The 144,179-nt window shown below is 41.1% G+C and overlaps 1 protein-coding gene across 3 annotated transcripts; it reads left to right on the top strand.

The window, feature by feature from the left end:
* Positions 1-37,743: 37,743 nt before the first annotated feature.
* On the top strand, positions 37,744-133,711 carry LOC136875621 (facilitated trehalose transporter Tret1). 3 transcript variants are annotated; one of them, XM_067149159.2, is made up of 10 exons: positions 37,764-37,850; positions 38,137-38,297; positions 65,781-65,827; positions 92,181-92,250; positions 96,602-96,737; positions 104,991-105,257; positions 109,796-109,914; positions 123,248-123,583; positions 129,327-129,619; positions 132,793-133,711. In XM_067149159.2, exons 3-10 carry the CDS (start codon positions 65,823-65,825, stop codon positions 133,082-133,084), a joined length of 1,518 nt encoding a protein of 505 aa, XP_067005260.2. In that variant the 5' UTR covers positions 37,764-37,850; positions 38,137-38,297; positions 65,781-65,822; the 3' UTR covers positions 133,085-133,711. The 3 variants fall into 3 exon arrangements, with proteins under 3 accessions (XP_067005261.2, XP_067005259.2, XP_067005260.2); XM_067149160.2 differs by lacking the exon at positions 38,137-38,297 and having other exon boundaries at positions 37,744-37,850; positions 65,786-65,827; XM_067149158.2 differs by lacking the exon at positions 38,137-38,297 and having other exon boundaries at positions 37,744-37,850.
* The last annotated feature ends 10,468 nt before the right edge of the window (positions 133,712-144,179 follow it).

Genomic DNA, 144,179 nt, shown 5'->3' with positions numbered 1-144,179 from the left:
TTGTATAATATTGTATTCTAGGAAAATTTTCTTCGTCTCCTGTTAATTTAAAATTTAGTGCTTGACAATAATGTATTTTAGTGTACCATTTGCCACCGAGGTAGACACCTCATTTGCAAATAAAGAGATTTTGATTTTTGATTTTAAAAAACCTGTCCCGCCTCCGCTTTGTCCAGCACAAATCTCACATGGAGTGACCGGGATTTGAACCACGGAACCCAGCGGTGAGAGGCCAGTGCGCTGCCGCTTGAGCCGCGGAGGCTCCATCACCTTCTGAAATAAGGTGTAAAGGCACGGATACGAGAGTAATCTGGGGATATCCATTATTTCCTTTATTAGGTCCTTGCCTAGATAAAGCCAACCGCTTTTCTCTTAATTCCCTTCTAGACGGTATTTTATGGAGTCGTATCTTTTCCGGGTGCGAACCTCCTTGCAAAGATTGGCAAAATGGTACTCAACAGTTGAATATTTCGGGGAAAGAATCTGAAGTTTCAGTTCTGAAAAAAATATACGTTACATAAACGGAAAGAAACAAGTACCTACACATTCGAACACTCTTGAAATATCTATAAACATAACATGATTAATTAATTTCACAGTTCTCTACAAAGTATCTCATGTACGAACGGAAGTGACCAGACACGTTTAATCATTGTACGAAATAACTCAGGTTTTCACACACATTCATGCACCAGTAACACAGTGCTACAGCCACACTGACAGGGAAGATTGTGCGTCTACTGCTGCACTCTTACGGCGACTTGGAGAAATATTGGTAGTCGCGCCTTCCTGTGTTAAACTAGTAGCATAGAGCAGGCAGTATAAGATGATCGAGACGGCTGTGTATCTTGCATAATATCAGTTCAAGGTACGTTACGTAGATGGCCTTATAGCAGGCGCGCAGTTCAACTGGCCGAAGAATGTGTACCTCTGGTACAATGAAAACCTACAGCCTGTCTCCAGTCATTTGACCGGGTCAGGAATGGAATGAACGAAGCCTCCATCTAGCGGCGAAGATAGGAATTGTGCCGGCAGCCGAAGCCTGTCGCACTCCTCTGGGACAATGATTCATAACTGACAGATGAAATGAAAATATATTGAAGAGTGTTGCTGGAATGAACGATGACAGGGAAGACCGGAGTATCCGGAGAAAAACCTGTCCCGCCTCCGCTTTGTCCAGCACAAATCTCACATAGAGTGACCGGGATTTGAACCACGGAACCTAGCGGTGAGAGGCCGGCGCGCTGTCGCCTGAGCCACGGAGGATCCACCCCCCGGTACAATTATTATTATTATTATTATTATTATTATTATTATTATTATTATTATTATTATTATTATTATTATGCTGGGATGAATTTTTCAGACGGTTGAGGCGCTGGCTTTCTGATCCCAGCTTGGCAGGTTCGATCCTGCCTCAGTCTGGGGGTAGGTATTTGAAGGTACTCAATATATCAGCCTCTTGTCGGTAGATTTACTGGCACGTAAAAGAACTCCTGCGGGACTATATTTTGACACCTTGGTGTCTCCGAGAACCTAAAACTAGTTAGTGGGACGTAAAGTCAATATCATCATCATGATAATTATTATAATTATTATTATTATTATTATTATTATTATTATTATTATTATTATTATTATTATTGTTGTTGTTGTTATTAAACAGAGTTTGGAAGCAACCAGGAAGAATAGCATACATACTGTACATATAATCCGAGGAATGTGAGAAAAGAAATATAATGAACGCGGAAAAACAGAAAAGATGCATAGGGCATATAGCTTGTGGTAAGGATATGCGTGATGAGGTATCCTCAACTGTATAACTTACATTAAATTTAGGAAATAGCTCAAAAGTCTAAGTTTATTTAACTGCTAAATATACATTCACCAGCCAGTTTTGTCTGGTCATTCAATAGTTTCTCCTATTTCTGCTGCTGCTATGTTTCTTTGTGTCCACTAGGTCATCAGCCTGAAATCTGGTTGAATACTCAAATAGCATAACGAAATTGACGACGGTGCTAAAAGGAGGTGTATTTGGCAAGATGGTGGTAGTTTGTGATTGCTTTCTTCACTGGACCAGAAAGTGCTATTTCAGCGCAACCTGCTCTATGAGAAGCACCTTCCGTAACACTCAGACTCACTACTCGCGCTCATAATGTTGCTACTGAACACCACCAATACCTCAGCAGCTTCCAAACTGACACATACATAAACAGGACTGGGACTTTTGTGGAAGCCACATTTTACTCTGGCCTGTGCTAAGAAACAAATAACAAAATACTACTTCCATCAAGAAATAGCCATAGGCCAAAATACCTAGCAGTGGAACTACAATCTAACCAGTGCCTTTCTTGCTGAGTAATCTAGCAGACAGCTAATTTTCTGATGAACCTGTGGACTTGAGTTCGACCTTGCAGACAACACGTGAAGAGGTAAAGGAAGATGAGAATTAACAGAAAGTTCCCAGGTACATTAAAAGCAGAGTGGGAGCAGCGATGAGATAGAAGTAAGGACATGATTATTAAAGTTATGGCTTACACCAGTCTGTCAGTCACTGTCATACTGTATCAAGACAACGGTTTCGATCCCAGCCGGTGGTGGTGGCATATGAGGGTGCTTAAAGTCAGCAGTTCCAAGTCATTGACTTCCAGCTTGATATAGAGCTCCTGTGGAACAAAATTCAGGTGCAACGGTGTCTCGTAAAATGTATAGTAATTGGAAGGACATAAATACTGGCTCCCTGGCTGAAGGCCTTCGGTTCGAAGGGCTCCACGTTTGATTCACGCCCGGGCCGAGGATTTTGACTATGTACTGTATGGTTAATTCCTCTGGCTCGAGGACTGGGTATTTGTTTTTCTAGTGGTTTAACATCGCACTAACACATCGAAGGTTTTAAGCAACGCAAGGACGGGAAAGTGATACGATTGGGAAGGTAGCGGCCGTGGCCTTAATGAAGGTACAGTATCAGTATTTGCCTTGTGTGAACATGAGCAACCACGGAAAACCATCTTCAGGGCTACCGACGGTGGGATTGAACTACCACTTCCCGAACGCAAGCTCACAGCTACGCAGTCTAGCCGCGCAGCCAGATTACACGGTGCTGCGTGTTTGTATTCGCCGTACGTTACACAAAACACTCCGCACTACCACAAAAAAACGCTACATCCCTCAACCTAGGGTTGGAGTCACGAAGGGCATTCATCTGTCAAACTAGGCCAAATATACAAGCAACGACCACAATAAATTGGGGGAAAAGGCCAAGAATAGAAAGGACATTATAGGAAAAGGTACACCGGAAGGCGGGTGTTAGGGAAACTGCAGTACCTCAATTCTCTACGAGGTAGTTACGAGAAAAATTAAACTTCTCAATTTATAGCATGTATTTATCAACTTTCGCTCTTTCTTCTTTTCTCCAATCAATTAACAAAATATGAAGGCATGACAAATAATTAAACATCTGCGAATTAAGGAGTTAAAATTAGCTGAACAGTGAACAGTACCAGAGGATATATTACGTATTAACAAATTTAACAATGCAGAAATCCAGTAGAAACCTAAACTAATAAAAAGACTTTAAGTGAGTCCTGAAAATTACGTCCAAGAAAGGGAGCTTACACGAAAAGGCCCCATTTTATAAAGTTAGAAGGAAGCCACACTTCCCAGTGTCGACTCAGTTATACGTAACTTAAGAGCTTTTCAGTCTGTGGAGCACACAGGTTAAATATAAATATAAATATAAATATAAATATAAATATAAATATAAATATAAATATAAATATAAATATAAATATAAATATAAATATAAATATAAATATAAATATTATAACATACCTGCAAAACACACTATTAAAAAGGAATGCAGACTATTATTCCTTGCTTAATAGTGTGTTTTCTTCACAGGTATGTTAAAGTGTAATATTTATAATGAGTGTGTTCCACAGACTGAGGTTTTCTTAAGTTACCCCATTTTATACATCAGGATATCCTTGTCTGGTACATTCACGTGCCGAAAAGGAATTTCGAGTATTAAACACTCAGTTATTCCAAACAGGGAACGGCGAAAAAGTTCCAGCAATAAAATCCTAATTGGAATTTCCTCCCTCAAATTCAGGAGCTTAACTCACACTACATAACAGGCCACAGGGAAATTTAACTCCAAACTAGAATAAGAATAATTTTAGAAAAGGACGAACATAGCAGAAGGTTGGGGACTCAACATTACATGAAATCCACAAAGGAACTGCATCAGAGAAATAACCTGATGGGGCACGAGTGCCAAATTTAATCAGGGGATAAGCCCAAACTACGCTGCGACTAGACTAGGGGAAGAGAACACTGAAATCCCAAACGGTCAATGAGGGTTTAAATTTCAAAGCTTCCTAGTGGTAGTACGAGAAGAAAAAGAAGGAGGAAGGATACTGAGGGTAAATCGCTCGAACATCTTAGTGAAGATTACATTCAAGTCCCGGCACTAACGTTAGGCCCGAGCTACGAAAAGGCGCTTGTCCTATTATTTGCTAAATAGCGCAAACATTTCCTACATAATTTAGTTAAAAAACCAGAATAGCTTACCCTACCAGTTACACAATTCCTACATTATATTTTAAGATCTATAAAATATATTCTTCAAGCAGGAGATGAGTCACGGCGATGTGAGGTAGTGTTTGAAGATTGTGGTACCTTATCGCCAACCAACTCAGGCGATGACAAGTTCACATTCACACGCAGGGAACACAAACTCTGAGAAATTAAATCGCCCTTTTTCGGCAGCTGATCGGACACAGGTAGTGTCATATGAACAATTCAGAAAAGAATGGGGGTACCTGCTCCGAAAATAAATTTTATCACTGCTAAATAAGGTTTCAAGAGGTAGCGCTAGGTGGCGTGCAAGATATGTGCAAGAAGGGTGGACTAACCACAGGGGAGACCGTGTTTTCATGTAATAATCGTAATTAATCCTCGGAAGTTGAAGATCTCTAAACTGTCTAAAAATGACTTATAAAAATACCTATAAAGGACCTAAAACTGATAAAAAGGGCATAAAAATTCGATTCAAATTCATTCATAATTTTAGATTCAATTACATTTTTAACGAAGAAATCTAATGTTTAAAAATTCAAAATCCTCGTGGAGTGCAACGTACAGTGCAGAAATATATGAGTGAAATACTTCTTCTTTCAGACATTATATATATTTTAGATTAACATTGCTTTGTTAAAAATAGTACTTGCAGAATTTAAAATGAAAACTTTTTTCCGCCTAGAATGAATTCACTGAACCCGCAATTGACATCCTGGAGAAAAAATGAAATTAGTGTTACTGGAATCATATTTAGCTTAACCACGCTGAGGTTACAGTAATTGGAATTCGGAAACCTTACTTCAGTTGGCCTTGGAGTGGGCTATATCATAAATGTCATCTTCAGGTTCTTAGGTATAAAGAACCGTCTGTTTCCAGAGAGCACGTTCGCTCAACTTCAGAAACACTCACATCAAAATTTTCACCTTTCAATAGTTCACTTATCTTGCACATAATTTGCTAACCCTGTTTTTTCAAGCAGTAGTGTCATTTTTCACTTCATTTCAGTTTTCTCTTTTTTCAGTTATGGTTCAGATTTACTAGAAAAATATATTTAAGACGTGACGGATGAACTAATGATGGCGAGAATTGAGAATGGGCAGTAAAAATGCTGTCTAATGAAGGTGAAGTGACAATAAAGGCCGTTCAGTCCTAAAAAAGCTAAAAATGCGGAAAAGGCAGTAAACGATAAATAAAATCCATCATTTTCTGTCCTGCAATGACCCAGAATGAACATATATTATGTTGGGCCTCATCTCCGGACACTCCAGAAAAAAAAAATTCTCAACTTCCGTCTCCTAATAATAATCTGAAGGGACGCTAGTATGTTTGAGAAAATGTTAAACGCCATTTTCTTGTGAATTTTCGACAGTGTGTGATATATTCGGGGTAAATACTGTCGAATCCTGTCGTGCTTCCATTCTTCATTACCTTGAGTGCTTCCGGAAACTCATTATTCGGAATGAAGTTGGAAATGTTGACGTGTCATGACTGTAAGTGATGAGACCCTTATGGAATCTCGCCATTGGAAGCCCTGAAGATGGTTTAGGTTGTTTCCAATTTTCACAACATGCTGGAGCTGTTCCTTTTTTTTTTTTTTTTTTTTTTTTTTGCTACTTGCTTTACGTCGCACCGACACAGATAGGTCTTATAGCGACGATGGGACAGGAAAGGTCTAGGAGTGGGAAGGAAGCGGCCGTGGCCTTAATTAAGGTACAGCCCCAGCATTTGCCTGGTGTGAAAATGGGAAACTACGGAAAACCATTTTTAGGGCTGCCGACAGTGGGATTCGAACCTACTATCTCCCGAATACTGGATACTGGCCGCACTTAAGCGATTGCAGCTATCGAGCTCGGCGTTCCTTAATCTCGACTGTTTTCTTCCCATTCCTAGCTATCTCCAGTTCCATTATATATTTGATATAAATATAAAATTTTATATAAATTTGGCACTCGTGCGCCATCAGGTTATTTCTCTGATGCGATATTGAATCCCTAACCTTCTGCTATTTTCGTCCTTTTCGAAAATTACTCTTTCTTCTAGTTTGGAGTTAAATGTCCCTGTGGCCTGTTATGTAGTGTGAGTTAAGCGCCTGAATTTGAGGGAGGAAATCCCAACTAGGATTTTAACATTTGCAGTCGGTGGAATTAAATTATTGTTTCCTTCTACGAACCGCATTTTTTGAATAATATAATTGTTTATTAATTAATTACTATTAGTATTAGTTTTGTGTGGGGTCGTGAAAGGTGCGCGTAAATTCAAAACCTAATTTGGAACTGGAACTGGACCTGAGGATTAATAAGAACGTAACATGGCAGCATTACCAGAAGTAAGACTGGATTATCACCCAGAAAATAACACTATGACCGCTACAGTTCACACTAGAATCTCTGGACGGCGTCACTACCCAGCCAAGACGATGAAAATACACGATCTTTCATGGTCAGGACTCTACACTGTAATAATAACACTCTAAGAGTTACGCTATCATTACGAAAGAAATTTTTCCGTGGTGACTGTAAGTTAACCGCTGATTTGTTCCCTCGTGTGGAATGTCTGGAAATTCTGAGTCGGTTTTCTGTGAGGTTTTCCTGTAAAGACGTTTTTATATTGTTTATTATACTTCTTCATGCCGGAACAAAGCATATAGGCCAGACACCAAGAAGGAAGTCACTCTCCCCAACCATGCTCACCTGCATCATTCCCGATGTTGAACCTACCGTCTCAGAAGACGACGTTTGCCGTGCACTCCGTTCAGCCAACTTCGGAGTCCACGATGTTTACCGGCTGTTGGACGGCTCACAGATTCTCCTATACCTACCAACGCGGGACGACTGGAAGCGCCTCCTCGCCACCGAAGTCAGCATACATCGCCTCTTCTACCTCGTGGAGCCTACTCCTCCACCCATCTTGGCCCAACTCTCTGAAGATCCAACTACTCTGCCCGTCGTAACCTCTACTCAACTTCATACACCGCCATCATTATCGAGTGAAGCCTTCTCGTTCCCCACCCCGACCTGTTCGCTATCCTTCCACCACTGCCTATTGTCGCCCCCGGCCAGCTCCTCCTACCTTTCAACCTCGTCAACCCGTCTGTCAACCGCTTCCCCCAACTAACTTTTCCCCCAAGCCTTTCCGACGCCAGATCTCTTGCGCTCTTGCGACTCCTCACTACTTCCCTTTGTAATCTCACCACCACCCTCCACCTCCTAACCTTGCATCTCTGCCCTGGAACCCTCAACTAACCTTCCCGCTTCGCACACATTTCCTACCATTTCTCACTTCGTTTAGCCACCTTCCTTCTCCATCACATCTTCTTGACCCACCTGCATCTCTTGGCCAGGGAGAGGGCGTAAATCCACAACCCTTCCTACAACTCCTCAGTATATTCCACCATTCTCTGTACTGGATCCCCCCCCCCCGCCATATATACTCCTATCTCAAGTCCCTCCATCTCATACCTCAGCCGCAAGCCGGTTTCCGTCCTCACCACTCCGCACATGACCATCTATTTCATACGTCTGCATTCCTCACAAAATATTCCTCCGGAAAAACGCGCAGCCCTTAATCCTCAAGTTTTATCTAACAACGAATAGATGAGGTGAAACCTGCGGGATGCCTTTTTATAAATTTAGTCCAAACGCACATTCCATTTTAAATTATTTTATAAGGGCCTTTGACAAAGTATGCATCAACTGACTGATATATTTAAATTTCGTCACCTCCCACTTCCTATGACGATCTGCCGACTCCTAGTCAATTTTATTAACTCTCACACGACCCAAATCAATATCTATAATACATTATCCTACACCTATCTTATTAAAGCAGGAGTACTACAGAGTAGTCCATTGTCATCGCTTTTGTATATCCTTGTTTTTATCGATATTCCCCAACCTATACTCCCTCTCAGATTATATCACTTTGCTGATAACACAGCAATACTGGATCTAGGAACCAATAACCGATCCCTGCAATCCCGTCTACAAACATATTTAAAGGAGCTGGAACCATGGCCCAATCTTTGGCAAATCAAAATTAACGTAAGCAAAACACAATTTATAATTTGTCGTGATCGTAAACGTAGATGCCGTCCTACTAACCAACTCTATCTAACTCTAAATAATCAACCCCTTACTGAAACCACAACTCTTATCTCCCTAGGCATCAAGTTCCAAAATAATTTAGAATGGAATGTACGTTTGGACTAAATTTATAGAAAGGCATCCGGCAGGTTTCATCTCATCCACTGGTTGTCAGGTAAAACTTGAGGATTAAAAGCCACACAAATCATTAACACGTACAAAACCTTTGTTCGACCTGTTATCACGTAAGTCTCATCACGCTATATTTATGCCTCCCTTATCCAATACCTAGACATATTAAAACTTTTCGCCACGCCATCCGACTAGCTTATCGACTCAGACAAGAAACTACACTCGAAGTAATCAGTAACATTTATACATTTTCAACCATCCTTTGGAATCTAGTCTCTATTCGCCTTCGCCATTTACAAAATACTGCCTCCCGCAATTTACCTGAACCTTTAGAAGCACTTAGCATTTCCCTTCTCGTCGCCGCCATTCCTGAAAACCAGCCAACATCTCTCATAAAACAACTCTTTCCACCACTCGACCTCAGCCCACAAAAAATCTATGCGCAAAATAGATTTATGGACCACTGCAGATCGCACAGTCCTGGGCGAGGTTCTTCTTCTTGTTATTTTTCCACTGCCACCTTACACATTTAGTGGCACTAATGGCGATAACACCACCATCTCTGACCAAACCTGTTTCAAGTGTATGTGTGACCTTTCCCTCAGAAATCTTGACGTATTCACATGGACAAAATTGGATAATAATTTAATGTCATAGATAGTATATTTAAATGTAAACAATGTTTATTATCTTATTTAATATTCTTTCACTTCAAGAAAAACAATTTTTACTGTTCTTTTGTTATGTTTGTAGTGATTCAATGCTTCAAGAAAAAGACCTTCATTTCTGATGGAATGCTTTACAAAAGAAGAAGAAAACTTTGTTTTCTTTAAACTGTAAAATTTATTTTCATAAAGTGAAATTAACACACAACCATATCAAAAACATTTAAAAAACAAATATTTGTACATGTAATCGGGTAAAAGGTCCCTTTGTTGGACTAATGTCCTGCTTCCCTAATGGGGAGAATGAAATAACTACAGAGTTCAAAACAATAAGGGAAACATGTTTTGTAACGTCCAGTATGTGAACGTTAAATTGGTAGATGGGTTTCCAATGGTCGTACAGCATACCTTGAGACCTTAGCTACTCAGGGTATGTCAAATCGAAGTTATACTCCATCTGTAGGTCTAGCCATGTATTAATCTGTCAGGTGACCCCTCAAAACAAAGCGAATAGCGGTGCGTCCGTGTGTCGTGAGGTACACAGACTACTGCGGTCATTTGAGCACGTTGTACGTAAACCAGCACGTCCCTTGAGACATCTTAACGCGGTTCCAACTCGTAAGGGCCGTCACTTTGATCCAGTAAGGATGTACTTTTCGTCGTGTTGTTATGGATCTCAATGTCTCTCCGTCAGTTATTCAGCGCTTGTGGAATCACTACAATGAGACAGGTCAGTTCACAAGGAGGGTTGGAAAAGGTCGTGGACGCATGACAACCTCACAGGATGACCGATATCTGACCATCTGTGCGTTGCGGTGTCGTTCAGCAACCGCCAGAGAACTGCAACAAGTCCTCAGGAGGGTCAATGGAGTCACGGTGTCTGACAAGACAATAAGAAACAGATGAAGCGAAGTGTTCTTACGACCCAGACGTCTTGTTTGAGTGCCCCGTTTAACGCAGCAACATCGCGCAGCTTGCCTTCTGTTTGCCCGTACGCACGCCAACTTGCAATTTCGCCAATGGAGACCTGTGCTGTTCACAGACGAGTCCAGATTCCTCCTGATACAGCGTGATGGACGTCAACGTGTATGGAGACGCCGTGGTGAGCAATGCATGCCAAATGTTGTCCAGAAAGGCGACCGATTCGGCCAAGGTTCTGTGATGGTGTGGGGTGGCATCAGTATTGATGGCCGTACGGATCTTGTCGTCGTCCGTGGTAATCTTACCGCTGCGAGGCACATTGAGCAGATACTGCTACAGCATGTGTTGGTTGCTGTATACGGTGTTGGCTCTGAATTCGTACTCATGCACGACAATGCCAGGGCTCATGCAGTGCGCATCACCAGAGCTGCCTTGCGAGAACTGGACATTCAAGAGATGGAATGGCCAGCAGTGAGTCCTCACCTTAATCCCATCGGTCATGTGTGGGATAGGCTTGACAGAAAAGTTCGTGGGCGTCCTGTTTCGCCAATGACTCTCCAAGACTTCGAACAGGCTCTCACTGAAGAATGGGACCTGATACCGCAACTTTACCTCCGTCGACTTATACGGAGGATGCCACGTAGGTGCCAGGCTGTGATAAATGCTCGTGGAGGACATACACCATACTGAATCTCTCCAACTGTGATAAAAATCCACCCTGGAGGACTGTTATCGCTTTGTTTTCGCCCCTATTTGGACATTTCCATTTGTGTTCTGAATATTAACGCGAATCCATCGATGTTCTTTTGTATTTTCAACGGTAAGGAATAAAGCTTTAGTCGGTAGTATACCTGGGTGTGAGGTATTGTTTTGTGCAGCATGCCATACGTTCAAAAACATGTTCCTCTACACTTTTTGAACTGTGTATTTGAATAAAATAATTTCTACTCTCTACCAGAGGGAGGGCGAACCCTCTAGGTGGCCAGCCCCACCTATTCAGGGTGGGGAATGAAAACGTATTTTGCTTGCTTCCTTCTTTCCTACTCATCCTACCTTGAGGGCGTTGAGTGGAGGAGACTAGGGAAAGTTTCAATGCCACATCTTTCAAAGCCCTTCTCTTTTCTTTGCCGATATAAATTCTGACTGAGGTATAAGTGACTCTAGTAATACCATTCTTTCTACAGCCTTCCCCTGTGACGATTGGTGTGAAAGTTTGGCTCATATGATCAGTTAGTGTTCTCATTTCAATAGATTTGGAAGACTGATACGTAGAAGTATATTCTGGCGTGGTGAGGAAAGTGACGGGAAACTCGTTCCTCATTTCCGTAGGATGCCTCTGCAGTGATGTCCAGGTGATCTATGAGAGCTGACATACATACATACATACATACATACATACATACATACATACATACATACATACATACATACATACATACATACATACATACATACATACATACATACATACATACATACATACATACATACATACATACATACATACATACATACATACATACATACATACATACATACATACATACATACATACATACATACATACATACATACATACATACATACATACATACATACATACATACATACATACATACATACATACATACATACATACATACATACATACATACATACATACATACATACATACATACATACATACATACATACATACATACATACATACATACATACATACATACATACATACATACATACATACATACATACATACATACATACATACATACATACATACATACATACATACATACATACATACATACATACATACATACATACATACATACATACATACATACATACATACATACATACATACATACATACATACATACATACATACATACATACATACATACATACATACATACATACATACATACATACATACATACATACATACATACATACATACATACATAGATATAACTTGGGCTCCTCTGGTTTCTCCCTATCTCGTACATGTTATATGTGATATTTCATTTCAGTTTACTGAATTATGCTTACATATTCTGCTATTTGCAGAATTCCCCTCTTGAATTAATGTTCTCTGTAGGGTAATTTTTCTGAGTGACAAGTCAATTTCTTTAACCCCAACGTCACTATTACAAATTAAAAATCAAAAAGAGATGTCCACGAAGGAAATGAAATTAACTCCATAACTTTAACATAAACACTTAGACAATGGCAACCCAAGTCCACGGTAGGTCTATGATAACAAATTAACTTCAAATCCGTTGTCTTTATGACCATCTTAAGCAGTCTATACGTGAACCAAGAAACCACTTCCTTGTCCAAATGTCGTCGAGCTCATCAGTGGCGCTATTGTCGTGCTAATGACGAGGGCGTCCTTCTCGAGAGGTGATAGAAGCGGACACTGTGCTATGAATGGTAATTACGAGTTACTTAACATGACGACGACACTCTGGGCTTACTGTGTATTTAGAATTCCACACGTGTGGCCTTGAGACCGTAAATCTCTGCCGCTAGTCCGCCGAACCGTACAATTCTAGTATGTGAGAGGTCATAGACTTGAATTAATAATACTATTGTGAATTTTCAACAACAACAAAATCCCCTGGCGTCAGACATGAACAAAGTAGGAAGCAAGATTGTAATTTTATGTGATCACAGATGTGATCATAGCCAGGGTATGTCCAGTTTTGCATGAGGACCCAGACCACATGTCTCGATATATAACCGTTCAGCTCATGGGGCCGTGAGTGCAATTTCTAAACATTTTATAACTACGCTGCATAGACTGATGTGGAAGTGATAAACTTTTGGAACGGAATCGAGTTGGCCAGAAAGTGATCTGGACCCCGGAGGGTGGATGTTTAGGTGAGTATGGATCTAGGCATTTTGCACCAGAGACCTTTTACATTGCAGTTTCTCAATGAGGAGATGAACTCATTGGGACTGGAATTTACACTAGAATAGAATTTCCGGGTTGTCTTCTTGATTCTAGTGTAAATGTGTAAGACATCGTGGATTTCTCGATCCTGTTTGAACCATTGCGCGCCAGTGGCTCTGTTCTGGACGCGTTGTATTCTGTCAAGATGAGTTTTGGCTGCGACCCCCAGGTGAGACTGGCATATTCAAGGATTGGCCGTATGGAGGATTTGTACAGCCTGAGACTGTCTTCTATATTTGGCCCATAGAACAAGAGAAGTGCTGAGGTATAAACTGACGGAATAGGCTCAGACTTGCTCATTTCAGGTCTCTACTTTCCTCTTCTATTAGTATGGGATCGTCCTGAAGAAGCCCGCTGTTTCACAGGAGTGGGTATGGTACGAGGAGACAGAAAACGAGTACAGGAAACAGGACGAAACGGGACAGATGTAGCGACCGGCTTGTGTGGGCTTGAGTGCAAGGCACAATAAAATGTATGAAAAGGAGTGACGGAAGTTTACGTATTCATGGAACATTGTACAGTAGTTTTGACAGCGTATGGGACACACATGGCCACTGTGAAAGTATCGGTTTTCAAAAAATCATCAAATAAAACAAAGTCTATAAACCCGAGCGAGTGGCTGCACGTTTTGAGTCACGTACCTGTCAGTTGGCATTCCGGACATAGTGGGTTCGAACTCCACTGTTGGCAGCTCTGAAGATGATTTGCTTTAGTTTCCCATTTTCACACCATACAAATTACCTTAATTAAGAACACGGTCGCTTCTTCCCCACTTCCTTCTTTTCCTATCCCATCGTCACCATAAGACCTATCTGCGTTTGTGGGAACATCTTTTAAAACACATAGTAGCAAATCGTAAACCATATTTCCCTGGTATCCCATAAACATAGCCCACCCCATAATAACGGAAGACTCATCTGATTGGTCAATCTTAAACCAATGTATGCCATCTCCCCTGATATTGCCATCGAAATAATCAATCCTGCTCCTCACATTCAATCAATCAATCAATCAATCAATCAATCAATCAATCAATCAATCAATCAATCAATCAATCAATCAATCAATCAATCAATCAATCAATCAATCAATCAATCAATCAATCAATCAATCAATCAATCAATCAATCAATCAATCAATCAATCAATCAATCAATCAATCAATCAATCAATCAATCAATCAATCAATCAATCAATCAATCAATCAATCAATCAATCAATCAATCAATCTCGATCTGCATTTAGGGCAGTAGCCCAGGTGGCAGATTGCCTATCTGTTGTTTTCCTAGCATTTTCTTGAATGATTGCAAAGAAATTGGACATTTATTGAACATCCCCCTTGGCAAGTTATTCCAATACCTAACTCTCCTTCCTATGAACAAATATTTGTCCCAATTTGTCCTCTTGAATTCCAACTTTATCTTCATATTTTGATCTTTCCTGCTTTTAAAGACACCACTCAGACTTATTCGTCTGCTAATGTCATTCCACGCCATGTCTCCACTGACAGCTCGGAACATACCACTTAGTCGAACTTAGTCCAAAGTCTTCCCAGCCCAAACTTTGCATCACTTTTGTAACGCTATTTTTCTTTGTCGGAAATCACCCAGAAGAAATCGAGCTGTTTTTCTTTGGATTTTTTCAGTTCTTGCATCAAGTTCTTGCATCCTCTGTGAACCATGTGACCTTGCCGCGGTGGGGAGGCTTGCGTGTCCCAATGATGCAGATAGCCGAGCCGCAGGTGCAACCATATCGGATGGGTATCTGTTGAGAGACCAGACTAACGAATGGTTCATCGAAAGGGAGGTAGCAGCCTTTCGGTAGTTGCAAGGGCGGCAGTCTAGATGATTTACTGATATGGCCTTGTAATAATACTCAACATGGCTTAGCTGTGTTGATACTGCTACACGGCTGAAAGCAACGGGAAACTACAGCCGTAACTACCTCCCGAGGACATGCAGCTCTCTCTGTATGAATGATGGACTGATGATGACTTCCTCCCGGGTAAAATATTCCGGAGGTAAACTAGTCCCCCATTCGGATCTCCGGGCGGGGACTACACGAGAGGGGGCGATCATCAGGAAGATGGATACTGACATTCTGCGAGTCGGAGCGTGGAATGTTAGAAGTTTGAATCGTTGTGGTAGGTTAGAGAATCTGAAAAGGGAGATGGATAGGCTAAAGTTAGATGTAGTTGGTATAAGTAAAGTGCGTTGGCAGGAAGAACAAGATTTTTGGTCAGGCGACTACCGAATAATCAACACAAAATCAAACAGGGGAAATGCAGGAGTTGGTTTAATAATGAATAAGAAAATAGGGCAGCGGGTAAGCTACTACGACCAGCATAGTGAAAGAATTATTGTCGTCAAGGTAGACACCAAACCAATGCCCACCACAATAGTGCAGGTCTATATGCCTACTAGTTCGGCGGATGATGAAGAAATCGTAAGAGTATATGAGGAGATAGAAGATTTAATACAATATGTAAAAGGTGACGAGAATCTAATTGTGATGGAAGACTGGAATGCAGTGGTAGGCCAAGGAAGAGAAGGTAGTACAGTAGGAGAATTTGGATTGGGGCAAAGGAACGCAAGAGGAAGTCGGCTGATTGAATTCTGCACTGATCATAATTTAGTCCTTGCCAATACTTGGTTCAAAAACCACAAACGGCGGCTGTATACGTGGACGAGACCTGGAGACACTGGAAGGTATCAAATAGACTTCATTATGATTAGGCAGAGATTCAGAAACCAGGTGTTGGATTGCAAAACTTTCCCAGGAGCAGACGTGAACTCTGACCACAACATGTTGGTCATGAAATGCCATCTGAAGTTAAAGAAATTGAAGAAAGGAAAGAATGCAAAAAGATGGGATCTAGACAAGCTGAAAGAAAAGAGTGTGAGGGATTGTTTCAAGGAACATGTTGCACAAGGACTAAATGAAAAGGCTGAAGGAAACACTATAGAGGAGGAGTGGAGAGTCATGAAAAAATGAAGCCAGTAGGGCTGCTGAAGAAATGTAAAGAAGGAAGAAAAGGTCAACTAAGAATCAGTGGATAACTCAGGAGATACTAGACCTGATTGATGAACGACGAAAATACAAGAATGCTAGAAATGAAGAGGGCAGAAAAGAATACAGGCGATTAAAGAATGAAGTGGATAGAAAGTGCAAGGTAGCTAAGGAAGAATGGCTGAAGGAGAACTGCAAGGATGTTGAAGGCTGTATGGTCCTGGGAAAGGTAGATGCTGCATACAGGAAAATCAAGGAAACCTTTGGAGAAAGGAAATCTAGGTGTATGAATATTAAGAGCTCAGATGGAAAGCCACTTCTAGGAAAAGAAGACAAAGCAGAAGGATGACAGGAGCATATCCAACAGTTGTATCAATGTAAAGATGTAGATAATATGGTTCTGGAACATGAAGAGGTTGTAGATGCTGATGAAATGGGAGACCCAATTTTGAGGTCAGAGTTTGACAGAGCTGTGAGTGACCTAAATAGGAACAAGGCACCTGGAATTGATGACATTCCCTCTGAATTACTGGCTGCCTTAGGAGAAACCAGCATGGCAAGGCATTTTCATTTAGTGTGCAAGATGTATGAGACAGGACAAGTCCCATCCAATTTTCGGCAGAATGTTGTTATACCTATTCCCAAGAAAACCGGTGGTGACAGGTGTGAAAACTACCGCACCATTAGTTTAGTATCTCATGCCTGCAAAATTTTAATACGTATTATTTACAGAAGAATGAAAAAACAAGTTGAAGCTGAGTTGGGAGAAGATCAATTTGGCTTCAGAAGAAACGTAGGAACACGTGAAGCAATCCTGACTTTACGTCTGATCTTAGAGGATCGAATCAAGAAGGATAAGCCCACGTACATGGCATTCCTAGATCTAGAAAAGGCACTCGATAATGTTGATTGGACCAAGCTATTTATGATTCTGAAGACGATAGGGATCAGATACCGAGAACGAAGAATTATCTACAATCTGTATAAAAATCACTCTGCAGTGATAAGAATCGAGGGCTTTGAAAAAGAAGCAGCAATCCAGAAAGGCGTGAGGCAAGGCTGCAGTTTGTCTCCTCTCCTTTTCAATGTTTACATAGAACAGGCAGTAAAGGAAATCAAAGAGAAATTTGGAAAGGGAATCACAGTCCAAGGAGAGGAAATGAAAACCTTGAGATTTGCCGATGATATTATTTTATCTGAGACTGCAGAAGATCTCGAGAAGTTGCTGAATGGTATGGATGAAGCCTTGGGTAAGGAGTACAAGATGAAAATAAATAAGTCCAAAACAAAAGTAATGGAGTGCAGTCGAACGAAGGCAGATGATGTGGGAAATAGTAGATTAGGAAATGAAGTCTTAAAGGAAGTAGATGAATATTGTTACTTGGGTAGTAAAATAACTATCGATGGCAGAAGTAAGGAGGACATAAAATGCAGACTAGCACAAGCAAGGAAGAGCTTTCTTAAGAAAAGAAATTTGCTCACTTCAAACATTGATATCGGAATTAGAAAGATGTTTTTGAAGACTTTCGTGTGGAGCGTGGCATTGTGTGGAAGTGAAACATGGACGATAACTGGCTCAGAAAGAAAGAGAATAGAAGCTTTTGAAATGTGGTGTTACAGAAGAATGCTGAAGGTGAGATGGATAGATCGAATCACGAATGAAGAGATACTGAATCGAATTGATGAGAGGAGATCGATTTGGCTAAATTGGACGAGAAGAAGAGATAGGATATATCTTAAGACACCCAGGACTTATTCAGTTGGTTTTTGAAGGAAGTGTAGGTGGTAGGAACGGTAGGGGTAGACCAAGGTATGAATATGACAAGCAGATTAGAGCAGATGTAGGATGCAATAGTTACGTAGAAATGAAAAGGTTAGCACAGGATAGGGTGGCATGGAGAGCTGCATCAAACCAGTCTATGGACGGATGACTCAGGCACATGCATCAATTAATCCTGGTGAGTGTCCCATATACTGTAACAATCTTCTAGTTGAATCTTACCATATACCTGCACCCTTTATATAGAATCATATTTATGTGATTACCCCAATGAGGATCTTTCCTTATACTAACACCTAGGTACTTACAATGATACCCAAAAGGAAATTTCACCACATCAACGCAGTAATTAAAACTGAGAGGACTTTTTCTATTTGTGAATCTTACAACCTGACTTTTAACCCCGTATATCATCATACCATTGCCTACTGTCCATCTCACAACATTATCGAGGTCATTTTGCAGTTCCTCACAATCTTGTAACTTATTTGTTACTCTGTACAGAATAACATCATCTGCAAAAAGCCTTATATCTGATTCCACTTCTTTACACATATGATTGATATATATAAAAAACATAAAGGTTCAATAATACTGCCTTGAGGAATTCCCCTCTAATTTATTACAGGGACTGATAAAGCTTCGGCTACTCTAATTCTCTGAGTTATGTTTTATAGAAAATTTGCCACCCATTCAGTCGTTCTTTTGCCAAGTCCAATTTCACTCATTTTTGCTATAGTCTCCCATGATCTACCTTATCAGATGCCTTAGATAGGTCAATCGTGATACAGACCATTTGACCTCCTGAATCCAGGATATCTGTTATATATTGCTGGAATCCTACAAGTTGAACTTCAGTGGAATAATCTTTCCTAAACCCAAACTGCCTTCTATCAAAAACATTAATTTCGCAAACATATATTACAAGTCATTAATCTCATTTTTGGTCCGTATTGACAATAGTGATTACATACAATTTACAAAATATACATTTAATGTTAACCTAGTCAATACTTACAATACCACATTTTGTGGTTAAATATTTATAAATGATAGTAAGGTTGTGAACATGTTTCGCCCTTCTTAATGGGCATCATCAGCACAATGAATGACCTTAAAACAAATAATTACAATTAAGAACGTTTACAATTATTGGTCATATAAAATTGGAATGAGATGTTGTGATGTTAAAAGTTATTTTCGATATCATGATTAGAAAGTTTGACGCGAATGTTACAAACACAAGTTACAACTATTGTAGTGCATTTTTACAATATTGTATTATATATATATATATATCGCCATTCGTCTGGAAATTAAATGGATCCTCTTCTTTTAATTTTTGGTGAAAGTCAATGTTATTGTCGTGTTCACCACCAAGCAGATTTGAAGAAAAATATGTAAAAAACATATGTTCTTATTGTAGAAATTAGGTCAGGAATGAACGATTGGTGTTATTTCTTGAGTTAAATTGGTTAAAACACTTTCAAGTGAGAATACGTTGAAATGGAATATACGTTGAAAATTTATCCGATGTACAAGTTGGAATGGTTAACGCTATAACAGTAGTCTTCCAGATTGTTGTGTAAATCTCAATTATTAGAACTGCAAAGAAATATATAAACGTATTTAATGTGTATGTATAAATAATGTATGTGATTGTACAGTGTTATGGGTTACGTAAAAATGGATACTTACTTGAATGCCGTGGAGTGTCTATCTTGTTCTGTTATTAGTGTTAGTCTAACTGGCTTTTTTTTTTCGGGGCGGCCCCCGAAGCCCGCTCCCCTCGCGTGACCATCGACTCAATCTACATGGCCTCCGACATGCTATTATTTCTACGAAGAAGAAAGAGATAGCAGGGAGGAGTGGGAAGTGATACAAGGAGTATCTGCCTGTTTCCATGTCAGACACGCTACCAGGCGAAATTATGTTAGGTATGTGGTGTTGAAGTATGGTATTCAAGGGTCAGGGAAAAACCACACAGGCAGAAAGAAGAAAGAGCCTACATGTAAAACCTGACATCTTTTGATAGCACATGCAAGGATGTGGGCTGGAAAAAGACCAGAGGTTGTGTTGTTAGGAACAGGTTACATGCACAAAACATAAACCAATTCCTTTCCATTCCATCGTCTGTGGATCAGTCCGTCTGGGCACTGCTGTGACTAGCACGGTCCTTGCCGGCTGCGGAGCCATGCGTCGAGTACCACTACGGCCTGTCGCACGGCTCCACCTCCTTGGGGTACCTCGTACCCAGTCTCCGATCCCGGAGAGTGAGGCCAAGCCCACCGAGGCGGGGGCCTCCTGGAAGGGGGTGGGTCATGGCGCCGGGCCTCCTTCCTCTCTGCCCGCGCCATGGCCCGATAGACAGGGCAACTGCGATGGGAGGCCGGTGGCCCCCCGAGCAGTTGGCGCACACCGGCGCGTCTCTAAGTGCTGCGCAGGCCGTGTAGTGGTGATCACCACCACAGCGGTTGCACCTCACCTCAAGTCCACAGCTAACCTGACGGTGGCCCCACCTCAGACAGCGGAAACACTGCAAGAGCTGCTGAGGGGGACGTTTTACTCTCACCTGACTGCCGCTGCCTGCTGAGGTCCTCTCCTGATTGGCTCCTCGGTTGACTGCGGTCCTGGGAGCAGTCCTGGGTTGCGGCTTGGCGGTCCTCTCCTGGTGAGCCAGCGACGCCTTCTGCTTCCTGGTGCGGCGTCGTCTTCTTCTTCTTCCCGGGGGTTGCTTCTCGGCGGGGTAAGAGGCCTCGTCCTGGTGGCCCTCCTCCCGGCCTGGTGACTCCGGGGTAGCTGGTGGGTCCGCTGCGTCACCATCTTCTTCTTTCTCCTGGTTGGCGGCGGCGGCGGTCGTTCCCGAAGGTTGCTTCTCGGCGGGGGAAGAGGCCTCGTCCTGGTGGCCCTCCTCCCGGCTTGGTGACCCCGGGGTAGCTGGTGGCTCCGCTGCGTCGCCATCTTCTTCTTTCTCCTGGCTGGCGGTGGCGGCGGCGTCGGTCGGTTCCCTGTCCTGTGGGGCGCACATCGAGGTCTGCAACTCGACAGACGTGCACGCAGGCTGGACCTGGGCAGCAGGCTCGGTACGCCAGGGGGCGTCCTTCTCCACCGCTGTGCTGCTCTCCACCATCACGGGCGCGTTCCTGGTTTGCGCCCGGGTAACAGGCCCTTCCTAGCAGGCCTGCGTCTGCGACCACTTCGCCCTGGTTGGTGCCTTGTTGGTCTGCGTGTACTTCGTAAAGTACAGCTTTCCAATTGGGGTCGCGCCGTCGCGGCGCTCGGGAGCGCCGCCGTCGTCCTCGGTCGTTGGCTCCGTCTGCTAGGCTGCCTCCTGGTAGCCCGAGACGTCCAGGTGTTCCCTGAGTCCTGGTAGCCGGGCGACCTGGAACTGCTGGGACGCGCGCTCCTCGTAGATCCTGAAGCTGGCTGCGTCGTTAGGGCGAATAATGATCGCCCAGGTAGGAACCATAATGCCGATGATCGGCAGGAGTGGCTCTCCGATGTACTCCGCAGTCGCGTTCAGGTTGTCGAATACTTGGAGCGCCCCCTTGTGGTCGTCTTCTCCCGGCCGGTTGAACACCACCAGTCCAGGGCGTTCGTAGATGGGGGTATCCGTCGTGTCGAGCGCGTCTAGTATCCTCTCGACGGCTGCCTCGTAGTCGTAGTCGACCAGTCTCACTGGTAGGGTCGGCTTCTCCATCCTGGTCCTCCTGTAAGAGATCCTGAAACAGAAGAAAGAGCGAGCACTGAAAAGTGCTACAGCCCAGACAATGCTCCTTCGAAGATGTACTAATAAGTACAAGTGCCTGGCTGATACTTGAGAAGTACAGAGCGCCTGGCAAGGAGAGAGAGAGCGGAGCGACAGGCACGTACGACCTCTCGCTACGACAGTCAGCTGCTCCTTTAGTCTAACTGGCGTTCCTGCTACGCGTATTGTATGGGTGCGGCGGAGGGAGGGGAGCGGGTTGAGGGAGGGAAGAATTGGTCGGAGTAATATGTATTGGTATTGGTACGGGGGGGGGATTATTTGGAGGGGGAATTGTAGGTTTAGTATTCGGAGGGATAAGTGGAGTTGTTGAATTGACAACTTTTAATGTATGCAGAATTTTCTTTTGATTTGGAATAACTGTTTTCAATAACTTAGGTATTAATCTGTATAAAGAACTCTTAATCTCCGTGTCGTCATTAAGGTTGCGATATTTATTAAATGTTTTGTCCAGATAAATATAAATATTTTCTAATTCATTTAGTAGTTTTCCCGTGTTAGCATTCCTTATTATTGTCAGATCTTTTTCTATTGAGGTGAAATGGTGGCCCGTTTCCTTCATGTGTGTACTCATAGCGGAATATTTATTATGTTTGTCGGCATTGAAATGTTCCATATATCTTATAATAAAACTTTGTCCAGTCTGGCCAACGTATGAATAACCACACTGCGAACATGTCAACCTGTATACCCTTGAACCTGAATATTTGCTGTTATTATTATTATTTATTATATTATAATTGAAAAATATGTTCTGTGTAGTATTGGTTGTTCTGTAAGCTACGTTTATATTATACTTGTTGAAGGTATTAGTAAGGTATTAGTAATTTGGTAATTTGCTTTTTTCCAATCTGAAAGTACCTTACCAACACTCCACGCTAATTTTACTACACTATGAAGCCACTTCATCCCTGCCTTCCCACTATACTTCACCATTTCAGGTCTAATTTCATTTATTCCTGCTGCTTTATGACAATGGAGTTTACTAACCATCCTTTCGACTTCCTCAAGCGTAATTTCACCAACATCATTTTCCTCCTCCCCATGAGCTTGGCTGTTCGCATCACCACCAGGATGGTTTCCTTTTACATTGAGAAGATGTTCAAAACATACCCTCCACCTCTCCAGTGATTCCCTGCGATCTATTATGAGTTCACCTGAATTACTCAAAACACTGTTCATTTCCTTTTTCCACCCCTTCCTAAGATTCTTTATTGCAATCCAGAAAAGTTTCCCTGTTGCTTGACCTAGACTTTCCGGGTTATTACCAAAATCTTCTCACGACTTCTTTTTGGATTCAACAACTATTTGTTTCGCTCTGTTTCTTTCATCAAAGTACAAATCCCTGTCTGCCTCGGCCCTTGTTTGGAGCCATTTCTGATAAGCCTTCTTTTTACGTTTACAAGCTGCTCTCACTTCATCATTCCACCAAGATGTTCGCATTTTCCCATCTTTACACACAGTTGTTCCTAGGCATTCCCTTGCTGTTTATACTACAGCATCCCTCTATGCCACCCATTCACTTTCTATATCCTGAACCTGTTTACTCTCCACTGTTCGAAATTTCTCACTAGTCATATCCATGTACTTCTGTCTAATTTCCTCGTCCTGGAGATTTTCTACCGTTATTCGTTTGCAGACAGATTTCACTTTCTGTACCCTAGGCCTAGAGATACTTAGTTCACTACAGATCACATAGTGGTCTGTATCATCGAAAAATCCGCGGAAAACTCGTATATTCCTAACAGATTTCCTGAATTCGAAGTCGGTTAAGATATAGTCTATTATGGATCTGGTACCTCTAGCCTTCCATGTGTATCGGTGAATAGCTTTATCCTTGAAGAATGTATTCGTAACGGCTAAACCCATACTAGCACAGAAGTCCAGCAAACGCTTTCCATTCCCATTAGCTTCCATATCTTCCCCACATTTACCAATCACCCTTTCGTATCCTTCAGTTCTATTCCCAACTCTCGCATTGAAATCGCCCATTAGCTCTATCTATCCTTGCTGTTGACCCTGACAACGATGTCATTCAATGCTTCATAAAACTTGTCAACTTCATCCTCATCTGCACCCTCACATGGTGAATACACGGAGACAATTCTAGTCCTAATTCCTCCAGCTGACAAATCTACCCACATCATTCGCTCATTTACGTGCCTAACAGAAACTATGTTGCGTGTAATGGTATTCCTGATAAAGAGCCCTACCCCAGACTCTGCCCTTCCCTTTCTAACACCCGTCAAGTACACTTTATAATCTCCTATCTCTTCCTCGTAATCTCCCCTTACCCGAATATCAGTTACTCCTAGCACATCCTGATGCATCCTCTTTGCTGACTCAGCCAGTTCTACTTACTTTCTTTCTTCCATAAGCCCCATTAATATTGATGGCTCCCCATCGAATTCCATTTCGTTCGCCAAGTTGTTTCCAAGGAGTCCCTCGCCTGTCAAATGGGAGTGGGACTCCGTTACTCCCATAGGTTCGAGGCTTGCTTAAAATGTTCTGAGATCGGTAAATTAATGAAGCAGGATGCTACCCTACTTGCACATAGTCCAAGTTAGTATCACTTCTCTAAAGGGTTATGGACCGCCGGTGAATTGATATAGTCCTAGCCGCCTGAGCACAAGGAGGGCCATGACTCAGAATATGTCCAAGATGCCCTCTCCCATTCCATAGCAACTGGTATCCCGACTCTCAGGACCACTTACTAGGCCACTCAGTCGTTGCCCATGGTTCACGAACTAGGACGTGACTACAGTAACCCACACCATGAACCATATACATTTCAAATATATTTGGAAAAATATGAATGCAGTTTGTTTAAGAATCTAAATTCTGTCATACCCAAAAGTATATATTAGGTAAACGGACATTATATGTACACAGATTCTTGCAGACAACATTGTTGCGTAGTCAACTCGAGTGATGCAAGTGGATGGGCGAACCAAAATACTTTAATTTTGGATTGAGAGCGAGGACAGCTGAGGATCTGCCTGATATGAGAGACAGCAATCCCGGCCGCGAAATCCAAGCAATACGGTTGTGGATGTCGTTACCTTGACCACATGGAATTCCAGTGTTTAAAGCGCATCTGGCCAAGCTTCAGTTCTCTGGGGATACTAAGTTCCGTAATGGGCTATACATGGTACAATTTTTATCAGTTACTCTGTATATACTTCTTCCTCTTAAAACAATAATCACCACCACCACAATCTGTATATACTTGCCAATGGCCGTAGGCGTGTTGAAGCACCGGATCCAGTGAGATCTCCGAAGTCAAGCAACGTTGGACGTGGTCAAGATTTGGATGGGTTGCCACGCGTTGTTGGTGGAGAGTAAGGGAATGGAGGTGCGGGAAGGAACTGGCTACCCTACCGTACGTTAACTCCGGCTCAGGCACACCACTGCGAAGGTTCAGACCTGCCTTAGGGCAGAATACATCCTTACCTTACCTGTATCTACTAGTTTTACAGCTGGATGCCCTTACTCACGCCAGACCTGTATGAAGGAATGTATTCATTATTGCGTATTTGTTTGGCGGTTTCTAGCGTGTTGTGTCGTATGCAAATAATAATAATAATAATAACAACAACAATAATAATAATAATAATAATAATAATAATAATAATAATAATAATAATAATAATAATAATAATAATAATAATGGCGTATGGCCTCTGGAGTTGCCAGATTCATGTCTCTCTAGTTGACGCCCATGAGTGACCTGAGCGTCTGTGAGGATGTGGCTCCTACCTAGAACGATATCTAATGCTGAGGATGGCACATCCACCCAGTCTCCAAGCCAGAGAAATTAAATAAATCTCCTACCCGGCCGGAAATCGAACCCGGGAACCCTCAGGCCAAAGACCAGCATGCTAACCACTTAGCCATGACATCAGACTTTCCACCTTGCACAATGTGAACCAGTAATTTCCACGACGAGTAGTTTTTGTTATATTGTTAGACCAGCCCCATGTTATTCTTCTCGCATGCCCGCGGCAGATCTGGGCACGATGAGCACCGAGGAATAAATAGCCGGAAAAACACCATACATACACAGGCAGAAAGATAACAAAAATGAAAACAATCAAAATTCAGTAGAAGCTCAAATCAACCAGAGGTAATGGGGCGATACATAAATACTTACCTACGATGATCACCTGGACCGGGTTGAAAATAACTAGAGACGGAGTCATGAACTAAACTCGAGCCTATTAAATTAAAACGGTAAAATTTAAAATGCTGCCCTCCACAATAACAACGCCGATTAAAAAACTCAAAAGGGTTTTTTAAATAGTAATTAAATCAAAATAATAGTCGGCCACACGAATATCAGTAATATATAAAATTAAAAAAAACGAATGGAAAATAGGCACAGCAGCGTGCCTCCTCATAACCTGAATCAGCCAACAGCTTCAATCACACATATAACACAATTAATTAGAAAACAATCAAAGAAATTGTTACCTGGGAACAAAATACAATGCGTGTGTGTGTGGCGCATAGCCCAGCCCAAAGTAATAAATATTACTTATATCCATGTCAACAGGACGAGTCTTTAACGGTTGCGATGAACGGCCATTCACTGGTATGCCACACGACAATGGTTAACAACGAACACAAAAAGAAGGAAGATCAAATATGGCCGAACCAAACATCAAGGGGAAAAGAAGGCGCGCGCAGGCGTAGCGCCCTGGATCAGAGATAAACAAAGCGTAACGAAGGGAATATACACACACCAAAAAATGCCAGGGGACCCAAAAAGCAAAATAAGCATAAACGACACAACTAGGCAATATGATATGCGCCCTACATACCTCACATTCGAACACTCGTACAGTAGGGAAAGGGGTCCAAGAAACAGGGAACACATGAAAGATAACAATGGTCTGTAGGGCCCAAATGTAGAAATACGATTCATAAATAACGTCTCATGCTGATATTCATGGCCAAACCCACACAAGATCAGAGGCCCAAATTACATCATCAATACGTCTTTCATATAGAATTCAAATGCCAAAACAGCACAAACCGTCCATGTGCAGGCCCTTCCGATACACAACAACATAGTGGGGACATCGAAGACCAATTTGATACATGAATAATAATGATACAGAGGCATCCACACATGGACCGTAGAATAAAATGAACGTACAACATATCCAAGCTACAACAGAGCTCATTCACGCAATACCGACACTCAATTATAGTAAGATGCAAATCAATGTACCGAGTTGTGACACAAAGAAAAACATAGCTGATATGGATAACGTTATGTGGGCAACAACAGAAAGAGCAAAACGGGTTACCAAATAAATTAATACCTACGGAGAGCAAGAAATAGTGGCCAACCACAATGCCACGAGGCGATATAAACAGACATGATTCATGAGGCCAACTGCCAAAAATAGAATGAAAAATTTAAATGAAATGTAGTTACATTACCTTAATCAGGCCATACACGTATGTGCAAAAGGCAATTTCGAAACCTCTGAGATGAAATGCATATTATTAAAGCGTTTAAAACAACGCTCGTAAAAACAAGTGTTTGCGAGCATTGTGACGCTCGCCATAACCCTTCACCAAGAATGAAGACTTTGAAGAAGAGCTAGATAGACAAGATCGGGAACAAACGTCGTAAAGTCACAGTACGACAAAGGCGACATCTGTGATTCCCTTGGGCTAAGCTTGCGAGTACAATAAATTTCGAAGAGTCGGCCATGATTCCGAAATCAATGAGTACACAAGTAGTTCGTCCGTGAACTTAACTAGATAAAGACAGAAGTGGCCAGGATATGCCACAGACTATTAGTAATTGTAGATAAAAATGATGTGTATTAAAACGATTTCAAGCAGCCGGTCCCCGAACAAGAGGCAGTTAATTATTCATATCTTTATTCGATTAATTTCTAGGATTGGTTTCCTCCCTGGACTCAATGAGGGATCCTACTTCTACCAACTCAAGGACAGTGTTCTGGAGCGTGAGATTTTGGGTCGGGATATAATTGGGAGGAGGACCAGTGCCTCGCCCTGGCGGCCTCACCTGCTGTGCTGAACAGGGATATTGTGGGAGGATGGGAAGATTTGAAGGGGTAGACAAAGAATAGGAGAGGAAGCAGCCGTGGCCGTAAGTTACGTACCATCCCGGAATTTGCCTGGACGAGAAGAGGGAAACAACGGGAAAACATTTTGAGGATGGCTGAGGTGGGAATCGATCCCCGTCTTTACTCAGCTGACCTCTAGAGGCTGAATAGACCTCGTTCCAGTACTCGTACCACTTTTCAAATTTCGTGGCAGAGCCGGGAATCGAATCCGGGCGTTCCAGGGTGGCAGCTAATCACACTAACCACAGAAACGGACGGAAGTTAATTATACGCAGGTAAAATCCTAGTCCCTGCCAGGAATCGAATCTGGAGCCATATAAACGGGAGTCCAGTACGCTGATCATTCGGCCGAAAAGCCGGACTCCAACTGAAAAATTATCAGGCACCATCGAAGAAAAAAATCGCCAGGGGAGGGATTTGAACTCGCACTTCCAAGCTGACAGGATCGCACCATAACAAGTACGCTAGCACCTCTGAAATTCCCATTGTGTTTGTGTTTGATGCTGATTTCTCGGAATCGGTAGCTGATAGGCAGTCGGTCATTAAGCAGCCATGTGGCATGCGTACAGTGGACTTGGACTTACATTGTAACGCAAGGTTTCTTCGACTGATGCTTTCAAGTCGACCTTAATGCAGATTTAGAAACGACGCCTCAAAAAGCACATTTGAATTCGTCCACGAAGTGATCTGGCTGGCTAACTTCAGCAGCTTATAAAATGACAGTGGCGCGAGATATCGAATAATTTGTTTCCAAATTATTTATCATTACAACTGAACCTCTATTGCCCAAATACCCGGTTCACGTCGTTTTCGACTACCCTATTAAGACATCCAACTTTACGGGACATGTCAACGCTGGTGATTCATTGAACTTCCCGTGTTGTTGTTATTACCTGCAATTAGAATTGAATTCCCAAGTACTCAACACACATATTTATTTATTCAGGATTAGCAACAGCATAACACAGAATTACAAAGATCCGAGCTATGTACAATAGATATTAATCTAACATGAAAGATATATAAATATTTACAAAGGACACAAATATACGCAATAAAAACTGTACTATCCTATATAATACACATTTACGTATACAACGACATTAACAAAGGAAAATACATTTACAGTAAATACAGGAGAATAAACAGGAAAGAACAAGAAGAGAAATTAAGTTATATGAAGAATATCATGACAGAAGGCAGGAAACGACACGAAGATGTCTAGGTTCTTGTTGATAGATAGGGTATTAAACATTGCTGGAATATGTACAGAAAAGGACCTTTTGGTGAGAGAAAGCCAGGAGTAAGGAATATGGAAGAGGGTCTTCATTCTGATACTACAGGATGGGACGTGGAGGGGGAATAAGGAAACTAAATCTAGAGACCTAAATAGACCATTAGCTGCTTTGTGTAGCAGCTTTAGGTCGGCTACTTTCCTCCGAGCAGAAAGAGTTTTGAGTTTCAGTTCCCAAGCACTTGGATAGTGCTTAAGTTGAGACAGGCAGGGAGGGACCCTCCACGACCACGCGCGGACTGTTCGCCAGGTAGAGTTGGGTCGTTCATGAACTAACTAGTTCATTTGAACAACTCAATTATTCGATCAGGTACGACTTTGTTCCAATATTTTGAGTTCACACGAGCACACAACATGTTAAGAGAACGAAGACCGAAGCAAGCACCATCTGTTGTAAAATGCGCATACTACCTCACGCAGCTAGTGTTGTTACTATAAGATAGCTCATAAGTCATAATAAACTATCTCGTTCATTGGAACGACTTCGTGCAGCGAGAGCTGTTTCCTTAAAGCACAAATGAATTACCTTGTTCATTTGAACGGCTTTGTTCACTGAACGAATTGTCACGAAAGCTCTTTCAATGAAGGCAGCACAAATGAACTACCTCGTTCATTTGAACGACACACTAACCTCGCACGCGAATGGCCAATGGCGTGCCGTGTTAATGGTCACATGACAGCACTTCTCCACTCACACTTCTCAACTAGAGGGTGGGGGTTATAAAAAATTAGAAAGTTTATCTATCCCTCCGTCCCTCGTAGATACCATTTCTCCACTTAGACTGGCGGCGGCATTCGGTAGCTGTTTTCTGCTCGTGTTTACAATAAACTAACTCGTTCATTTGAACGAAGTGCCGCGAGAGCTGTTTCTATGACATCACCTCATGAACTATCTCGTTCATTTGAACGACTCAAGGCGACAAACGGTACCGAATGAACTATTTCAAGCAAATAAATTAACTGGACCCACCCCTATCGCCAGACCACATTTTTTACTTCAGTGGGGGGGGGGGGGGGCGCCGAAGCCCGCTCCTCCCGCATGGCAGTCGCACAATCCACATTGCCTCCGACATGCTATTAATTTCTAAGAAGAAATAGATAGCAGGGAAGAGAGGGAAAGGTATTACAGGAGTACCTGCCTGTTTGCACGTTAGACGCGTTACCAGGCAAGGTTCGTGTTGGTAAGGTGGTGTTAAGGCGTGGTATTAAGGGTCAGGGAAAACCACATAGGCAGAAAAGAGAAAGTGCCTACATGTAAAACCTGACAAATTTTGATAGCACATGCAAAAGGATTTGGTTTCTGGATAGGTCCAGGTGTTTGTGTTAGTTGAAGGAAAGGTATCATGCACCAGCCATGAACCATAATCTCGCCATTCCAGTAATCGGGGGATCAGTCCGTCTGGGCACTGCCGTGACTAACGCGGGCCTTGCCAGTTGCGGAGCCATCCGTCAAGTACCACTAGGGCCCGCCGCATAGCGCCATCTCCTTGGGGTACCTCGTACCCAGTCTCCGATCCCGGAGAATGAGGCCAAGCCCGCTGGGGTGGAGGCCTCCTGGATGGGGGTGGGTCATGGCGCCGGGCCTCCTTCCTCTCTGCCCGCGCCATGGCCCAGTAAACAGGGCAACTGCGACGATAGGCCAGGTGGGCCCCGCGCAGTTGGCGCACACCGGCGCCTCTTTAAGTGCTACGCAGGCCGTGTAGTGGTGATCACCCCACAACGGTTGCACCTCACTAAGAGCCCACACCTTTCCTGCCGGTAGCCCCACCTCAAACAGCGAAAACACTGCAAGAGCTGCCAAGGGGGACGTTTCGGTCTCACCTGATCGCTGCTTCCCGCTGAGGTCCTGCATATATATATATATATATATATATATATATATACAGATAAGCCAGGGACGCGTGTAAATAAAAGAGCACTGGCGAGAGCTGCGGTGGCCGAAGAGAAAACAGCGAGCAGTCTCCCCCGAGGGAGGAACCAGTCGCCGGACACAGAGGGGAACAACGATCCCACTCTGGACGACCAACCTCCCCCCCCCCCCCCCAGTCGGCAAAGCCTCTCAGTACTTTATTTCAAAGAAATACAAAAATGCAAATACAACCACTACTCCCAAACATAATACAGAAACACAAAGAAATATATATGTACAAGGGCAGGGTCTAACATATATAATATAAATTAAACTCTAAATAAAAATGAAATGGATATGTCTGTCTCTCTGTCTAACTTCCAAAACGTCATTACATTTAAAGTACTGGGCGAAATTTCGTGACAATTTGCACAAACATTCTTGGAGGGATCTATCCCACGACTAGGTGTGTTTCATTTCAGAGTATATAATCTGCGAAACTATTTGTGAGAACTCGCGTGGTAGTTTACCCCCAGACCAGCATGAGCATAGCAATGAAATAAGTGTATTGATATAAGGGCGACAGTTGACATAGTGATAGTTTGTTATTTGCATAACGTGGTGGAAGTATATCGGTCTGTGTAGAGGTTTTCTACACAAAGGAAAATGCCTTAGTAAATTACCTTTCCTTATTGACTTCGGTTTTATGAGGTCTGGATTAGAGAACCTGCTCACAGAAGTGGTTGGCCTTGTCTTGTGGGACTTTCCAACTCACAAATAAACACAGAATACATCTTCATTATGGACTGTTATGCCTTTCAGCGTTCAGTCAGCAAGCATCTGTGAATTTACTAAACGCCTCCACAATTCTCTATTTGTAACTAGCTCTATGGTTTCGCTTAGTTCCACACCTATTATCTCTAAACCAGTAGAAACTGAGTCTAACCATCGTCACCTTGATCACCCTCTACTTCTCTTACCCTCCATGAGCAAGTCCCATTACTCTCTTAGGTAACCTTCCCTCCTCCACTCGTCTCACATGACCCCACCACCGAACTGTGGGCACGTTGTAACTCTGCCGCTGAGTAGCTGTGGCCTTTCTAAGAATTCCGATGAGTCGAGCGACTATCGTCGGTGTTATTCCAATTTCCTGTGAAATTGGGATTCGGGAGTACATTAAGCTGATCTTGCAAGTAGTGCTATAAATTTGAGAAACTTCTGTAGGCTAGCAGAATGTCTTTCTCTCTCAGCTCTCTTCCCAGAACTAGTGACGTTGCACAGCGGCAGAGTTATAACCTGGGTTCAGTACGCACCGCTTCATTCATAGAGTTCATTCCTAATTTAGTCTTTATCTGCTCATGTCTACTATACCCCTGACATTAATTCCACTTGTTTTTAACAGCGATAATTCTCGCTACTCTGATGACTGTTACCTCTAAATGATGTGTAAGATAATGTGAGCCCGCCCAGCTTTCACTCCCGTACAGCAAAGTTTGTCTGAAAACAGGCCCGTGTAAAGATAGTTTCGTCGGGATCTGACTTTTTTCTTACAGAATACTGTTGGTCGCAACTGCGAGCTCACTGCATTAGCCTTACTTCACCTCGACTGAATCTCACATACTATATTGCCATCCTGGGAGAATACACATCCTAAATATAAAATGTTCCAGTATTTTATTCCCAACCTGACATTCAGTACTCTTAGGGTTCTTTCCTAATGACATCACTAAAGTTTTGGAAATGATAATTTTCACACTATATCCATTGCACCTGTTTTCAAGGTCCAGGATTGTAGGCTTTCAACACAGTCTGCCGTTAAGACCAAGTCATCAGCATAGGTAAAACTGCTTACTACATTTTCACCAAACTGAATCTCTCCCTGTCACTTTATACCTTTCAGTAGATGATCCATGTAAACTGTGACCAACAAAGACGAAGGATTACAGTCTTGTTTATACCCGGTAAGTACCTTGAAAGAACTCATTCTACCATCAATTCTCACTGCAACTAATTGACAACATGCATGCATTTGATTGATTTTACTAATATACAATTAATCTCACAATCTCTCAGTATGGCTAACAACTTTTCCGTCGGTACTACGTCATGCCTTCCCCAGATCAACGAAACATAAACACAACTGACATAACTGTCTATTCTTCTCGCAGCATTTTTCAGTTACCCGGCGCATACTGAAAATCTGATCCTGACAGCCCCTCTGTGGTCTGAAACAACACTGGTTTTCATCCAATTTACTCACAAGCATTGATCGTACCCTCCCTTCCAAAAATACGGTGAATATCTTTCCTGACGTACTGAAAGAAATACTTTGATAGTTGTTGTAATCCTTCCTCTTCCCTGAATGGATAGCTGCAGTTACCGCTAGCTTTCTTCCAATCGGAAGTACATTACTAACATCTCATCCGTGAGCTTGCAATAGGGAGATGGTATCAAATCCCACCACCAGCAGCCGTGAAAATGTTTTCCGTAGTTTCCCCAATTTCACACCAGGCAAATGCTGCGTCTCTAATTTAATTAAGACCACGGCCGTTACCATCTCAGTCCTATCAATTTCCCATTCTTGCGTCACAGAAAGCCCTCTATGGCGTTACATGGCGTTAAACCGCTAGCAAAAAGAGAATGAAAATCCATGCTTATCTTATTACTCTGTGACTCCATTTCATCCCTGCCTTCCCACTATATTTCATGATTTCAGATCTAATTTAATCTATTTCTACTGATTTATGACAAGGGGAAGAGGAGCTAGATGCTATGTCCATTTATACAACAAACGTAATCATTTATGACAAGGGAGTTTATTTACATTCCTTTCCACTTCCTCAAGCGTAATTTCACTAACGTCATTGTCCTCCTTCCCATGAGTTTCGGTTGTTTGCGACGCCAACAGAAATATTTCCTTTTACGTTGAAAAGATTTTCAAAATACTCCTTCCACCTGTCCAGTGATTCCCTGGGATCTACTATGAGTTCACCTGATTTACCTAAAACACTAATAATTTCCTTTTATCCTCCCTGTCTAATATTTTTATTACTGTCAAGAAAGGTTTCCCTGCCACTTGACCAAGCATTTCCAGGTTATTACCGAAATCTTCCCATTACTTAGTTTTTCATTCTGCAATTATTTGTTTCGCTCTGTTTTTGCATCTACGAGCATCGACTGCATCAGTCCTTCTCTGGAGCCGTTTCTGAAATGTATTCCTTCTTCAGTTTAGAAGCTTCCTTCACTTCATCATTCTACAAAGATATTCCACTTTTCCCCATCCTTGTATACAGTCTCTGTTTCTAGTGGTGTTTATTTTGTATAAAGTTCTTTTTCAGTCATTCAGCACGAATCAGATGTTCATCTTTCATTACAGCTCATCGTTTACCCGCACGTTAAAATTATTCAATACATCACGAAAATAATGCCTTACATATTCAGCTCTATAAACAATCATGTGCTTTACTTCTTCCAATTATCGAAAGCCATGTTACAAGCTGAACCTTTTCTTAGTTCTGAGCCATACTTGATTTTACTTGATTCAAGAACTGGAAAAAATCCAAAGAAAGGCAGCTCGATTTGTTCCGGGTGATTTCCGACAAAAGAGTAGCGTTACAGAAATGTTGCAAAGTTCGGGCTGGGAAGAACTGGCATAAAGAAGACGAGCTGCTGGACTAAGTGGTATGTTCCGAGCTGACAGTGGAAAGATGGCGTGGAATGACATTAGTAGACGAATAAATTTGAGTGGCGTCTTTAAAAGTAGGAAAGATCACAATGTGAAGGTAAAGTTGGAATTCAAGAGGACAAATTGGGACAAGTATTCGTTTATAGGAAGGGGAGTTAGGGATTGGAATAATTTACCAAGGGAGATGTTCAATAAATTTCCATTTTCATTGAAATCATTTAAGAAAAGGCTAGGAAAACAACAGATAGGGAATATGCCACCTGGACGAGTGGCCTAAATGCAGATCAGTATTGACTGATTGATATCTGCAGTAATTTCCAAGTATTTTATGCTAGAAGAAAGAAATAGCCAACGAACGGATAGTGGAAGACTTTACCTCCCACACCCTTCCAAGTCCCTTTATGGATTATACGGAGATGACTTTGCTTTTCTTTGCTAGCGTGTCTGGTAGTAATTACGAAAAGGTGGAGTGGCACATTCGAAATTTGAACATTAATTGAGGTGTCGGCATGGAAAATGTAGTAAGTCAACTGGTAGAACAAATTTGCTTCTACGATTCACGCAAGATGGAATCTGTGTTAAGTTCACGAGGTTTGGCATGGAGAAGGTAGTAAGTCAGCACGTGTCTCTGGTGGAATTAGGTATAACATTTGCCATTTGTTGCCATTAAACTTCGTATAAACCATGTTTATAGCTATTATAGTTCGTCATAGTTATATTTCAGTAGTCAGAATGCCTCCGACACCTTCTCCATTCAAAATGGCAAGTCTTTTGCCAGCATCTTGACATACTAGTTCTTTGTTTTTATAAATATGTATTACGTGCGTCCAACAATGGTCCCAAGTTACGGAAATGATCGGAGAGACTAAACATTTTCAAGCGTTTGGTGTAATCATGTGATGCCTGGAGATTTTTGTACTTCGCCATGGAAAGCAAGAGATATTTAAGATTAGCACTGTGAGTTCAAGAGCTGAACTTCAATCATTCAAAGAGAACCGAGGAAGGTTCACAACATCCTCAAAAGAGGGCGGTCCTATCACGCGGTCAACAACCACGTGGAAGCAGACCAACCATGAGCTAACCGAAAGAAAAGGACTTATTGGCCATGCTGGTTTTCTTCGTTGAAACATATCTTGCCTTCTACCGTGAAATTTGTGCTTGACTCATACACGTCAACTGACAAACTGTCCGGCACCATGGCTAAGTGGTTAGCGTGCTGGCCTTTGGTCACAGAGGTCCCGGGTTCGATTTTCGGCAGGGTCGAGAATTTTAACCATAATTGGTTAATTTCGCTGGCTCGGGGGCTGGGTGTATGTGTCGTCTTCATCATCATTTCATCCTCATCACGACGCGCAGGTTGCCTACGGGAGTCAGATCAAAAGACCTGCATCTGGCGAGCCAAACTTGTCCTTGGACACTCCCGGCACTAAAAGCCATACGCCATTTCATTTCATATCACTGACAAACTGATTAGACAGTTTTTTCAAAATGTGTTTTATCCCATAATATGTACTTGAAACATAATTAGCATAACTTTGTGTGTTAAACTGATAAATGGATAACTCCTTGATTTTACATGATATTTGTTCAGTATCATCTGCTTCACAATGCTGGCATGGCTATTATTTCCTTCTCCTCTAAAATTCACTTCTACTACCCTTCCCTGTCAATACGTCAATTAATGTATTACGCTGTGTACTGCGGGTTGACCATCCCCTGGCTGTCTGAAAAGAATCTTCCAAAACAGACTAGACAGTGCTGTATTTTAGAGGCATACTAAGAAAAATGGCCAACGGCCGTAGCCATGTTGAAACACTGGATCTCGTCAGATCTTCGAAGTTAAGCAACATTGGGCGTGGTCGAGAAGTGGATGGGTTGCCACGCGCTGTTGGTGGGGGCAAGGGAATGGAGGAGCGGAAAGGAACTGGCCACCCTACCGTACGTAAACTCTGGCTCAGGTACACCTCTGCGGAGGTTCGGACCTGCCTTCGGGAAGAACACACCCTTACCTTACCTAAGAAAAATGAAGGGAAAAGTCATTGCTTATTTCTTATATCAAGTGATATTGTATTGGCACAGGCTTGATGAGAAACAAATTTTTCAATATCCACTGCACAATACCACAAATTTTCTTAGTTAGTTCCACATTATCATAACCATGAATGTTACTGCTTTTGTTACTGAGCAGTTATTGCTAAAAGTAACGCATCCACCAAGAGATAAACATTATAAAAATGTTATTAGTTTTACATTCCAATATCCGTTAATTACGTCTTACGGAGACGCCTAGATGCCGGAATTTAGTCCAGCAGAAGTACTTTCACGTGCGTTTCATAGAGGATGGTTACCTAGTTTTACTTCCTCTAATCACCACCACCACCACTAACATCATTCAAACCGAGCTCGATAGCTGCAGTCGCTTAATTACGGCCAGTATCCAGTATTCGGGAGATAGTGGGTTCGAATCCCACTGTCGGCAGCCCTGAAGATGGTTTTCCGTGGTTTCCCATTTTTACACCAGGCAAATGCTGGGGCTGTACCTTAATTAAGGCCACGGCCGCTTCCTTTTCACTCCTAGCCCTTTCCTGTCCATCGTCGCCGTAAGACCTATCTGTGTCAGTGCGACGTAAAGCAACTTGCAAAAGAAAAAAATCATCATTCAATTCTCATAATAACGCTAGCCGTAATTCTTAAAATACAACCCAATGAAAATGAATGTCAGCACGCGATAGATGTTACGCACACCTACTAATGTCGCCTTGTCTGTCATGATTAAAGACCACACTAATACTCAAGACCGCAGGTTCCCATACTTACGACGTCACGCGAGCGGGTTTACAACGTGGAACCTCGTTGCTCTGTTCAAGGTAGTCAGTATTTCCTCCACGCCTTAGGTCAGTCTGACGGCCTCAGTCAGTCAGAACACCTGCCAGAGCACGGCGCGATGGTTCGAGTTCCCAACGTAGACGTGGTCATTCGCAAGTGATGAAGTGTGGTAGATAGTGCTTATAACGGGTATGTTCTACTCTTACGACTGATATACTAGTGTCATGGTGCAAATAATAATAATAATAATAATAATAATAATAATAATAATAATAATAATAATAATAATAATAATAATAATAATAATAATAACCCGGGTCCTTGGCTTTTTTTTCGGCATACCGGACTTTGGTTCAGAGGGCTGCGGGTTCGATGTTAGCAGAGTCAGAGCTTTTAGGTGCGTCTGGTTAATTCTTCTGGCTCGGGGACTAGGTATTTGTGATTGTCTTATACACAGCTTTTCATTTACTTACAGTACATCATACCACAGTCCACCTATGTGGTGTAGTGTTTAGTGTGTTTAGCTGCCACCCCCGGAGGCCCGGGTTCGATTCCCGGCTCTGACACGAAAATTTGAAAAGTGGTACGAGGACTGGAACGGGGTCCACTCAGCCTCGCAAGGACAACTGAGTAGAGGTGAGTTCGATTCCCACTTCAGCCATCCTGGAAGTTGCTTTCCGTGGTTTCCCACTTCTCCTCCAGGCAAATGCTGCGATGGTATCCAACTTAACGCCACGGCCACTTCCTTCCATCTTCCTTGCTTCCATCTTTTCATTCCCCCACAATTCCCCTGTTCAGCATAGCAGGTGAGGCCGCCTGGACGAGGTACTGGTCATTCTCCCAAGTTGTATCCCCCGATTCAAAGTGTCAAGCTCCAGGACGCTGCCCTTGAGGCGGTAGAGGTGGGATCAATCCCTGAGTCCGAAGGGAAAACCAACCCTGAAATGCTAAACATGAAGTAAGAAGAAGGCATCATTCCACCAACCACCATAGAGAAACGCAATGGTGAATACATCTCTGCACGCAGGTTTGGCGTCAGGAAGGGCATCCGACCGTAAAATGATGCCAATTCTGTGCATAGTGCTATTTCAAAAATTGACGAAAATTATCAACGTCCTCTTTCCATCTTTCTGTGGGGTCAGCAGAACATCCAGTCTCAGTTTAGAATTTGATTTGACTTTCTCAAAGCCAGATGCCCTTCCTGTCACCACGCGTTATTATTATTATTATTATTATTATTATTATTATTATTATTATTATTATTATTCGCAATCCTAGACCCTTCTAATCCCGTCACCGCCGAAAACCTGAAAGTTTTAGTCGACCCCTCTTTATCTGTTACAAGTACAATTATATTCACGTGTTTGTAAATTTATTATGGTACTTCAGCAAAAAAAAAAAATCGGATAATAATTATTTGCATCATACCTAATGCTGATCATCTGAAGGTGTTTTACGTTTGTTGTCTGTTTGTATTCGTAAAACCGAAAAATGGCTGAACATATTGCAACCAAACTCCGTATTTGAAATCTATCCGTTCAGTTTCAAGTTATCAGGTGCTTATGATGTCAAAGTCATCATATATAGGAGGGTTCTATAGGAACATTCTCAGATAGCTCTCGCCGGGCTGAGTGGCTCAGACGGTTGAGGCGCTAGCTTTCTGACCCCAGCTTGGCAGGTTTGATTCTAGCTCAGTCCGTTGGTATATAAATGTGCGCAAATATGTCAACCTCGTATCGGTAGATTTACTGGCACGTAAACGAACTCCTGTGGGACAAACTTCCGGCAACTCGGCGTCGCTGAAAACCATCAAAAAGTAGTTAGTGTGACGTAAAAACCATAACATTATTATTATTATTATTATTATTATTATTATTATTAGCAAAAGTACCCGTGCTTTGCTACGGTATTCTAAATTGTATACGGATATCGAAGTAAATTACTGTACATGTAGTGAATAAGATTCTTTTAAATGGCATGTCTCTTAGCGTTATCCAGAAACACCAGGGGATGGAGGGGTTCCCATACGTTGTTTCCAGTGTAAAGTGCGAGTTGCGGAGTTGTGATGATAAAGGCAGGCTCACTTGCCTACCGCCATTCACAATCGAGTGGGTAAATTTTCATTGTTATGGGCGGCCCCATTACCTACTGCGTGGTCACAATCGATTCGGGGAGTTTTCGTTACAATGGCAGACAGATTACAGTTGGAGTTTTTTATTATAATAGCAGGCACCTTCCCTACTGCCAGTCAAAATTGAGTTGTGCTGTTATCATTATAATGACAGGCCCCTTTTCTTAATGACAGTCACACCGAGGTGGTGAGTTTCCATTATAACACCAAGGCCACTATGCATAATGCCAATCGTATTTTAGATGGGTAAATTTGTTCATAATTGCAGGCGCACTTGCCTACTCCCAAACACAATCGGTTAGGGTAGCTTTGAACAAAATTGAATGCTCCCTTGACTTCTGCCAGTCAAATCGAGAAGGGAGTTATTAATTAAAATTGTAGTCCCTCCTTACTAATGCTAGTTACAAAGGTGTTCGAGAAGGATTCCATTATTTATGCCACTCAAAGTCGATGTGGAGAGTAATGATTACATTAGCAGGCGCCCTCCTGCTGAGAGTCACTATCGATGTAAAATATTAATTATAAAGGCAAACACAACCTCTGTCCACCGCTACAAATCGACTTCAATGAATATATATATATAGATCGACATACAAAGTATATACATGTTTACAATGTTGTAAACCTTCATTTACAGATAACTATGCATCATATCGACAAACGGATTGTACCATAAGACGCCTCATTTAGCGAGCTAAATGGCTGGTCTTAAGAGATTTTCTCCTGTATCATCTATTTATGGGTGAAATTGAGTTAGAAACGTTTAATAGGGTGAAGTTTGGGTGAGGTTTTCTCACAGCGCATTACTTTTGGGTATTAATATGACAGCTACAAACATAGAATTTGGCTCACGTATGGATACTGGATGGGCCAATATTCGTGTAGAATTAGATGATTATACCTTTAGTACGACTGATTCGAACTACGAATTATACGTGTACAAAGAGCAAAATGTAGGTATAATCGAGAAATAGTGACAAATCTAACATATAAGGAATAGAGATATGACGATACGTCATAGGACCAAATTGAATTGAGATTGTGCCATCCGTTTTGTGATACGACTTACCGTTTAACCGCGAAATACCTCGAAACGAAGGTCTGCACCGACATAAAATTGCCTCAATATACCGATATTTTTCGGGGGTAAAAAGTGAAATATTTAAAGATCTTGGAAGTTTTCCTTCGATTACAGGCTAAAACATATAATTTTGCCAAATGTCAATTTTCTTGCTCGTGTGGGAGATTGTGCCTCAATCTTGCTTTGTGGGAGGTTGGGTTAAAAAGAGGACTTTCAGGAAACTAAAGTTAACAAATATGCAGATGGTCATTACAACACTTGAAACGGATAACTGTACAAAAAGTCCGCCAAAATAGTCATTGTACATACACACGGTTGTTTCGATTTTATTATCTAGATACGGAATCTGCTCTACGTACAACACCTTTTGCGCTAAGTCCGCTGGACTTAGCATGCAAAACCGACCGTTCATGATATCTCCCTTATTAATCCTCCTATCGAAAAATGCACATGAGAAAAAAGTTTTAGAAATGGATTTCCATCATAGTTGGTTGATTTCCAGTCAGGTTGGTCTTGTATAGTCCGGCTCTGTGGTTAAATGGTTAGCGTGCTGACCTTTGGTCACAGGGGTCCTGGATTCGATTCCCGGCAGGGCCGGGAATTTTAACCATCATTGGTTACTATCTCTGGCACGGGGGCTGGGTGTATGTGCCGTCTTCATCATCATTTCATCCTCATCACGAGGCGCAGGTCGCCTACGGGCATCAAATCGAAAGAACTTCACTTGGCGAGCCGAACATGTCCTCGGACACTCCCGGCAGTAAAAGCCATATGCCATTTCATTTCATGGTCTTGTGTATATTGTGGGAGAGTAAAATCACTATTTCGGTTCCCTATAAACCTCCAGTACATTCCAGGAATTTGAATTGGTATGGACTTATAAACCTACCTTTGGACAGATGGATGCTAAATATGAAGTTTGGTTGGCATGTCTCCAGTACTTTTCAAGTTATAAGAAATACGCTTTACACGCACCCGCTTTTGAGTTAAAGCCGGTGGAACTTGCACTGAAACACCGTCCGTTAATAATATCTCCCTTATTAATCCTCCTATCGAAAAAATGCACATGAGAAAAGAGTTTCAGAAATGGATTTCCATTAAGGTTGGTCGATTTCCAGTCAGGCTGGTCTTATATATATTGTGGGGAAGTAAAATCACTATTCCGGTTACCTATAAACCCCCAGACCATTCCGGGAATTTGACATGGTATGGACCTAAAAACTTACCTTTGGACAGGTGGATGCTAAATATGAAGTTTGGTCGAAATATCTCCAGTAGTTTTCAAGTTATAAGAAATACGTTTAACACGCACCCGCTCTTAAGTTAAGTCCGGTAGGAGTTGTGCTGAAAAACGGTCCATTAATGATACATCCTTTATTAATTCTCGTATCGAAATGATGCACATGAGAAAAAAGGTTTAGAAATGGATTTCCATTAAGGCAGGCAGATTTCCATTAAGTTTGGTCATGTATATTTTAGTGGGGTGCAAAATCACAGTTTCGGTTTCGTATAAACCCCCAGTCAGTTCAGGGATTTAGAAACAACATTGGCCTTACAACCTGTCCAATGACAGGTAGATTATAAATATGAATTTTGGTAGAGATATATCCAGTAGTTTTCAAGTTATAGACAAACAAACAAACAAACAAACAAACAAACAAACAAACAAACAAACAAACAAACAAACAAACAAACAGGCAAACAGACAAACAAACAGACACCAAAGCTAAAAAATATGCAGATGGTCATTATAACACCTGAAACGGATAACTGTATGGAAATTTAGCCAAAATATTCAATGTATAGACACACGGTCTTTACGATTTTATTTATATAGATTGTTATTTTTATTATTGTTATCATTATTATTATTAAAATATCTCCGTCTACATTGGGTCTACCTCAAACTTGTATTTAGCAAAAATTGTAGATAATGCTATTTCCGAACTTTTATTTAATACATAAAACTGTATTTATCGTCCGACTGATAATAACGGATATATTTATGAAAATTGGGTTTTTAGCCAAGTTCCATGATACATTTGGCGGGTATTATTTCACGGTTTCAAGGTGAGTTTTTCGCAGAACAAAATCATAATTTTACTTTTTCCGACCGAGCAGATAAGAAGGGATATAATCAACAACGAGTTTCGTGAGCCTTCAATCGTAGCAGTCAGAGAAAATACAGTATGGAAATGAGAAACAGGGAGAATTTCGCACAACTCTGGACTAGGAACTGTACCGTACTGCACATTCGGAAATCGCCCTCATTCATTCTCCTCTTGGTTCAGCTTTATCGTTGTTCACATTTCTGCCGCATAGTTGCGTAGATAAAACATCATTTTAACAGGTACCAAAAGTGTGAAAGGAGCCACGTAACCTCGAATAAATTCGTAATGAAAGCATATATTCCATTGCAAATTGCCGTTCGAAGAAATGTTAGTGTAGAAGAAAACGCCTGTTATATTATCATGGTTACAAAACGAAACAAATTAAATATCAAACTATAGTATGTTCCCACAGAGGACCCTCTGCACCACGGTATTCCACTACTGGGTGGTGGCGTTTTTTCTCGTTTTAATAAGCACAACTCCTTTTAACTTACTTCAGAATAGAAAAAATTAAGCGGTTCAGTTCTTCGAAAAATGAAAATAAATTCAAAGGACGGGAGAGAGCATGAAGGGTATGAAAATGAGAGACATTCCAGGCCTCGCAAATCAAATACCATTGGGTTCAGAAAATAATGCGAGTTGCGCAAGGAAGGTCAGGTTAGGCAGGATAATAATGAGAAGCGTGGCACAAGTAAGAGAAAGTAACTTATTGCTAGACTAAGTTCAGGACCCTGTGGACATAAGCACATCCTTATGCATTCCAGAGATAGTGAGTTCGAACCCCACCGTCGGCAGCTCTGAAGGTAGTCTTCTGTGTTTCTCTCGAAGTGAGTGATCTGTGAACTCCTGGAGAAAACCCTTTTAGCCTCCTCTTACGACTGGCATGGTGTAGGGGTTATTCAGAGACCCTAGTTTTGATTCCCGGGAAGTCGAACTAATTAATTCTGGTGTGAGGGCTAGAGCAGGGTTCGCTCAGGCTCGTGACACCAACTGAGAGAGGCAATGGACCCGGTCACGATACCCAAGTAATATATCTGAGGGTATCGTCAAGTATCACTTTCAAACCTGCAGGCCAGCTGTCTGGGCATCAGTTGCGTTGGTAAGCTAAGGCCCGAACTGGACTGTACTAGAATATGTTCCACGAATAGTTTAGGACTTGTAAGAGATACATTAGATAATATACTATATTCCATCCTTTATCCACAGAAGTGCTCTTACTGCTGAGTGACTTCATTTAGATAAGCACATGCGGAAAAGGCTTTTCCCGAAGTCTTTGATTCATCCTATTAATTTCACTCCTGTATCAGACCACAGTAATTCATTTGTTTTCACCCTCTAAGAGTGTGTCTCACCGGCTGGCACATTCATATACCTTAGCGCTAGTTGAGCTTCTTTATCTCGTCCGGTACTTGGCTGAAATCAGCGTTTCGGAGCGAATTGGCTGCGCAGATCGGGCCCTGGAATTATTAGTTTGCATTCAGGAGATGGTGCATTCGAATCCCAATATCAGTAGTCGTGAAGATGAATTTCCGTGGTTTCCTATTTTACACCAGGAAAATGTTGGGGCTGTACCATACTATAAGGCACGGCGCATCTTTTTCAGTTGTATACCTTTCCTATCCCATGTCGCTAAATAAAACATGTATGTTAATCCAGTAGCAAAATATATATGCATATATATCAGGTTTTGTTTGTTTATGGTGACATGACATTTTGTGTTTTCAGTATTCGGGTAATGTTTGTTTTCACAATGAATGCAGTCCTTGGCCTTGTTTCTGTCATCTAGCCCATTACTGCTGCCGAACTAACTCAACTAAGTACCTACGCTATCCGTGTTTCAATTACCATCCTAAAAAGCTAAAATTGTAAGTAAACTACGCTGGAAATAATCCCCTCATGCTAACTGGAATGCCGCAATATTCTCAGAAGGTCTCAACTAACCTTGGGCTGGTGTCACGTGAGAAGTCTGACCGGTAAAGGCGGACTTAACCCACTCGAAATGATGTCAAGACATTAGAAACGAGACCACCATTTCCGGAGTAGCAATTGGCCCTGGGGTTTACAACAGAAATGAGTATTACTCGGGCACCATCTCGTTAACGAGCGATCCAGGTCCGCGTCACCTAGCGAGTTGCCAGTGCTCCTCTACGCTCGTTGTTAACATGCGTGCCACGAGGGAGCTGCACTTGCACACCCCTGCCTCGTAAGAAATGTGGGTTGAAGTGGCAAAATACGAAGAAAAATCGATTCTTTATTATAATGATAATTGTTCAAGAGAACATAAATTCAGTGCATAAAATTTAATAAAATGCAAGAAAACTCTAAAAGAACTACTCCATTTTAAAGCAACTTAATGTTAGAATAAAAACTTGAGCCTTCTCGGTTGCTCTCAAAATTTGTTTGCATCATTGACAATGAATTCAGCGTTCTCTTGAATTTTCTCCCTATGAGCACTGAGCATGCATAGTACAAGTAGCCTCCTGTCCGTCATTATTATTATTATTATTATTATTATTATTATTATTATGATTATTATTATTTTGCTAGGGGCTTTACGTCGCGCCGACACAGATAGGTCTTATGGTGACGATGGGATAGGAAAGGTCTAGGAGTTGGAAGGAAGCGGCCGTGGCCTTAATTAAGGTACAGCCCCAGCATTTGCCTGGTGTGAAAATGGGAAACCACGGAAAACCATTTTCAGGGCTGCCGATAGTGGGATTCGAACCTACTATCTCCCGGATGCAAGCTCACAACCGCGCGCCTCTACGCGCACGGTCAACTCGCCCGGTGTCCGTCATTATAGTCCGATTCCAAGTCTCGATGCGCCGTAATGTACTGAATGTGCATCCAATAGTACAGTACATGTCACAGAGAGTCAGGTCTATTTAGATGGCTTCAGCTACAGGTGGGTAGAATGGTGTGGCTTGACAAACTAAATCGATATAATCAAGAGATCCATTTGGGTTCCTTAGTATTTCCAGATCTCAGACCATGTTGTATATTTAACCACAACCTAAGATAATAGCCCTTTTATTGCGTAAAACCATTCTATAGGCCCGTTCTTACTCTAGAAGAAGTAAATAAATAAGTAAACATTATAGAAATTACTTGCAGTAATTGAAGTAAGATGGACATATATTAGGTAATGAAATGTCTTAAAAACATGGCCTCCTGACTTCATATTCGTAAAAATTCCCAGACCCGTCCTTCTTCACTCCCTCAGACCACATAGAATTACATTCTCCAAGAATTAATTCTCTCAGTGCCCGTGATTATTATACATTTACCACGAACATAACGATCCTCCTTGAATCCGCCTCGTGTTTCCGTCTTCCCTCTGCTTCCATCTATTGGTAGTCTGACTTATGTTTACCCCGCCAGCCAGCACGAACCGCTAAGTGATACTATAGTAGGGCCTACATCATAGGCGACGGGTGATGCACAAATTTTAAAACAAATAAACACCGATCGCACGAGGTAACGCACTAGGAAGTCGTAGAGCTCTCTGAAATCTTGAAGTCGATTCTGCATAGGTCTCTCTTGTATGTGGTATCATATAACCAGAAATCTAAACGGAAGACAAATTGTTATTGGTCCTTCTTTGTCCAAGGCAACACTTTCCCGCTCTCAGTGTTCACTTTGTGTATGAGACGTTCAGTGAAAAAGCAAATAGCATTATTATTATTATTATCTTATTTAATAGCACGCATCACTATAAAATATTTTCGTATCTGAAATTTTAACCGTCAATACAGTAGGCCTATGCCTATAGCTAGAACGAGTATTTATTTACAGTACAAATCCGTTAGTAAAATATTGCTTGAACTAGCTTGTAATAAAATTCATAATTGTAAAATATTTGATAAAGTGGCTTGGAACCATTTCATTTAATGTTTTTAAGTATTGCATAAAATTTAAAACTGTAAACTATTAGTTGAGCAGCTTGAAACTATTTTGTTGAATTTCTTCTAAATAATAAATTAAATTCATTATTGTAAAATATTTGCTGAGGTAGCTTGGTACTATTTTATTACTTTTAAATATTGAATTCTTTCTTTCTTTCTTTCTTTCTTTCTTTCTTTCTTTCTTTCTTTCTTTCTGAATCCATTTACCCTCCAGGGTTGGTTTTTCCCTCGTATTCAGCAGGGGATACCATCTCTACCGCCACACGGCAGAGTGCTGGAGCGTGAGACTTTTTGTCGGAGGGTACAACTGAAAAGGAGGACCAGCACCTCGCCCAGGCGGCCTCACCTGCTTTGCTGAACAGGGGCCTCGTGGAGAGGATGGGAAGATCGGAAAGGTTAGACAAGGAAGAGGGAAGGAAGCGACCATGACCTTAAGTTCGGTACCATCCTGGCATTTGCGTGGAGGAGAAGTGAGAAACCAAAGAAAAGCTCATCGAGGATAGTTGAGATGCGAATCGAACCCCCCTCTACCCAGTTGACCTCCCTAGCCTCAATGAATCACATTCCAGCCCTCGTACGACTTTTGAAACTTTGTGGCAGAGCCGGGAATCGAACCCGGGCCTCCGGGGGTGGCAGCTAATTACACTAACCACTACAACACGAAGTGAACCATATTAAATTCAAAATTGTAAAATATTAATTGAATTCGCGTCGAACCATCTTATTTAATGTTTTAAACAATAAATTAAATGTAGGAACTATTTTTATTACATTTCCGCTAGACTCGCGGTGTCGGGGCAGCAAGGGTACCTCTTATCTGGAATCCGCGAGTTCGATTCCCGACCAGACCAGGAATTTTTACCTGGATCTGAGGACTGGTTCGAGGTCCACTCACCATACGTGAGAACACTCGAGGAGCTGTCTGATGATCAGATAGCGTCTCCGGTCTAGAAAGACAAAAATAATCGCTGAAGGAATTCGTCACGCTGAGCACGTGTCACCTCGTAATCTTGGTAAGCCAAAGTCCATCAGGACTGAAACATCATGGGTTTGAAAAATTCCAGTGAATATGGAGTATAAAATAAAGGTTAGTTTGGATTGATTAATTGAATTCTATAGTTGTGTGTGAACGAATCCCTTAACATTCCCGCCGTAACTCATTAGAAACTTTTGGTAATGAAAAAATAAAACAATTATTTGGTATCATTATCTTATTTGTTACTTTGCTTATGCTTATTACTAATTTAAGTGTACCGAGCTCGATAGCTGCAGTCGCTTACGTGCGGCCAGTATCCAGTAATCGGGAGATAGTGGATTCGAATCCCACTGTCGGCAGCCCTGAAGATGGTTTTCCGTGGTTTCCCATTTTCACACCAGGCAAATGCTGGGGCTGTAGCTTAATTAAGGCCACGGCCGCTTCCTTACCATTCCTAGATCTTTCCAATCCCATCATCGCCATAAGACATAACTGTGTCGGTGCGACGTAAAGCAACTAGCAAATATATATATATATATATATATCGCTACCCCAATGTCACTATGTGGAAAGGCCATGCAGACGTCAGTACCGCTTCTCCATCATTGCCATTGGAGAATGACACAAACGAAAGCAGCTTATTGGTGTAGGGGAGAGAAACATGTTGATAATATTATCACTGAACAAGGATAGTGCACCTGTACCAGGGCAGTTCTTGAGCTTATAGATTTGACCACTCTCTCACTTAATTAGTATTGTCATTACGGAGAAATAACAACTCTTCTATAGCTCTCTATTTCTTTTATTTCTAGTGTTTCTGTATTTATTTCATTTATGCTGGCGCGTTTTGCTATTTTAGTTGTTAAGTTCATTTCCTAATGTATGGCATTGAAACTGAACGACAAAATCAGTTCGAATACAGGGCGAGTCTCTCGTCTATAGTAAAACGCAGGGAAGTTACTGGGGCGATACTAATTAGGATAGTAAGCCGAGATGATGATGATGATGAACGAGATGAAAAGGCAGGTTTTAAGTTGTTTATGTTTACAATTTGCTTTACGTTGCACCGACACAGATAGGTTTTATAGTGACGATGGGATATGAAAGGCCTAGGAATATGTAAGAAGGAATAATAATAAGAAGAAGAGGTTAATTTGGCTACCCACCTTGGCTTTGTTATCTTTCTTATCACCTCACAAACCACCTCCTTATCTTTTTGCCATACAGGAGAAGCTCGCCCTGTATAACGCCAAATTGACCTAAGTACTGTCAAAAAGGAACCAAACTAAAAATAGCATAAATTAAACAAAATTAGGAAAGGGTACTAAATTAAAGAAAATTAAACAAAATAGTCTTCAGAATAGCTCGAACCTGAGACGGTAGAAGTGGGATCCCTCGCTGAGTCCGAGGGAAAAACCAACCCTGGAGGGAAAACAGATTAAGAAATAAAGTAACTCGAACGAGCAATGGTAAAATGTGTGAATTATACGTCCAGCACGTTGCCGATAACCCACCACACCGACTTGCTTGCGTTCACCGCTTACTTTTGGCTAAACAATCCCCAGGATCTTATAGTTTATATTATTGTACAGAAATATATGAGACTTTATATATTTCTACTAACTAGTCTTCTCTATACCCAGCTCACAGCTGTTAAATGTCCGGATCCATGGCTAAATGGTTAGCGTGCTGGCCTTTGGTTCAGTGGGTCCCGGGTTCGATTCCCGGCCGGACAAGGGATTTTAACCTTCATTCGTTAATTTAGATGGCTCGGAGAGCTGGGTGTATATGCCGCCCATCCTCACAGGTGCGCAGGTCGCCTGTACGGCGTTAACTCGAAAGACCTGCGCCAGACCTTTCCGGAGGCCAACGCCATTTTATTTTTAGTTGATAAATAATAATCACAATTTAAATATCCGGTTATTTGGGAGCCAGAGTTCACCAAAAATGGATCTGTGATTGGTTATCCGTTCTTCAAAAGAAATCAGTTAAAATGATGTAGGTAAGGTAAGGGTTATTCTGCCCGAAGGCAGGTCCGAACCTCCGCAGAGGTGTTCCTGAGCCGGAGTATACGTGCGGTAGGAAAATGATGTATAACTATAATTTCCTGAAACTGACCATTGACGTTTTTAGCGAAACAAATATCTTGCCTGTTAAAACCCAGACTACGTAGACTACTCACATGTGCCAGAATAAAATATCTTGTATCAGTACAGTGCCTTTGCTGGTGAGACCTGGTGTTTACAGCGCACTATGTCTTCTGGTATAGGCTAGAGTAATTTTGTTGCGTTTATTGATCGGTTTCAATCTTATCGTTGGCTTTTACAATATGAGAATGACTGAAGTATGAACGGTGCTAGTAACGCAATTCCTTATGCAGCCAGTCCCTGCTATGAATGTTGTGAAAATATTGCTCATAGGGTCGGTTGGTGCATGCATTTCAGTGGGTTTGGCAGATTGATATATAATAGCAACTTCTAGCTCAGTGAGGAAAGCAATGGGAAACTATCTCATTCCTCATTTCCCTAGTACGCTTATTCAGTGATACCTAGGTCATCTATGACAGCTAATGGTGGGGGTTTTGAGGATCCAACCAGACTTCGGATAGAGGACTGAACGTACAAATCAGCACAGAGCTACGTTCCTAGAAAGATATACATAAATACAATACTAGATCAAATAACCTATTTACATGTACTCTTCGAACACGACTTGTTACAGCACTAACAGTGAGTTATTGAGCTTGGAAAACGTATAATGGCTTACCTTCTCGAATTGGAGAACTTAAGAAAATTAGCATTTTCAGACCGGTAGCACGTGATTATTTACTTCAAAGATTTACTTTAAAGACTATAATAGCAAAGCCTAGTACAAGCTATGTTTTACAACAGACTGTGGAAATACTGGATGTTAAACTGTAAAATAAGTTCTATATGTCGTATATATACCCCTTTGTGTGTTGTAAATCCTTTCACTGTAAAATCTAATAAGTAGATTATCACCAAATGCTGTGAAACCAATTTTAGTCCTTCCATTGAGAACTCAGTTCATTGGGACTTTCTGAAAGTAAAATGAAATGTAACTATTTACTGGTAAACTGAGATCTTCTACAGTTATCTCGAATAACCTTGACATGACATTGCGTGTGCGATTAAGTGGGCAATTGCAGTTGGGAAGTCTATTGTAGGAATACTGAGGCAGAAAAATGTCAGTACACTGTAACGGCCCACTGCTTGTGATGAGTGCGCACGATAATGCAAGGTAATGAGCTGAGAACTCTACAGAGCTAAATCTCTTCGCAGTAGAGGAAGGAAATTCTAAATGATTATGAATTAATTGTGTTCATCCGGAGGTGTGTGGATACTGTTGGTCCGCATTGAGTGTTGTGCTACTGCTTCAAGCTACAAACAGTAGAACCCTCACCTGGCCCCGGTGACTGGCGTTTGATTACAATGTCAAGTCCGCTATATTCAATTATTCTAACCATTCTTTCTGGACACGGTAGTATTCTTCCTTCGCCGCTTCGGTGCGGGTGCGAACTGTGATTACATGTGGACGTCGCCCTGTTCTACGGCCGGATCCACTTCTTGACGCCAACTCTAATGTGTGTGGAAGGATGTAGCCTATTAATCATTCTGTGCCGGGCTGAGTGGCTCAGACGGTTGAGGCGTTGGCCTTCTGACCCCAACTTGGCAGGTTTGATCCTGGCTCATTCCGGTGGTACTTGAAGCTCAAATACGTCAGCCTTGTGTCGTTAGATTTACTGGCACGCGAAAGAACTCCTGCGGGAAATATTCGGCATCTCGGCGTCTCCGAAAACCGTAAAAGAAGTTAGTGGGATGTAAAGCCATTATTATTATTATTATTATTATTATTATTATTATTATTATTATTATTATTATTATTATTATTATTATTATTATTAATAACTGTTCTATGTTTAGCTTATAACACTGGTCCACTGAGGACCTTTTTAGTATTTTATACTGAGACTGATGCGCTAATTTCAGATCTGTAATCAGATTTATCATAGCACGTCAGGTTTTTGAGTAATGAGACTGTAGCATATATATATTTTCTACATTTATAACAAGATGTGCATTTAGAATATGTACTAAGCACTAAACTCTCTATTAAAACTGGTGTTGATCACCGTTGGAATCAGCAGAAATCACCCACCATGCTCGGATCGTATTGACCCTGGTACTTGGATTCTATAATTTACATGTCCTGATGGAACCTCTCACCATGCGTGTCACTTACAGCGCCGACATTTGATGAAAAATATCAAGGTGTGAGTGCATTAAGTGCATTTCTAAAGATATTCAAATGTATTAAAAATGAAAATAATATTTTTTTAAAAAAATTGTGACATGATAGAAAAATTCACTTCAGATCTGTAACCAGCACACTCAAATTAGAGTTGGTACACTTGTTTTTGTTCGGTTGCAATGAACACTGTAGACCAGTGTAATCATCTATTTAAAATGCCCTTCCTCTACTGCGGTCAGGTTTAGTTTTGGAAAATTCTGAACTCATTACACACCATTAGTGCACTCATCACAAGCACAGGGCAGTTGCACTGTACTGAATTTTTTCTGCTTCAACATTTCTACAGTGAACTTCCCAAGAGAAACTGATTGTCCAATGACACATGGAATGTCATCCGAAGATGGTTGGTATATGATGTGTTCTGTGTATATTTGAAGACATGTGTTGGAATGATCACAAACATCCAGTCCCGAGTCAGAGGAAACCCGAAACCCCAAGAATCAAAGGTAGGGCATCCTGAAGCGAAGGCCGCGACGTTGATCATATAGCCAAGAAGTCGTACGGCCACGGCAGTATTAGGCTAGGATTATACTGTTTCTTTGTCTGCTCTATCCATTCTGGATGCTGGCTGTCATCATGAATATTTTTAGCTTGTAGAGCGCAATTTTAAAGATTTGAACTGCGTTCAAATTACAAAAGGTAGTTCGTGATCACTGGTGACGAGTTTGAAGGCCACTGGTGGCGCTGTTATCGACTCGAGCACGTCAAAACGGGGAGTGATGATTCACGTCAATACTGAGAACGTGTGTGGAGAATTTCGTGACATTAGCTGTAACGGTGCCGAAGCGGATTGACCCTTACTGGGAAGACTACATAACAGCCCTCTGCGATTACAAATATAGCTATTCCGCAATCCAAGGGAACTGCAAGAAGAGTTATTCCTTGATATCAAAGTACGGGATCAGTGCTGTATTGAATAAACGAGGCAAAGGCCGATTAGTATTAATTCCAGAGGGGAAAAAACAGACAAATCCACGACCAGTCACCAGCCTTACATCTGAAGTAGTGAAGAAAGTGAAGTCCCTTGTCATTCCCCAAAGGACTATCGCACGTAAGTTGCGGATGTCTGTTTCAACAGTTAACAAAATAATCCATAAGGACCTGCAGTTAGAAAAGCGGTGCAAGTGCCGAGTTCACAAGCTGTTGCCTCGTCACGTTTCGGAACGTCGCACCAACCAAGAAAGCTGTGTGAGGGCTATCTGGCAGGAGACAGATGGAAAATTGTGGTGACGTTAGACCTTAGTGACTGTAACAAAACCTGTTCGATTTACCATCGATGTAGAGACAAAAAAATGATCAAACCTTGTATAAAGAATGCCAGAAAAGTTTTCCAAGGGATTTCATAATCATCACTGGATACTTCTACAATGGCAAGTTCATTCGCCAAGTCGCTAATAATGTGAAGTTGAACTCTACACACTATCAGCAAGAGGTTTTAACACCCATTTGTAACACAGATATCCCAGCACTGTATGGGACGGCGAAAAATCAGGCATGGGAACATCAAGGTAAAGAATCCAGCGACAACTCTCGTTCCACTCGTCTGTCCTTAGAGAGAATGGAGATAGAAACTGGAATCCGTGCAATTCATTTTACTGACATTCCGGTGAAGGTACCCAAGGGGGTCACCCATGGACTTCTGTGCATTTGAACTCCTAAAAAGGGTCTTAGGAAAAAGACGTCCACGCATTATCAATGACCTCTGGAAATCCTGTCAGGAGGAGGGGGGTAAGGTAAACATTCTAGCTCTGCGAAAAAGTCTGCTAGAATGAAAATTACGTTGTCGGGCTATAGCTAGAAATTATGGCTTTCCAACTGATCTTGATCGTTGGTGGAGACATGCCTTTTCTATAAGCTAATTACACTTTAAACATCGTCCTCAGAGATCCCGAATGACCTTCTGTATACTTCTCTTGAGTTCATCAACCAAGGAATTATTCTTCTACTGGGTCCTCTTCTACCTACTAGTTTTCCTAGTAATGTCACGTGTAGGATTTACTCGTTTCTCATAATTTATCTAAGATATTGAATCTTCTTCTTCTTCTTCTTATGTATTATCAACTGCGTTTGAGAGTTAATTCTGTGGTCATATTAAAACACCGAATCCTGTGAGATCACCTTGGTTAGCAACATCAGGCGTGATTACAACATGAATAGGTAACTCGGCCAAACACTTTATCGCTCGAGAAACAACACCGTGTAGCTGATAGAATACATCCAAATACAATGATTCAGTATCGCCTAACCAACATGGACAAATACGCAAAGAATTGATGTATTTGTCTCTTATTTGAAAATTAAGTTGAGCTATTCCATTGTTAGAGATCAATTTCTAAGACTCAGGATCATTTTTACAGTTTTGTATTCTTCTTGTAAAATTAAAATTTTGTCCCTATGTGTTTCTAAAGCGATAATATAGATCGTGTCCGTAGGAGTTTGCCATTCCCAACTTGTGACTCTAGGGTGTAAAAGTGCTTCTTAAAAATTACAAACCACATACTGGATGGCAACGTGGGGCGTTGATAGGGCACTGCTAAATAATTATTGGGCATATAATAAACGTTTACAAGAAATTTCTCAATATTCCACCGAAAAACCAGATATCAGTTTCGAAGCTAATGGGTCATGCAAGTATCTTCAGGGACTTGAAATATTCATTTTAGCTAGATTTTGGACCAATATTTTGGAGCGCATTCAACACACGAATCAGGCGTTGCAAAGTGCTGCCGATACCTTGAACAACATTGTACATTTGTATCAATCACTTAACAATTATGCTGAAGAGTTTAGGGAACGATTTGAATTTTTTGAAGAAAACGAGATGAAACTATCTCAGACAGTGTTACCAACTAAATAAACAAACGCAAAGAAAAGGAAAAATAAGAGTAGAGGAGTTTGAAAGCGATGTAAAATTTGATGTAAAATCGGACACGAAAATCAATACAGTCCTAGTAATAGCTGAAAAATTAGTAATAGAATTGCAAAGGATAAGAATTGTTTACCATGACCTGAAACGCTCCTTGGTTTACATGATTGCTTAAAAACCGTTTCGAGGATATGTTGAAAATTTTTGGAAAAATATCCAGACGATGTAGCACCTAAAGTAGTGTGAGAATGTGCCCACTTTCAAGAATTTTTGAGCGATGTGCTCTTGATTGAAGCATATGATGATGATGATGATGATGATGATGATGGTGATGATGATGATGATGATGATGAAGTGAATTCTGACGCTGACTACTTAGACATTCGTGGTAAACATTTAACATTTCCTTTCGCAAATATTGACATTGCTCTGAGAGAATTTTTGTGAGTATTTTCCCTCCAGATGCCAGTGGAGAGCAGTCATTGAATGTTTTAAAATAGAATAAAATCCGCCCTCAGAAACTGAACAGCGGACTTTTTACTTTGACATCCTTCACAACGAATGAGAATGGCCTGGAAGGCACGGATTTTGAATTTCTCGTTTTCCAGTTTGCTGCCAGAAATTCCAGAAAAAAAGGAGTCAGGTGAGTTTTTTGTCTGCCTCTGTGATGTAGTGGTTGGTATGATTACCTGCCACCCCCGGAGGCCCGGGTTTGACTCCCGGCTCTGCCATTGAAATTTGAAAAATGGTACGAGGGCAGAAACAGGGTCCACTCAGCCTCGGGAGGTCAACTGAGTTGAGGAGTGTTCGAATCCCATCTCAGCCATCCTCGAAGTCGTTTTCTGTACTTTCCCATTTCTCCTCCAGGCAAATGCCGGGATGGTAGCTAACTTAAGGTCACGGGCGCTTCCTTCCCTCTTCCTTGTCTATCCCTTCCAATCTTCCCATCCTCCCATAAGGCCCTTGTTCAACATAGCAAGTGAGGCCACCTGGGCGAGGTACTGGTCCTGCTCTCCATTTGTATCGCCCCGATCCAAAGTCTCACATTCCAGGACACTGCCCTTGAAGCGGTAGAGGTGGGATTCCCGCTGAAACAGAGAGAAAAACCAACCCTGGACGCTAAGCGGATTAAGAAAGAAAGAAAGAAAGTGAGTATTCTTGTGAACAAAAATCGTTTTAATGCATGTATCAGTGCTAATGGAGGGCATTTTGAACATTTCATATAAGAAAGAGTTTCATGCGGTACGTGCTATTCCTGTACTAGGTAGAGCTGCAGAAAATGAGTTCTTACGTGGAAAGAAAGTGTTTTCGGATCCATGTCCATATAACATATTTTCTTATTCTGCGTGTGAGAAACGTGACCTGATAGTTTAGACACACCCTGTGTTGAGGCACAGCTTATTTACTTGCACCACAGCGATATTTCAGAGAAGTGGCGCGTCAGTTTACGGGTCAGGGTGGAAACGTTAATATATTTAGGTGAACGTGAGGTATGACATAACGTTATACACTACGTGTGATGCTGTACACCTCAAATAACTATGAGGCCAAACGTAGCGTTAACTACTGTAACAAAAATGATAAGTACAATTGGTTTCAAAACCAACTGTCACACTTAGAAATAGCTGAGTGACATCATCACCGGTTTCTCATTAAGATCACCGGCGTTGAAATCTCACTTCGTGTGGGAATTGTAATTTTGAAATGGAAAGACACGCTCCTACGATTTGGATTTTACGTTAAATTGGAGTTTTGTGGCTAAGACCACGACATTAACAGTTACATAATAATACTGATAATAACAATAATATGACCTCAGGCGTTCTGACTCAACGCAATTTAGGTTGTCTATAAGTCAATTTCGGCGTTCCATTTTATTCTGCCAGATGGCTTAGAAAATTATTTTTGTAGGGCGATCTTATTTTGTGGTAAATATCAAATGTATTACTAGAGATCGTTTACATGCCGACATCGTACGAGAAGAATGCCAAATGGATTTCTTCCTCCCTTCGAGGATTCGCCTACATCTGTCAGGTTTGAATCACCCTTTTTGGAATCCGAAGGCCGACATTCTAACCTAATCCACATAGTGAGCTAGTAGCCACGAAAAATACAAGCTTTCTATCCTTTACTGAATATACAATCTACGCTAGAATGAGCCGTATCTTAATGTGTCCGAAAAGTTTAATTAAATCTAAAGATCTATCTTTCTTAATCCGTTTACCCTCGGACTCGGCGTGGGATCCCACCTCTACCGCCTCAAGAGCAGTGTCCTGGAGCGTGAAACAATGGGTCGGGTGATACAACTGGGGAGGCCGTGGCTTTAAGTTAGATACCATCCCGGCATTTGCCTGGAGAAGAAGTGGGAAACCACGGAAAACCACTTCGAAGATGGCTAAGTTGGGAATCGAACACCCTCTGCTCACTTGACCTCCCGAGGCTGAATGGAGGCCGTTCCAGCCCTCGTACGACTTTTGAAATTTCGTGGCAGAGTCGGAAATCGAACCTGGGCCTCCGGCTTCTACACCAGAGAGGCGGACAATTCTAAATATTTTGAATTAATACTTTACAGTGTCTGCCTGTTGCCATTTCTTGATGGATACAGTAAAATTAAATGGCGTGTGGCTTTTGGTGTCCGGAGTGTCCGGCGACAAGTTCGGCTCGCCAGGTGCAGGTCTTTTCATTTGACTCCCGTAGGTGACACATATACACAGCCCCCGTGCCAGCGGAATTAACCAATAATATTTAAAATTCTCGACCCTGCTGGGAATCGAACCCGGAACCTCTGTGACCAAAGACCAGCACTCCAACTATTTAGCCATGGAGTACATTAACATCCATCTCTTGGCACAGGCCGGAGCAAAGCGTAGCTTCTACTGAAATTGCAGTCTTGTCCATGGCTGTGACAATATGGAAACTTCTGGGAATAAGTGATGCTGACGTGAGTAATGAGTAGTGTGTCTACGTGTTATGAAACGTGTTGCACATACGGTCAGTCGTGCTGCAAGAGCACTTTCTGGCTCAGTGATGAAGGCAATGGCAAACTACCCCACTCCTTATCTTGCCTAATATGCCTCATTTTAGTGCTGTCATTGTTTCTTGCGGTTTACTTATAACCGCTTAGCCTTTGGCGACGCTACTTGAGGATCCAACCGGGCTCTAGGCTGATGACCTAACAGAGAACCTTATAGTGATGTAACAGCTGTATAAATCAAGAACAATTATTTCGTAAATACTTCCACACGTGTTTATCAACTATCACGTACGTAGAATGTTTTCACTCCAGGAACTCAAAAGCCCAAAAGAGGCTCCTTTGTGACCTTGGTAACTATTAGAAACAGGAATTTATTATCAATGAACCAAAAATATTTCTTAATGCTTTAGTCCTACTGATAAGATGTTGTCAACATGCCCCGCCAATTTTATCCATTTTGCAACATACATACAGGCCATCGCGAAAACTTCCACCGAATCAGTTCAAATGGCAAAGCACAGCTCTCACCCATTCCCGACAAAATTTGAATATTTCGAGAGAACTTTCCAACAACGAACACACAGCGCTATGAGCCAACTCTCTGCTTCACAACCTAGTGATCCACTAATCGAAACTTGCTTCTGCAGTGTTTTCGTGAGCTTATTTTAATGTCCACTTAAAAGCATATTAAAGATATATATTTAACAACATTTTTAACTAATGTGCGTATCTTCATCTGCTTTTCTATGGGAAATCGGACGTTATGCATTGAAAATATGAGTATCTTATTTTTAAACGTCGATTTTTAAGAACTACAGAAGTACAGTTAAAACGGATGATTGCGAGTTTGTATGACATTGGAATAGTCAGCTTTTGGGCCATTTTTGTTTTAAGTTTGGGTAAACGATTGTGACGAAATGTTTTCATCCCAATGCTACACCAGCTGTAACACGTGCCTGGGTACAAGACACCGAGTTAACCATCTCGTAATACGTGAAACATTTCTAGGCATTTTTTCACGTGAGGTCAATGTTTTCACGCTAGGAATACACTAGTTAAAGGAATCGCACTGGTTCTTAACAATGTTACACATGAGAAATATTACTTGACATTATTATCCACGTGAAACGAACATTCTCACGCTAGAAATACACCAGCATGTTAACAATTGCACAAATGAGAAACCACTACTTTGCATATTTTTACATGGGATGCATATATTTACTTCAGTAGTACACTAACTGAAACATGCGCCTATGTTAGATCATCACGGGGTAACGGTCTTAAAGAATCAGGAACCAATAATTGGTATATATCCGCGTGGGGTGCATACTTTAATCCTAGGAATACAGCTTCTGGAGCAAGCGCACTGGTTACAATCTATATATAAAATAAGAGTTTTGTCTGTACATTGCTCAGAATTTGAAAAGAATGGTATTTCTGTATCGGTCATGTCCATACTAAGAATAAAATGCAATTTTTACTTTTCCGTAATGTCTGTCTGTCTGTCTGTCTGTCTGTCTGTCTGTCTGTCTGTCTGTCTGTCTGTCTGTCTGTCTGTCTGTCTGTCTGTATGTACACACATCACGAGAAAACGGCTGAAGAGAATTTAATGAAAATCGCTACGTGAAGACGGGGGATGAGCCGCTACAATCTAGGCTATAAATCATCTTACTCACGCTGAGTGAAATGGTAGTTTAGGGGAAGGCCTAAAATTTAATTCTCAAATATTTATATTATTAGTGGTCCTCTCGGTAAATACTACTTAACTAAAGTTATATAGAATTTAATTTCCGATCATTTATGACATACATTGTTACCTTACCCGCTTTGATAACACAGATATTCATGAATTTGTATTATTTTTGCCAAGTCCAGATCAACGCCGAGCCACGACAAAATGGGTTAAAAGAATTTAATGAAAGTCGGTATATAGAGTCGGGGAGTAAGTGAATACAGGCTGAGTCTAAACAATTTTATTCGGCCTGTATGAAATTGTAGTTTAGGGGAAGGCACCTAAAAACTAATTTTTAAACACCTATGTTATCGATCCTATCGAAAAGTACTGCATAACAAGTTATAGAGAATACAATTTCCGACCATTGGTATTTTATTCAATTTCACCGTACCGATTATGATAAGAGTGTTATTTGAAAGTCGGAAGAAAACTAAATGTGAAGGCCTACAATATTGAAAGTGCATAACATTGATCAACAATAACATTATATTGACCATTGTTTGTGGTGATGTTCTTTGTCTCCTATGCTGCCGCTCAACTCGGATAGATGGGATTACTGTTGCGTACCAAGTATAACAGCCTGACGGAATATTGGCGGGAAATAGCTGGGGAGTTAGAGAACTTTCTTCTTTAGCATTTCATTCCTCTGGTTCATACATTTTCTGATACCAGTCGGCTGGTACGTAACTCACTGGTTCATCGTAGTATTCCAGCTATTCGATCCCTACTCTGACGTGCTGGTTTGAATGAGCAGTGTGCCCTGTTAAGGCAAAAGTTCACTTAGTAGTAGTAATAGAAGTAGTATGACCTGGTCTAGAATTACAATTTAGGCATATTCCAAATTGTAGCACCACAATTCACTAAGTAACTCAAAATTCAACCCTGAAAAGAGCCGTTTCTTAAAAAGGGCTCTTCCTCTTTACTTGTATTAAATTCTACATTCATTTTATTCAAAATTAGCAGTGAAAAGGGGGTTTCACCTCTGGCTTGGAGGAAGAATATGCCTCCAAGTGAGATTTTTCCGCCGCCAGTGTAGTGAATTGAGATTTTCAGACTCAATGGGTACTCCTAGGAAACAGATTAGTAAAAGGGCATAGATTTTGCCCTGGGAATCTTCACTATTCCACCCCTCCCCCCCAGAAAAAAGACTAAGTGTGTTCACGTATCACGGCTGTCTGCGGCCTGGTCGTTCCAGCTCTGGAACTTTGGACTGTAAGATCGGCACCGTAGTACTGTTCGTTAAAAGTGAGAAAATGTGTGGTTTAACATTTGATCGAGTATTTCATGTGAAATCATTGCTTTTACTCGCGCCATTCCTACTGACGTCGTTCTAATGACGTATGTTAATTTCAGTTGGAGAAACCACTAAGACGGTATTTCTCAGGATGTAAAAAGGCTGATGGAGACGGAGTGTCTGCCGTTATAGAGAAAACCCCAACCTGATTGTTAATGATGGTAAGCAAGCGGGCCTACCATTACAATAAAATTCCCTAACGCAGTCTTCATATGAGAAAAGACGTTTGGTGATTTATCCGTCGCGTTTCTAGGGTAACAGAATGATCTATGCAATTTAGTACAGTCTTGTTCACAACGTGTACTCTACCTAACCTACAATTCTGTATACAATCTAGAATTCCGTAGCGAAGCACGGGTACATCAGCTAGTTATTCTATAAATCAATAACCACTGCCTACTATACTTCCATATAGGGTAAAAGATTTCATCCCAGGAATAAGGTTAACAATTTTATCAATCAATAAACACAGCTTAGCATATTTCTATGTAGGGTGAATGTTTTCATCCCAGGAATACGGGTAACAATTTTATCAATCAAGAACCAGAGCTTAGCATATTTCTATGTAGGGTGAATGTTTTCATCCCAGGAATACGGGTAACAATTTTATCAATCAAGAACCACAACTTAGCATATTCCTATGTAGGGTGAATGTTTTCATCCTAGGAATACAGTTAACAATTTTATCAATCAAGAACCACAACTTAGCATATTTCTATGTAGGGTGAATGTTTCTATCCCAGGAATACGGGTAACAATTTTGTCAATCAAGTACCGGAGCTTAGCATATTTCTATGTAGGGTGAATGTTTTCATCCTACGAATACAGTTGACAATTTTATCAATCAAGAACCACACCTTAGCATATTTCTATGTAGGGTGAATATTTTAATTTGAGGAATAGAGTTAACAATTTTATCAATCAAGAACCAGAGTTTAGCATATTTATACGTAGGGTGTATGTTTTCCTCCCAGAAATAAAGTTAACAATTTTATCAATCAGGAAATACAGCTTAGCATATTTTTATGTAGGGTGAATGTTTTCCTCCCAGGAATACAGTTAACAATTTTATCAATGAAGAACCAGACCTTAGAAATTCTATGTAGGGTCAATGTTTTCATCCCAGGAATATACTTAACAATTTTATCAATCAAGAACCAGAGCTTAGCATATTTCTATGTAGGGTGAATGTTTTCATCTCAGGATTACAGTTAACAATTTTATCAATCAAGAACCAGAGCCTAGCATATTTCCAAAGTGAATATTTTCAACTCTGGAACATATGAGCTGGAACAAGAGCACTGATTACAGTGAGGTAAGCATTTAATCAATCAAGAACCATTGCTTGGTATATCTCTACCAGGGATGAATGATTTTACTGTAGGAATACAGCGGTAGGAGCAAGTACATTGACTTCCTTAGTATTTACTGGCCACAGTGGAAACTCACGCTTGAGTGTTGACTTTATTTTCAAACAGTGCTAGAACAGATGGAAGAGTAAAACCTGTTTTATCACCACACCGTATCATTTTCGTGTTAGCGTTGTAGCAAGTGAGTTCTGGCTCACCAAACTTTTTCTACAATGCCATTATCGCGCTTTTTGAGCAATTACGCAAAAAGTGCCACGTGAAATACTGAAGGTCAGTACAGATAATATAACAGTAGGTTATGTACTTAGACATACATATTAGATATACGCTAAAATCCTTAGGCTAATCTTGATTACTGAACTAAAAGTTTTCTATCGAATACGAGTATTGCGAGTAACATAGGATATTTAATTATAATTTCAGAGTGAAATGAGACCCTTATTTTGGGCTGGAATACTGTTGAAGTTTACAATTATAACTTTACCGGCAGACGCGGATGAGTCTTTCATGACAAAACCATACTGTTTCGCCCGAGTTAATTTCTTTCTGCTCATAAAACCTATAACCTTTATACATGAAATATAGTTTAACTTTAGTGAAGTAATGAATTCCCTATTGTGCACTGCTCGATAACACCAAGCAGAATAACTGAGAACAGATCAGTCTTATACTTGGAGAATTTGGTCTGTGGTACCATGATAAAAATGGGTGGAAAAACGTGGGTTTGAAGGGCAGCGTGAATTACCGCGCACCTCATGCCTCCTGCGGTCATCGCAGGCATCCGCGTGATCTTGTGGAGCATTCTCGAAATATTCAAATTTCATTTTCTCGTAACTGAATGGGAGTTGCACCGCAATTTGACCAAGTGAATGTTCTCGCCATGACCTGCAAGTATCTCGAAAATGGATCAAATCAGTGGGGACACGGCATGATTTCTTTATCAGTCCAGTATTACAATACTTGGGTTCGTAAGAAACTGAACCCGAGCTTCCGGGTAGATGGAAGACTTGCTACCTCTACGTCTGCACCTTCGGGATGGCATTATGCCTATGGAGGCTAAAACTTCATCTGAAAAGTGAGAGTAAAAATCAATAATTAAGGTTATATGTACTGTAAAGTTGTTGGTGTCCCTTTATTTCCTAGTGGACTTCTATAATGCACCGGGAGGTACACCTCTACTCCGCTCGTTCAAAATCAGCGCCTTAATAAACTCCTCTATCGATCAAAAGGTGAAACTGATACTATATGAAGTTGGAACTTTAATCAGAAGATGTCACCGCTGAAATATTAAGTAATTATGTTATTGTGAAGTTTCCTAAACTGATTGAATCTCTCCTTGTTTTGTTTTCCTATACATCAAGAAGTTTGGACATTCTTCCATAGATGTCACTACCAAAAAACTTTGATCATGGACTCTGGTGCAAGGTGGAAGAACTTAAAACTTAAAGAAGTTTCGTATTCCTAGGTTTCCATAACTGAATCTATGATCATTTATTTTTGGGTTACCGAGCTCGATACCTGCAGTCGCTTAAGTGCGGCCAGTATCCAGTAATCGGGAGATAGTGGGTTCGAGCCCCACTGTCGGCAGCCCTGAAGATGGTTTTCCGTGGTTTCCCATTTTCGCACCAGGAAAATTCCGGGGCTGTACCTTAATTAAGGCCATGGCTGCTTCCTTCCACTTCCTAGGCCTTCCCAATCCCATCGTCGCCATAAGACATATCTATGTCGGTGCGACGTAAAATAAATAGCAAAAAAAATTGGGTTGGCAACACTTCTCTTTCTTTCCGCCAGTTTTAAATCTGGCCAATCAGGAATTTTTGTAATTAATTTTGTTTTGCTATACATGGTATAGAGGGTCTATAAACTGCAGCTTTTCTGGGTACCTTATCAATTGATCGTCGTCTTTCTGAGTGTGTGTTAAGCCAAGATTCGGGGCGCCTCTTTCTTCGGCCGGCAGAACATCTACCAGGTAATGGCCACAAAAATTCTCTTTTCTGTAGCTGCCTCCGCAGCTTTATCCGAGGGGAAGGTCCGAATTATTAACTATGTAACAATACTTTTCTAAAATGTAAATTTTCTTTCGGCTAATGTAAAGCTTCATAAAGTCTTTAACTGTAAATCGGGGATAAAGAGTAAGTTACCCTCTCGAGCTCCCCTTCATCTTGGTTTGAGGTGACTACGTCTTCATTACTGTTTTCTTTTATGTAATGAAATTAAATGTCGTATGGCTTTTAGTGCCGGGATATCCCAGGACAAGTTCGGCTCACCAGGTGCAGGTCTTTCCATTTGACTCCCATAGGCGACCTGCGCGTCATGATGGGGGATGAAATGATGATAGACAACAAATACACCCAGCCCCCGTGCCATTGGAATTAACCAATTAAGGTTAAAATCCCCGACCCGGCCGGGAATCGAACCCGGGACCCTCTGAACCGAAGGCCAGTACACTGACCGTTCAGCCAACGAGTCGGACTTTTCTGTAATGTATTAAAGTTATTTCCATGCGAGCCACCTCAGTAGCTCGGCCGAGAGCCCTGTAGGATTTTAAATTTCATTATCTCGAGCGCAGTGTACGCCTCCATTCAGTTTGTGTTCGGGCCGTTTATTTAACCTGTTCTTTTTTCGCAAAGGCCCTGTAGGTTGAGTACTAGATACCCCTGTGTTAAACTATTTATATTTGTAAGTTGTGCCTTGAGAGGCCAGATGATGTCGCCTTGAGTAGTCTGGAAGAAACTGAGAGCCTGTTAGCTCTTTTCAAAGTTTTGTAATAGTGAAGGTGCCTCTGGAAGGCTAGACATTGTCATTTAGGGAGCATGTGCTCTTGAATTAGGGGATTTCTGCCCTTGACTAAATTATTCCTCATTTTGAATTGTAAACTTGAGCTGTAGCTCAGAAATTGTAAAACTAGGGGCTTGAAGTCCAAAATTGTTAAAGGTCTGAATCTAAGATTTTTCCAAGTCTCGTTTCAAGATTGGCATTGTACCTGTTTTTAATTGTGATTTCACGTAGTGGAAATTTGTTAAGTTTTTTAATATTGAAAGAAATATAACCTTTGTTAAAATTTTAATTCAATTCTTGATATTGTAGTTAGACCCATTCAAGCCCGCACCTTCTTTCACCACTCTGCCTTCCACTAATACCCCGGAACATATAATATTAATAAACCTGTACCAAAAGTTTGCCATATGCTCTCTCAATAAAAATAAACTAGCAGCAATTGTAAATGGCATTACAGTTTCGCAAGGAAAAGTTTTATTGATGTGTTTTTATTTTAAAATACTATTTTAATTTTTATTGTGAATTTAACATGTTCTTTGTGTAATAATCTCTTTTTGTTTCAGACCAGCTCTCTCTGCCAGTGCTACTTGGGATACCGAGCCACTATGAAGTGAGTTAAATGGAGACTAGTATTACTATCATCCTCTCGTCAATCAGATACTCATGACTGCTGAAATATTTATGATGATATTAGTCTACTTTGCCCGGGTCATCTTTATTGTCCGATATCCCTAGGCTAAATGATGTTCTCTTCCTAACGTCACGGTACTGAGCTCTCGTGGTATAAAGTGCGTATTAACTCCTCCCCATCTTTCATCACTTTGGTTTGAATCGTAGCCTTCATTCGTCTATGGGTCACGATTCCTCCTTCTCTGATATTGAGCCGTCTTATCTTGTATATTATTGCCTCTAATAAGAAGTGTGAGAGGAAGAGGTCGAACACTCTCAACAATGAAGATATCCCCTCCCCCAAAGAAAAGGGGATGGCTAACGAAAGGGGTGAAAATGAAATACTTCTTAGATTTCAACATTAGTACCATTGGAGTACGAAGAGACCAAGAATTGCCATGGGAGATCGCACAGGAAGGATGAACGGGAGCTGCTTGATACAACTGAGTGTAAACAATGACCGACTTTGCTAAGGAACCTACGATCGCGAAACCCGCTCCTTATTAGAGAACCCCTGAGGTTCCCCTTTCAATCGCCTCCTACGTCAGGCCATGGATGTATTCTATGCCACAACCTTAATTTCGATGTCGGAACACACACGATACATACTCAGTTTAGAAGAACACCAAATTACGCCACTTAATATACCTCCACAATAAGACCCTATGACACTGGCAACCAGTCTCATCGCGACGCGCTGGAAATAAGCAGAAAACCGAGGCGAGTGCAACTTTTCAAACTTACTACCTACAAGTTAATCGCAACACATCTGATTTGTAACAGTTAATCAATGTTTGTGACCATCTTGGTGGAAGGGTGACCGCATCACTAGACGAAAGTTTTGGGAGAACTTCCCCGAGGGAGGAGCTGAACGATCCAGACAGAGGGCAGCCGCTATCCTGTCCAAGCCGTCCGACCTCCCAGACGGGATACCCTCTCACGTGCTTTATTACTGTAATTCATACAATAGTGGTGCAGTAAAGGCAAACAAGCAATCATATACAGGCACAAACATTCAGAAAGATATACATATATAAATGAATGGAACATGTAAAGTTCTATATATATAAAATTGGATGTTGGTATATTTGAAGCTAATAGACTCAAAAACTACTGGACCGATTTCGCTTAAATTTTCACAGTTTGTTCTTGTTATATCTGAGAGGGATTATGAAGTGGATTCAACGAAATCTGATTGGTAGTTCGGCACTAAGGGGTGAAAAATTAAATAGGGGAAGATAAGCAAACCGCAAGACAAATCCGTTCTGCGGATTGCCTACACAACAGTATGTATTTCTGCTTTTATCTTCTATATATCTATATATATAAAATAACTTGTCCTGACTGACTGACTGACTGACTGATTCATCATCGCCGAGCCAAAACTACTGGACATAAAGAAATGAAATTTTGGGGATAGATTCATATTAAGATGTAGGTGCTCGCTAAGAGAGGATTTTCGGATATTCCTTCGCTAAGGGGGTGAAAAGGGGGGTGAAATTTTAAAATGAGTGTATCCATATCTCAAAACTTTAAAAGTTTACAGATGTTTAAATTGGTATTTAGAATCTTCTTTAAAAATAAGGAAACACGTACTTTTTTGTTTTCAGAAAATCCCAATAGGAGGGGTGAAAAAGGGTGAAAATGGGGGAAAAAATGGGTCGAATTCCTTTAATCAGGATACCGGTACTTATATCTCAGAAACTGAAGATATTACAGACCTGAAAATTGGTACTTTTGATCTCTTTTAAAAGTAAAGGAACACGTATTTTTTGTTTTTGGAAAATCCAATTAATGGGAGGGTGAAAAGGGGGTGAATTTTTAAAATGAGTGAATCTATATCTCCAAACTTTTAAAGTTTGCAGATGTAAAAATTGGTATTTAGAATCTTCATTAAAAATAAAGAAACACGTATTTTTTTGTTTTCGTAAAATCGCAATAGGAATCGTGAAAAGGGGTGAAAAAGGGGTTGAATGCCTTAAATGAGGCTACTTATATCTCAGAACCTGAAGATATTACAGACCTGAAAATTGATGTTTGGGATCTCTTTTAAAAATAAAGAAACCCGTATTTTTTGTTTTTGGAAAATCCAATTAATGGGGGGGTGTGAAAAGGGGATGATTTTTTAAAATGAGTGTATCTATATCTCAAAACGTTTGAAGTGTATGGATGTAAAAATTGGTATTTAGAATCTCCTTTAAAAATAAAGAAACGCGTATTCTTTTGTTTTCGGAAAATCCCAATAGGAAGGGTGTAAAAGGGTGAATAATGGGTTGAATGCCTTTAATGAGGCTACTATATTTCAGAACCTGAAGATATTACAGACCTGAAAATTGGTAGGTGGGATCTACTTTAAAAGTAAAGAAACACGTATTTTTTCGTTTTTTGAAGATCCAAATATTAGGGGATGAAAGGGGGGGGTAAATTTTTAGAAATGAGTGTGTCTACATCTTAAAACTTTAAAATTTACAGATGTAAAAATTGGTAGTTAGAATCTCCTCTAAAAATAAAGGAACACGTATTTTTTTGTTTCCTGTAAATCCCAGTAGGAGGGGTGTAAAAGGGTGAAAAATGGGTTGAATGCCATTAATGAGGATACTTATATTTCAGAACCTGAAGATATTACAGAACTGAAAATTTGTATATGGGACCTCCTTTAAAAATAAAGAAACACGTATTTTTTAGTTTTTGGAAAATCCAATTAATGGCGGTTAAACAGGAGTGACAAATTGGGGTGAATTTTTTGAAAGACTATATCTACAGAATATCTTGGAAACGTAAAATGTTACAGACGTAAAAAGTGGGTGTTTGGAATCTCCTGTAAATGTAAAGAAACATAGGTGATTTGTTTTTGGAAACTCCACCTAGGGGGAACTCAGAAGGGGTGAAATTTTAAAATGAGAATTTTTACGGTATATCTAAAAAAAACTTAACATGTTACAGAAGTGAAAAATGGTATTTTTTATCTCTATTAAACACAACGAATCGTTTATTTTTAGTTTTCGGAAATACCACTTGGGTGGTGGGGGGTGGGTAAAAGTGACTGAAAATAGTGTTGAATTCTTTTAATTAGGCTACTGATATCTCAAAAATGAAGATGTTACAGACGTGAAATTTGATATTTGCAATCTGCTTTAAAGCAAAGAAACACGTATTCTCGGAAAATCCAATGAGGTGGGGGGGGGGGGGGGTGAAAGTATTGAAAATTTAATTGACTTAATTGTATGAGAATGCACACATCTAATAAAAACTAAAGTTGTTACAGACGTGAAAATTCGTATTTAGATCTCCTTTAAAAACAAAGAAAAACGCGTTTTGGTGGGGAAACCATCTTGGAGGGTGGGGGTGTAAAGGAGTTGAATTCCTTTCATGACGACACGTAAATCAAAAGCTGAAGAAGTTAGAGTCGTGATAATTGATATTTAGAAGACCTTTTACTATTAAGGAAGCAAGTATATTTTGCGGGAAAATTCACTTAAGGGGGGGGGGGATTAGTGTGAGATGAAGTGAAAAAAATAAATTATTTTTATGGGAATACTTATATCTCAAAACTGTTGGCAATAGACGTGAACATTGGTGTTTGGAATCTCCTTTAAACATAAAGAAACAAGCCTTCTTTTAATTTTTTTTGTGGGGGGGGGGGGTTGGCGGTAAATAAACTTAACGGCGGTGGGGTGTAGAAGGAGGTGAGACCAATTGATTTTACTGTTCTTAATGTACTTATAAGTATCCTCCGTTGTTCAGGCGGCAGCGCGCGGGCCTCTCTCACAGCTGGGTTCCGTGGTTCAAATCCCAGTCACTCCATGTGACATTCATGCTGGAAAAAACGGAGGTGGGACAGATTTTTCTCCGGATAATCCGGTTTTCCCTGTCATCAGCCTTTCCAGCAACACATAATAGTAATAATAATAATAATAGTATAATTGGACAGTTCTGCGGCACCTCCGCCGCCGCACGCCTCCGCCCGCCTCCTCCTCCGCCGCCGCCTCCGCCTCCGCCGCCGCCGCCCGCGGGAAATTTGAATTTTGGCGGGAAATTTGAATTTTGGCGCGAGATTTGAATTTGTAAACAAAGCCACGTGCTTTTTGACAGCTGTCATCGACAACAACGCATCGCTAACCTCACTGCTGCCATCTTGACGGGCCTAAACCTCACTAGTGCCAACTTAACCTAACTAGCATGAGGTAAACAAAGCCACGTGTTTTTTGACAGCCACGTGCTTTTTGACAGACAACAACGCATCGCTAACCTCAGTACTGCCATCTTGACGGGCCTAAACCTCAGTAGTGCCAACTTAACCTAACTAGCATGAGGTAAACAAAGCCACGTGCTTTTTGACAGCCACGTGCTTTTCGACAGATTTGTAAACAAAGCCACGTGCTTTTTGACAGACAACAACGCATCGCTAACCTCAGTACTGCCATCTTGACGGGCCTAAACCGCAGTAGTACCAACTTAACCTAACTAGCGCGAGATAAACAAAGCCACGTGCTTTTTGACAGCCACGTGCTTTTTTGACAGCTGTCATCCGCCATCTTTAAACTACAGAGCACCGTGCTGCCCTCTTTCGTCACCTGTCATCGGCAGTGCTGCCATCTTGACGGGCCTAAACCTTAGTGCTACCAACTTAACCTCACTAGCTCGAGATAAACAAATCCACGTGCTTTTTGACAGCCACGTGCTTTTTTGATAGCTGTCATCCGCCATCTTTAATCTATAGAGCACAGTGCTGCCCTCTTTAGCTACTTACCTTTGAAATGTGGTGGCGGATAATTTGAAAAATGCTTTTCGACAAGCAGCCATCTTTAATCCAGAGAGAACAGTGCTGCCCTCTATATGGTGGCGGCAAATTGAAAAATTCCACGTGCTCTTGTTTGAAAACAAACTCACGTGCTTTTTTGACAGCTGTCATCTGCCATCTTTAATCTATAGAGCACAGTGCTGCCCTCTTTAGTTTGAAATGTGGTGGTGGTAAATTCCACGTGCTCTTGTTTGGAAACAAAGCCATGTGCTTTTTTGACAGCTGTCATCCGCCATCTTTAATCAACAGAGCACTGTGCTACTATCATGCGGGCAATTGCATCACCTGTCATCCGCCATCTTTAATCCACAGAACACCATGCTGCCCTCTTTGTGGCTACTACCTTAAGCACGTAGTAGCGGGCAATTTGAAAAGTTCTGTTAGCTATCATCCGCCATCTTTAATCAAGAGAGCACTGTGCTGCCATCTTTAGCTAGATACCTTTGAAATGTGGTGGCGGCAAATTGAAAAATTCCACGTGCTCTTGTTTGGAAACAAACTCACGTGCTTTTTCGACAGCTACCATCCGCCATCTTTAATCAACAGAGCATAGTGCTACCCTCTTTAGTTTGAAATGTGATGGCGGCAAATTCCACGTGCTCTTGTTTGGTAAATATAGCCATGTGCTTTTTTGACAGCTGTCATCCGCCATCTTTAATACAGAGAGCACCGTGCTGCCCTCTTTATCGTAGTAGATGTAAATTCGTCACCTGTCATCCGCAGTGCTGCCATCTTTAGCTAGATACCTTTGAAAAGTGGTGGCAGATAATTAGAAAGAAAAATTCTACAGCAGCCCTCTCTCGACGCTAATTGCATAAGATGGCGGCTATACATGACTCCTTAAGGGTGCTTACGCAAGATGGCTGCTATACACAGGTTCTTATGAGACGCCCTTGGGATGCTTGCGCAAGATGGCAGTTATACATGGCTCCTTATGAGATGCCCTAGGGATGCTTGCGCAAGATAGCGGCTGCTCTTATGGGACGGCTTAAGGGTCCTTGCACAAGATAGCTTGAGACGCCCTAAGGATGCTTGCGCAAGATGGCGGACACAAGATGGCGGCTATACACAACTCCTTATGAGACGCTTTAAGGGTGCTTGCGCAAGATGGTTGCTACTCTTAGCTTAGAGGCTAACGTGTCGTGATAGATCGATTCATTAAATTTACGGCTTAAATGCAAAATGTTAAATATATCGAAAACGGTGCACCGTAGAGCAAAACGGACAAAATTTTTCTGCCTAATACCTAGGTTCGCAGTATGAGGAACAAGAAAATCATAGTCTAATGATGGGATCAACGGTTCGGTTCCTAATTAGGCCCTTTGGCATTTGCTCTGTTTTAGCTTGTATTGAAGCGAGTCTTCGTAACATGATCAGGTCTAGCTATGGTAGAGAGTATAACGTACCGTGCAGGTTCGATTCATTAAATTTGGAGGCTTAAATGCAAAATGTTAAATATCTCGAAAACGATGCATCGTAGAGCAAAACGGACAAAATTTTTCCGCCTAATACGTAGGTTCGTAGTATCAGGAACAAGAAAAAACATAGTCTAATGATGAGATCAACGGTTCGATTCCTACTTAAGCCCTTTGCCATTCGCAGCTATCTATTTCTACAAGATGGTGGCTGCTCTTATGAGAAACAAGATGCCTTGAGACGTCCTAGGGATGCTTACGCAAGATGGCAGACACAAAATGGTGACTATACATAGCTCCTTATGAGACGGCCTAGGGGTGCTCGCACAAGATGGCGGCTACTCTTATGAAGAAAGCTAGCTTAGAGGCTACTGCGCAAGATAACAGCTGCTGTTATGCATGTGGTGGAGGGCAATTTGAAATTCTATGTGCTTAATCAACAGAGCACCCTGCTGCCCTCTTTAGCTGAAATGTGGTGGTGGATAATTTGAAAAATTCTTTTGACAGCTATCATCTTTAAACAAAGGCGACTATACATAGGCTGTTAAGGCCTTATCATTCTCCTCCTCCTCCTCCTCCTCCTCCTCCTCCTCCTCCTCCTCCTCCTCCTCCCCCTCCTCCTCCTTCTCTACCTCCTCCTCCGCCTCTTATGTCAAGGCATAGCTTTATATCGAACAAGTTTAAACCTGCATCGCGAAGGCAAGCGTGTGCAGCGATAACATTATTGTGCATGTTTAGACTTTCGAAACATAAGAAGAGTAGAATCAAACGCTGTACTCGATACGACATGTGATCAGAACATTGATTGATGCGTTCAGAAAACAAAATAAGTGATCAAGACTAGAATCGAACAATGTACTCAATATATCATGTGTTTAGAATATGTCAGGGGATACGCTTGTTCTAAGAAGATCAGATTGAAACATAACAAGACTAGAATAGAACACTGTAATCGATGTTGTTAACTTCAACATGTGATCAGAACATTGATTGATGTGTTCAGAACACAAAATAAGTGATCATGACTAGAATCGAACACTGTACTCGATACAACATGTGATCAGAACATTGATCGATGTGTTCAGAACACGAAATAAGTGATCAAGACTAGAATCGAACACTGTACTCAATACAACATGTGTTTAGAACATGTTAGGGGGTACCCTTGTTCTAAGAAGATCAGAATGAAACATAACAAGACTAGAATCGAACACTGTAATCGATGTTGTTAACCTCAACATATGATCAGAACATTGTTTGATGTGTTCAGAGCAAAAGTACAATTTTGATGATTTGCGCAGCTAACTCGCTCGGTAAACGATATAGCCAAAGTATATCTTCAAATTATTTACCTTCCATCATTCGTCTTGTGTGTAAAAATCAGTCGAACAAGTTATCGCATAAACATGGCTGAAAAAAAATCGTGATAGGGTATGGAACCCAGGGGTTACATCTTATCAGAAGGGCAAAAAGGATGAAAGGACTCTTCCTCCTCCTTACCGCACATTCCTTGGCTAAAGGGCTAATAGGCTAAAGGGCTAATGAGCTAAAGGGCTAAAGGGCTAATGGGCTAAAGGGCTAAAGGGCTAAAGGCGCAACAACCTCATCGATCGCTATCAGCAAGAACGCTTGTACTTTGTTAAGTGTAGAAAATTAATCTTTATTGGTAAATGGTTTTATGTTCAGAACAAGGAATGGAACCTAGGGGTTACGTCTTACCTAATAAAATCCCCGAGGTGCGATGAGTTACGTTTTTCGAACTAGTGTTTGGAACACTGAACTTTTCAAGATGGCAAGAGTGAGGTTAGCAATGTTCTGTTGTTGGATTTTAAATTCCGCGCTACAACATGCATAAGGTGGCAGCCCTTGAGGTTTACTCCCGTAAAGATGGCAAGAGTGAGGTTAGCAATGTTCCGTTGTTGGATTTTTAAAATTCCCCGCTATAACATGCAAAAGGTGGCAGCCTTGAGGTTTACCGCCGTAAAGATGGCAGCAGTGAAGTTAGCGACGCTCCATTGTCCTTCAAAGTGAGGTTAGGGTTCGTCAAGAAGACAGCTGTCAAAAAAGCACGTGGCTATGTTTACCAAACAAGAGCACGTGGTCGTGACGTCACGGTCACGTAATCAATCCTTAGCTCGACGTCGCTAAGAGCAGCATTAGGATTAGCTATTCTTAAAAGTCTTGGGAACAGAGCAGCAGTATGAATTGCTATGTTTCAAAGCGTGTACACATCACCTATCGATTTTACATACATCGACCATCGAAATAAACTTCATCCGCTAGATCGTGCTGCTATCTTAGCATGACTTTAAAGTACAATGAATAGCCATGTTACAAAGCGTGTACACATTACCTATCGATTTTGCACGCATCGACTCTCGTACTAAACTTCTTCCGCTAGATTGTGCTGCTATCTTAGCATGACTAAGATGCATGAACTGAAAGTACGAAGAATAACCATGTTTTAAAGCGTGTACACATTACCTATCGACTTTGCATGTATCGACTCTCGTACTAAACTTCTGCAGGTAGATTGTGCTGCTATCTTAGCATAACTTATACGCATGAACTTAAAGTACAGAGAATAGCTATGTCTCAAAGCGTGTACACATTACTTATTGATTTTGCATGCAACAAATATCGTACTAAACTTCTTCCTCTAGATTGTACTGCTATCTTAGCATAACTTATACACATGAACTTAAAAGTAGAAAGAATAGCCATGTTTCAAAGCGTGTACACATTACTTATTGATTTTGCATGTATCAAATATCGTACTAAACTCCTTCCGCTAGATTGTGCTGCTATCTTAACACAACCTGTACGCATGACCTTAAAGTAAAAAGGTGTGTACACATCACCTATAGATTTTGCATGCATCGAATCTCGTACTGAACTTCGTCCGCTAGATTGTGCTGGTATCTTAGCATAACTTATACACATGAACTTAAAAGTACAAAGAATAGCCATGTTTCAAAGCGTGTACACATCAACTATCGAATTTGCATGTATTGACTCTCATACTAAACTCCTTCCGCTAGATCGTGCTGCTATCTTAGCATAACCAATACGCATGACCTTAAAGTAAAAAGAATAGCCATGTTTCAAAGTGTGTACACATTACCTATCGACTTTGCATGCAACAAATATTGTACTAAACTTCTTCCGCTAGGTTGTGCTGCTATCTTAGCATAACCTGTACGCATGAACTTAAAGTACAAAGAATAGCCATGTTTCAAAGCGTGTACACATTACTTATTGATTTTGCATGCATCAAATCTCGTACTAAATTTATTCCGCTAGATTGTGCTGCTATCTTAGCATAACCTATACCAATGAACTTAAAGTACAATGATTAGTCATGTTTCAAAGCGTGTACACATCAACTATCGAATTTGTATGTATTGACTCTCGTACTAAACTCCTTCCGCTAGATCGTGCTGCTATCTTAGCATAACCAATACGCATGACCTTAAAGTAAAAAGAATAGCCATGTTTCAAAGTGTGTACACAATACCTATCGATTTTACAAGCATCGACTCTCGTACTAAACTTCTTCCGCTAGATTGTGCTGGTATCTTAGCATAACCTATACGCATGGCCTTAAGGTACAAAGAATAGCCATGTTTCAAAGCGTGTACACATTACCTATCGATTTTGCATGCATTGACTCTCGTACTAAACTTCTTCCGCTAGATTGTGCTGGCATCTTAGCATAACTTATACACATGAACTTAAAAGTACAAAGAATAGCCATGTTTCAAAGCATGTACACATTACCTATGGATTTTGCATGCATTGACACTCGTACTAATCTCCTCCCGCTAGATTGTGCTGCTATCCTAGCATAACCTATACGCATGACCTTAAAGTAAAAAGAATAGCCATGATTCAAAGTGTGTACACATCACCTATCGATTTGCATTCAACAAATATCGTACTAAACTTCTTCCGCTAGATTGTGCTGCTATCTTAGCATAACTAAGATGCATGAACTGAAAGTACGAAGAATAACCATGTTTTAAAGCGTGTACTCATTACTTATCGATTTTACATACATCGACTAACGTACTAAACTTCTTGCGCTAGATTGTGCCGCTATCTTAGCATAACCTGTACGCATGAACTTAAAGTACAAAGAATAGCCTTGTTTCGAAGCGTTTACACATTACCTAATGATTTTGCACGAAACGACTATCATACTAAACTTTTCCCACTAGATTGTGCTAAAATCATGTAAGTGTGCTGCTATCTTAGCATAACCTATCGATTTTACATGCATCTACTATCGTACTAGACTTCTTCCGCTAGAGCATGTAGCAATCGCTTTTGTGTATCCCTAACCCATGTGCACGAACTTAAAGCATAAAGATGAGCTATGTTCTAAAGCGTGTACACATCACCTATCGATAATGTATGTATCGAATATCGTACTAAACTTCTCCTGCTAGAGCGTACGAGTATCGCTTGTGCGTGCACGAACTTAAAGCATAAAGAATAGCAATGTATAAAAATCTTGTAAACAAAGCAGTAGCATTACGTATAGTCAAGATTAAATGCGTGCACACATCATGTATCCATGACGCACACAGTACTAAACTTATTCCATTAGAATGTACAAAGTTCGCATGTGTTTGTGCTGCTATCTTAGCATAGCCTATGTGAATGAACTTAAAACATAAAGAATAGTGATGTATAAAAATCTTGTGAACATAGCAGAGTGTTAACTACGTAGGTGTAGACATTGAACTTTGCATGCTGAGGCAGCATACTATGTGACCGTGACGTCACGACCACGTGCTCTTGTTTGGTAAACATAGCGACGTGCTTTTTTGACAGCTGTCTTCTTGACGAACCCTAACCTCACTTTGAAGGACAATGGAGCGTCGCTAACCTCACTGCTGCCATCTTTACGGCGGTAAACCTCAAGGCTGCCACCTTTTGCATGTTATAGCGGGGAATTTTAAAAATCCAACAACGGAACATTGCTAACCTCACTCTTGCCATCTTTACGGGAGTAAACCTCAAGGGCTGCCACCTTATGCATGTTGTAGCGCGGAATTTAAAATCCAACAACAGAACATTGCTAACCTCACTCTTGCCATCTTGAAAAGTTCAGTGTTCCAAACACTAGTTCGAAAAACGTAACTCATCGCACCTCGGGGATTTTATTAGGTAAGACGTAACCCCTAGGTTCCATTCCTTGTTCTGAACATAAAACCATTTACCAATAAAGATTAATTTTCTACACTTAACAAAGTACAAGCGTTCTTGCTGATAGCGATCGATGAGGTTGTTGCGCCTTTAGCCCTTTAGCCCTTTAGCCCATTAGCCCTTTAGCCCTTTAGCTCATTAGCCCTTTAGCCTATTAGCCCTTTAGCCAAGGAATGTGCGGTAAGGAGGAGGAAGAGTCCTTTCATCCTTTTTGCCCTTCTGATAAGATGTAACCCCTGGGTTCCATACCCTATCACGATTTTTTTTCAGCCATGTTTATGCGATAACTTGTTCGACTGATTTTTACACACAAGACGAATGATGGAAGGTAAATAATTTGAAGATATACTTTGGCTATATCGTTTACCGAGCGAGTTAGCTGCGCAAATCATCAAAATTGTACTTTTGCTCTGAACACATCAAACAATGTTCTGATCATATGTTGAGGTTAACAACATCGATTACAGTGTTCGATTCTAGTCTTGTTATGTTTCATTCTGATCTTCTTAGAACAAGGGTACCCCCTAACATGTTCTAAACACATGTTGTATTGAGTACAGTGTTCGATTCTAGTCTTGATCACTTATTTCGTGTTCTGAACACATCGATCAATGTTCTGATCACATGTTGTATCGAGTACAGTGTTCGATTCTAGTCATGATCACTTATTTTGTGTTCTGAACACATCAATCAATGTTCTGATCACATGTTGAAGTTAACAACATCGATTACAGTGTTCTATTCTAGTCTTGTTATGTTTCAATCTGATCTTCTTAGAACAAGCGTATCCCCTGACATATTCTAAACACATGATGTATTGAGTACATTGTTCGATTCTAGTCTTGATCACTTATTTTGTTTTCTGAACGCATCAATCAATGTTCTGATCACATGTCGTATCGAGTACAGCGTTTGATTCTACTCTTCTTATGTTTCGAAAGTCTAAACATGCACAATAATGTTATCGCTGCACACGCTTGCCTTCGCGATGCAGGTTTAAACTTGTTCGATATAAAGCTATGCCTTGACATAAGAGGCGGAGGAGGAGGTAGAGAAGGAGGAGGAGGGGGAGGAGGAGGAGGAGGAGGAGGAGGAGGAGGAGGAGAATGATAAGGCCTTAACAGCCTATGTATAGTCGCCTTTGTTTAAAGATGATAGCTGTCAAAAGAATTTTTCAAATTATCCACCACCACATTTCAGCTAAAGAGGGCAGCAGGGTGCTCTGTTGATTAAGCACATAGAATTTCAAATTGCCCTCCACCACATGCATAACAGCAGCTGTTATCTTGCGCAGTAGCCTCTAAGCTAGCTTTCTTCATAAGAGTAGCCGCCATCTTGTGCGAGCACCCCTAGGCCGTCTCATAAGGAGCTATGTATAGTCACCATTTTGTGTCTGCCATCTTGCGTAAGCATCCCTAGGACGTCTCAAGGCATCTTGTTTCTCATAAGAGCAGCCACCATCTTGTAGAAATAGATAGCTGCGAATGGCAAAGGGCTTAAGTAGGAATCGAACCGTTGATCTCATCATTAGACTATGTTTTTTCTTGTTCCTGATACTACGAACCTACGTATTAGGCGGAAAAATTTTGTCCGTTTTGCTCTACGATGCATCGTTTTCGAGATATTTAACATTTTGCATTTAAGCCTCCAAATTTAATGAATCGAACCTGCACGGTACGTTATACTCTCTACCATAGCTAGACCTGATCATGTTACGAAGACTCGCTTCAATACAAGCTAAAACAGAGCAAATGCCAAAGGGCCTAATTAGGAACCGAACCGTTGATCCCATCATTAGACTATGATTTTCTTGTTCCTCATACTGCGAACCTAGGTATTAGGCAGAAAAATTTTGTCCGTTTTGCTCTACGGTGCACCGTTTTCGATATATTTAACATTTTGCATTTAAGCCGTAAATTTAATGAATCGATCTATCACGACACGTTAGCCTCTAAGCTAAGAGTAGCAACCATCTTGCGCAAGCACCCTTAAAGCGTCTCATAAGGAGTTGTGTATAGCCGCCATCTTGTGTCCGCCATCTTGCGCAAGCATCCTTAGGGCGTCTCAAGCTATCTTGTGCAAGGACCCTTAAGCCGTCCCATAAGAGCAGCCGCTATCTTGCGCAAGCATCCCTAGGGCATCTCATAAGGAGCCATGTATAACTGCCATCTTGCGCAAGCATCCCAAGGGCGTCTCATAAGAACCTGTGTATAGCAGCCATCTTGCGTAAGCACCCTTAAGGAGTCATGTATAGCCGCCATCTTATGCAATTAGCGTCGAGAGAGGGCTGCTGTAGAATTTTTCTTTTTAAATTATCCGCCACCACTTTTCAAAGGTATCTAGCTAAAGATGGCAGCACTGCGGATGACAGGTGACGAATTTACATCTACTACGATAAAGAGGGCAGCACGGTGCTCTCTGTATTAAAGATGGCGGATGACAGCTGTCAAAAAAGCACATGGCTATGTTTACCAAACAAGAGCACGTGGAATTTGCCGCCATCACATTTCAAACTAAAGAGGGTAGCACTATGTTCTGTTGATTAAAGATGGCGGATGGTAGCTGTCGAAAAAGCACGTGAGTTTGTTTCCAAACAAGAGCACGTGGAATTTTTCAATTTGCCGCCACCACATTTCAAAGGTATCTAGCTAAAGATGGCAGCACAGTGCTCTCTTGATTAAAGATGGCGGATGATAGCTAACAGAACTTTTCAAATTGCCCGCTACTACGTGCTTAAGGTAGTAGCCACAAAGAGGGCAGCATGGTGTTCTGTGGATTAAAGATGGCGGATGACAGGTGATGAAATTGCCCGCCTGATAGTAGCACAGTGCTCTGTTGATTAAAGATGGCGGATGACAGCTGTCAAAAAAGCACATGGCTTTGTTTCCAAACAAGAGCACGTGGAATTTACCACCACCACATTTCAAACTAAAGAGGGCAGCACTGTGCTCTATAGATTAAAGATGGCAGATGACAGCTGTCAAAAAAGCACGTGAGTTTGTTTTCAAACAAGAGCACGTGGAATTTTTCAATTTGCCGCCACCACATAGAGGGCAGCACTGTTCTCTCTGGATTAAAGATGGCTGCTTGTCGAAAAGCATTTTTCAAATTATCCGCCACCACATTTCAAAGGTAAGTAGCTAAAGAGGGCAGCACTGTGCTCTATAGATTAAAGATGGCGGATGACAGCTATCAAAAAAGCACGTGGCTGTCAAAAAGCACGTGGATTTGTTTATCTCGAGCTAGTGAGGTTAAGTTGGTAGCACTAAGGTTTAGGCCCGTCAAGATGGCAGCACTGCCGATGACAGGTGACGAAAGAGGGCAGCACGGTGCTCTGTAGTTTAAAGATGGCGGATGACATCTGTCAAAAAAGCACGTGGCTGTCAAAAAGCACGTGGCTTTGTTTATCTCGCGCTAGTTAGGTTAAGTTGGTACTACTGCGGTTTAGGCCCGTCAAGATGGCAGTACTGAGGTTAGCGATGCGTTGTTGTCTGTCAAAAAGCACGTGGCTTTGTTTACAAATCTGTCGAAAAGCACGTGGCTGTCAAAAAGCACGTGGCTTTGTTTACCTCATGCTAGTTAGGTTAAGTTGGCACTACTGAGGTTTAGGCCCGTCAAGATGGCAGTACTGAGGTTAGCGATGCGTTGTTGTCTGTCAAAAAGCACGTGGCTGTCAAAAAACACGTGGCTTTGTTTACCTCATGCTAGTTAGGTTAAGTTGGCACTAGTGAGGTTTAGGCCCGTCAAGATGGCAGCAGTGAGGTTAGCGATGCGTTGTTGTCGATGACAGCTGTCAAAAAGCACGTGGCTTTGTTTACAAATTCAAATCTCGCGCCAAAATTCAAATTTCCCGCCAAAATTCAAATTTCCCGCGGGCGGCGGCGGAGGCGGAGGCGGCGGCGGAGGAGGAGGCGGGCGGAGGCGTGCGGCGGCGGAGGTGCCGCAGAACTGTCCAATTATACTACTAATAATAATAATAATAATAATGTTCCGGACCGTCGTCAAATGTGCGGATCGCGCTGGAAACGGCTCCTGGACGGGTAATGACTAAGAATGCAGTCCGGCCGCGGGTTCAGCGCCGCCGAAGCACCCAATATGACACCACGCCGGATCTCCTGAAGGATTTTATACATATTAAAATGATTATAGGAAAAGATGGCAAAGATTTACGGACCCAACTGACCGGGAGGAATACCTGAGCCTAGCCCGGGAAGTACGAAATCGATTGCTGGAAAGGAAGATTGAAAAATGGGAGAAAACTTGCCGTAATCTAATAGAAAACGAGTCAGATCGGGAATTTTGGTGGATTCTCGCAGAAAACGAGTCAGATCGCGAATTTCGGCGGATTATATATCTAAAACAATAAGCATTCTATTATAAATTTCAGTACAATACCGTAGCGAAGCACGGGTATGTTGCTAGTAATTATATAAAAATGAAAAGTCCAAGTTCTGTCCCCATGGCACAAGCGGCGAGAAGGCGAGAAAATGTTGCGTATTACAGAGATTACGGGTGAATGTTTGTATGTTCCAGCATAGCTCTCAACCAAATATGATACTCATATAACTTACTATCTGGAAAAATTACTGTAGGGGCAAGAAACACCTAGCACCCCTAAAGGAAGGGGGCGAAACTTAAAAATCCGCAAATGACGATATTAGTGACGAATTCGTAGTCTTTGGGATAGCTGAGATGAACTGTGACACTCTGAATGCCGTTTAAGTCAAAGTTCGTTCCCAATCGGTATGGTAAACATATTATGACTTACTCTTTGGGAAAGAAAACTAGGGTAAGACACACATACGTGCGGGATCGTACAGTATATAAAATGGCTGTCATGACTGACTGACTGACTGATTCATCATCACCGAGCCAAAACTACTGGACATAAAGAAATGAAATTTTGGATTGTTTCAGGAAATTTCTTTTAAGGGGGGTGCGGTGAAAAGAGGTTAAAAAGAGTTCGAATACTTTTTACAAGGATACTTATATCTTAAAAACTGAAGATGTTACAGACGCTAAAATTGGTATTTGGAATCTTCTTTGAAAATAAACATTTTTTTATTTTTGGAAAAACCAGTTTAATAGAGGTGAACGGCATTGACAAAGGGGGTGAGTTTTTTAAAAACTATATATATCTACAGTATTTTGGTATTTGGTATTTGGAATATCCTGTGAAAGTAGAGAAACACAGGTAATTTGTTTTCGGAAAATTCGCTTAAGGGGAACTGAAAAATGAGGTGAATTTTTAAAATGAGCATATCGATAGCACATATCAACGCTTCACACGTTACAGACGTGAAAATTGTTATTTTTAATCTCTTTTAAAAATAAAGAACCACACATTTTTTGTTTCTGGAAAAAAACACTTAAGAGAGGGGGTAAAAAGGTCTGAAAAGGAAGTGGATTTCTCTCAAAAATTGAATATTTTACAGACGTGAAAATTGGTATTTGGAGTCTCCTTTAAAACTGAAGAAATGCGTATTTTCTGTTTTCGGAAAATCCACATAAGGGGATGAAAGAATTGAAAAATTAGTTGAATTCTTTGTATATTTTTTTTAGTCTTATCCAGGACACCCTAGATTTGCCATAAGACACAGAATAATACACAATAACAATTTTGAGAGAAGATAAAAATGATTAATGTTTAAAAAAATGTTAGGTTACAATTAACCGTGTTAAATGGCATGAACTCCATATACATGGTGACGAAGAATCGAAACGGAGTATTCGATAAGTGAGACGACTATCTCATCTTGTAGGCTTTTCGCTAGTTTATATTTTTGTCGCCATGTGACGAAAGATTTAGGAATTGTTCCCCTCGCACCAAAGAAAAGTCCAGTCACCGTAATTTTTTTAAGGTTATACGACTCAAGAAAGAAAGGGATGGTTGGATTATAGATATCCTTTTTCTCATTGTCTACGTCAGTCGGCTGAGAGGCTGAAGATTCAAAGCGTACCGTAGGATCAATAATTTCTGCTTCGTTCCTCCGACTGTCAATCGCTATAATATCAATCCTGCGAGTGCTGCCTCCTTCGGCGAGGCAGTGGACTTCTTCGTACACTTCTAGATTTTTGAGACGAAGAGCATTAGCAATCAGGTTTCTGATGATGTTATGGCGTTTGATCCTAAGCAGTTCTCCTTGACGTGAAAATTGGTACTTGGAATCTCCTTTAGAAATAAACACGATTCTTTTATTTTCGGAAATTCCACATAGGGGGAATAACTGAGACATTAGTTGAATTATTTTCTACGAGGATACTTGCATCTCAAAAACTGAAGATGTTATAAACGTGAACATTGGTATTTGGAATCTCCTTAAAAAAATAAAGGAATATGTATTTTTTTGTTTTCGTAAAATCTAGTTGTGTGGATTGGGGGTGGGGGTAGGACTGATAAAGGAGTTGAATTATTTTTATGGGGATACTTATATCTCAGAAACTGAAGATGTTACTGACGTGGAAATAAGCATTTGGAATCTCCTTTAAAAATAAACATTTTCTTTTCGACTTGAGAGAAAACTATTTCTCACACCAACAGTTCTAAGTCACATCTTAGAGCCCAAAAGGCAATACAACAAACGTGGTTTATAAAGACTTTCTGGGGTAAATGAAACTCAGTTCTTCGGTGAGTTTTTATACTTTAGGGATTTTCAGATAATGTCTTAGTACAGTACCGAGGAACTATTATTTTTATCAGATGACGAAATCCACGCGAGCGAAGCCACGGGTAACTGCTAGTATATATATTTATATGCGAAGGGCGTATTATATTGTTTTACATTTTTCTACCCGAATGAAGTACATTACACATCAGTTGTTACGTCCACTTTCTCAACATAATCTCCTTGTAACTGAATGCACTTTTGCCATTGATGTGTCAGTCTCTCCAGACCTTCCTCAAACCATTCTTTCGGAGTGCTTCGTGCCTTGACAGCTATGTCCAGTTCAGCAAAATCCGCAAAACGGCGACCACACCGAGGTTTCTCGTGTTCCCGAACAGGTGATAATCACATTTCCTTGGCGGTGGACTGCCCCTATGCTTCCATTGCATCGATTGTTGTTTCGTTTGTGGCTCATGGTAATGGAGCCATGTCTCATCACCAGTCACAAGACTAGCCATGAAGTCGGCTGGATCTTGATCATGGCGTTGCAAAGGTTCTCTGCACACATTCACACGCCTTTGCTTTTCATCTGCAGACAAGAGTCTAGGCACCCAAGAGGATGACACCTTCCCCAACTGTAAGCGGCCGTACACGATCCGCTGATTCCCGTGACTGCCTACATTTCCATAAATGTGACGCATTTGTTTGTCTGGATGGCCTGTTCGTCCTGGGAAATGTTGGCTGGTGTCGATACTGTCACATTCCTTCCAGAACTGGTTCCCTTGTCCACCGATGTGCGCCCTATTTTCCAACCTTCCACCCAGGTGTAAACTCTTTTCCGTGACGGCGCATGTTCTCAACAGACTACCAAAAAGCGCCGATGAATGTCTGCAGTGGTCACGCCTTATTTCCATAGGAACGAAGTCGTATAGCGCTGTCCCTGATGGTTGCTTTCCATGTTGTCTGCTCCTACGCTGACAGTGTTGTTATGAAATGGCTACGACGAGTGCATTCGTTGGCCCCTGTGCATGTGCTGCTACCAAACGGTGGAACAAGACACTAGTTACACGTCACCACCTTCAAAGGTGAAATGTGAACCATACCCGGACGTACAAAAAATAAAGAATAAAACAATATTGTACGCCCCTCGTATATGGTCTACTGTAGGAAACTTCAAATTCTTACACTCAAAGACAGGAAGAGGATCACACAGGGTTCGGAAACCAGCCTTTGCTTCCTGTCCACCAAGTAGAGGATGGAAAGAAGAGGAAAACAGGTCAAAAGGGAGAGGCGTTTCAGTATCCCAGATGCAAGATCTGGGCGCAAGAAAAATCTGTGATATTAGCAAGAAGAAGCCTCTTCTATAAGGCATTTCAACCTTAAACTGCAGTATGGCAGTTTAATGGGCATCCACTTTCTGTTTCCAGTACTCGTACCGTACCGTTAATATATATGCATTTGTTTGGGTAATGGAAGTGTGAAATATAATAAGGATAACCTGAATTTATTTTTAGGAGAAACTCCAGCACAATAGCTTTAAGGATGGGCTGATGCTCACAGAGCAGGAAATGAAACCGGGCGTTCATTTCATCTTGCTCCAACGTCAGTACCGATACAGGTTACGAATATTTAGTTAAACAAGATACAGGCAATGCATACAGGAGATGCCATTCTTACAGGAGGTTTGCAGAACCTTTACTCAAGTATTTTCATCTGTAACACCTGCGAGTTGGGCGTTCGGTTAGAGTCGTGCAGTGGTGATATTACTTTCAGGAAATAGTGGGATCGAATTCCACCATCGGCAGCCCAGAAGATGGTTTTCTATGCCTCCCCATTTTCACACCAGGCGAATCTTTTAACATTTTACCTTGAATATTTATTAAATATACAGTAAAATGTGGAAGACAGAGTGAGTTGACTACGGTCTTACACTATGATATTCCATTCGAGAGATGGTGGGTTCGAATCCACCATTTTCACTTCAGCTCGAGCTTTTCGTTAATTAAGGTCACGACCGATTCCATCTCCGTCCTAGCCGTTTCCAATCCCATCGTTGCCAAAAATCGGCTATCCGAGTTAGTGCACCGTTAATCCACCAAGAAGAAACAATAATGGAAGATGAAGCAATACTTGCAGGCTGTGAGGGAAAGAAAGGCAATAGTTTTAACTCTTATGGAACATAATGAATGTGAGTAATACAATTGGGGAAGTTCGCAAATCATCAAGATGTTCTGAAAGAACCAATTATAAGATTAGGATAGAGCATCAAAAACAGCGTGTTTTAAGAGCACCTGCGAAAGGGAATGAAAATTAAAGTGAAACAAAACAAATACAGTATGACGGTATTGTAGAAAAGGGATTACGGTGTACTGTTCAATAATTTCATTGTGGATATTCCTTGCATTATAAATGTAATATTTAGCTAAAATTAACATTGAAAAATCATTGTCAGATTTCCCTCATACCACCTTGCATAGATCCCTTTACAATACTGAACGTCAGTATCTAAGACTGGGGAATTAATATGCAATAATAACATTTGATGATACCATATTTACTTAAGACAGTGAAATGGTTTAAGATTTGTAAAAGCCTGTTATACACACAGACGAGTCGTGGGTAAATGTGGGACTCAGTGTCCATAAAATTCAATTCAACTCCCGAATCGTCAGCCTTCCCATGCGGTAATAGAAATCTGGCAACAGCGTACCCTGCAAGACTTACTCCGTACGGCATTCTAAGACACAAACACGCTATTTATTATTGATTTTATGTTTTGGATGTTGAGAATTAGAATAAAAACAATAATTTCATGGAATAACCAATTTGCTAGCAATTTGCTTGAAGTCGCGCCGACACAGATAGAGCTTATGGCGACGATGGGAAAGGAAAGGCCTAGGTGTGGGAAGGAAGCGGCTGTGGCCTTAATTAGGATACAGCCCCAGCATTTACTTGGTGTGAGAATGGGAAACCACGGAAAACCATTTTCAGAGCTGCCGACAGTGGGGTTCGAACCCACTATCTCCCGGATGCAAGCTCATAGCTGCACGGCCCTAATCTCACGGCCAACTTGCCCGGTCATGGAATAACCCTATACTAACAAAACATTATTTTGCACTACTTTGCTATACACCAGATTAATTGAATTCGATGAAATTTAATGTATTTTCATCAGTCGTATTCAGGTCATAGCAGTTTATTTCGACGAACACACTCTACTACAGAGCTACAACTCTTAAAAAAATATAATTTTTACCACAACTGTGACCCTTGTTACATGCAACCAACATCACCGGCGCGCCATGCACAACTAAAAGTTATAACCAAACTTCAAGATGTGGACGGCGATTCAGGGACAACCTGTGTATTATCTAGAGCCCGGATTTTTAGGTGCTGATAGGTTAGACTGCAAACTTATTTAAGCCAATAAGAAGTGTACACTACCATGTACAACAGTTATGCTATGAGGTTTGCATAGACATTAGGAGTACGGCCTGTAGAACTCCTAAAATGTATGTTACTCTTTCTACAGTATGGAAAAGCGAGTTGTGCGACACTTCCTATTAACCAAATCAGTTTGCATTCTAACCTATTACCACCTAAAAATCCGAAGTCTAATTATTACGTACGGCAGAATGAGGCTAAATTATAAAATATTATTATTGTTAAACTGTTACTGCAAACAACATAATTTGATTATATTATAAACAATAGGCTATGTACAAACTGAGGGTAGGATATCATAGCACTGCTGAAAAATTCGTGAAAATCGAAACATAACATGCAATATTCGTACTTCATTTGATTGTTAAGGAAGGTACCAGTATTATTATTATTATTATTATTATTATTATTATTATTATTATTATTATTATTACTCAGTTTACCGTCCGGGGTTAATTTTACCTTAGGAATCAGCAAGGGGTCCCACCTCTACCTCCTCAAGGGCAGTGTTATGGAGCGCGAGACTTTGGGTTGGGGATACAAGTGGGTTGGGGACCAGTACCTCGTCCAGCCGGTCTCTTCTGTTATGCTGAACAGGGGCCTTGTGAGATGATGGGAAGATTTGAAAGGATAGACAAAGAAGAGGGAAGGAAGCGGCTGTGGTCTTAAATTAAGTACCATACCGGCTTTTACCTCGAGGAGAAGTGGGAAACCACGGAAAACCACTTCATGGATTCTTGACGGGGGGGGGGGGGGGGAGGTAATCGAACCCCTTCTACTCAGTTGACCTGCCTAAACTGAGTGGACCCAGTTCCAGCCCTTGTACTACTTTTCAAATTTCGTGACAGAGCCGGGAATTGAACCCGGGCCTTCGGGGGTGCCAGTCAATCACACTAACCACTATACCACAGAGGCGGACTTTATTATTATTATTATTATTATTATTATTATTATTATTATTATTATTAATGTAAAATTCCCCGTTTAAAATGGAGTCAATCCAACAGGAATTTTGCAGAGACTCAAATATGACACATGGTAGAGTGTTTCTCCCGACCTTGTGTGTTTGGGTATTGTAAATTCTTCAGAGAAAGACCACAGGACACACAGTAGAGGTGACTGGGAATTAGAAGTGAGGGGGGGGGGGCAAACATTTACTGACAAAAAAGTATCCGGGTTTGAGGAATATAGCAGGGGGAGGGGGGGGGGATATACATCAAAACTAAAAAAAGGCTACAAAATCGTCAGAGAGGTAAAGGTTGACGGTTTGCCATTTAAGTGCGGCAGTGATCTTTTTTGAGATTTTGATTAAATACTATACAACACAAATTTCACCAAAGGAACAATATTACAATTAAATAGAAGTCCGTCGTGATTATAAAATTAAAAATAATTTAGTATTTGACTACACACTAAGAAACTAACAGTGCCCATGACCTTGGCAAAAATACCCCTGCTACCCTTCCTCACAGCACATGCGAAGTCTCCACTACTTGCTGTGGCGCTATACACATCGGTTAGTCGCGACGAACGATTTTTGTTTTCATATTTCCGCCAATAATGTTGTTAATAATAAAATAAAATAAAGGAAATAGCTGATAAGTTTTTTTTACAATTTGCTTTACGTCACATCGACACAGATAGCTCTTATGGTGACGATGGGATAGGAAAGGTCTGGGAGTAGGAAGGAAGCGGCCGTGGCCTTAATTAATGTACAGTCCCAGCATTTTCCTTGTGTGAAAGTGGGAAGCTACGGAGAACAATCTTCAGGACTGCCCGATACTGGCCGCACTGCATCTATCGAGCTCGGCAATTAGCTGATAAGAGGACATAGCTTGCACACATTGCTTGTTTTAATAATTCCTAGTTTCAGCCTGTTAAAGTGGAAGAAGATTGTAATGTTTTCTCCGCAAAGTGCGAGGGGGGGGGGGGGACTGCAGAACGACTGAAGTACTACACACGGTAACAGGCGTATCACTGCAGAGATTGCTTATCAGTATTGTTAGTGTATAGTATATCAACAGCGAAGCGTTTTGAACTCGAGAGTGCTTTTAGAATTCTCCAACCAAAGGGCTAGTAAGTTTTCACGGGCGAGTTGGCCGTGCGCGTAGAGGCGCCCGGCTGTGAGCTTGCATCCGGGAGATAGTAGGTTCGAATCCCTCTATCGGCAGCCCTGAAGATGGTTTTCCGTGGTTTCCCATTTTCACACTAGGCAAATGCTGGGGCTGTACCTTAATTAAGGCCACGGCCGCTTCCTTCCAACTCCTAGGCCTTTCCTATCCTATCGTCGCCATAAGACCTATCTGTGTCGGTGCGACGTAAAGCCCCTAGCAAAAAAAAAAAGTAAGTTTTCATGTTATCCTACCTATTCAGTGCGTTGCGCTCCGCAGAAAATTTAAATATCATTGCTACAGGCCAAATTTTTGTACTTCATAAAAGGAATCGCGAACGGAAACAGCTTTCCATTTGACACAGACTTTAAAGCCGTCGTAACGAAAACATCCAACCGAGAGACTCCTTTCAAGGAGTATAAAACAACCACCAGAACGTTCAAAAATGTGTAATAAAGGCAGTAGAGAATACTTTGAATAATAAATAGGCCTAATAAGGCTATTATTTTCCAACGGCTGCCGCGCGGTCTTGATATAGCAAGACTCACTCACTCGGAGGCCACGTGTTCGATTACTGCGCTGACCTTGTGAATGCGGAAATCCTCGAAAAAAGTATAACATTGAAAAGGTTACTCGAACATCATCACCGGTTTCTCAGTTGGAAGTCTGGTCAATGCACATGTACTATTTGTTTTCTGTTTAAAGGGGACTATCAGCTAGGTCATCGGTTATGGAATTTTGAAACGAAAAGTCACATCTCTCTGGTTCGGATATCACGTGAAATTGGAGGCTCCGTTGCTATGATTGCGGTATAACTCCTAGCTTCCTTAGTTTTCGTTTAGGTTATTGGTATCAACAGAACACCAAAATTACTAGTTACTAATTTGCAGGTAGATTGTTTTTGCCAGTGGTTTAACGTTGCGCTAACACACCCAAGGGTTTGGTAACGCAAGGACGGGAAAAGACTAGGATTTGGAAGATAGCGGCCATGATCTTAATTAAGATACAGCCCCAGTATTTGCTTAGTAAGAAAACGGGAAACTACGGAAAACCATCTTCAGTGTTGCCGAAGGTGGGATTCGAAACCACCATCTACCGAATGCAAGGTCACAGCTACGTGACATAAACTGAACTCCCACGGTTTTACAGGTAGAGATTATCAGGTACTTTCTATCCTTAGTATATAGGGCTGATATCCAACAATCTGTAAGGTGAATCTGCAATAAGGCAAGAAATTCAGACCGAGCTCGATAGCTGCAGTCACCTAAGTGCGGCCAGTATCCAGTATTCGGGAGATAGTGGGTTCGAACTCCACTGTTGGCAGCCTTGAAGATGGTTTCCCGTGGTTTCCTATTTTCACACCAGGCAAATGCTGGGGCTGTACCTTAATTAAGGACACGGCCGCTTCCTTCCCACTCCTAGCCGTTTCCTGTTCCATCGTCACCACACCTGCCTGTGTCGGTGCGACGTAAAGCAACTTGTAAGAAAAAGTAATTCAGGAGATAACGAGGAAGAACAGTCTTGATTTCAAGACTGAAATTTTAAATGTATGGTTTTATTCCTCACGGACTGCAGTATTCTTTACTGCTGGCCTTGAAGTATGAACTCTGGATAGTATGCTACGTTCAGGACCCTCTCCATACATGCCACGCAAGACCCACAGAGTACTAAAGGGAAGATACTTTCACATTTCTGAAACTCGGAGTTAAGTAGGATAGAATACTTAGCTCTGTGGCCGTCATCCCTGGTACTCATTCTGGATGCAGGAAACCAAATGCCTGTCAAGAAATGGTAGTGTCGTTTCTAAGGAAGTCGACTTCTCCCCCTAACCAATTCTTGTTTCCTCACCCCGACGATATTTGCAAAGTCTAGGAAACACTTCTATTTCCCTCCTTTCATAGCACTTTCTTTCCTCTATCATTTACACTCACACATACTGAGGAACAGAACCTCTTTTTTCCCCCCTCGTTTACTGTTACGAATTCTTGAGGATCTCGCAGTTTACTTCTTAAAACATCTGGCTCCGATACTAACTGGTTAGCGTGCTCGCCTTTGGATCAAGGGGTTTCGGCTTCGATTCCCGTGCGCATAGGGAATTTTAACCCTATTTGGTCAATTTCACTTGCTCGGGGTCTGGGTGTTTTTGCCATAAACATTAGATTTCATCTTAGGTAGAACCCCATCCCCACAGACCTGCAGGTCACCCATAGGTGTCAACTCTGAAGGCCTGCACGAGGCCTCTTCGGAGGCCACACGTTATTATTATTATTATTATTATTATTATTATTATTATTATTATTATTATTATTATTATTATTATTATTATTATTATTATTATTATTATTATTACCTCTCAAAGCAGCAGTCTCCGCAGTTGACAGTTACACGCTGAAAGCAGACGATAGGTTGTATTGTCATGGACAAAAATGTAACAATCATTGTAACATTAATGAGGCGTATTTATCTAGTATTCAGTGGTGAAAAGCTTGGTGTCTCCACACTCTTCACTGAATCCAATAATACTTACTAGTGAGAAAGCTGATCATTGTAAGGTATACTCTTGTATTATTCTTCCTGTGGCACACAGTGCCAAGTGAGATACGCTGTATGAACATTCAAGTATCTGTCAGCACTTTACGAGAGGAAATAAATTATAATTCCAGAGAAATAAGATTTCGTAAGGAATAAATGTCTGTTGTTTCAGGAAGAAGTACCAGGTGGGGGAGGCTGGAGTAGTCCAGGGCGTCAGCAAGTTCCGTACGGTGCTACCTCAGGTGAGTGTGGTATGCGATATGGTTCTTATTGTTGATGGAAGAGTAGGAAATACTACTACTACTACTCTTCTTGGCCTTTTCCCATTTTTTCAATTTGCTTTACGTCGCACCGACACAGATAGGTGTTGTGGTGACGATGGGATAGAAAAGGGCTTGGAGTGGGAAGGAAGCGGCCATGGCCTTTATTCAGGTAGAGCATTTGGCTGGTGTGAAAATGGGAAACCACAGAAAACCATCTTCAGGGCCTTCGACAGTGGGTATCGAACCCAATATCTCCCAAAGGTTTTCCAAATTTTATTGGGGTCGGCACTGATGCAGATTTGGTCCAGTTTAGCGGCCAGATGCCCTTCCTGACGCCACCCGTACAGTATGTGGAGGGATGTGTTCACTATTGCGTGTTTCTGTGGTATTTGGTAGTGTGATGTGTTGTGTGCAGATGTGTTTGTTAAGGCGAACACCAACACCCAGTCCCCGCACGAGAGGAATTAACCGTACGAAGTTGAAATTGAAATCCTCGACCCGGCCAAGAATCGAACTCGGGGCCATCTGAACTGAAGGCTAGAACGCTGAGCATTTGGCGAAGCAGCCGGACACTACTACTACTAAACTAATAATGATGATAATAATAATAATAATAATAATAATAATAATAATAATAATAATAATAATCATAATAATAATAATAATTTATAACGCTCAGCCAGTTCCGAATAGGAAATCAAAAGGAAAGTCATCACGAATTTGTACAACATTTGGCAAAATAGACTTACCACAAACAACATAAAGGTCCGTCTTGTAGAGGTTCTCTTGTTTTCTCTCTCTCTTCTCGTATGGGTGTGAGAAATGGACTATCAAGGCAAACGATTAAAACAAAAATCGATGCCATTGAAATGTGATGCTGGCGGAGGACACCAGATAACACTTGGTCTGAAAAACGCAGTGATGTTTCAATCTCAGAAGGACTTAAGATCTGCTAGAATCTACGAGAGAATACTGTTGTTTTCTCTCCATCGTGTTATAAGCGCGAGAACGTTGAAAATATCTCTACACAGGGCAACAGACCGCGTGGAATGATGGCTCGATGGTTGACAGACCAAGTGGAGATGATCGTGGTAGAATCTCTTGAATGTTGATTGATGGTGACGAGAATATCACAATGGAAGATGCAGTTAAATAAATAATATAATACGTACATGGGATCACGGCACTCTGGAATGAGTCGATGGCCAGGATGAATAATAATAATTATTATTGACAGAGAAGATTCAGAACATGATGAGAGAAGCTTTTCATGTTGAACAGCTCTTCTGGCAGCGGAATTTGGAGCAGTACTACAGAAAATACGGCGGGTTGAAGCATGCATCAGTGCTAACAGAGACCATTTGGACCTTTCATGAAATAAATATTTTCATGTGGTATGCTGGTATATTCTGTTCCTGTGTGTTTCCCATGACTAATGTAGTATACAGAGTTGTAGAAAATGAGTTAAAACATGCAAACAAAGGTTTTTGGGACACATGTCTATATAACACTGTGTTGAATATACAATACATATTTACTGAAAACTACTTTCTCTCTTACACTTTCCTGGTCCTTCGCTAAGAGACTGTTGGCAGAAACAATCCTTGAGGCTGCGGAAGAGTCAATTACGTCAGCCAGTTCAACGGCAAGTGGCTGCTAATTAAGGTTTCTCTCTGCACCCGTACTCTCTAAAAGTTTACAGTAAGTGGAAATACCTTTTTTTAAATTGGTTTTACGTCGCACTAACACAGATAGGTCTTATGGCGGTGACGGGACAGGAAAGGGCTAGGAGTGGGAAGGAAGCAGCCGTGGCCTTAATTAAGGTACAGCCGCAGCATTTTCCTGGTGTGAAAATGGGAAACCACGGAAATCCATCTTCAGTGCTGCCGACAGTGGGGTTCGAACCCACTGTCTCCCGAATACTGGATACTGGCTGCACTTAAGCGGCTGGAGCTATTGAGGCCAGTGTGGAAATACAGCGTAAACTATAGCTGATTTGCAAATATTTAGCAACAGTTTTTCTTCCATAACTTCCGGTACAATCGGAACTTTATCGCCTTCGAATTTGTAACAGGGAAGACTTTGTGCCCTGTCAAAAGCTTCATGGGATCAGTACAACTCTACAAATCATTGTATCGTTGCCCCCTAGTGAAGAAAAAGCTTGTATTATGAGAGTTGGGGAGTAATAGGGAAATTACTGTTCTAGGATATCATGCAACCATAGATCGATGACACGACCAAGAAATGCAAGTGTAAAGCTATTCAGAACAGTCACTGGCAACAAACTATTCTGACAGCCGGAGTTGTAGCAGTAGTAATAATACCGCACTGCTGATAATAGGAGACGTAGAGGTGAATCTGGATCCAGTACCAAGGGGTTCAATTGAATGGACAGCTCAAAGTCATTATGAAAGTAGCTTGTCAGCTTGAACAAACGAAAGAGCACATTATAATGGCATAAAGGAGATAAAGGAGTGTAAAGGAAGAACTTAGAATTCTAACAGAAATTATTGTGCAGAACACTGGAGAAACATTAATTTTGAAAGCCAAAGTGGATTAATTGAAGAAAGTCATGTGATGTGTCAAGAGATTATTGTCAGCCAGGAAGCAAGAAAGAAAGACCATATTCCACTTACGGTTTAACAGAGGATGACTATGAAAATGTTTATGACTTACTACTTATAATGTTGGAGGTGGTAAAGATATCAAATAAACTTTGATGATGATTGGGACAGACTAGAGAGAGTACAGGGGAAGATATCAATTAAAATTAGTATCAGCTCTGATGGCAAACAAGATTATAATGAATGTACCGAATTTAATAGGGAAAAAGTTATGGGTAAGAAACAGACTGATGATGATTGGGACAGACTAGAGAGAGTACAGGGGAAGATATCAATTAAAATTAGTATCAGCTCTGAGGGCAAACAAGATTATAATGAATGTACCGAATTTAATAGGGAAAAGGTTATGGGTAAAAAAAATGACATGGACAAAGACACTATCACAGAGCAGGGAATCCTGGAGTTTCATTTAGACAAGTCCACCTCCGTAGTGTAACGGACCGGGCGAGTTGGTTCCCATTTTCAGACCAGGCAAATGCTGGGGCTGTACGTTAATTAAGGCCACGGTCGCTGCCTTACCATCCCTAGCCCTTTCCTGTCCTATCGTCGCTAAAAAACCTATCTGTGCCTGTGCGACGTAAAGCAAGTTGTAATAAAATAACGTAGTGAATATTAGCTGCCACATGTGAGGCTCTGGTTAAATTCCCGGTACTGTTAGAGATTAAAGAATGGCGGATGGCTGGTATGTGGTTAAATTCGCACGTGAAGAGGAACTGTACCACCTCAGGACGACACGAGTTTTCATTTAGAAATATCAGGGAGCAAGAGAAAGCTGACTTACTGTAGGTGTGGAAATTGCTCTCGATCTTGGATTCCAGCGCAGTTAAAGGAAATGGATGAGCAAAAGAAGGCATCAACTTCGGAAATTTGGTCAGGTACGCCGAAAGAAGAAATATATAAATTTGATGAGAGGAGGAATGTATGGCAGGATTGGCGACTTAGCGTGTAAAAATGGTGGACATCTAAATAGCTGATTGCCAGGGCGAGTCATTTCTAGGGTTTAGTGGTGGCGCAGAGGGCTCTTGGTTCGAAAGTATGAAAAACACATGAGGACAGTTTACAAAAATAAAGCATTAGTTCAACATAAGAATTAGAACTTAGAATTAGAAAAAGTTAGTAACTAGGAGTAGGGCAATTAACCTGACAGGAATAGCTAAGAATGAAATTCGTCACTATAAGACATGTCTGTGTTGGTGCGACGTAAATCAAATAATAAAAAATTTAAAAAAAATATAATTAGGGTTCGTAAATATTGAGAGATTTTTAAAATAGGGAATGAGAAGATGAAACAAAATTAATGGTTGAAAGGAAGGTAATCACCTCCATTCTGGTCGAATGGGGACTTAACAGAGCAGACACATTCTCAAATGCACCACACACTTTAAAACATTTGTGTTCACCCTTTTAAAACTGGAGTGGGATTTATTGGCCACACAGTCTTAAGAAATACTCCAGATAAATGATTTCCTGGAGTTCTGTAAGTACGCCTCCTTGACATTAGCGTGCGTCCAGTAGTAAATGGTTAATTTACCCACCAGCTTTAACCGAGCTTGGGACTTACACTGAGAAGTAGGTAATACTACTAGAGGTATTCTTCTTCTCTTTCGTCTTATTATTATTATTATTATTATTATTATTATTATTATTATTATTATTATTATTATTATTATTATTATTAATGAGAGGTGCCGTGTGCTTGCCTGCAGGTATTGGTCACAACCATCAACAACCTGCTGCTCATGGACCTGTCGATGATGCTGGCATTCCCTACTCTCGTTATTGGTGACCTGTACGGGAAGGAAGGAGAGCTCTCTCTCACAGACGAACAGGCCTCTTGGGTCGGTAAGTCGTTGTCTCTTGTAGCAAAACAATATTTGTTAGTCTCACTTTGTTTCTAGATAGAATGCAATGTTGAGGTTGTTTCCCGGTTAGCCAAAGGTAGGTCTCACAGGAGGATGGGGAGTTCTAAGTTGAGCGGTTCATTCTTGATCGCGGCGATGTGCTCTCTATATTACCTTATCTCAATACAGTACTGTCCCACTCGTTGGCTGAATGTTCAGCGTACTGGCCTTCGGTTCAGAGGGTCCCAGGTTCGATTCCCGGCCGGGTCGGGGATTTTAACCTTCATTGGTTAATTCCATTGGCCCGGGGGCTGGGTGTTTGTGCTATCCCCAACATCCCTGCAACTCACACACCACACATAACACTATCCTCCACCACAATAACGCGCAGTTACCTATACACATGGCAGATGCCACCCAACCCCACCGGAGGGTCTGCCTTACAAGGGCTGCACTCGGCTAGAAATAGCCACACGAAATTATTATTATAATACAGTACTTACCAATCAAGCTCTTAAAGACTCATCTAATAAATGCCCACTCTCACAACGGAAACATCCTGACCACTCCCGCACACATCACCAAACGGTACATCCTATTCTTCACGATAGGCGCAGCGAGGGTCAACTCCATACCGGACGAGTTACGGAGCCTGACGTCGATCCTCATTAAAAAACCAGTATAAGAAGTATTTATTAACCGTTTAGTTGGGGTTGTTACTACTGTTCAAATTATTATTACAATGATTGGTATAATTTATTAATAATAACTACTTTTACGATTTTCGAACACGCCGAGGTGACGGAATTTTACCATGCAGGAGTTATTTCACGTGCTGGTAAATGAACCGACACAAGGCTGGTGTATTTGAGCACTTAGAAAAAGATCACCATTGGACTGAGCCGAAATCTTGTGCCCAAAAAGCCAGCAGTCAACCCTATAAACCATTCAGTCCAATTGAAGACGTTATTGTTCTTTAGATTCCGTTTAACAAGTCGATTTCAGTTACTTAAAGTGACAACCTTCGTAAAATAATCTGTGCCGGGCTGAGTAGATCAGACAGTAGAGTGTTGGCCTTCTGAGCTCAAGTTAACAGGTTCAGCCCTGATTTACTCCGGTGATATTTCAAGGTGCCTAAATGCGTTGACCTCGTGCCGGTAGATTTACTGGACACGTAAAATAATTAATGTTTGACAAAACTCCAGCACCTCAGCGTCTCCGAAAACCGTTGTGAGCTTCATTTCCCTGGTGTAAAATGGGAAAACACGGAAAACCATCTTCAGGGCTGCCGACAGTGGGATTTGAATCTACTATCGCCCGAATGCAAGCTCACAGTTACGCATCCCAAACCGCACGGCCATCTAGCTCGGTTAAATTAGAAAGAGTCTTTTGACCTGTGGACAGACATACAGTATATCATGATAATGTCCAAGATCTCGTTACAAATATAGAATCAAATTAAACAAGGGGTCGTGCAACATGGAAAATTAGACTGGAAGCAACATTAAAGTGGACGAAAAAGTTGCGGACGAAGCGTAAATCGATTACCTCTGTCGAGTTTGAAGCCGTGATCTTGCAATTTGGAGGCCCAAACCCTACCAGTGTTGCACAAAGTAACGTACCTTGTATGCTGTTAATTTCAAGGTCTCTTATATTGTATGACGAATCACACTGAAGGTTTTCGGCGACACAATGATGGGGAAGGTAGTGGCCGTAGTACAGCCACAGCATTTGTCTGGTGTGAAAATGGGAAACCACGGAAACCGTCCTCAGGACTGTCGCGGGTGGGATTCGAACCCACCACCTCTCGAATATAAGTTCGCAGCTATGCGACTCTAACCGCACGGCTGTTGAAAGCTCTTTGTAGGTGAACTGGTCGCAACAGTTACATCTTTGTGATCTTTGTCGTACTTCCTGCATGTGTTGAGTTTCGTAACAATGAGTGTGTTGAGCTGTACTGCTGAGTAGTTTAGTGTCATGGCATGCGGTGGCCAGTTTTATTACCACTACAGCAGCAAGAATGGGGAAGAGGAACATCACACCTTTGCCGGAAGAAATTAAACCCATACATACGAGAAAGTAAAATAATAGTTGCTAGGAAACTTGAAAAGTATAAATAACAACATGAGAAATAAATGAAAGTATTTGCTAAGTGGGGCCTCACTCCCTTCGAGAGGCTTTCTGCTAAACATTCTTGACGTGTTAGACAAGTGGGTTTTCTTTCGTCATTAACCAGGACGTGCGTAAAATAATAAAGAACACCTATTGGTAGCATCAAACGACGCAGTTATCTGCACTCTCCTCAACTTACGAAAAAGGAGCTTCACCCTGCGCCAAGCCTCCATCTCTACTCTCTAGTGCCCCTCGTCCTAGAATTGTACCGTAATATATATAGATGTAAAACAAAACGAGTGTGGTTAGATGGTTCTGTGTGAAGTACGGCCTGGCTGAGTGGCTCAGACGGTTGAGGCGCCGGCCTTCTAATCTCAACTTGGCAGGTTCGATCCTGGTTCAGTCCGGTGGTATTTGAAGGTGCTCAAATACGTCAGCTGCAAAAGAACTCATGAGGGACTAAATACAGGCGCCTGGGCGTCTACTAAAAAAACCATAAAAGTAGTTAGTGGGACGTAAAGCAAAGTAATATTATTATCGTAAAGTACGAGATGAAATCGTTTATATTCTATCAGTGATATGAAGGATGTGGCGCTTGAATGTAGCCCGGTTTTCCGCCCATGTGAGCATGCACTTGGTAGATTTAGTTCATTTTTTCTTTTCTCTTTTACATTTTTTCTTTGTAACGGAAACATGTATTTGGGCCGAAAGCCTGTAATGTTCTTCATCAATAAATAGTAATGTGTTCCTTGATGTGAAGGATGCGATATTGACACTACTTTGTTAATATGTGCGATAAATTTCACATTGTCCGCCTCCATACCGTAACGGTTAGCCGTCATCGGCGGACTGGGTTCGATTGCCGGTACTACCAGAGATTTAGGAATGGCAGGAGGGCTGGTATGTGGTTAAAAAGGTGAATGCAGCCGCCTCCATTTGGGGTGGACCTGAAAAGAGCTGCGCCACATCGGCATGAGGACACGAGTTTAATTTAGTTTGACATTTGTTTCGTACTTTGTATTTGTATTGTTACTCAGCAACAGTCTAGGCTATCTCGTCACTCGATGTTCTCTCGAAGCCGACGTAAACGATCTGCGTTTGCGTCGACTCACTTGACTCCAAACAGTCCCCTGTACAGTGCTGCTTCCCGCCGTACGGCGTTCTGAGAAACTTGGAAGGCAGACAGCTGAAGAATTTGTACTGTAACGCAGTCAGGATCGACCCATGGGAGGTGGGTTATAGCTACAAAATGATGATAGAACATAATGAAGGTGCTTGTGCTTGTGTAGGTCACTGATACAAGTGGATTATGTTGATATTCAGATTGAAGTATCGGTACACTGCAAAACCTTACATTAGCAGAAACAATATGATCAAGGTATATACTATTACGGCGAATCGCATGTTTAGACTGCAATACAAAATCCAAATTTCGGGGCTTCTTTCAAAATAGATTCAAGAAATCTGTTGTTTTTACAATTATGTCTCAGTAAATGTTCAAATAATCAACCCCTTGAATCTACTTTCACTTAATTTAGTGTCAGTTAATGCTTACTTTCATTTGTAAAAATCCCATGAGGTTTCTAACTCCCAGCAACCCCTTCCCACCGGTCTATGCTTCCGAATTTGTATTACAGTTGAAAGAGAGGTTTGTTAACATTCTTGAGCTCAAAGAAAGTTACCCCAGTACTCCTAGCTTCATGGTGTAGGGGTAGTGTGTCCTTTGTTAACCGGAAGTCCCAGATTCGATTTCTGGCTCATCCAAGAATTTTAATCCTGTAATGAGGACGTTCATTCAGCCCCGTGAGAGCAACTGAGAAGATCTATGGTAGGAGATACAGCAGAATTCCCAATGAAAATCAAGCAATACGTCTGAGAGTAGCTATACGCTGACCACGTGCCACTCCGATATCTAACAGGCACCTGACTGGGAAACTGCCGTCTTGGCAAGCTTAAGTCATTCATGAGTTAAGTTACTACGAAATAGTGCCTCTGTAATAGTGGCTAGATATGCTGCCGTCAACAATTTATTAAAATACTGTCTGATCTTGGAAAATAAAAATAAAATGTTCCGACGAAATAGTCAATTTGAAATTCGTAGAATAAATATCTGCATTTAGCTGATTAAAGGCTGGGGGATGGTGGAATACATCCACGGTATAAAAGCAACCAAAAGGAGAACCTGTGGCTCTCAACTTGGGAGCGTGGATACCCCTACCTAAGTCCGGCACTGCCTCAACTTGTGTCAGTCCTCTCGCGGTCATCTTTCCTGTATGACAACTATTGTTCTTTTCCGACCCCAACGGAATTAGGTTTTCAGGTTCTTCGAAGTCTTTCATTTTCGTGTCCTTCCTGGCCCTTGCCTTTCTTTTATCGTTATCTTCATTCTTCGAAGTATCGGACCTTCCTTAATCCCTTCCGATTGGCGTTAAGAGAGGATGTTTGCCCAATTTTTCTTCCACTTAAAATAACACACACACACCACCACCACCACCACCACCACCACCACCACCACCACCACCACCACGTGTCACTCACCCCTAGAAGCAACCCACCATTAAAGATAATTATTTGATTTAATAGGTATTTGAAACATCAAGAAGTTTTCTGAAATTATATCACTACCGAGTCCGTTTAGTTTGTGGCGATAGAGCACTGGCTTTCTGAACCCATGTGGGTGGGTTCAATCCCGACTCAGTCCGATGGTACATAAAGGTGCTCAATAACGACCGCCTCGTGGCGGTAGATATACCTGCATGTAAAAGTACTCGTGCAGGACAAACTTTCCAACATTTCAGCGCTTGCGGAAACAGTAACAGTTAGTTAAATGGGACATAACGCCAAGAACATTATTAATTTTTGTTGTTGGATACCCACTTCCTTTACCAATATGGAACAAAAAATTTCGTCTATGCAGGTGATCGAGCCATAACTGTTCAAGATGATTTCGAGTTCCTCGAGCAGAGCTCTCTGATGCTCTTGACACACCGCCTAAGATGCTTTCCATCTCAAGAATAGACAGGCTTTTCATACTTTGAAAGTCAACTGGGAATAAATTCCACCGGAACACTGCAGTACCCCCAAGTATCTGGGAGTTACTCTTTTATTTATTTATTTATTTATTTATTTATTTATTTATTTATTTATTTATTTATTTATTTATTTATTTATTTATTTATCTGGGAAACCAAAACAGCGAGAAGCCGAATTACAGAGTTCCGCAATGAAATACATATTTACAATAGAGTAGCACAAGGCAAGCATAAAGAAAAGTGGAAGAATAATGACGAAAAAACATCTAACGATAAATATAGAGGAAAAAATTAAAAACTAACATAATTAGAGACACAACATACAAAAACAAAAAATAAAGGCTAAAGAAACAACGAGAAAAATTGTTGAACGTAAAACGAAGAGAAGAACTTATAGCTAGGCACAGTAAGATAAATACAGATATAACACTTAAGTAATGGTATAGTACAGTAAAAAATAAATATTATATTATGTACAAAAGAGAGGACAGCAATGAGAAGAGAAAAAAGGAATATGAAGAAAATGAACTAGGTTAAGTTAAGGAAGAATCGATTAAAGGAGGCATACGAAGAAAAAAAAATCGAAATTTTGTGAACGTTTGGCGGATGATTTGTTGAGTAGTGTTGAGGCTGAAATTACTGAAGAATCAAGAACACCATCGGCTAGTTGGTAGAGATCATTTTCCACACAAAATAGCTGCAGTGGGCGCGAAGAAGGAAGGACACGCGCATGCGTAAGTGCAAGTTTTGCTACGACAACACCGGCCGTGTTGTGAAGACCGTAAATTGCCATAAATGTGACGTAGATCTTTGTATAGGAGAACTTTTTGAGTGTTGGCATACCAAAGCTAGGTATTTTGAGTAACAGTGTGTAATTCTGTTGTTCAGTGACTGAAAACTCTCCAACTTTTCTGAGTGAATTAGAAATTCAAGTGCGTGAACAAGGATAATAAAATTTACCGATATTGTATCCTGGGTTCCTTTCCAATGCTGAAGGTAAGCATTTTTGAATTGATTTCGTGCGATAGTCCACATTTTATAGAATTTTATAGAATTTGTATATGAAATTGTTTATTTATATTGCAAAAACTGACAGAACTGTGATTTTTTCGGAGAGTTTAAATCACGGCGGCACAGGGTAGGGAGCTATCTTGACTCGTCTTGGTTAATAGTGTTTTAACGTTATCCAAGAAACATCACAGGGAGGTCCCATACGTTGTTTTCCATGTAAGGTGCACGTTGGGAAATGTTGATGATAATGGCAGGCCACGTTTCCTGCTGCGATTCACAATCGAGTTCGGGACTTTTTACTATAACGGCAGACTCACTTGCCTGCTGCCATTCAGAATGGAGATGGGGTGTTTTCATTATAAAGGCAGGCCCCTTTTCCTAATGCCAGTCACAATCGAGTTGGGGAGATTTGATTATAATCGAGAAATGCAGCCCTATCTAACATATAAGGGATCGATGTACGACAGAAGTCATAGGACCAAAGTTGTAGATCTCTTCAAACTGAGCTACGAATGTGCTGTCTGTTTTCTGATACGACATACCATTTAGCCACCAAATACCCTGAAACGAAGGTCTGCGCCGTCATATTTCAATATTTTACACTGTTGAACACCTTGGAATTCTTCTTCAATGGAAAGGGAGTGCAGTTTTGGGGATTAGCTGTCGCATACATACGGAGAAATTGAAGAAGAAAGTTGACGTTAATTGAAGATAGGTTAATAATTGAGGACAGCCGGATAGGAAAAATGTGTCATTATCGAGTGGTTGTATTGGGAAAATGAAATGTTCCTCACTAAATTGTGATAATGTGAGTTGCAGATATAAGAAAGCGGTAACAGAGGAGAAATTTAGGTGCAGGTATTTCTGATACCACTGATACGGTCTTGAATTGACCTAACATGGATAAATATCTGAAAACTTGGCAAAATAAACGATATTACACACAGCGGAACTCCTACAAATTTATTTATATAGTTATGTTTATACAGTATGTATCTTTCTCTCTTAACTGTAATGCAAGAAATTAAAGCAGAAAACGGGAGTAGAAGAGATATACTGTACAATAAAAATTATAGCAAATGCCAAAAAACACCTTACGGTGTTGAATGGGTTACAATACACGGTGTTGTTGAAATATTAACAATCACCCTTAGCTCCATTCGAAGACGATTGTAACCTCCAACGGTATTTCCCAAATATCCTGCAGAATGGCAGCTTGGCGCCTCTCTCGCCTTCTTTCTAACGAACAACCATGGGTTTACAGGAATAATGACGAAAATGACTTGAGGTTACTTCCCTGCAGGCAAGCAGCCAGAGACGTTGCCATGGTAATCGGTAGGTTCGTTGTCGGTCTGCGCGGGTGTCCGCCACTCAATTAAGAGCATGAAACCCGCAAATAATAGTAATTTCCTCCGTCATTTGAAGAGGAAGCGAAATTATGTACATAACAAATGTTGTTTAAGGCGAAAGGATGTTTCACATATAGTACACGGATTTTACAGAAAATCAATAGTGTAAGAGAAAATTTAAAGACCTGTTATGGTTTTCCTGTAATCCCCAAGTCTATTCAGTGATTTTTAAAGTATGTGCATACCTCAACCTGCTCCTGAATGAGTATACTCTAAATATTACGTTTGGTCGAGATCTATCCAGCCGTTTTGCCGTGATGGTGGAACAGACAGACGAACGGAAAAACTTAAGCTAAACACCACTGATACGGTTTTGAATTGACCTAAAATGGATAAATATCTAAAAACTTGGCAAAATAAACGAAATTACAGACAGCGTAAACCCTGCAACGTTATTTATATAGTTATGTACTGTATATACAGTATGTACTGTACTTTTCTCCCTTTACTGTAGCGCTCCTCGCTTCTGACACGATAAATAAATATACTTACCCATTCAGCCACCGGAGTTATTAGATTGACAGAAAATCACCGCTATACTTTATATGTGCCAGGTAGTCGCCAGTGATTTTGTTAAGAGTTATCACTTTTTCTGGATAGCCAATGCTAAATTTCTTAAAGAGTTGTCGGGAGTCTTGGATGTTGTTTAATAACTTACCACTGAGAGAAATACCGGATGCTGTGTTCCAGGGAGCCTGGTGTACATCTTCCAGCCCATTGGCAGTGCCGTCTCCGGTATCCTGACAGAGCCTTTGGGTCGCAAACGCTCCATGATTCTGGTGAACATCACACCTCTTGTAGGCTGGTTGCTTCTCTACTTCGCTGAGTCAGTCACCATGTTGTACGTGGCCAACGCCATCATGGGGCTGGGGATAGGGTTCATGGAGGCGCCTGTACTCACCTACGTGGGAGAGATCAGCCAGCCTCACCTGCGCGGAATTCTCACAGCGTATACAGGTACAAGTATAAATATTCTTACCGTCTTTGTTAGCCTGAAGTTTGGAGTATTCTCACGAGTTTAGCCTGCTTAATATTTAGTGTACGTTTGGTGTTGATAACATGGCTTTCAGGGTATTCTGGCAGATGTAGCCAGCCAACATTTTAGAATATTTCTACCCCTTTATCTTACTTAAATTTTAGGTTATTTTCCCCACTTTATCTCAACTGAAGTTTTGGACTAATGTTATTGCTGTATCTTATAACTTTCGGGATACTTTCACTATGCTATCTCATTTAACTTTCGGACTATTTTCGCTGTTTGTTCTCACCTCGCTTTCGGGTTATTTACACGGATTTTTCTCACGTTCTAGACTAATTCCACTACTTTATCTACATTAATTTCAGGCCTAGTTTCACTGATTTATCTCAGTTTACTTTAGGAATGTTTTCATTGCTTTGTTTTACTTAATTTTCGGGTTATTTTCACTTCTTTATCCGTTTTAACTTTCGAGCTACTTTTACTGATTTATCTCATTTAACATCCCGGATATTTTTACTTCATTAACTCACTTAACTTTGGGGCTCTTTCCACAGTTTTATCTCACTTAACATTCGAGCAGTTTTCCCTACATTCAGTCTAATTTCACAGCTTTAGTTAGTCTTACAACCGTAGTCATTTTTACTTTTGGAGTATTATCATAGTTTTGGCTGATCTAATGTTCCTGGCGTCCTCATGGTTTTAACCATTCGCGCAGATTTAGGCAACCAGTCTTTTTGAGTTCTCCATGTTCTTGGTCATCCTAATTTTCTGAATAAATTAAAGAATTTAGTTATTCCAGTTTCAGAATGTAATCAAGATGTCCGGAAGGTAATTTTGGGACATTCTCACAAATTTCATTCTTACTGATTCAATCAGCCTAACTCTCGACGTATTTGCACACGTTTTCCCTACTTACCTTTTCAAGTATTATCACCACTCATACCTTCACTATCGTAACATTCAAGATGTTTTCATAAATTTACCCCACTTACCTTTCGGTAGTCTAACTACTGCTCTTGTAAATTCTGTCTCTTAGAATCCTTACAATCAATGAAGATTTAAAATGACCTCCACTCGTTGATTATTATCTCAAAATCTCTGAGTGAGGTAGGAGTGTATCAGTTAACATTCCTTAGGCAGACCAGGTAATAAGTGTCTGGAAATTTATAGTCCGTTTTGGTTGAAAGCGTCCTGCGCGAGAAATGGTTGCGCATGCAGTGGTGGGAGCTATCGTCCCCCCACTCCTACAGCAGGTCCAGTCGCCAGGCTAGCGTTGAAGTGAAAATGTCTCTCAAGCGGCGCGTGTTGTTACGTGCGGGCTAAGTTGAAATTACTGAAGTGACGAGCATGGCTTCTAGGTCCTCTTCTAAATCTGGGAGACCACTGCGAGGCTAGGCACGTGAAAGTGTTTATACCATGAGTGAACATATGAAACATATCATCCAGATCTCAATCACACTGAGTCGGTTTGGGGAGATATCAAAGGAGAGGTCCGTGATAAGAATATATCTCACCGGGCGAGTTGGCCGTGCGCGTAGAGGCGCGCGGCTGTGAGCTTCCATCCGGGAGATAGTAGGTTCGAATCCCACTATCGGCAGCCCTGAAGATGGTTTTCCGTGGTTTCCCATTTTCACACCAGGCAAATGCTGGGGCTGTACCTTAATTAAGGCCACGGCCGCTTCCTTCCAACTCCTAGGCCTTTCCTATCCCATCGTCGCCATAAGACCTATCTGTGTCGGTGCGACGTAAAGCCCCTAGCAAAAAAATATATATATCTCAATTAATAGTAATACAGCATAATTAGTTTTTAGCATAAAAATGTGTGCCATAGCATCTCTAATGCCTTCACTGTTCATAAATGACGCGCTCCTATTCCCAATATAAATAAAAATGCTTATTCTGTACGAAATATTTCTCTGTCTTATAGATCACTCGTGACTTGACAGCAGACACACTCGACAAAAAGGAAGCTCTTTGCGGATATTGCTTGCACAGTATTCGCAAGACAAACGGAAAAAAATGTTGCGACCACGTAAAAGACACTGAGCAGGAATACTGGGAGCGTGACAACATGCATAAGGAATTAGAATTAGACCAGTCCGACATCAACCTCGGTGAAACTTCAGATGACACTAATTCAGACGAGAGTGAAGATTATTCTGAATAATTTGTAAATAAGATCCCCGAACTCCGAATATTAAACAAAAGTGATCATAGAACACGTAAGAAATCCGATAATATTTTTGCTCTGATTTTATGAGACAGATTTATATTGTCTATTGTTCCGGAGCATTTTATTGCTGTTTTCGTTGTTTTTGTTGCTGCTGTTGCTGTAGGAGACCTGTTCTCTGTCATAACAATAGCAGGTTATTCAAGAGTATTATATATTATTATATTTCTTCTGATGGACAAGAAAAGTAGACATTGTTAATGTTATTATGAAAGTAGCTGAAGTATTTCTACTAATGCTTCTTCTCTGCATTTTCCCGACAAATTTGCATTAATTAATCTCTTTTATACGTATTTCACCAGAAATCACGTTAAGTAGATTATATCTCCAGGCTGTCAGTGGAAACAACTTCCTCCTATTCGTTAGGCGATTGATGAACTGATAGCGCGTACCGATGCGCCTTTCCTTGGTATACAGTACAGTACAGTTTCAAACGAACTTCCTTTATTCGCAGTATTACCAGTTGCAAGTTACTGTCTTATGTTCAATTGATTTTCTACCAAATGGTTCAAACCTTTCAATTTTATATAACAGATTTCATATTCGTAAGAATGTATAATAAGAATGTATAAGAATAAATTAAAGGCTACAGAGTGCCAAAATATTGACCTCCACTTTTACTATACACTGAGATTTATTTCACGTTGTGTCGAAAGCATCATCCGATATGAATTCTTTTAGGCATGACCCTCTGATTTCTTGACGTCACCAACATTTACGACGAAAGTTACGAAGTATTTCCGTACTGGAATAGAACTGAAATTTTAGAATGTTATGCTCAAAGGCCTGTGTAGTTAATTGACAAGGTTTTAAGGTAGACAATCGAAATATAAGACTCGATTTGTACAATGTACGGTACTATTTTATTTTCACTAGTTTATCATATTAAGTAATTCCTACACCTTTGAGTTAGTGTGATGTATGTACACCAATGAGCCATTGCATAATGACCACCCCGACCCGGGAATGTATCGCGCCTAAGCTTTCCACACTATTTCAGTCAGTTCCCAGGGCTACGTCCGCTGCCTGAACTCGACTGTGTCAGCTGGAGGAAAGGTTCAAGTTCTTCCCCCACCACCAGCGCGAACGCTCCCATAGTTCCTCGCACACGAGGCCAGGCCACACCTCCGGTCGTCCAGAAAGACGCTTACTACGAAGATGGACTATAGCAGATCACTATCTGTTCAGTACTGGGAAGGGAGTGTATTCGGAGTAATTCTCGAGTCATATTTCTTTTACAAGTTTCAGTATAGTTCCAGTAGGTTATAATTATAAACTAGAGCATGAAACGTTCCGTTTTAAGAATCTTAGAATATTCAAGCTTCCACTTTTGAAAGGAGTAACATGGTAACAACTTCAAAGAAACCTGTAACTGCCTGTGGAATGAGTACTACAAAATACTACACAATGTCATGATTTGCCGTAGGCTTTTACGAACAGTCAAGTAATTTTTAGAATGGGTTACGCATTACGTGGCCATACCACTGAAGTCGGAACTCACGCATCTTTGTCTACAATCGGAGCAAGTCGTATGATTTTCCGGATTTCTATGTTGGTGACATCATCTAGCCAAGTCAGGCCAAGTGACCAATGTCGAGTCATTTGGGTGACTGGATTCCTTATCACGAAGATACTAAACATACTTGATAGAAAAGCTCTATTATTAATAAAAGTTCAACGTGGTGTAACTACCCGGAATCCCTCCCTAGAAAAAGAAAAATGTCGGTGGTGCAGCAGCCCGTTAATAACTTTGCCTACTATAGCGACTGCTTCCCATCCAGTAGACCTGCAGATATTGGAGTGGTCAACGTAACGAAATCCTCAATCGTTTTGGTTGGATTTCAAGGCCCGGTTTGCTGACTCTCGAATCAGACAGATCCTCAGTTGGTCTCACGAGGCTGAGAGAACCCCGTTCGAGACCTCAGTCCAGAAATAAAATCCCTAGTCTGGTCGGGAGTTGTAACCGCTGTCTTCGGGCAGAGACAGATACGGTATCCCCACACCTATAGGCTGGCACCTTTATAGAGATCAAAACATGGTTTATTATTATTATTATTATTATTATTATTATTATTATTATTATTATTATTATTATTATTATTATTATTATTATTATTATTATAGTTCCGTTTGGGCCTGCTATGGAGCACGTGGTTCTTATCTCTAGCAGCTTTCTTCTTTGACCAGTACTCCTTTATTATTATTATTATTATTATTATTATTATTATTATTATTATTATTATTATTATTATTATTATTATTATTATTATTATTTAATGGTTTCAGGTGTACTAGCACAGCTGGGCTACTTTATGGTTTACATGTTGGGAGCTGTGATGCACTGGCGACCTGCTGCCGCTGTAAGTGCCAGCATTCCGATCATCAGCGTGCTCTGTATGATGTGGGTGAGTATTATATTATTAAATGAGTGACATTTAACTTTAAATATTTTCAAACAATTTTAGTTCTTAAGTTCATGTATACATATAGTCATCGAAGAGCTGTATTCTCCTGTTGCCTTTGACCCTTAGTGTCGTGAGCCATCTGATTCTTTCAGCCAGGTCTTAAATTCCCTCTCGTCTGCTAGCCACTCAATGATGTAATTCCTCCATTCTATACATAATCGCCCTTTCGTCCTCGTTCCTTCTGCTCTAGCTCTCGAAATTTGGTTCATCATCATCTTCTTAGCGTTTGTCCCACAATGGAGCAGGATCCACAGTTTTGCAAGCCAATCTCCACTTGGTACTATTAAGTGCATCGTTTGGAACAAGGTGAGCATAGCCCGTGTCTTCTTGAAGACGATCAAGTCAGCGTTTCTTGGACCGACCAGATGGCGTGATACAAAGTGCCGTCTGTACAATAGATGTACTTTCTCTACGCATTGCGTGGCCACACCACCGAAGTCGGGTTTCACACATCTTGTCTACAATCGGAGCAAATCCTATGATTTTCCGGATTTCTGTGTTGGTGACATGATCTAGCCAAGTCAGGGAAAGTAACCAGCGAAGCATGCGCATCTAAATGACATCAAGTGCTTGTTCGTGCTTGACTGCTGCTGGCCAGCATTCAGAGCCATACAGAGCGACAGGGCAAACAATATTCCTGTAAACCTTATACTTCAGATGGATTGGTATCCGACGATCGCAGAGAACACCAGTAGCTTGCCGTCACTTCATCAAGGCTGCATTTACTCGTGCACGGGCATCTGGAATAGTGTCACACCCAGCGTTGATCAAAGAACCAAGATATTTAAAACTGTTATACTTTATTTAGATCTTCGCCATCTATCTGAATGGTTCCATTCGTCTGCGGACCGCACTCCATGTACTCAGTTTTCTTGGTATCCAGTCGAAGTCCATGTTCTGTTAGTCTTTCATTCCCCTTCTGAACCTGCTCTTGAATCTGTTGACGCTCCTCAGCAGCCAGTAGGACATCGTCAGCATACAGGAAAGAACATGGGAGGGAGGGAGGGAATGACTGCATATCGGAGGTGACTGTGACTGTGACAGGGACGATCCCTGGTGGACACCAACCCAAACAGGGAATGGCGGTTGTCACATAAGAAATATACTTACCAGTGGCAATAATTTATTGTGGAAGGGAGAAGCCCACTCCAAAAGTGGATTATAAAAGGCCTGGAACTAGTAGTAAAATTTCCGCTCTCTTATCTATATCTTATAAAATCAGAAACACCAGTTAAAATAAATTAATTTAATAAATCTATTTGAATTTAAGTATCACATATGTAATTAAGGAACAGCCTTAAATGTTAATATCTGTTGCTAAGTAAAATTAGTGAGCTCAACTGATTAACTAGGGATACTGAGTTTGCTGATAATCAAATTTTAAAAGTCTTGAATGAGGTACCTCGATCCGAAGGAAACCAAATATTTACTTAAATTCTAACTAGAAGAAATAGATTATTACTAAAGAGAAAATAATATCCGGAACCCCAAAATTATTTCAGTTCGGTGAGTCTAGTAATATAATATCAGATTAAAAGAAACAATCTCTCAACATTTAAGGATCAAGAAAACAGGTGAAAAAAATTTAAGTTTGAGTCAGATCAAATTTGATGATCAGTTTGGATTCTGCCACGAAGTCACAAGCTAAATGTCCACAAGGAAAAGTTATCCAGTCATCAACTTTTTGGTAACATCTGAAGTCACTCGTTGTTAACAAAAAACAAGGGAAGGCCTTAAAAAACAAGTTATCATCAAAAAACGTAAGAAGCTGGCAACAACCAAAACAATAGCCAAGACCAAATGTAACGTATCGAAAAACAAGCCTGAGGCAAGGTACTGTAATAATTTTGAGGTTGCAGTTACATAAGAATAAATGTGAAGCTGTGCAATACTATACATTTTAGGCCTTCAATCAATCACTACTGATCTGCATTTAGGGCAGTCGCCCAGGTGGCAGATTCCCTATCTGTTGTTTTCCTAGCCTTTTCTTAAATGATCGCAAAGAAATTGGAAATTTATTGAACGTCTCCCTTGGTAAGTTATTCCAATCCCTAACTTCCCTTCCTATAAACGAATATTTGCCCCAATTTGTCCTCTTGAATTCCAACTTTATCTTCATATTGTGATATTTCCTACTTTTAAAGACACCATCCAAACTTATTCGTCTACTGATGTTCTCCCACGCCATCTCTCCACTGACAGCTCGGAACATACCACTTAGTCAAGCAGCTCGTCTCCTTTCTCCCAAGTCTTCCCAGCCCAAACTTTGCAACATTTTTATAACACTACTCTTTTGTCGGAAGTCGCCCAGGCCTAACCTCACTTACACGAGGATGTTAAATGGTCTTAAATTAACTTTACCAAGGATTAAATAAGGAAACAGTATTTAACTTTCATATAATGATGATAGTAGAAGAAAACATTGATTTTAGCGGATATCGTGACTTCGAATAGAGTCGATAGAATATGAGATTTAGTTCACAGTGCGATAAAATTTACACCAAATTTTACCTATATCAATCAGTACTTTTAGTTAGAGGTTCCGGAATAAATACCACAGATTAACATATACTTAAACATTACTAGGCCTAAATTGCCGTAGAAGAAAACAACTTATCCCACATTAAAATTCAGGAGAAGAATAAGTTCGCCGGCTGGTGCCGATGCAAGAAAGGGTGAACAACCCTTTTAATCCAACAACGATCCTTAACGCGGATCATAATCCTTTCCTCTTCCCATCCTTTTTAGCAAGAAACACAACATTCCATATGAAGCAGACTCCATCACCGTATAGACAACTAATATCTTTTTTTTCGTTTGTCCGTCTCAGTAATTTACTTGATTGTCGCAGCTTATACTGGCAGCCGCAAGGAGCGCCACCAACTGGGTAGGACTTTGTTTACGAGGAACGCCAACAGGATGCGCTCCGATCCACACTCGTTTCAATTCAGAACGTAACACGAATTTTAAATTACTTGCCGAGGGAGTCCAAATTATTTAATAACGTCACATTCTCCTCCCGTAAAACTCGAAGGAGGGCGAGAATAGAGAACTGACATGGTATATCAGAATGTAGAGATGAGAAAATTCAGTTTTCTAGATAACTTTCCAAACACTGTCCCGAAATAAGGAGATTATTTCACATAAGTGATGCGAGAGATACAATTTTCAAGAGAAATGTCCACGAGGTGTAAGAATAATAAGTGGAGAACAGTCACCAACCAGAAAATAATACTAAAGCATGCATCTTACTTTACGTCATCACCACTTCCAAATGGTATATCAATCTGGTAGGAGGCACAGTTTCGCGATGATGATATGGCCAGGACCGCCATCACAATGCCAATGTTGTTGTTAATACTTTTAGTATACCTCAGTAGTTCATGATGAGTTGAAGCAATAGCACCACCAAACTTCGATTGCTTCTTCAGCTGAGATGATGTTAATTGGACGTCCATATAGCTGCAACATAACCAGAAGGCAACAGCGAAGAGTCAGAGGAGCTTGCAGTACCATTAATCCTGATTAGGAAGTTCTAGGTTCATCTGAGAATATCCCAAAATTGTTCGTTGTACTAAGTCCTTTAGTACCAATGTCAACTGGTGGACACAATTCCAGATGAATAAGTAAATTCTTTTAACTGACTGTTATTTGAATATAAAACTGTACATCGACAATTATGTGATGACATCACACAATTAAAGGTTCCTATTACCTTGTGCATTCACAACATTTTCATTACTTTAGGCCTGATTACCTTTAACATACATTTCATATATAACCTGAAGAAATAGTATATCAACTCCTTGTAATAATATTAACAAGCACCGAATCTTTCAAAATTACATGACTGCTATACAACACAGTAAAAGGAGATTGAAGCAATAACCTTAACTTCTTGATCAGGCACTTTTGATTTGGCTAAGGTGAACTCGCCTAATACGCTTGGTATTAGGGTCACTAACCAACAGAGTAACAGGGGTAAAAAATTCTAGGATGGTGCAAGGACCGGAAAAACGGGGAACTAACTTAGCAGCAAACTTATTTACGGCCTTGCTATGCGGATTTTTTACATTAACTTCATCACCGATGGCGAGCTTGGTAGGTCGGCGACCTTTATTGTATCTTTCGGCAACCTTTTGATAGGAAACAACTAATCTCTGCTTAGCCTTACGCCACATTTGCCGAATTTCATCCGGATTCCTGCTATCAGGGAGAAGCTGGTCAATATTCATTAGGTTAGACAGAGGAGAATTGGGCGTAAAATTAAACATGAGAGCCATGGGAGTTAGCATATGTGATTCATGAACCGCAGAGTTAAATGCATACTGCAACCAGTGGATGGAAGTATCCCACTTGGCATGATTATCACTATGAAATGCAATAAGAGCAGACTTCAGGTTTCTATTCATCCTCTCACTAAATGAAGGCTTAGGGTAATATGGCGTGGTGGTAACATGAGATATAGAGAGGTCAAAACAAAACTGTCTAAACAAATGAGAAGTAAGACTTCGCATTATCAGACACAATGAACTTGGGCGGTCCAAAAGATGAAAATATTGAGTTCAAGCAGCCAATGGTAGTGTGAGCGTTAGTAGAACGAGTCGGGAAGAGCCAGGAAAAACGGGTAAAACAGTCAACGCAGACAAGCATAAACCGGTGCCCCCGGGCCGTTCTAGGTAACGGACCTACGTGGTCTATAAAAAGCCGCTGCATGGGGCGAGTAGCATGAGATGAAGCTCACAAGCCAATGCGAGTGTTGACCGCAGGTTTACTAATAGCACACTGCTTACATGTTTTCACCAATTCTCTAATTTCAGTATCCATATTTTTCCAAATAAAGAAATGTCTGATCTTTTGTCTAGTTTTAAACACACCCAAGTGTCCTCCCAACGGAGTATCATGGTAATATTTGAAGACAACGGGGATGAGAATCTGAGGACAAACGATCTTCATCTTATGGTCATTTCGCGACTTGCAACACAGGATCTTATTTTTGAGGAAATAAGGTTTAACAGGTTTACCAGAGTTAATACTATCAATGATGGGTTTCAGCTCAGGATCCGCATATTGAAGCTTATTAATATCTTGATAAAACAGGGGAAAATCAGTCAATAGGGCGTTGACACACCCAGATGAGCACAAACATGAATCAGGGAATTTAGGAGTGGGAACTTCGTTGGTATTTTCCGAGACTTCACCAAACATACGACTCAAGCCATCCGCAATCACATTATCTGTGCCACGGATGTGTCGAACATCAAAATTGAGGGATCCAATCCGAATGGCCCATCTAGTCAGACGACCTGAACGACGGGGTCTATTGAGTACCCAAGACAAAGCCTGATTATCGGTCTCCGAAAGAAAATGAGAATGCTCAATATATGAACGGAATTTTTCCAATGAAAAGATCACAGCTAAACATTCCAGTTCATATACTGAATACTTAGATTCAATAGAACTTAGCGCTCTGGAAGCGTATGCGATGGGTCTCCTTCCTAGTTCAGTATCCTGAAGGAGTACACCAGCAATGGCGGAGCAGGATGCATCAGTTTGTACGATGAAGGGTTAAGTCCGGGATAGCAAGGACGGGAGCGTTAGCAAGAGCGAGTTTTAGAGCTTCAAAAGCCTTTTCCTGAGGTTGTTCCCAGATGAATTTAGTATTCTTACGTCTTAGGGAACTGAGGGGTGCAGCAATCTCGGCAAAATTTGGCACAAACTTCCGAAAGAAGTTTGCCATGCCCACAAATCGAGCGATACCCTCTTGATCCTTGGGGGGATTTTTTCATTTGTTCGTCTCAATAATTTACTTGATTTTCGCAGCTTATACTGGCAGCCGCAAGGAGCGCCACCAACTGGGTAGGACTTTGTTTACGAGGAACGCCAACAGGAAGCGCTCCGATGCACACTCGTTTCAATTCAGAACGTAACATGAATTTTAAATTACTTGCCGAGGGAGTCCAAATTCTTTAATAACGTCACAGCGGTGAAATTCCAGCAGAGCATCGGACGGCGCTGGTAGAGTTTTTATAGAGCAAATTTATCCGGCGGACATATTCCTCGGGGACGTCATGTGATCTAAGTGCATGATGAAGCAGTTCATGAATATCGCAGTCAAATGCTTTTTCCAGATCCAGAAAGGCAATGTGGAGTGGCCTTTTGTTTTTTCCCGGTTTCTTTCCATAAGCAACCGAGCTGCATGAATATAATCAATCGCTCCACATCCTTCCACAATTCTACACTGGTTCGGAGTGGCGTTGGCAATACTCCGTAGGCGCTGATCTATGATGCATTCGAAGAGCTGCATGGCATGAAATAGTAGGCGAATAGGCCGATGCGTTTCACAATCATTTACGTCACCCTTGCCCTTCCGAATAGGCACAGTAATGCTTGTTGACCAGGACGATGGTAGCACTTATTCTATGATAAACTGATTGAACAAGGTTGCAGTGAGCTCTGCACGTTGTTTTCCAAACATTTTCTACGCTTCAGCTGGAATATTGTGAGGTCCAGCGGCCTTTCTAGGTTTCATTTTTTGCATGACCTCCTGAACTTCCGAAGAGGTTATAAGTGGGACAAGTCCTGCGATTGGTGTTGCACTGTGTATTGGAGATGCGGGGATTCTTCAATGCAGATCTTGGAAAATTGCCTGTTCCAGTGTTCCAGGATTGCATTCGGTTACTGGAGTACTTTGTTCGCCTCATCCTTGATACACATTACATGTCTAGTATCTTAGTTTACGCCATGATGTGATCGAGCCAGTCGGTAAATACCTTTTTCTCCCTATGGTGTATCTAAACACTAATACAGACCCTTAAAATTTGCAGCCTTAGCTATAGCTACAGTTTTTTGTTCTCATTCTTAAGTCTCCTATATTATTTGAGGTCGCCATCAATGTCAGTCCTGCCAAATTTTGTAGGCACGCTTCTTCTCTTTTATCGCAGCCTGCACCTCGTCATTCCATCACCATGTTTGTTTATCTCTGTGTGGTTTGCCTGGTTTTGTAGTTCCCGAGGTATTAGATGATGATGTTCGGCGAGGTCTTCCCAAACCTTATAACTTGGCTGGTCTGTATTTGAATTTGGTGCGTTGAGAAATACAGCTGCTTGATCTCCCTTGTACCCATAGTTTCCTCCATTTGATACGACATGGTCCTGTCGTTTTCAGTCGTGGTTTTATCATAATGTTAAGGCGAAGATCCAAAACCAAGTCTATAACGAGCAGCGATGCTAACTGTTGGGATGACTTTGACATCGGTCACTCTCACGAGCTCACACCGACGGAGTAACCAATAGTCGACCTGAGTGTTTCGCCCACCACTGCTGTACATGTACAATGAGATGCGATGGTCTCCTCTTAAAATACGTGTTTGCGATGATGTGATCATATGTTACAGCACAATTCAAAGTGCCCATTTAGATATCCACCAATGAGCAGGTGCTCATTAAAGTCAATGGATCGTAGATGTGTATCGAGCATGTTCCAGAATTCATCCTTTTCCTCATCAAGGCACTCAGGTTGCGGAGCGTAGCATGAAACAACTCGTATCATGGTAGTCTCAGAGTCTATCTTGATTGAGTTCAGTCGGTCACTGATGCGATTAATTTCAACAACACTATCAGGAAGCTTCTCATGAACAGCTGAGACATGTTGGTTTCATTTGCGACCATTATAAAAGATCTTTTATCCTTCTCCAATATCACGGGCCATGGCACCAGTTCACTTGGTCTCTTGAAGGCAAGCGATGTCACGTCAACACGTCGTTTCTTGAGGGTATCATCTAGCTTGTCATTCTACCAGTCAGGGTGCCGATGTTAATCGTAGCCAATCGGAGTTGTTGACGTTGGACTCACTGCTTTGGCACGCCTCGTGCATAGGCGGGTAGGTAGCCTTTGCCCATTTCTTACGCCGGTCGGGCGAGATCGACGCGCGTCGCGTATGGTGGACGCCCTAATTTTGCTACTAGATTCTCGAGAGAACATTGCATGTGGTTGTGACGATTTGTTCCTATGGCCGGCTTGTCTGATAGCCTCTCACCAAGCATTTTAGAGCTAATGGCAGCAGAGAGATTTCAGGCCTCTCCTAACTTGGAGAACAGACGCCTTTTACAGCCCTCATCCGTCCTAAGCCCTTCACCCTTGTAGGGAGTCAGGTTATTACCCCGCGTCTGACACTCGGCGTTAGTTTTACTGCTGTTTGCTAACCGGACCAACCCTCCTCCTTTCTCATTCCGGATTTGGAACCGGACAACAGTGGTGTGGGATTTATAATTATTTAAAAAACAAAAACAAAATATATTAGTACTTTTATTACAATTTACTTTACGTCGTATCGACACAGATAGGTCTTATGGCAACGATAGGGTAGGAAAGACCTAGGAGTGTGAAAGAAGCTACCGTGGCTTTAATTAAGGTACAGCCTCAACATTGGCCTGGTGTGATAATGGGAAACCACGGAAAAACATCTTCAGGGTTGTCGACAGTGGGATTCGAACCTACTATCTCCCGAATGCAAGTTCACAGCTGCGCGCCCCTAACCTCATGGCCAACTCGCCCTGTTATATTACTACTCGAAAATGAGCGTGAGGAATTGATCAAAACTAAAAATAAAGTATCTTACCGTTCTTCGAAGAATGAGGGTGGTAAGAGGATCGAAAATTAAAAACATATTACCACTCCTCGAAGAATGAGGGTGGTGAGGGGGTGGGAGTCAAAAATTATAAAACACATCTTCCAACTTTCTGAAGAATGAGGATGATATTGGGGTTAAACGTTTAAAACATCTTCAAACACCTCGAAAATTAAGGGTGGTGAGGAGTTCAAAAATAAAAATAAAATCTCTTTCCAAACTTGCTTCACCTTCCTATATTTAATCGGTGTTAATATATTATTTGGTAATTATTTTACAGCTCTACATTCGGGAGGTGGAAGGGATGGTCCCCACTGTCAGCTGCCCTGAGAATGGTTTTCTGTGGTTTTCTGTTCTCCTGCACTAAGCCGAATACTGAGACTATTCCTTTTCTGGGCCACGGCCGCTACCCCCTCAACTTGTCCTCACTTCAAATCACCTCTACAAATCTGTTTGGCCCGAGAGAGGGTGTTACATTTTAGGAGGCCCGCCGTACCCATTCAGGGTAAAATAAGTTAAAAATAAAAAAGTGAAGTACATACAGATAGAATGTAATACAGTAATAAAGTAAGATAGGGGCTACCTGGCCGAGGCGGTAAAGGCGTGCTCGGTTCGCCCGGAAGGACGTAGGTTCGAATCCCCGTCAGGAAGTCGTAAAATTTAAGAAACGAGATTTACTCTTCCGGAGCTGCATATGGCCCTGAGGTTCACTCAGCCTACACCAAAAATGAGTACCAGGTTAATTCCTGGGGGCAAAGGCGGCCGGGCGTAGAACTAAACACTCTACCCTATCACGTGCCGAGGTTAACAATGGTGGAAGCCTTTACCTTCCACTCCTCCAAGGGCCTTCATGGCCTGTACGGAGGTGACTTTGATTTGCTTCGCTAATAAAGTAAGATATATTGTAAAATCTCAACACTTAGACATTTAATTATGGTCGATCAAAAACAGTCGTATGCATCTTGAGACGCTTGTATGGCAGTTATGAAACTAGCTTACACTTGTTTCACAAACAAACTCATGCCTTAACAAATGTCATTATAGGTTCGTTGCATAATATACAATTGAAATAATAATAATAATAAATCATATTCTTTCTTAATCCGTTTACCCTCCAGGGTTGGTTTTTCCCTCGGACACACACGACCGGCGCGCGCATATCAAGTGACCGCTCACCGATTGTGGCGGGACTCTGCTCTTTCGCTCAGCACTTTTCTGTAATAGTGGCGAATATTAGTGCAAATGGCGACGGTTGATGAAGAACTTGAAAGGCAGGCAAATCATTACGCGCAGAAAGGGAAACTAATACCAGTAGAATGGCAGAAAAATAAGGACAAAATTAGAAGGTGTGGAAATGATGGTGGGCAGCCGGTGATCACGTGTAATCAGAGTGATACGCAATGTCAGGCTCAGGGGATGAATAAGAGAGACTGTCACAGGTTTCATCAGCTTTTTATGAACTCAAAATCAAAGTAGAGAAAGACGATTTCATATTGAATGCTGTACAAGAAACCGTGCAACAGAAGACAAGATAGGTCGGCAGTTTTCTATCACTTACAGTGTGCAAACGTGTGATCGCACCAACGTTAACGTGTGCTGTAAATCAGTTTTGTAGCATTCTGCGGATCGACGCTAGACGAGTGCAACGCCTTCCTGCGTTTTATTATTCAAATGGGACTGCAAGATGTGAACGGAGGGGTAGAAAGCACACAAGTCTGCAGAAGGAACAAATCAAATAACTGGTTCGTAAACATATTGAGAGTTTTAAGCACACCTCTGGACATTATGCTCGCGAAGAGATAAGTAATTTGAAGCAATATTTATCAAGTCATTTAATAGTATATTCCTTTTTATACAGAGTGTACAGTATAATATATTATCATTATTGCATTGTTGTACTTACGTTTCTTTCGTTTTGTTTTCGGAATCAACACAGGAAGTATTTGCCCTCGGAGCTTAATATTCGAACAATGTGGAAGATGTTTATTGATGAGTATGGAAACAATCACCCTCACGCTAAGATCTGCAAGATCTTCACTACAGAATACAATATCGGTTTCGGGAATCCGCGGGTTGATATATGTAGTGACCGTGAAGAACGCAGCCAGCGCCTGAAATATGAAATTGATGAAGAGGAGAAGAAAAATGTAATATGTGAACTACTTGTGCATAAACAGAGGGCAAAGAAGTTCTATGAGTTAATGCGCGAACTGTTGTCTTCTGATACTGCATACCAACCTTTATCCCGCACCTCCTTGGGCGAAGCGTTTTGATGATGATGATGATGATGATGATGATGATGATGATGATGATGATGATGATGATGATGATGCTTGTTGTTTAAAGGGGACTAACATCGAAGGTCATCGGCCCCACGCGAAGCGTTTTATGCTCGCCAGTTGTAACAATATTATTTAGGTGTAGTGAGGCATTATGGTGCAAAATCAAAACAGAATTGGAATGATGTTACCTTTTATACATGGTCTGAAAATGAATCCAAAATCGGTATCTCAGAAGTTTCTAGTGCACTTTTTAATAATTTGTCAAAGTTTTGTACTGAAAATCTGTCAGTAAAATTTATCAGTCTTTTCTGTGATGGATGCAGTGCCCAAAATAAAAATCACACTATCCTGGCTATGTCGAGCAAACTTTCAAATGACTACCGCGTGGCATTTACCATCACGTACCCGATGCGTGGTCATAGCCACTTGCCTGTTGACCGCATATTTGGAGTGGGGAAGACATATTAGGAAAACTAAGTTGCTTCTTTTACCAGCTAAATATCATGCTCTTTTTTCAATGGTCGGCCAGGTTCGCGTTCTTGGTAAGGACTAGCATGTTTACAACTGGAAATCTGTCACTGGCGTGCACAGAAACCTAAGCATAACTTCAAAATATCGGAAATGGAAGTTATTCAAATGAAGTCTAATTCTGTCAGTTTTAAACCGTTGTACTCAGACATTATGGAGATGTGCAAACATACCATGCTGACAAGAGGTAGGATATGGTCGTCTCTTGAAGTACAAATACCACTGGGCAATGTATCGAAAGAAGACAAAGTCAAGGGTGTTAAGAGCCTCCTCGATGAAGTAAGTGTACATGAAGGACATCCTGCCATGACATTTTATGATAAGGTTCTTCCTTCTACTTCATCTGCTGAATATTCAAATCCACACACGAAACACCATTATGTCCTTCAACTCGAATGTAATAATTATAATTTTATTTTTGTGAATTTATTGAACGTGTGAAGTGTATGGACCAATAGGTCCTTCCAAACATTTTTTGCCAAATGTGTATGTGTTCTAAAATACGAGATATAACTCAAGACAATCAACTTCGTTTGTTACCAGTCATATGTTAAAAAAGCAAAGTCCCCTCCATACAGGCCATGAAGACCCTTGGAGGACTGGAAGGTAAAGGCTCTACGCCCGGCCGCCTTTGTCCCCAGGAATTAACCTGGTACTCATTTTTGGGGTAGGCTGAGTGAACCTCAGGGCTATATGCACCTCCGGAAGTGGAAATCTTTCTTAAATTTTACGACTTCCTGACGGGGATTCGAACCCACGTCCTTCCGGGCGAACTGAGCACGCCTTTACCGCCTCGGCCAGGCAGCCCCTAGTCATATGTTAGGTTTTGCTAAATTAAATTTATGTTCTTCTGCATTGTGGGCATTTTTATTTTTTATTCATATTATAAGCATTTTGAAATTCATAAATTGTGAATAAATACAGCATTTGTGAAGTATTTGATTTAATATATCATTAAGCATTATATTTGGAATGTAACCTAGCTTACGCCATTATGCATAATTTGCATTTCCAGCCCCCCTTTAGTTCCAAAGCGACGTAAATCTAAGACCCTCTCCCCCCATTTTGATGGTATTCTTTGCAATACGATTTTAGCCACCAGGGCAAGCATATTTTATTTAAAGATGTAGTTGCATAGAAAAAATGAAGTATCTTATCTTATTAGGAATCCATTTATTAAACAATTGCGTTTCCTGAAAAATTTCATTTTTTGGAGATGCGTCTCTTTCAACTGCGGAGGAGGAGCAGTACTTCGCACAGGCGGTCGCACCTGCTTTACAGAACAGGAGGCTTTTTTTGGGGATGGGAAGATCGGAAGGGGTAGACAAGGAAGAGGGAAGGAAACGGCCGTGGTCTGAAGTTAGGTACCATCCCGGCATTTGCCTGGAGGAGAAATGGGAAACCACAGAAATCCACGTCGAGGATGGCTGAAGTGGGAATCGAAACCTCGTCTACTCAGTTCACCTCTAGAGGCTGAGTGGACCCCGTTCCAGCCCTCGCACCACTTTTCAAATTTCGTGGTAGAGTCGGGAATAGAACTCGGGCCTCTGGGGGTAGCAAGTAATCACACTGACCACTACACTAGAGAGGCGGACAATAATAAATAAACATAATATAATACTGAAAATAGACATTCTTGTTAAGCGTTCACCATCTTGTTCAAGTTGTAGTTGCTGAGCTATAAAACATTATTACATTTTAACTAGGGAAAAGGAGCTGTCCTATAAACCCATTTCTAACAAACAATCACATTATTCTTTCATGTACTATTTTCCTTTGTTTTTACTCATTTGCCCTTTTTAAGGGTTGCCATTAAAAATATTTTATGTCGACAGATACCGGAGTCCCCACTCTGGCTACTTTCCAGAGGTCGGACGGAAGATGCTCTCAAAGCACTCTGCTGGTTGAGGGGTTGGGTACAACCTGACGCTGTCAAACACGAGCTACAAGAACTAGAGCGTTATGCTGAAGCCACGAAAAGCACAGAGACAGGCCGATGGCCCGTTCTACAGAGGCTCAGGAGCTTGTTCAGGCCGAACACTTTCCGGCCCTTGATGCTGGTCACAGCATTCTTCTTTTTCTTCCACGCATCTGGCATGTCCGGTGTAAGGCCCTACATGGTACACGTCATCGAGGAGTTCCAGATGCCCATCGACCCAAACTGGGCAGCGGTAAGTACCATATGATCATGAGAAAGACATATCTTTGAATCCCCAGTCTTCAAGTAAATATCTTTGAACTAACCTCTTCATAAATACACATATTCTTTTAAAGGATATCTTTCGATGCAGTCTCTTTGATAAACTAAACGTATCTTTTATTTACAACTAGCTTTATAGTCACTTCTAGCTCTACACTTGTTACCTTCATTTAAACCTGAGTCTAACTATCGTCGCCTTGCTCTCCCTCTACTTCTCTTACCTTCCATGGTCGAGTCCATTATTCACCTGGGCATTCACCTCACAAGATCCGATCATCGAAGGTGATTCAGACGCACTGCTTCATCCATCGAATTCATTCCTAACTTGGCCACTATCCTCTCATTATAAGCACACTCCTCTTATTCCCCCTGTTTTTAACAGCAATAATTCTCACTACTTTCATGTCAGTTAAGTCCAGCCCACCCTGCTTTTTCTCTCGTATAGTGAAAACCAGCAGGATAAGAAATAATGGACCGAGCTCGATAGCTGTAGTCACCTGAGTGCGGCCAGTAACCAATATTCGAGAGAGACTGGTTTTGAACACCACTGTCGGTAGCCCTGAAGATGGTTTTCCGTGGTTTCCCATTTTCACACCAGGCAAATGCTGGGTCTGTACCTTTTTAAGGCCACGGCCGCTTCCTTCCCACTCCTTGACCTTTCCTCTCCCACCGTCCATAAGACCTACCTGTGTCGGTGCGACGTAAAGCAACAAAAAATATAATAGGAAGTATTTACACGGTCTGCCAGTTCCCTGGTGAAGTCTTCTAGAATGATCGCGCTCATCGCACTGTTTATTTGACAAAACATCGCGAACCCGGGTTCAGTTCACGGTAAGTCCAGTAATTTTAATTCTGGAATCACGAGATAAATTCAATAGCTGTCTGACATGAGGGGCAGAGAAGCTGGTCGTGAAAGCCAAGCAGTATGGCTAAGGATATCGTCGCGCTGATCATATGGCACCGTTATATCTCGAGGCCATCTGGCTGGACACCAGAAATCTTGGAAGGCCAAGACCCTTAATAAGCTGTTATACTGAAGATTTTTTGTTCCACTGCGATATTTTCTGGAAGCTCTCAGTGCTGACAAAGCAAGGCAAAGAAAAATAGGTGATGGCTAGAAAAAATGTCTTTAACTGCTAACGAAAATAAAGAAAAATAAACTGTCAAGGGATCTGTCACTAGTTGAAACCCCTTGTAACCAGCAGCACCAAGTACTTTCCATTCGGCGCTAGTTAGTCATTTAGAACGAAAATATACTTCTGAAACTTATTTATCTATGCAAAGTCCGGCTCCATGGCTAAATGGTTAGCGTGCTGGCCTTTGGCCACAGGAGTCCCGGTTCGATTCCCAGTGAGGTCGGGAATTTTAACCATAATTGGTTAATTTCGCTGACACGGGGGCTGGGTGTATGTGTCGTCTTCATCATCATTTCATCCTCATCACGACGTGCAGGTCACCTACAGGTGTCAAATCGAAAGACCTGCATCTGGCGAGCCGAATTTGTCCTCGGACACTCCCGGCACTGAAAGCCATACGCCATTTCATTTCATCTATGCAAAACCAGATACACCTGAATTACGAAAAGATTTCAGCTTAGCCATTTGTAAATGTCCGAAACATTTCGATTACTCTTGATTGAGAGCATTTACTGTTCTCTACGTATTTACTGATCTCAATGCAAAGGAAGCCAGTCAGAGTTTTGGCATTAAAGATACCTTTCAAGTTCTTTCACGTTTTGTTCTCACCTAGTATGACAACATGTCATTGTAGCCGTGATGTTTTATCAAAGAAACAATCTGATGAGCGCGATATTTCCAGAAGATTTCAATCACCAAAACCTCCCTAGGTCTACGGTATGGCGGCAGTGCTGCAAAAATCGTTCAGGGAATAGTGTAGAGGTGAACATTTACTTTACCAGACCACAACATCAAAAGAGTATTGTACGTCATGAGAATTCACTGTTGAAGATCTTGTTACATGCACTGCTGAATATTTGGAAGTGTTTTTGATCTTAGACGTAGGTATTCTTAAAATGTGTATTCAAGTCGCTAGAAATACTTACCATATTGACATTTACTCTCAGTGCATGTCAAGGGTAATCCTTGAGGTATAAGTATTTAATGGTATTTGACATCGGGAGAGGCCTGGTGCAGATCATTCAAATTCACTTCTATGGGTGACCTGCATGTCTATGAGGATGGGGCCCTACCTGGCCGGGAATCGAACCCTTTGTCCAAGGCCAGCATGCTAACAGTTTGCGAGAGAGCTGGACGAGGTATTAGAAGTTGAATATCTATTCATTAATTACTTTCATGTTTGCTTTCTTATAGGCCTACGTGATTAGTTGATTACCATCTTTTTTGGATACTCGTGCCATATGTATGCATATTTTTTTTTACGTCTCTCGCTTTTATTACTCATTTTAACAATCTGCTTTACGTTACACCGACACAGGTAGATCTTATGGCGACGACGGGATAGGAAAGGACTAGGAGTAGGAATGAAACGCCCGTGGTCTTAATTCAGGTACAGCCCGAGTATTTGCCTGGTGTGGAAATAGCAAACCAAAGAAATCCATCTTCAGGGCTGCCGACTGTGGGGTTCGAGCCCATGATCTCCAGAAAAGTCAGTTCCATGACAATTACGTCCCAAATCATGGAAACGAATCGTGGTGAGCATAAATTCTTTTATCCGTCAACTATTGTGGTGGACATGGGTGAGATAAATGGTGTGGTACGGGTCTAAATGACCATAATAATTTTTAATATTCTATTTGTACGGTAAGAATTATATGGCAGCGTTAGTAATTTTTTACTCATCTTTTACTCATAATTACGTTAGTTATACAATGAATTTTACACTTAATGTACCTAACATAGAAGAATATTTGAAAATGGTGCTTCTGATTCTTTTAATGTAAGTTATTGAATAACCAAAATTAATTCAGGTTTCTTAATTGAAAATACATACTAATGGATTTTACCAAAAGCGAAACCCCTTGTCGTACAATAATGACCCAATGTGGTCACAGTTTTTGCCTTAGTCTCACAGTGCAGCTTCCACAGACGTCTTACACGACTGCTTGTCTTCCTGTTCCTCTGTTAATGGATTTATAGAGTACATTTTCTCTTCCATATCTAGCTGAATACTTTAATTATCAATATTTTCATTCAGTTCTTCAACTTCTGGAAGGTATGGTATGCCGTCGCCCTCTAGCGGAATACACTTCTTCCCGAATTTCCGTTCATTTTCACGAAAACTGCCTGCCCTGACAGTTACAGCAAATATTACAATGTAAACAAATGATATGGAAAGGAAACCAGACGAAAAACCGCAAAAACTGATAAAACTAATAAAATAAAATCAACTATGAACAGAATACGTATTTGCTCTGGTACGGGTCGAAATGGCCAACTGTGTTATAGACGAAGAACCGTGCCGTGCAGCAATCAGCTATCACACCGCCTAGAGAAAAGGGGAAAGGTTAGGTTAGGTTAGGTTAGGTTAGGTTAGGTTAGGTTAGGCAGCTAGTAGAAATGGAAGCTTTTTGAGATGAAAAGCGCAAAGCATTGAAAAACTGGCGCGCTGAGGCGATCTGACTCACACCACACTAATTGAGGGTTGTAACAACTGTATATTACTCTATATTCCTGGAAAAGTAATTTATTGAATGTGTAATGGTTATGTTAGAGCGAAGAAATTTGTAGCACCAACTACTTAACTAACTAGAAAAGTAAATACGTAACTGGAAAACATTCAGATTTTTAAATAATGGCAGTGACAGCCGCACTGGTAATAGAGCTGAGGTTGAGGCTGGTATGGTTGACAAGAGAATTAAACATCAAGCAGAGAACCACCCGAATGATCCTATAGCTGCGATAATCACAGAAGAACTTGTAGGTATTCATGACACCGAAGATGGCTTAAATCGCTTACGTTATTGATTACTGTTGTCGACGTAATGAAAAGTGGACAATTTCTTGTCGGTGACCAATTATTATGGACGTTATTGCTTGAAGCAACTATTCGTAGACGTACAAGAAAGAGGAGTGGAAGAAGGGTTAAAGTGGACGAAATATCTAGATATATCGGAGAAAACTTTTTCCACAAGGGTAAATCTAACTTTATTATTTACTCTCAAGATAGTAATAAGGACTCATTTCTGCAGCACTGGATCTTTAGTCAGTTGTGAACAGTAACGAGAACAACAATATCGTAAGTTGGTTGCATGCATTTTATGGAGAAAAAAATGTGTGTTAAATGATTGCTGGAATCATAAAGTCGAATAGCCTCATAGAAGGAAAAGTGTGAATAAATCGTGTGTTGTGAACACAAGAAGCAAATTAAAGGCTATTAGTAAACAGGGACGACAGGTTCGCCGAGAGTCACAACGCCACCCCAAGATTGAATTATTTCCATGATTCATTAACGAGATTGCCAAATTTTTACAAAGGATTTTGTTTGCTATTTGTTTCGCCTTGCTCAGACTTAGACAGGTCTTATGGCGACGGTGGGATAGGAAAGTGTTTGGACAGGGAAGGAAGCGTCCGTGGTCTTAATTAAGGTACAGTACTCGCATTTGTCTGGTTTGAAAATGGGAAAGCACGCAAAACCATCTTCAGGGCTGCCTACAGTGGGTTCAAGCCCAGTATCTCCAAACTGAAACCTGACAGGTACACGCTTCGAACCGTATAGCCAAATCGCTCGGTTATTTATATAATTCATTTATTTGTTTTCCTCTCTGGTAGAATATATCCACGGTCCGTGTTTTTCCATTTTCACACCAGGCAAATGCTAGGGCTGCACTTTAATTAGCACCATGGCGAATACTTTCCTTTGCGTTGCCGAAAACCTTCAATGTGTTAGTGAGAAGTTAAGCGACTGGCAAAAATATATACCCACGGTATCCCGTGCATCCTGGAAGAGGCTACTAAAAGGGCGGTTCAGAGACTGTTAGCTTCGGAGCATGGGTTGGCGACCACGCACCCACTAGCTGAGTCTAACATTGTGTCAGGCTCCTCACTTTCATCTTTCCTGTCTGACCTCCCTTGGTCAACTCTTGTTCTCTATCGGCCACGACGGTATTAGGTTTACATGACCTTGGGAGTTTTTCTTGTTGACGCCTTTCGTGTCTCTTCCCTTTCTTTTTCTGATAAAGTAATTCTTTGAAGTGTCGGACCTCTTCCATTTCCCTCCTGATTAGTGTTAAGAGAGGATGGTTTCCCAATTGTACTTCCTCTTGAAACGGCGATTGCCACCACCACCACCACTTTGTCGCAACACACACCTATCCATTCACATACAGCACACCACACGACCAGACACCACAGAGACCGCAATAGTGAACACATGCCTCCACGTAGGGTTTGCGTCGCGAAGGGGATCCGGTGATAAAACAGGTCCAAGTCCTCATGTGCGGCACAGTTCACACCCGCAACCCCACCAGAAAGGAGATTTATTTATTTATTTATTTATTTATTTATTTATTTATTTATTTATTTATTTATTTATTTATTTATTTATTTATTTATTTATTTATTTATTTATAGACATAAGTTTTTTGGGAAATTATACTCTTGGACGCTATGTAAAGAGAGCATCTGCCATTTTATGTCATGGTTTTGAACTTCTCACAGGTACGATATCCGCAGTATACATAATGTATCCACTGGAGGTTCCTCAGCTCCTGTAATCCGGTCTTCTTGTCCCTACAGGTCGTATCGGCAATACTTGGTCTTGTTGCCATTTCCTTGTTGGCCGCCATCGTGTCTTTCTCTGGCAAGAGGCCCCTGACTCTCATCTCCATCGCCGGCTGCGCCATTCCCTGCCTGGTACTCGGCACCTACGCCTATGTTGTGATAGGCTGTAAGGTGCCCTCTGGGGCGCCAATGGACGACCCCCCTGCCAACTGGCTGCCACTCACCATGCTCATCATTCTCTCTTTCTCCACTTACTTCGGTATGGGCCAGATACCCTGGATGTATGTGGCTGAAGTCTTTCCCCTCAGGTATGTTAGTAAAGGAGTAATGGTGCTAAAATTGGTAAAAAGTTATTCTACCAGAGAAGGTGCTTCATATTATTGTGTTTTTATTATACAAGGCTTATTGCCATCCTTTATTTAATTGTTATAGAACTTTTACCGTTATTAAAAAGTATAATTATAGCTTGGAATTAACCAAAGATAATTTACTCTACCATGATTCTCAATGTCGTTATCATGATTGTCATACGAGGAATATCTATTTGTTAGTTTGTAGATCAAGCGTTAGGTTAACTACAATCAAACATGATTTGCAAACAAAACTCTATCACCGATCTTCAGAGAAAGCTTTATTTTTTTTTAAATTTATCTGTGTGAGGGAATTTTATTTCTATTGGTAGGCCTAATGATTATATCTATGATACAATATCATAGGAACGGATAATATCATGTTTTGTCGGAATAACATTTTAAAAATTGGCTTCAGATATGGATGGGTATGCTATAGGCTACACTCTAACGGTTTTAGAGCTAGAAAGTTAATGGTTGGCAGGTACGGTATGTGAATAGAAAACTCGGTGATACCTACTTGTCGAGCAAATACAGCGAGGATAGCCTTTTCTTAATCAATGTCGCTTGATACTAGAATTGCCTTCGTGGCTACATATAATTTACCACTTTCATTCTTTAGATTGGTAAATAAGATAGTCATTACCATAGAAAACAAACTTTCCCTATTAAAAAGCTTATACATCGCTACATTTAAATCACTAGTTTCTTTGCCTGAAGTTGATGCTTCCCGACGTTTACATTTTTTCTTGTAAAAGGTTCATTCTCTCTTCAAATATCAGTTCCTTTAACAATAAATTTTCAAAGTCTTGTTTAAATATGAATGATGTATTTCCAATCAACCTACAAAATACTGTACAAACTGAACTAAAAGAAATCCTCTTTTAAAAGTAAAGTTTATTAAGAAATAAATCATTGTGTTAAGCCTATTGTACACTATCAAATTTTTCCTTCAATTCAACACTTCACATAATAATTTGTAGGATCTTGTCAAAGATTGTTCAAAATTGCTGAAGGTTCGACACTATTTGAAAAGATTTGGCAAGGTTTTACAGCATTTTGTTTTTACGTGGAGAAAAGGCAAACAGCAGTTGTGGTTCTTGGACAAGCAGTGGGATACATTCTTTAAAAAGAAGAGAAGTGCGCAATAAACCATAATTTTCACGGGGAAAATATTAATGAGGTTATTTTTAACACAAGTTTTGCAATGTATTTGCTTCCATAACGTCATTTGCAGAGGTTATGTTATATTGCATTTACTTCATTAACTGAATAAAAATGATAGCAATATAACGGAAATTCATATCTTATTACATGAATACGTATAAGGAATTCCATAATAATAATAATAATAATAATAATAATAATAATAATAATAATAATAATAATAATAATAATATGCAAATGTAGTCATAACTCCATCATTGCTGACAGTGTTTATTTATACGAAAAGCATCTTGATTTGTTCTGGGTGATTTCCGACAGAAAGAGTAGCGTTACAAAATGTTGCAAAGTTTGGGCTGGGAAGACTTGGGAGAAAGGAGACGAGCTGCTGGACTAAGTGGTATGTTCCGAGCTGTGAGAGGAGAGATGGCGTGAAATGGCATTAGTAGGCGATGAGGTTTGAGTGGTGTCTTTAAAAGTATGGAAGATCACAATATGAAGATAAAGTTAGAATTTAAGAGGACAAATTGGGGCACATACTCATTTGTAGGAAGGGGAGTTAGGGATTGGAATAACTTACCAAGGATGATGTTGAGTTAATTTCCAATTTCTTTGCAATAATTTAAGAAAAGACTAGGAAAACAACAGACAGGGAATCTGCCACCTGGGCGACTGCTCTAAATGCAGATCAGCATTGATTGATTGATTGATTGATTGATTGATTGATTGATTGATTGATTGATTGATTGATTGATTGATTGATTGATTGATTACCGCACGGTAAAATACCATAAAAGCTGTCCACTCCCTACGCTGCCACTTTATTCATTTTATTGTGGTACACTACGGAGTCTACTGAATATCGGCAGGGATGTGCCTCATACTTCGCAATTAATACTCGCACAACATCCTTCAGTCATGAAGAAGCCATTTGTGTTCTTTTGATTCCCGTCCCGGCATTCCCAGCATGCCTAGCGACCTATCGCGCACCGTTAATACTCGGATTCGATTGGTCAATTCTGTCAAAGACTTGGCAATTCTTTGATCGATTAGAACATATTCTAATTCACTTTTGAAGACTTCTCAAGACTTAAAATACCAATATAAATGGTCCACCATTGGACATTATAAATTTTCCAGCTAACTCATTCCTGGTTGCCAGCATTTCGCCCCCGTGTGCTAGGTTGGGCTCATCAGTTGGTACCTAGCACACCTACCAAGACGCTGGCTAGTGCATACCATGGAGGCCACTGCGTAGGCTAATTGTAGCCACAGGCAGTGCCAATGCACTATGAGAGACTTAGTCTCATTATCAAAAAACTGATGCCTGCTTGGCCATCAGATGATATAGATGTTGATTCCCATAGAGAATCTGAAATATTTGTTCCGAATGAGTAAATTTATAATACCAATATAAATGGTCCACCATTGGACTCTATGGGAATCAACATCTATATCATTCTCAAGACTTGTCAAGTATTGCAAGCGATTCGGCAAGTAAACTTGTGAAGTACTGAAAATTCTTGCGAAGTCTTATGAAGTCTGGAATTTGACAAAAAATTGATCGTGTATAACAGGCTTAACATCAGATCAATCCTCACACCGTGAGGCAATTTTAAGAAAACGTTTCAACTGTACCATGGATTGTTTCAGAAATTATGCATCACAGATAATTTTCGCAATCACGCAGGAAAAAAAAATACCGAACGAAAGAAAAACTATCGTGATGTAACTTTACAAATTAAGCAACCGATTACTTGATAGTACACTTTAAGTGGTAAACCTTTAATGTACATCAAATTGTATGGTTCCAGAGATATTCATTGTTTTATTCAACAATGTTAAAAGATTGTTATGATTGATATAACCCGCTTTAGTGTACTTTATGAGAAGTGACCTGGCAATAGAATATTCCTTGTTTATGTAAATGAATGAGTTAAACGTCAATGTGATTTCTCTCACTGTAGGTCTCGTGGTCTTGCCGGTGGAGTGACGGCAGCCTTGGCCTATGTGTTGTACTTCACCGCCTCTAAGACCTACTTGGGGCTGGAGTCTTCCCTGTGCTTGTACGGCGTCTTCTGGCTGTACGGCGCCTTCAGCTGTGTTGGGTTTGTGTTCCTGTACTGGGTACTCCCGGAGACAGAAGGTCAGACGTTGGAGGAAGTTGAGGCTTACTTCTTGGGGAAGAAGGCAGCAAGCACTGAAACTCTGGACACCGAGTTTGGAGCGTCCCGCAATAGCGTTGCGGCTGCAACATAGAACGCTGTTTTGTACTCCGCAGTAACTCTGAGGTCAAAAGTCTGAAGTGGAGGAATTCATGCAAGTCATAGGCACGCCGCAAAAGCCACGATGGAAATCCCTGAGGCCGAGGATCTGTTGAACGTACCATCTATCCTCTACACATGTTACTTTCTACTGTAACTTTTTAGCTAGGGGAATTCTGACAACAGCCGATAAACTGTTTGGAATTTTTTTAGAAATGTTTAAGTCTTTAATTAGTTTAACTGTGGGCCTAAAAAGACTATCTTTGGAACATGGGAAAGAAATTATATAGGTAACGGGCAAAAATGGGAAAAATAACAGATAAATGCATTAAAACATTGATATACTTGGTATAATCAATTTCATTAGGTGACCAGTATCAGACTATACAGGAAAACAGGCGACAGACGACTTCTTGGTATAATCAGGCACAGTAGCTGGGGGTTACGATACCCTTGCCCGCAAGCCGGGTATGACACTCCTTCTCCAAATACGAAATGACGATCACCTCTCTTTCAAGTAGGCTATGATGTACACTCTTCCTCCAACTAGACTGTGATGTACACTCCTCCAGCAAGTATAGTCTTTGGTATACTCTCCAGCTCCAAGCACGCTGTGATGTACACTCCTCCTGCAAGTATAGTCTTTGGTATACTCTCCAGCTCCAAGCACGCTGTGATGTACGCTCCTTCAACTAGACTATGATGTACACTCCTCCTGCAAGTATAGTCTTTGGTATACTCTCCAGCTCCAAGCACGCTGTGATGTACGCTCCTTCAACTAGACTATGATGCACACTCCTCCTGCAAGTATAGTCTTTGGTATACTCTCCAGCTCCAAGCACGCTGTGATGTACGCTCCTTCAACTAGACTATGATGTACACTCCTCCTGCAAGTATAGTCTTTGGTATACTCTCCAGCTCCAAGCACGCTGTGATGTACGCTCCTTCAACTAGACTATGATGTACACTCCTCCTTCAACTAGACTATGATGTACACTCCATCTCCAAGCACACTGTGATGTACGCTCCTTCAACTAGACTATGATGTACACTCCTCCTGCAAGTATAGTCTTTGGTATACACTCCTGCTCCAAGCACGCTGTAATGTACACTCCTTCAACTAGACTATGATGTACACTCCTCCTTCAACTAGACTATGATGTACACTCCTCCTGCAAGTATAGTCTTTGGTATACACTCCTGCTCCAAGCACGCTGTAATGTACACTCCTTCAACTAGACTATGATGTACACTCCTCCTTCAACTAGACTATGATGTACACTCCTCCTGCAAGTATAGTCTTTGGTATACTCTCCAGCTCCAAGCACGCTGTGATGTACACTCCTTCAACTAGGCTATGATGTACACTCCTCCTTCAACTAGGCTATGATGTACACTCCTCCTGCAAGTATAGTCTTTGGTATACTCTCCAGCTCCAAGCACGCTGTGATGTACACTCCTCCTGCAAGTATAGTCTTTGGTATACTCTCCAGCTCCAAGCACGCTGTGATGTACGCTCCTTCAACTAGACTATGATGTACACTCCTCCTGCAAGTATAGTCTTTGGTATACTCTCCAGCTCCAAGCACGCTGTGATGTACACTCCTTCAACTAGACTATGATGTACACTCCTCCTGCAATTAGTCTTCGATATACACTCCTGCTCCAAGTAGGCTGTGATGTACACTCCTTCTGCAAGTATAGTCTTTGGTATACTCTCCAGCTCCAAGCACGCTGTGATGTACACTCCTTCAACTAGACTATGATGTACACTCCTTCAACTAGACTATGATGTACACTCCTTCAACTAGTCTATGATGTACACTCCTCCCGCAATTAGTCTTCGATATACACTCCTGCTCCAAGTAGGCTGTGATGTACACTCCTTCTGCAAGTATAGTCTTTGGTATACTCTCCAGCTCCAAGCACGCTGTGATGTACACTCCTTCAACTAGACTATGATGTACACTCCTCCTCCAACTAGACTATGATGTACACTCCTCCTGCAATTAATCTTCGATATACACTCCTGCTCCAAGTAGGCTGTGATGTACACTCCTCCTCCAAGTAGGCTATGATGTACAATCCTCCTCCAAGTAGGCTATGATGTACACTCCTCCTCCAAGTAGGCTATGATGTACACTCCTCCTCCTCCAAGTAGGCAATAGTTTACACTTCCCATCCTACCTGTCTATGATGTGTACTTGCCCTCGAAGTAGGAAATGACGTTCACTTCTCCAAGTAGGCGACGGTGTACACTCCTCCTCCAAGTAGGCTATGATGTACACTCCTCCTCCAAGTAGGCTATGATGCACACTCCTCCTCCTCCAAGTAGGCAATAGTTTACACTTCCCATCCTACTTGGCTATGATGTGTACTTGTCCTCGAAGTAGGAAGTGACGTTCACTTCTCCAAGTAGGCTACGGTGTACACTCCTCCTCCAAGTAGGCTATGATAGACACTCCTCCTCCAACTAGGCTATGATGTACACTCCTCATCCAATTAGGCTATGATATACACTTCTCCTCCTCCTAGTAGGCAATGTTGTACACTTCCCCTCCTCCTAGTAGGCAATATTGTACACTTCCCCTCCATTCAGGACATGGTGTACAGTTGCGCTCCTACTAGGCTATAATGTATACATGCTACTGGTAGACTTGCATATTAACAGGCTCCTTTATTGGTGTCTCTCTGCAGGAAGCTCTCCTAGGCATGTACAGTAGTAGCTATCTATGAGATGATCTGGACTTTTGTAATGAAATGAACGGGAACAGAAAATATGCTGTAAGTCGTGTAATTCAGTGTTCACTGTTAATAGGTTCTATATCTGTGGCTTCGTTTAAAAAGAGCCAGTGTCAAAAAACCTGGTTTCGAGTTATGAATATTTGAAGCTTTGCTTATAATCTTCCAAATATTTTTTCAACAACTATTTTCAAATAAGCTTACAGTTTCTTTGTGGAAATCAACTGATCAGACACTTAATGTTTCTATCGAATTCTTTCTAAAAATTCCCGGGTCTCTAATCTTAGTCAGTAATATTAATATTATTGGCAAGGCCTTGTTTAATGAAACGTTAACCGTTCGTTTAATATTTATCAGATACATTAGCCCGTTTTACTATGTTGTAGATCAGGCTCTTATAACTCAATTTCGATTTTTAAAAATTACTTTGGCCCTTTAAGAAGCAAGCCACAGATATTATGAGAAATATTATTGCCCATTATATCACAGATAAGTTAATCGCCATGTACGGGTTAAATATTATCATGGCGAATTCTATTAATTCAGAATATAATTCATTGATATTACAAGTACAGTGTTACTTAGGGTAAGAAAGTCATACATCTATCATAGTAGTATTAATATCGAAATAGTTTAATATAATATAACGTGTACCGATGTTAAAGTATATGTACAAAATAAATTTATTTTTGTTGTAAAATGATGTATTTATTGTTACCATTATTGGACCAGATGTTTCCCTATCACATAGAGGATGGTTGCCTAGTTGTACTTCCTCTCAAAACAGTAATCACGACCACCACCACTTTCTTATCACATAGCAAATTACAGGCGCACTATTCGTTGATCTTCGGCAGACCTTTGGTAACATCAAGTGGCAAGTTAGCGGAGTAGCGGAACTTATTTCGCCTCCCCGCCCCAGTAAGCTGCGTTCATTCTTCTCATTCTTCAATAGCAGTGATTCATCATCATATTGACGTTGCACTTCTACTGCACGTAGAGTGAGGGTCGCTGAGGAGTCGTTCGCAAACAACTGTTGCTTAGACCGTCGGAGATCTGGGAGTGGAAAAATACCCAGTGTGTTGCCTTGGGATGAATAAGGATGAAGAACCAATATTGTTTTCCATTTACATTTCTGATTGAAAACCGCATTATCACAGGAGCGTGGAAGGAACAGTGGCTACAGTGTTTCCTTCGGAACTCGGTAGGTGTCACGTCCATGGAACGCTTAATGTGACGCTCGTCAGCGGGGATACTGCAGGAGTTAATTGTTCAGGGATCAAATTCGAATGACGCAGTGATTGTATAAACTTTGGCGTTGGTTTTCAATCACAGCCCTGCATTATTTGCGACGCACATTTCACGATGTCGTCACTAAATTATTAACACCGTATGTAATACAAAAAAACAGGTAACTCTGCATCCTCGTCTAAGCTGAGCTCAAGCTGTCTCATGTCCTAATGCAGTGTTATCTATCTATGTTCAACCTACTTTTGGGTTAGCTGCTTTTAGCCGTCCAATGCTGTTTGTAAATTCATCGAGTTCTGGACCTATTTAAGAGTAGATTACCCAACATTAAAACCTAATCTTTAGGAAAATTGTTCCCTTTACCTTCAATATATGACTGCAAAGTATATTTTTGAAGTATTGGTCAACCAAAGTATTTTTAAAGTAAGGTCTGCTTTTTGATAAGAACAAAACTAGTGAACAGGAAGGTATCAAATAAACTTAGTTACGATTGGGCAGAGATTCAGAAACCAGCTGTTAGATTGCAAGAATTTCCCAGGAGCAGACGTGGACTCTGACCACCACTTGTTGGTCATGAAATACTATCTGAAGTTGAAGAAATTTAAGTAAGGAAGGCAAGGAGATGGGACCTAGACAATTTGAAAGAAAAGAGTGTGAGGGATTGTTTGAAGGAACATGTAACAGGAGGACTAAATGAAAAGGAAACACAGTAGAGGAGGAATGGACAGTCGTGAAGAATGAGATCAATAAGGCTGCTGAAGAAAAGTTAGGAAGAAAGGAAAGAATAACTAAGAATCAATGGATAACTCAGGATATAATAGACCTGACTGACGAACGACGAAAGTACAAAAATGCAAAAAATGAGGAGGGAAGAAAGGAATACAGGCGAATGAAGAATGAAGTAGATAGAAAGTGCAGGACAGCTAAGGAAGAATGGCTGAAAGAGAAGTGCAGGGATGTTGAAGGTTGTATGGTCCTAGAAAAGGTAGATGCTGCATACAAGAAAATCAAGGAAACCTTTGGAGAAAAGAAAACTAGGTGTATGAATGTTAAGAGCTCAGATGGAAAACCACTTCTAGAGAAAGGAGACAAATCAGAATGATGGCAGGAACACATCCAACAGTTGTATCAAGGTAAAGAAGTAGATGACAGGGTTCTGGAACAAGAAGAGGCTGTTGATGCTGATGACATAGGAGACCCAATTTTGAGATCAGAATTTGACAGAGCTTGAGAGACCTAAGTAGGAACAAGGCACCGGCAATTGATGACATACCCTCAGCATTATTGACTGCCTTAGGAGAAACCAGCACGGCGAGGTTATTTCATTTAGTGTGTAAGATGTATGTTACAGGAGAAATGTCATCCGATTTAGTAGAACGCTAAGATAAAGGTTTAAACAAAGGGGAAAACAATGCAGAAAAGCAGTTTAATGTGTAAGGAGTGAAACTCAGATCAAGAAAGCAGGTGCTGATGAGTGTGAAAACGACCGCACCATTAGTTTAGTATCTCATGCCTGCAAAAGTTTAACTCGTATTATTTACAGAAGAATGGGAAGACAAGTTGAAACTGAGTTGGGAGAAGATCAATTTGGCTTCAGAAGAAATGTGGGAACTCGTGCACCAATCCTGAGTTTACGTCTGATCTTAGAGGATCGAATTAAGAAAGACAAGCCCACGTACATGGCATTCGTAGATCTAGAAAAGACATTCAATCATATTGATTTAACCAAGCTATTTGAGATTCTGAAGGTGATCGGAATGAGATACCGAGAAAGTAGAATTATCTACAATCTATACAAAGTCAGTCTGCAGTGATAAGAATCTAGGGCTTTGAAAAAGAGGCAGCAATCCATAAAGGAGCGAGGCAAGGCTGTAGTTTGTCCTCCCTCCTTTTCAATGCTCACGTAGAACAGGCGATAAAGGAAATCGAAGAGGAATTTGGAAAGGGAATAAAAATCCAAGGAGTGGAAATCTAAACCCTTAAATTTGCCGCTGATATTGTTATTTTATCTGACTTTGCAAAAGACCTGGAGAAACTGCTGAATGGTATGGATAGAGGTTTGGGAAAGGAATACAAGATGAACATTAATAAGTTCAGAGCAAAATTAATGGAGTGTGGATGAACAAAGTCAGGTGATGCAGGACATTTTAAATTAGGAAATGAAGTCTTAAAGGAAGTAGATGAGTATTGTTACTTGAGCAGCAAAATAACTAATGATGGCAGAAGTAAGGAGGACGTAAAATGCAGATCAGCACAAAAGGAAAGCCTTTCTTAAGAAATGATGTGTTCACCTCGAGCATTGATATAGGAATTAGAAATACATTTTTGAAGACTTTCGGTCGGAGTGCGGCATTGTATGGAAATGAAATAGGGACGATAACTAGCTCAGAAAGAAAGAGAACGGAAGCTTTGGAAATGTGGTGTTACAGAAGAACGCTGAAGGTGAAATGGGTAGATAGAATCACGAATCAAGAGATACTGAATCGAATTGGTGAAATTTGAACAGAACAAGAGATAGAATGATAGGACACATCTTAAGACACCCAGGACTAGATTTTGAGAGAAGTGTAGATGGTAAGAACGGTAGGGGTTGATCAAAGTACAAATATGACAATCAGATTAGTGCAGATGTAGGATGAAGGAGTTATGTAGGAATGAAAAGGTTAGCACAGGATAGGGTGTTATGGACAGCTGCATCACACCAGTCTATGGACTGTTTACTTAAACAACAACAGTAAAGATGTCGTCAAATGTCTTTTCATTTTCACACCTTATACATTAAGCTACTTTTCTGCATTGTTTGCTCCTTTGTCTAAACATTTATCATAACGTTCTACTAATTTATTTATGTCTACGTCATGGAACGCGGCGATATGATGAAGGGAAAGAGAGCAATTGTCCGAAGCTTCTTTTGCTAATATTATGTAATATTTTCTTAATTAAATCGGTCCATAACCCGATGAGAGTCAAGTGCATGATGTAGCAAATTACTACATAAATTCAAATTTTGGGAGGGAATTTTGTGGTGTTTGTATGGCCGTACCATTGGAGGATCATCGTATTGCGCGCCAAGCACATCATAGTACCTTTACATCTGCTCCTGGCATATGAGTGAAAAGAATGGACTCCCTACAACACCGTGTGTCATGCAGCACACTTGGTCGGAGACTAGCAGCTGCACGACTACTGAATCGCCAAACCATTTCATATTGATGGATTTTATTTTAATTCAGTTCTGTGTGTAATCTCTTGCAAGTATTTTTAGTTTAACGCACTCATTTAAAAGTGGTTTCATTTTTCGATATTGCTGTAAAACAAAGAACAAAGCTAGATAGTGGATCTAATTGAAATTCATTGACAGCTTTTAGTGCATTTTACCAGAAGCAGTGCTTGGTGAAGATCTGTTGTTACAGATCGGATAAAAGCTACAAGCACTTGCTTATGGCCAACGAGTGCACTCCTCACTGACAAGGACATCCGGTAGGCAGGTAAATATAACATCAGTGGGTAGAGATAAGGAAGTGGTCCGCTCTTCACCTTGCTACCACACGGTCTCAAGAACGAATTGGTTCGAAATGGGAATTAGGACCAACATGTATTAAACGTATAAAAGAAATAGAAAATGTTCAAGCTAAATTTCTAAGATATCTGTATTTCTGTCTCTCTTAAACTAGTGCAAAGTATGTGGCATATAGTGACTTAATAACAAATTTTGGGATAGATATGTTGCATACAAGGAGAACATTAACGTGTGTAAAATACCTACATAGAATTCTCAAAGGTAAAGCAGATAACCAAGAGTTACTCCACCAAATAAACCTGTATGCACGGTTTGCAAGTAATAGAAATAATTTAACTTTCTTCGTTAAAAGGTCAAACACAAATCACCATATGAATTCACCATTAAACAGCATATGTCAGTCAACTAATAAAATGCCAAACGTGGACATATTTCACGAGGAGAGTATCTTGTTAAGGTCAGTCAGAAGCGAACTCGCACAGAGAGAAGACATAAATTAAATAGAGTAGCATACTTGTGTACCATGAATAATTTAGTCCTTAGGTTAATTTAAAATAACAATGTATATATTAGGAGAAATTAAAATAATAAGTTGAAACACACACTTACCACTGTCCATAGTTCATAAGTAACTTATAGTATTAGGTTTCGTATTTTAATTTTTATTGTAAATTATTTATAAAATTAGAAATAAGAAATGGAAATGTTCTGTAAATGGGTAGAAATGCCTGTTGAACAATCAAATCAAATCAAATAAACAAATAAAATGTGCACAACTGTGAGATGTCACAAATTTGAGTTTCGGGGATCTGGAGGAAATAACTGGATGCTAAAATTTCACTAAACGTTCAGCATTCAGGAAAAGAAAAACTATGGCACCAGGGGAAGAGAGGAATGACTTCCGATATGCCTTGGTTGTGTACGTTTCTGACGAGACTTCTTCGGAGATCCATACAGGAATATTATATGCTTAAAAGTTATTGTCCGCTAGCTATCAAGGATGGAAATGCTGCCATATGCTGCTTACTGACAAGGCATAGATTGGTTAGAGACCCGATTCCAGGGGGTTGAAGATGAAAAGAGAATGAGATGCTCAGAGAAATGAAAAATGAAAATCCACAGCCTGTTCACAGTCATTTGACCGGGTCAGGAATGGAATGAGTGAACCCCCTTTTAGCGGCTAGGATGAGATTTGTGCCGGCTGCCGAGGCCTGTCGCTCTCCTCTGGGGCAATGATTATTGAATGATTAATGAAATGATATTGAAGAGTGTTACTGGAATGAAAGATGGCAGGGAAAAGCGGATTTCCCGGAGAAAAACCTGTTCCGCCTCCGCTTTGTCCAGCACAAATCTCACATGGAGTGCCCGGGATTTGAACCACGAAACCCAGCGGTGAGAGGCCGGCGCGCTGCCGCCTGAGCCACGGAGGCTCTACGGCTTCTTCGAGAAGTGGTGGTTATTTTCTTTTAGACGGAAGAACCATTGAGGACAAAGAAAAATGTACCCACCTCTCCACAGTAGCCCTTAGGGATATCTTGTCGTTTAGCATGAATTTTCTATCATTCCTTTCCCTCTTCTCCGAGCCACGGTGAGCTACCTTCGGAACGCTCCTTTAGTTTGGAAGATGATCTTCTACTTTGTGTAAAATGTATATCATTTAACAGAACTTTATATGAGTGAAAAGTTTGTTTTGATTGTAATTTTCGTCACGGGTTTATTCATCAAGCAATAAAAATATTTAACTGTCAATGTAAAATACACGTTTTGACTTCAAAGGAGTATGTTTGCTTTTCTTTTTGTAATCTGGAAATACTGTATGCATTTATTGATAAGAAATGAACACTTGTGATTGTTTCGTTTGTTACTATACGTATTACGCAACAAGAAATGCTGTGAATTACACACATATGGAAAATATAAAAAGTAGTTCCGCAATCCGTCCGCCTCTGTGGTGTAGTGGTTAGCGTGATTAGCTGCCACCCCCGGAGGTCCGGGTTCGATTCCCGGCTCTGCCACGAAATTTGAAAAGTGGTACGAGGGTTGGAACGGGATCCACTCAGCATCGTGAGGTCAACTGAGTAGAGGTGGGTTCGATTCCCACCTCAGCCATGCTCGATATGGTTTTCCGTGGCTTCCCACTTCTCCTCCAGGGAAATGCTGGGATGGTACCTAACTTAAGGCCACGGCCGCTTCCTTGTCTGTCCCATCCAATCTTTCCATCCCTCCACAAGGCCCCTGTTCAGCATAGCAGGTGAGGCCATCCGGGCAAGGTACTGGTTATTCTCCCCAGTTGTATCCCCCGACCGAAAGTCTGAAGCTCCAGGACATTGCCCTTGAGGCGGTAGAGGTGGGATCCCTCACTGAGTCCGAGGGACAAACTGACCCTGGAGGGTAAACAGATTAAGAAGAAGTTCCGCAATCCTATCGTCCTCGTTCTAGTTTATGTGGTGCAGTGCCTAACTTCCAGAAAAAGGTTCCGTCTGCGAAGGTTGTGTCTCCCACGGTCACTTTTACCTGATACGAAAGAACTGAAGTACTACCTTTGTCCCTAAGTGTATTTCCTATCAGACTCGTCCTCAAGGCTAAAAAGTGATTGTGACGAACAGATAGCATACTGTTTGTGTTCGGCCGTCTGTAATGTATGTATGTTGGGTATTCAGCCCGAAGGCTGGTTTGATCCTCTGCAGCTCCGCCAACAGCTGTCATAAATAGCCTAGGCGTCACTGAAGAGGCATACTAGGGAAATGAGGAGTGAGATAGTTTCCCGTTGCTTTCCTCACCGAGCCAGCAGTTGCTATTACATATCAGTCTGCCAACCCCACTGAAATGCATGCACCAACCGACCCTATGAGCGATAGTTTCACACCATTCATAACAAGGACTGGCTGCATAAGTAATTGTACTACTAGCATCACTCATACCTCAGTCACTTTCATATTGTCAAAGCCAAGGATGAGACTGAGACAGGTCAATGAAAGTAACAAATTTGTTATAGCCCATACCAGAAGACATAGTGCACTGTAAACACTACATCTCGCCAGCAATATATATAAAAAGAGTTTTGTCTGTACATTGCTCAGAATTTAAAAATAATGGTATTTCTATGTTGGTCGTGTCCGCAATAACAAGGAAATGCACTTTTAAATGTTTCGTCATCTCTGTCTGTCTGTCTGTCTGTCTGTCTGTCTGTCTGTCTGTCTGTCTGTCTGTCTGTCTGTCTGTCTGTCTGTCTGTCTGTCTGTCTGTCTGTCTGTACGGGCATCACGATGAAATGGCTGAAAATAATTTAATAAAAATCGGCATGTAAAGTCGGGGAATTACCCACTGCAATCTAGGCTATAAATAACAGTATTCACGCTAAGTGAAATGGTAATTTAGGGGAAACCTAAATATAATTCTCAAATATTTATGTTATTAGTGGTCCTTTCGATAAATACTGCATCGAGCTCGATAGCTGCAGTCGCTTAAATGCGGCCAGTATCCAGTATTCGGGAGATAGTGGGTTTTAACCCCACTTTCGGCAGCTCTGAAGATAATTTTCCGTGGTTTCCCATTTTCACAGCAGGTACCTTAATTAAGG

The sequence above is a fragment of the Anabrus simplex genome, chromosome 6 (genome assembly GCF_040414725.1).
Source record: "Anabrus simplex isolate iqAnaSimp1 chromosome 6, ASM4041472v1, whole genome shotgun sequence".
Lineage (NCBI taxonomy): Eukaryota > Metazoa > Arthropoda > Insecta > Orthoptera > Tettigoniidae > Anabrus > Anabrus simplex.
Note: the sequence above shows the minus strand (reverse complement) of the source record. Positions and strands in the feature narration are given on the sequence as shown.

What these genes read in the sequence shown, in the direction of transcription:
- LOC136875621 (XM_067149160.2), top strand. An exon ending in TCGACCCAAACTGGGCAGCG is followed by an intron (nt 123,584 to 129,326) that starts GTAAGTACCATA and finishes TTGTCCCTACAG; the next exon opens with GTCGTATCGGCAATACTTGG. An exon ending in GCTGAAGTCTTTCCCCTCAG is followed by an intron (nt 129,620 to 132,792) that starts GTATGTTAGTAA and finishes CTCTCACTGTAG; the next exon opens with GTCTCGTGGTCTTGCCGGTG.